Here is a 121,896-nt window from a genome sequence, read left to right on the forward strand (position 1 = left end):
CTGCCTTGGCCCTTTTTTAATATATGTATTTTAATTTTCATTCACAAAAAGAGTAATACTGCTTTCATAACATTCTGAATGGACTGTAACATATCAAGGGGGGATGCTACAGTTGATGTTGACCTGACATTAAGTCAAATATTTTCTCCTCTCAGCCATTTGTCCAGCAATGTAAGAACCAACATACTGTCACAACTGTGTCAGTGCCTTTTCACATAGCCTTGACACTGACCTCTCAGCTCTGGGAAACTTAAGCCTGAGAGAGCAATCTGAGGTGAAAACAGCTGAGTTTGCTCGTCTGTCAAACACACTCAGAAACACACACATACAAACACAGCAAAGACATGTTATAGGAAACCACAGCCATAACTAAGAGAGAGAGAGAAACCAAGGGGGACTTAGACAGATTGGTGTGTTCAAAAGGGGAACGAGAATATTTTTAATATACCCCGGACTCTTATGTACAATCATGCAAACACTCTGAACTTCATAAACTACACAGGCTGCTGACTACAACAAAAATTTATGTAAGTATAAAGGAATCATTTGCCATTTTAAGGAATCTGTTTATTTGATTTCTCAAAGACATGTCATGATGATGCTCCACTGTTTTCTGCTCTCTGAATTGGAAGTTTAGCCAGCAGCCACATAACTTAAATGGTAAACAGGACACTTATGTAAAGAAGGAAACAAGGCAGATTTTGCTGCCTTTTGACTCATTTTACCCAGTTTGTGTCTCAATCAAAGCTAATTGGTTGCTTAATTTGGCAAAATATTTATTAAAGAAGTAGTGGATTAATGCGTTTTCAAAAGTGTATCCACAGTTCGCGTTTTTTATTCTCAGAAAAGGTGAGAACATAAACTCTTTTTTACACATCTTTTAGAATTTTTTCTTTACAACAAACAAAAAGAGAAGTTACCTTGTCTATTCAGAGTGACAAATCGAATACCGTAAAAACTATACCCAGAGGTTAGAATTGATGGTATAATCTCTCTGACAGGCTCTAACACAGCTAAACCACTAAACAAATTCCCTGATGTAAGACCACATCCTTATCTCTATTAATAATGATGGTTTGTACTCATCCATTGATTATAAATATACCGTCTTACATAAGAGCATATCCCTCAGTCTGTGTTGACTGAGGGATATGCTGTTGACTGTATATTATAACTTAAATCATGTGACTATGTTTACAGCCTAAATATATCAGCTGGTAAACTGAGAGCAGGCACAGAGGCTGTGGTTAACACCTCCCATTTCCATGTCTCTTTCCCCTTTGTGCCTTAAAAGCACACATCCCACAACATAAAAAAAGAATGAATATACAACACATTCCTCTGTATTAATCAACTTTTGTAATATAGGACAGTTGAATTATATAAGCAACATGAAAAAGCTTCCACTTAACCCAGTTAAACCAGACCACTGTCCTTGTAGAGTTTCTTCCAGGTGTCAGAATTCCACTATGTAAATAAGTTTTTTCTTGTTTTTGACTTTTATTTTTAATTGTATAGCAATATTTGTTGACAGTTACTATTTAACAAGCTGTATGTAGACAGGTATTTGCTGTAGCTGTACATTGTTTTAGTAATGCCAGTTTTAGTGATAGTCAATGTGGATCACGGCTAAAGCCGCTTCTCATTGTGCCTTTTTTGATATCTAGTGATTTGGTGAGATGCAAGCTGTCCAAAAATAGAAATCAAATGTAGCAAATGTATTTGTTTTTATAGTTGTCACCCAGATTTCAGGAGGATTTAATGGCTTTATGTCGTTTGCTTTGAGGTCTTTTGCTTCCTAAAATCCCATTTTAGGACCCAAGATTATCATCCTAATGCTGGTTTAGTTCAAATTATTAAGCAACTTTGGATTTCACCACTGATCTGTCAGGTTGTTTTGTTTTGTACATTTCAATGTAGTTAAACTTAACTGAGTGGTTTACTAAGTACTTCAAGACATCAGCTGGCAGTGTTAACTGTCAACTCAGACATGCAAAAGAAAGTCACAAGACTGTCACTTCAAGGGTTCAGCAGAGTTTCTGTTTTAACTGCTACTCAGTCTAAAAGCTGTTGCTGTGTTCCTCTGTTATATTTGTCCAGACACACTCTTGTAGATGATTGTTAATTTATTACAGTTTCTTTCCATGGTTCTCAGGATCATAGATGTTTGAAGTTTAATAAAGCCTTGAAGGATCAACGTAGTCTCTTCTCTGTATTCTGTCTTCACAGAAATCTGTTCATCTATGCAGTGGCAGTGACGTTTGATTTCCCGTGTTTCCTGGATTATTTTGTTTATTAAAACAGAGTGCAGGTCTTTTAACAAGATTTGAAAGGTTTCCAAGCTCAGTGAATCTTCTCTCCAAAAAAAAGTGAGGGTGAATTACCTTATGATGCATTTGTTATTTATCAAGCTTACTGTAAAGTTTTTTGGTTTTTTTATTGATTTTGGTGTGCATTTTATTCAAGGTTTCTTTTTTTTTTCTCAGTTTTTGTTTCAGTCACTTGTGTGTCAGGAGGCCCTCATACTTCCAAATGTCACCAAAATGTCCGGGCAAATAACAAATGTAAGAAAATAGCATGATCAGTCTTTTTTTTTTGTTCTGGAACAGGAAGAAAAATAAATTTGAAAAAATAACTTTAGTTGTTTTATACAGATGTTTTAAGTATGCATTTTATAAATTGATTCAAGGATTCACAGTAAAACCAGAAATTGTTTATGTTTTATGTAATTAAACAAGTTGCCTGGTTAGTGTCATGAAGTTTAAATGAGAGGTTTATGTTTCTGCACTTGAGCTCATAGGACAGCTGAAAACTTAGTTGAGAGGATAGTTATGTATGCAATGCAGCAGAGGCTCCAGGATTGCCCAAGCTAGAGTTACCTCAACACAGCAGTATGGGTACTTTCTGTGCCAAAAGTCCATGGTGCATGAGTTGAAAAATAACCCCATTTCAGATTGCATCAGAAAAAGATCATGTTTAGAATCAGTTTATAAAATGTGTCAGCTAACCACACCACAAACAACACAAATAAACACTGCATTTACTTAGCATATTTAAATCTTTATTGACATAGCTTTAAAAAATAATTATCCTCTTGACTGTCTGGACTCTTTTTGACATGTTTGGAGGTAAAATCGGATCTTAATCTGAGTTGCACTGCTTGAAAAAGCTGAACATCCATAGCACACAAACGTACTGAAAGTTTTCTGACCCAAGAAATTTCACTGAGACAGAAACAGAAACTAAATGTTGTCCTGCCTCTTCATGACTAAGATAAAACTTCATCATTATCTTTTTTTTTATTTATTTATCATAATCAGAAGACATGGTCCCACGATCTTAATAAACTCATCAAGAAAGCTCTGGTAATCTGCATTAAACTGTGCTGCAATCAAACATGTCCTTGACAACAAAGCAGTTTTGCAGGATAAAATGCAAATGACTGGAGATGTGATATTTATCTACAGATTTCAAACTGTAACAATAAGCAAACAGAGCTGTGCAGACTCATGAAAGAGATTCACATTGCAGTTTTAAAAATGAAGTTGCTTCTGATGAAAATGTAACTACATTATGTGTCGTGACCAAATCTGGGGAACGAGTTAAAAGAAAAAACTACTTGTGACTCAGAGGAATTTATCAGTGTATTCTTATAAGACAACCTAGGGAACAGATCTCTCATTTTTTGTCTCATTTTTGACTCTATACTCTGTTTTTTTACATCATTACCCGGTCAGGTTTTTTGGACAATGGTGGAAATCATCTTTTCGGCAAACATTAACTAAAAACAAGTATCTGCTTCAGATACAAATATACAGTATATACACAGGATCAAAATCTATATCCTAGTTTCACTTGTAACCTTTCAAAACAAGCTAGAAGTTATTCAAGTAAAGGTCTGATGATCTGCCATGATATTTGGCACTACTTAGCAGTCTCTTTACAGTACCTTAAAAGCTATTACAGAGTGGTTGCCAAGAGAGGGCAACTAATGGGATATCCAGGTTCGAGGTACAGTACAGGGTAAGTAGAGCCGGATGTATTCAGGGGCTGGAGCAAAATTTAAGAAATGGAGAGAAAGGTCTGGTCTGTTATCGGCTAAATGGTGATCAGTGTAGGACAGTTAAGTCCCTCAGTGAGGGAAGCACCAAGTTCCACTGAAGCCCAAAGACAAGGAAGCTTTGAAATGAGTCTCTTTAATAAGAGACAGTCTTGCCAAAGTCATGTATGGAAACCATTTTGGAACAAAACAGCAACTTTCTGGTCCCTTTAACATTTTACTGTCCACATCTTAAAATAAAGAGATTGCACAGTAATCGAGAGATGGATCCATCAATGCACAAAAGGCATAGTTGTCGCGTTTTAATGAGCCGACAGAAACAGCTTGCTTATGCAGAGTAGATGTTGTAGGGAGTGTATCCCAGCAGGAATTCTCCAACTCCTACAAAGTACACAACCTGGGCAATGCCAAAGAGTGGGGCAATAACCAGAGCCCGGCAGCTGGCCCCCTTGAGGAAAGCCCTGGGTCCTTCTTTCTTCATGATCTTTCTGCAATGAGAAGGAGTGATCAGGGTTTGTTTATACCTCATACCAACCCTATAGAGAGAGGAAGGTAATGCTTGATGTGTTGTTATGAGATCAAATGATAACAATAAGTACCTGACGCAGTCCACCACGCCATTGTAAGTCTCCTCATTGGCTCCTTTTTTGAGTGATTGCAGCCTTGTCTTTACCACTACACAACACGTGCAAAGCTCAATAAGTTATGGATTTGTGCAGCAACTTGACATTTTTCATTGATTAGTTACTCGTATACACTTGACTCACCATCACAAGGACTGACAGCTACAGCAGCAATGGATCCAGCCAAGCAGCCAGACATGAACGACCAATAGAAAGGTACAGACAGGTCCTCTGATGAATGCTGGCCAAGCTGGTGCAGATGTGCAAAAAGAGGGAAATACACAACCGAGAAAGGGATGTCCCTAAAACAACAGCACAGAAGTATTGTTGGTGATAGTAAAATGGTTAAATCTGTTCAAATGAGACCAAATATGAACTTCCTTCATACCTCATTAGTGTGGCCCCAAGTCCTCGGTACAGTCCCGTGACTCCTTTGGTTCTCAGCAACTCTTTGGTGATGTCTATGGCAGACATACGCATGACTTGAGGCGTAGGGACGGTGTTATAGGAACGGGTTAGAACAGCGCTGGTGCCCCCCATCTTCAGAGTTGTTGCTACACTGGGCATCACCCTTTGCTGGGCCGCTGGAACACATAAGTACAACATTTTTACTGGGCATTAAGCAGTAAATGATGACTTACCGAGCATCAAGGGGGCATTTTTATCTGAATAAATTAAAATGGCTCACCAAGCCTGCCTGCATCCTGTAGCTGAATCTTGAGCATTTCCATGGGTGTCGTGATGATGACCTGGCACATTCCTGCACAACATCCTGCTAGCATCTCTTTGAAAACTGTAAGTTTCCCACTGAAGACACATACATGTGTTTAAAAAAAAAAGAGATCAAACGGATCCAATGGTAGAACATAAAGTAAATAGGAGTGTCTGGAGCAACCTACCCATCTTTGCTCAACTGGTGGCGAAAAAAGTCATTAGCAGCAAGTTTTATGGCCTTCTCTGGTGTTACCAGGGTAAGATTTACTGCAGCTCCTGCAACACAATATGTTCATTATTAACAATATTAAGTTTAATAAAATTAATTAATTTCATGAATTAATTAAAAGCAACCACTCTCAATGACACAAACACTAACTAGTTTGACAGCATATTTACCACAGCGGTAGTAAACTAAACAATAGTAGATCATAAATCGCATACATCCAAACAAAATAGGCTTTTCTCATTGGATTGCAGAGATTAACCTGTCAAATAAAGAACCATTTGTTTGCTTGACAAACAAACAGTATTTTTACACTTACAGGATAAACTAAACTTGGTTGTGCTTTTTATTACACCAGCAAATGTAAATATCTTGCTGCAACACAGATAATGATTATTTTCTCTGTTTTCTGTTGAGTCTTACCTCTGTACATGCCAAAGTAGCCTTCAGATTTAACTGTTTTAACAAGGCAATCCATCCTGAAGTAGAAAACACAACAGAGTTCATCACATGACAAATTTTACTCTGTTCTTTTATTATTGGATTGCAAAATACTGAAAACCTTTCATTGTACAACCACACAATGAGGATTAAAAGCATTGACTGAACATACTTCTCAAACCCGACAGATAAATCAAACTTTACAGTTTACTCTAAATGTATCAGAATTGCATCTTATTTGATGTTTTCAGGGGGGGTGGCACAAAAAGCCAGTGATCTTTCCATTGGCAGAGGTGCTTCTTACATGTTCTTGTAGAGTTGCTGCCCACTGCGCTGGTTCTGCAGGCGCGTCTTGGCCAGGTCGATGGGGAAGACACAGGTGACCCCAACCATGCCTGCAATCCCTCCATTGATAAGCTTGGCAGGCAGACTGCATAAGTACAAGTCACAGCTTGAGCATGATTATTCTTCATTTTTTCACATTTCTTCAAAAGAATGAGTGTTACTGACAGAAAAAATTTGTATAACCCTCTGAAGGAGAACTCATCTGATGTTGAATAATGATAGAAGGATATTTACTGTAACAAAACCCCTCATTATACTCTTGAAGGAGTACATGCATGCACCACCTGAAGCTTTAACTTAACTCAGTAAAACTTAGCTCTTTTTTGGAATCTGACCATCCAAAAATATCTTGTTGACTGGGAGAATCAGACATACACATCAGTGTATAAGTTGTTACACATCTGAAATTCTGGACACTCTTGCCATACAGCTAATGAAAAATGAAAAGTATAGCTACAATGAACTGAGTAGATTCAATGATCAGTACATCCTAAGCTCCAAAATGTCTCTTTTTGAGCAGCCTGCTAGGCAGAGTTGGGCAGATTCATACCTGATTGATTGTTGCTGGACCATGGTTCTTGGTTGTTCTTGCAAAAGTTGTTCTCCACAATGGAGGAAGCTGGAGAAGGAGAGCAGGCTGAGAGCCCCTGAAAAGCACAGCAGAAGGCAAGAGTTAAAATAAGCTCAGGTTTATATATACGGAGAACACCCAGCCCCACAACCCCAAGGATAAATCCGACATCTCTCTCCACCCACAGCATGCCCAGCCAAGAGACAGAGCCAAGGCAAGTCAGGACTACACCAAAGTCACTGTCCAATGATACACCTAGATCTAATATGCTATTCATTCTTTCTACAAAGTTGTTGCAGTCAGACAGTTAACATCATAAACACTGCCCACACTGCACAAGATGATTGTTTGAGACCCTGCAAAATGTTAAAATGCAATGTCATTTCAGTCATAAATCCAGCATTATTTGTGCATGTGTACATGTGTCAAGTAAAAGAGCACACAGTAAAATTTGAATGAAGTATGGAGACATGATGTAAAGGTCAGTTCCCTGCTCACTCCATCATTTTAACTGTAATTATTTAAAAACCTCATGAATAAATTATGGAAATATAGCTTCTGGGATGAAAAAATCCAATGTGACATACCTTTAATTCATTTTATAGGTGCCTTTAGTAGATCTGCTTCGTGTTGCCAGAAAATGATGCAATATAAGGTTGTCAGTCAGGTTAGCAGCAGTTGTATGAAACTGAACACTGTGTGCTTAACAAGTCTTTGCATGCAGTTTGTAGAAACCTGGTAAAGAAGTAGCTTTAAGCAAATAAAATCATTCTCTTCAATAATGAAGCAAATCAGTAAGTGCTAAAATGAGACTTTATTTTACAGGCAAATACAAGTGTCATGCAGATGAATTCCGTATTTTCTTCATGGCTCATTCAATTAGTTTCTGTAGGTACTGTAACAGAGATGCGTCTCAGCAAAGTATTTTATTATATAGCATCAGTTGTTTATCAAACTACATAAAATAAGGTATGATCTATAAGAAAGAGCTTATAAGCAGAAATGTGCAACAATAATATTAAGGAAAAACACCACTTCTCCATATGGTTCATTTTCTTTCAACATGCATTTGCAGTGATTTGATTAACATGTTATGTTTCCAAAGCAAGTTCGATTCTGGTTCTCCACACTGCCCAATGTTATTGAGCACTGATCATAAGAGAAAGGCCTGGGGTGGATGCAGTGGTGTGTGCGTGTGTCACAGCGTCCGCAGCTGCAACAGTGGGCTGCAGGATAATACATCTGTGGGTTGACATCCTCAGGGCACCCAGGAATAAAGGCCGCCCGGTACACCAAGGACAGGGGAACACAGCTACGCTGGATTAGCAAAGTCCTCCCAAAACGTCCCTTCAAATTAGTATCCTGGAGCAGAGGAAGAAGGGCCATGAGACACAGTACAGGGGTTAACCTGAACACAATAAAATTGTTTGTTTAATGTGAGTTGGTTTATTTATTCCAGCAAATATTAAAAATGTTATTTTATGATCTGATCTAATTGATTATTTTTCCATGAAAAGTGTAAGAGTGTGTGGACTTTGTCACCCTTGTGTAGCAATAGCCACTGCAGATGGTTGTGTTGACAGCCACACACTGGCTACAGTTTTGCTTCTCGATCCATATGGTATGATTTTTCAGCACACAGGAGCACTCCATTCCCACCATCAACACACACAGCAGAGCGTATTTCATCACAAACAAAGGCATGCTAAAAGTGGAGACACAAACAAGAAGGCAAACAGTGAGGCAGTCGGGACACGCTGGAAGAGTGTGACTTATTTGAAATTCATACAAACCTTTACATATAATCTTATCTTGGGAAGTAATCTGGAGATGAATGAAGAGTTTAGTTGAAAATTAAATTGTTTTTTGTTGCTAGATCTGTAGATTTTCTTTTCAAAAAGGATAATATTCTAATCTATAGTGTAGATTTTCCATCTCTGTATGTCCTCTCAGCTCCCAAACCCTCCTCACTTTCTTTCCTCCTTAAATATCTGAAAATATTGAGGATCTTCGTCCTCTTTTATAGAAACCTTAACCCATGCCCACAAAATATCCTTCCCAACATCACATCAGCTGACTACAATAGAGCACCTCAGTGTGTGTGTGTGAGCATGATTTTTCTTCCCCCAGGTCACACTAAAATATAGGTGTTCTGTTGTTTTGTATACAGAAGGGAGCAGGTGTCACACTGATCTCTTTGTCACTGTGAGAGGAGAATGAGGCCAGAAAAGTGTGTGTGGCTGGTCAAAACTCATCTCTGAAATTAATTGACGTTTTCAGGAAAAGCAAACAAAGTTCCCTAAGTGAGTTTCATTTAAAAAGAAAACCTGAGACCTTCATACCCCATTGGTATTGGTATATATACTGAGAGATTCATATTCAATCATGTGCTTTTTATGCTTATCGATGATGAGTTGATGAAATGATCAACAAATGATAATGTGACATAAGATTATCAGTCACCTTATTGATACACTTTAAATAATATTGCATCAAACATGAATATATTAGAATAGTCACCATAAAAAGTTCACATTTCAGCATAATTACTACATATCTCTGCATTTTGCGTGATCATCAACATTGGTCTTATCTGGTTGATGTTGGGTCAGTACTTGTGTTTGTGTCCTACCTGAGTAAAAAGGTTGTAGCTTCCTTATCTAAGCCTTTAATACTCCCATAATTCCCATCTGTTTGGGAAATAGGCCCATTGGCCTCATATTTTTCTCCTAACATAGTTGTCAATGAAGATGTTAAAAACAAAAGTGTCTTACATTTTTTGTGACCATAGCCTATCTTTTAGTCTGGTTTATTTTTTAACATAAGAAAATAAAATAAGGGATTTGAGTTACAAATGCACACTGATTTTCTTCTTCTAATAATAAAAATTTAAAAAGTTTCCTTTCATTTTGGCTGAACTCATGGCCTATACTCAGATTTCTCTGAAATGTAAAATTATTATGATGTGTTATAAGCTTATATTATTGTCTCCAGGCAATATTACTATATGCATATGTTGAATTATTACACAATGAAACTGCTGCACGTTCTTATTCTAAAAGGAATACTGTAGATAAATGGAAAAAATAAAGAAAGTGAGACAATTGCTATTTTCTTTTCATTTTCATTTAAACATCTTAGAAAAAATATTGTATATTATGTTGGACATCTTGAAACACCTTTATTAAACTAATAGGCTTAAGAGTTTAAAAAAAAAAAAAAAAAAACAGCAGGATACTTTCTCTTTTATGTAAATAGGACTTTACATGTTACAGAGGGGAAAAAAAACTTACTTCAAGTACTAAGATGGAATTTCAAACATGAATTTTGTCATCATTAACAAAACAACAAACCAGAGAGAAGAAGAAACTTTGACTGAAGGTCAGCCTACTGTCATGGCCAGGACACTTTTCTAAAAAAAAGATCTTAATCTAAGGGTGATTCAGAACAAACGATCAGTATAAATTACAGAAAGTTTTTACAAAAACATTTAAAAAAAACTATAAATAAACAGCTAAATTCTTTAAATGATTTGATTAACAATTTTCATTTGAACATATAATCGATTTTACAAATCCCTCATTATGTAAAATCCTTCACTATGGTGTACATAAATATATGTGCAAATAACATTGGGTACTCAGACAGCAACTTAGCATCTTTAATTCAACTTTAATTATCATATAAACACAGATTTTTTCTTACTCTATACACACCACATAATGTCATTAGTTTGACATATTGATGTTTTCTTTCTCTCCCTTTCTCTCTCTCTCTCTCATTGTCTCTCTCTGACCCAGTCCATGTTTCTGTCTGTGTTTTTGCTCTACATGTCTCATGATGGGTCACAGTTTTGTATCAAAGGTATCAGATAATTACATCAAACTGGGCCATTAACCGTATAAAAATCATCTCTCCTGACACACATCCATCTTGTTTGAGACCTGTGGATTACTATTTGTGTGACATGATGGCAAGAAAACAATCAGGACATCAGTAAAGTGCCAACTCACAGAGCCCAGGGAGTTTAACACTGTAAAATAGGACACATGAAAGAGAGGGAAATAAACAGAAAATGACATGTTTTGATATAAACAGTTTGAAAATGTAAGTGCTGCAGAGTCTCAAATTTCATGCACCAAAAATGATACATTAGGTGTTATTGGAATAAAGTGTAGGAAAACCCGAAACAATGTAGAGTTTATATTTTTACACCATTCTGATATTTCATTATGAAAAACAGAGAAAGTAAGATCAAAGCATAGCTCTTTACTGAACCACACACACCAGAAAGCAGATCTCCTGGGACATCAGGAGGAAGGCAATGAAGGTCCATTGATCTGGCAACCAATGGACCTTTCTACCCAACTGTGGTTGAAAATCATCTCTTTAAAATTTCCTCTCCTTCTGTCTACAAATAATCTGTTCATTAAGCATGACAGCAGCTCGGTCTTGAAGTGGACAGATATTGAAAAATATCCTCAAGAAATGCCTGAAACACAATTAATCAAGTCAACCAACCAAACATAGCATCTCTAAAAAAACTTGTCTGTAAGCTGCATCTGGGATTCATGTTCATGCTTCAATAATCAGAAGAAAATGGACTACTTCTGACATTCACAGGATGTTTTTTCAGAATGGAACTTCAGCTCTAAAACACTCAATTTTTACAGAGACCTCCTGGAACTACCAGGAGCCTTCTAGAAATCCAGTCTTCAGAGATGAATCTTGTTCCTATTAAAACCAACATATAGTTATCGATTTAATCCTTCTGTGCATTCCTGCAAAGGAATCTGTTTCTTAACTATAAAGAACAGAGGTGTGAGGCTGAACAAAATGAAAATTTACATCTGTCTGGAAATTCTTGAGCTGAACATCATCCACTGGTCAGGGAGTTAATGCTGAACTTGGACTTGCAACGGCACAATGATAACTAGCCTATTTTAATGTAACACAACAAAGAAATGGTCAAATAAAAGGAGGCAGGAGAGAATGTGGTAATTATAATGAAAATCAAATCAATATAGTTAATCTGTAAGCTGTCTGCTCATGTTACCTTTTATTAAGGTCTGACTGGGTTGTTGTGCTGTGGTCAGAAGTAGTCTTCAGCATCTGGGAAAGAAAGTTCAAGAACTAAGTGAGAACAATGAGGAGGACAGGTCATTTGACCCCTTTCTTGGACTTCGCCATCATAATGACATCTGCAGCTGGATAGAGAGGCTCTCTGTTTCAGATCATATGAGTAACTTTACCCTGTGCTGATAAGGCGCTGAAACTGGGTCAGACACATACGTAAGCCCCCTGTGTTTCATAGGGGGCTTGTCCCGGTCATGCCCCAAAGTCAGTAGGTCAACCCACAGTAGGTCAAACCCCGACTGACAAGTTTAATTTGAACCCAGTTTTTTTTTTTTTTACTTGCTTAACCCTTACAACACCCAACAGGAAAGTGCAAAGTAATGGCCACATATTTTTCATTATTCTGATTGTAAAATATTATTAATGCAAAATTTGAATGTGTCGCAAAAGAAAAAAGATAAACACATTTTTGTACAGGTAATACTCTTCTCTCTTGATCTGTAAGTAAATTACTAATATTTTTCCTCTTTTATACCTTATGCTAACACACCCAGATAAGATGGTAAAAAAAAATCCTTTAAATGTTCTGGATTATTTTTGAAAATGCAGGCAAAATCATAAGGAGCTTCCCCTTTACAGTGGGAAAAGCTCCAGGGGCCGATTCACCTCAGTACAGCTTAGACAGGAAATGAAAAAAAAAAGTACATCTAGAGTTTACAGTGACATAAAGAATGTTTAAATAATATAATTCAATGGGAGCCTTAAAAGAGACAGAAAACTTGTCACACAGGAATAGCTGCGATACACTGTCTGTTACAGGGTGTGCAGTTTTTGGGCATCCCATATGACTGAGCAGTGCCATATTGTCACATCATGAATATTTAAACACATCCCAAAAATATTGAAAAAAGACCAAATGATCAGGAAACACAAAAGCACACAGAATGCACCATGTAACACGCTGCAAACTTTTTTGTTAATTTGTGAAGCAAATAAGCATAATGAGAATATTATTTGTAAATCACTCTTTTATGCCAAACTAACAGTGAATACAAGTGCTTTAACATGACCCATAAATTAGCCTAAAAAGTAGCTTAAATCAAATAGAAAAATACAGCAAAACACTGTTCACATCATAGCTTCTACAAAAAGATGTAAAATAGTTTAGCCCATTTTTGGAAATAGCTGCAAACGTAGGATTTGCATTTATATCAAAGCATTCCAATTTGTTATATTCTTAGTTGCTCTCAATAGTCTTTCAGTCTAATCCACAGTGAAACAGGACGGTGGCAGCTGAGTCTCTCAGATTATGTATATAGCAGTCTTTAAGACTTTCTTCTATATTAGTTTGAAAATTGGTTTATAATCACATGCTATTATTATTATTATCTTTGTTGTTTACCTCTGATCAGTTCCAGGGAGGAGAGTAGCATGAAATGGGTTTTGAAACCTTATTCCACTTCATGCATTACTCTCATCGTCGAGCAATTCCAAGCACTTTCAGCAATGCTTCTGCTAGTTTATCCTGTTACTGGTGCTCATGATGCCTTTCTTTCTGTTCGCTCACACGCCTTGAACAGGTGAAAATGGCCCCTGTTTTTGGCTCCTGTAGTCTGTCATAGATCTCCTGCAAAATTAATTTGTGTCTTTCGGCATTTTTGGTAAGGATGTGTAACTTCAAACAGTCCTGTAGCAATTTGTTAGTAAAGCCCACAAGTGTTTATGTCCCTACATTTATATCAATGTATAATTTTCAGGAGGTAGAGATGTAATAGGTGCTGCCCAGTGACATGCTGGGATATAGTTTTGCTCCAATAAAAATATGTTTTTATGCGTGACAACTGATGTAAGATAAGTAACCAACAAATGTCACACTCCAGAAAATTAGGAAAATCAACAAACAATTGGTTAAAAATGTCACAAATCTAACTGGAAATACCCTCAGAGAGCACAGACCTTCACTAAGCAGTTCATTTCACACATATTGTGATTTTCCCCTTGTGTTATAGCCCTACTTTCATTTTTTATATGTATACACGGCCAGATTTCTGTATACATTGATAATGAATCCACAGTGCCTTCGATATATTGGATCCAAAGTTGAATTATTAAAAATAAAGGATCCGAAGATCCTTTACTTTTTCCTGTTATGGGTCATGTTTCCAGAATTCTGCCAGGATCCAGATCAAACTTTAATATATTGTAAAACCTGTAGGGAACTTCTGTATTTTCTGGCCAAGCACCTTGATCATTTACTGTCGTTTATGCTTTTTTTACACCATCCGTAATGCATTTTTTGTTTCATATGAAAGACTTTGAGTTGTCTCGTACATGAAGGTGCTATACAAATAAACTTGCCTTGCGTTAATGTGGAGTTGTATGCATAAATACAGAAAATGGCTCTATCTTGCAATGAGAACAAATCTTTACAAAAATTCCCAGATGCAGATGGTGATCTGGATTACACCAAAAATTTAATGAAAACTAATTTTGACCTAGACCCATCATCAAAAGAAAAATGCTGAAAATCTGTCCTTTACTTTTTGTGTAATGTTGCTAACGGACAAACAGGTGGGCACGAGCAAAAACATAACATCCCTGGCAGATGTAATTAAAATTAAAAAAAAAGACTAATTCCCTACTAAGAATTATTGATAAATACTTTTTAACAATAGGTTTGATAACATCCAAATCAACGTTGTTTTATTTGATTTAATCAAAATACATATAATGCTGGCCTCTTGCTATTGCTTAATTCTACCACTAGATGGCAGACAAACATATATTCACTTTTTTGTCCTCATCCATATAGGATATGTTTAATGCATCTATCAATTTAATCTGTGTTCTTAATAGGTTCTTTACAGACTAAACTATTACAGAACCCACTGACAAGGAAAATGTTTTCTTTTCAGACTCCACTGCCATTAAACTGCAGACCTGACTGTACACACACAGGCACAATTCTAGGTAGGAGAGAAATACTGTGTTTCCATATTCATATGAATGAATGGCCAAGTCAAGGTTCTCTTCACATTGACAGACTACAACAAAAAAACAGTCATTGTGCATCTTGATTGACAGAAGGAACACAGAAAAAGACAAAGTTTAGCACAAATCATCTCCACAATGAATGAAATCAGAAAATATAACATGTTCAAGGACATCATTTGATTATTTTTTATTTCTATTTTTGTTTTCATCTATATTTTCTCTCATGTTTTGACAAGCACAGGTTCTTTAGCAGCCCATACATCACTGAGAAGAGTCTCTCTGATTATTTATTTCTATTAGAGCTTAATTGTGTTTCACTAGAGTGTCAAATGATTTACCATCATCTACCATTCGGGGCGTCTGCTCCCTGAAAACAAAGATAGCCTACATCAAGTTGGGAGGGGGAGGGAGATATTTTTGGGGCCGTTTTTAAGTGACTTCGGCACACCTCAGGAGGAAGAGAATATAGTTTGACCCAAATCATTGCTGATGTCCTTGAAGATACTCACTTATTAATAACCTCAGGAATCTGGAGACCACCTCTAGTACTTTTTCCTCTACTCCTCCCATCTCCTTCACGCCTCCTTTCCTTTGTGAGCTTCCCTGTCCTAACTTTTATCCCACCTCCTTTTCGGTCTGCTTGCACCTTCACTTTCCCTCACACAGACCCACAAGGCCCCCACAGGGCCTCAAAATCAATCTCACAGTGCTTAAAATAATCAACCTAGTTGAGCGGGAGGGCTTACCAGTAACATGTACAGTAGCACACATCTTATTTTTATTCTTTTCCCACCTTCCTCTAAATGTGTGAGGACTGCCAGCCATCTCATTTACTCATTTAGTTTCCTTTCAAACACAGTGACATTTGCTTGTCTTATTTGTCTTTAATATGCTTTTTGTTTAATGTCATTTCTAAGACAAATTTACTTCTTTCTTAATTCTCTTTTATTTCAGTTTCTCTACTTTTAGTTCAAATGTGTGTTGAGTTACACTTCTCATGTTCTGTACTTTAAAAAAAGGACTATTTTATGCCCTGTTTCTTTCTTTGCTTACTCACTCTTGTATGATCCAAATGGATACACATAGGGATAAAAATGCATACATACTGAACACATTTTATTGAGTGATTCACACTGTGAGTATAAGTGTGAGATGATGCATCTACATTTGTGTGGAAAAGTGCCTATTTACTGAAAAAGAAAGGTGGTTTAAAAAAAAAAGGTTGTTGCCTCAACATAATTGGTGACCTCTGTCTCAGTAAGCTGTGATCCCCAGACAGCTGACTGAAAATCTCATCGATCACCCAGGATAAGAATAGCCTGGAAGATGGCCCATGGCCAACAGTAAAACTGTCTCCTCCTCACTAGTTTGTGCAATTAACAGCACTGTTCACCGCAAGGCATCTAGCTGATGATCTTCAAACAATCCCCGTTCCTGTCTGTTACAACCTTTAACTAATGAGCTCTCCTGCCATTTCATCTGCCACTGTGTGGAGAAAATTCAATGACCTGGGTCTGACGTAAAAGGCAAGTTAACCGAATTTTATGTATTTTTTTCTCTTTTTAGAGTCTTTTATAAAGCAATTGTTTTGTTTTTCTTTTTCTTTTTTGGATGTTATTGATTTTTAAAGGTATGCAAATTTATCCCAACCCAGTGCTGAAGTCAAGGAGGCAATGCCCGGCCTACATTACAACTCAAATATAGCTGCACCAATTAAGGCCAGCTCTGGAATGCTATAAGCACGTGAGAGAAATCATTCTGTATCATTTGTCTGTGCAATAATTTATTGGATGAAATACATGGGAAAGAGAGCAAACTATAAATACAACAGAACTTCACTGTATTCTGAAACTTAAAAGAAAAAAAATCTGTAGTTATAATGTAGCATTTATTGAAGAAATAGGTAATAAGTCTGTTTATATTCTCACTTTCTTTCCCTTCCTTCCTTTGCTTAAGCTGTCAGAGGAGGAGTAAAGTAATTACAACCTGTCTCTGACCACGCTGGCCTAAAGCCCAATAAGGAGGTCCATTGGAGATCACACAATAAGGGAGAAGGGGGGCTTGAAAAGAAAAATATTAAAAGACAGTATTTTAAAGAAAAAGCTATCGGTATGAAGTAAAAAGAAAAAGAGAAAATTAGGGAAGTAACAGACAACAGAGATGGAGAAGAGACGAAAGCAGAGAGGGTGAGCAGGGTGGCAGAGGGAGGGAGGGAGAGGGAGGGAGGGCAAGCTTCCGACAAAAGGAAGTGGGAGGCAGTCCAGTGAAACACATGGTGAGGAAATGCATCTTCATGTATGTGTGTGTGTGTGTGTGTGTGTGCATTTTGGATATGTGCTTGAGCAACAATGTGTTAAGGGAGTGCAACGATCACAGCCCCTGTAGCATTACATTGCTTGGTGCCAAATCTGAAAGGCGAGATTGCAGGCTGTAAGTGACCCCCCACCCCTCTTCATTTCCTCCTGTAATCTGTTAGATTACAGAGAAATCTAAAGCATTACGCTACATGTGCACAGAAAGTACAGTTGGAGATCTCAAAACACTCCACGGAGACAAACACCTGACACGACAGAAATATGTGAAATAAGCAGGACGTCTCGTCATATTTAGCAGTGTTCACGGCAAGTAATTGTGCAAAATTATGTGCCTGGATTGTAGAAATTAGGGCAGTGTTAGTGGTGGAGCTTTGTTTTCATGTCTGTCAAACTAGTTTTCTACTCTTCTAAATACAGTATTTTAAGGCAATTTCACCAAATTAATGTCACGGTGGCAGTGGAGATGTGGTGTGAACCCAAATGCAGAGATGAGGGAAAACAGGATGCAGGTCAAATATAGATTTATTCCAAACCAAGATGAGGGCAGAACTAACCAAATGAACCAACAATCACAAACTGAAACAGAGGGGTATAAATACACTGGAAAACCAAACAAGAAACAGGTGAACGGAATGAACTGAAACAAGACCAGGTGAACTCAATGAACAGGAAATCAATAAAGCTAAACAACAAACAAGGGAACCAAACAGGAAATACTACAAAATAAAACAGGAAACCTGAACCAAGGAAAAAACACAAACCACCACATCATAACAATTAACTGTTTTACACTATTAAAGGTTTGCTCTCTGATCGTGTCTTTTTTCTTGTGTTGGCCTGTGTGTGTGTCTGTTTTGTTTTGTTTTGTTTTTGTTTTGTTTTGTTTTAAACACAATCACATAATTTTAACACATATTTTAACACATAAGTGAAAACTGGTTTTGGATTCTTAAGTTGTTTAATTCTTGTGACTGAATCGTTTTATTCTCCTATCAACAGTTTGCCACCAATAATAGCTCTGATAAAAAGAAAGTAGGACACTAAACAGTCTATATAGTGTCACGCAAACTAGATTGCTTTAAGTCCTACTGAACCGTTATGTTGGGAACCAAAGGGTTCAGTTCAAGGGCCCATCTTCTTTCTCTTATATATTCCTCCCTTGGTTTTATAATCAGAAAATTAACTGATGTATCAAGTAATATCTTTGCTGATGATATCCTGTTGTATTGTTCATTTGAACAATCTGCGCTCCATAAACCTCCCCCCTTAACTGACTGCTTGACCAGCATTAAATGATGGTTCAGTGACTATTACTTCCAGCTAAATTCTAATACAACACCCAACAATAAAATCTCTCAGATTAAACAGTATGTTGGAGCTTTAAACCCTTTTTCCAGCCAAAGGAGTCATGTTTGATTTAGTAATGTTCCTGGAAAATCAGACATTTAGTCAGAAATTTCTTCTTTTAGCTGGGAAACATAGCAAAGCAAATAAGTCAGTGCTGAAGACTGAACTTGAGCTGGTGATCCATGCTTTTGTTTTTATCCATCTTAAACCACTGTAACAGCCTATTTACTTGTTTAAGAGCTGTACTGTCTTCAGGCTGTACAGGATGCTGCTGCATAGATTTGAACCTGCTCAAGAGTGTGTCTCGCCCCAGTTTTAGCCCGTCTCCAGTCATTGCCTGTTCATTTTAGGGTTCGTTTTAAAACATTGGTCCTCATATTTAGAGCTCTACGTGGGGATGGCAGTGGCTCAGGTGGAAGAGCAGCTTGTCTCGTGACCTGATGGTCCTGCTTCGCCGCCTGAGCCCTGAGGGACAAGCCGAAAGGGAAACAACAACAACAACATTAGAGCTCTACATGGCCACCACCATCACATTGCTGATCTCATTCATCAATATTTACCAGGCTCTGAGGTCTTTACCTCAGATATAACAGTTCTACATACACACTAGTTTTCACCTTTTTGGAACATTTTAAATCAAATTTAAAGTTGCAAATTTTAAATCAACGACACACTGGGGCCTTAACAGGACTGAGAATGCAACTGTGAAATTAGATTTGAATAATCTCATTGTTAAATGGGTAAAAATGTATTTTATCCGTATTTGACTGCTCCCTTACTTGGTTGGTATAACACATGTGTTATTACGTCGCTCTTCAGGTCAAGAGTTGTGTATAACAGTTGGCCCATGTCTTTAGTTTCTTTAGTTATTACATTTTAAGCCTGAAATATACAAAGTTCAAAAGTTAGTTTTTGAGATGTAGATCTCAAGTGTTTATACTGACAAGTTATTCTTCAGGTAAAGACCTTGGCAACATTGCATTTGGTTTAGTGAACGTCAAAACTTTATTTGTGTCGTGTCATTGACAGGAACCTTCGGTTGCTACATTTCAGCGACTACTTTGTAATAAAAAATGTTTTTTCTTCAATTTTTGAAAGTATATATATTCCAAAATGAGCCACCTTCAGAGTTATGCATAAGTTACCTTTTTTTTAATTACAATGTTTTAATGGAAGGGAATTGCTAAACTTATTTGCATTGGGACAACAGTGTACAGTGTTCAAGTTAGACAAAAAATGTTAATTAAATAATGCAGAGCTTGGGGTTTAATGCCATGGACTAAGTTCAGTTTGATTAAATAAATAACATTTAAAACAGAGTTTAATGAGGAATACAGTTCACACTGATCATGTTTTTTTAAATTTAAAATTAGATTTACAAACGTACATGGTTTTCAACAAGTGGCCATAATAACCAGACCAAAATAATATTGCAAGTGCTGTGTTTGATGTTGCTGCAAAAAAAAGAAACAAAAACAACAAAAAATTTTCTTTATCTTTCAGAAAAATTTCATGAAACTAAACATAGACAAAGCCCAAAAAAATCCTAATACTGCTAACCAATAGTAATTTGAAATGGAATGCAGCCGACTGACAGCAGACACCCCAAAAACAGGAAAGGAACAAGCAAATCACATAGCAGTGTGTGTGTGTGTGTGTGTGTGTGGCGATCTTGTGAGGCCTTGGAGAATCTTTGTAAATGAAAAAGACTGTTTAGTTTTTCTAATCAATAATCTAATTTGTTTAAGGTCCATTGGGAAAAGAAGCAGCCTTTTCATTGTTGCTTTGCTCATAGTTGCAACGTCTTCATGTTACATCATTTTTACATTTTCCTGAAAATACTACTTAAGGTTGAGGATTTGAAGTCTGCTGCCAAACTGGATTCCATTTGGATGGGATCGGAAGTCTTCCTGTCTCAATGCTGCTGATCAGCAATATGGATGAATGATAACATCCCACTGTCCCACACGAATAAGCTGATAATCACCAATAATGTTGTTTCATTTGAATCAGAATGTATGAACAGGAATGTTCCATTTCTTCTTATAACCAATATTAGTTGTGAACGATAATTGATAATAGAATACAATGATCTTTTAAATCATGTGAATAAAACCATCCATGATTCAATGTTGAGGTTTCATTCAAAATGATCTGATGAAACAAAAAAAACCTTCACACCTGCACACATAAAATTAGGTTGGTTTTTTTTTTTTTGGTTTTTTTTTTAGAGCAGAGAGTTTTCCTTGTGTACCATAGTTACATCAGGTCAATCAATCTTGGTAAGAAAATGTAACTTGTTGTGTCTTTATTTTGTTGTTCTGAAACCTGAGAAAATGGTCAAGGCACTATGACGAAGCTCCACTATTTACTTACCATAGCCCTGCTTTCTGTGATCCTAACAACATCATTTTGAACAAATTACGCATCATGTACATGTAGCTAAGTGTTAGGGTCTTGTACTTATTTCATATATTTCTGTGAAATCAGGTTGAACACACACATATAGTATTGCACATAATTATACGTACAGTTATTTTGTAATTTCCAGACGCCCTTTTAAGCTTTCAAAGTTTGGTATTGCTAATTAAAGTCACACACTAACACAGACATTCAATGAATTAGGGCCAAGGGTTGACAAGCAAGAGCTGAGAAAGTGAAGGAATAGAGATGAAACACAGTGAGTCAGGAGTGAAAGGGGAAGCAGAAAGGGACAAAGTGAGTGAAGGAGAGCCAGAGCACTGCTAAAAGGCTGCTAGCCTTGAAGCCTGCCGGCTCCGAATGGCACATTTGGCACAGGAACATTTACTCCCAGTCCTCAAAGCTATGAAGCCCATTACTTGTTTGAATTAATGGGATGATTTGTTTGACCTCTACTTTTTGTCAGTCAATAAAAATGAGTGTTTTTATCCTGGTTTGGTTTTGATGCATGTAGCTTAAGGATTACTTATAAATGCAAACAACATACCTCACAATGATGATTCATGGACGTATCACAACTCTGTGCCAACCACTTATAAACCCACAGTGATGCTCTTCCAGTTATTGCCTCATATGGCCGATGAGCTCACACTTGATTTGATCGTTAAGATTCAAGCAAAAAGGTGCAAATTTCTAAATAATTCTATTTTCTTTGTGTCTACAGATATAGTTTCTTTACAGCTTCTTCAGCAGAAGCAGCTTATTGTCGTTTTAGCATAATGTTTCTTCAAACTATGAGTTTTTGACCATTAAACTTCTCAACTTCTCTTCCTTCCTGCACATTTTTTCAGCTGGAAGATTATATTCTTTCTTGTTCACACCCTACCATCCCCACTCTCCCTAGAGAAAGGTACTTCAGGCAACAAGTTATTAATTGGTGGATGTGCAAGTTCAGTTTAGTTTCTCTGGTTTAACTTCACCTTTCAGCTTTTGTCTTAATTTCAACAAGCACTCCTTAATATGTTGCTGAATTGACAGTTTAATGTGTAAGCTGTCCAGTTTCTGAGGTAAACAAGCAATCTCTCCAAATCTGAAGATTTCCAACACTGTCCATCATAAGACTCCTCCTTCCTTTCTGTCTTATGTCTTTTTTTGCTCCGGATCTGCAGGTAAAGTGAGACCATCTCGGAGACTTCTTCTTGCATCAGATGGTCTCGTGTGAATTTGCTGGGCCTTGACAAATTGTCTTTTTGTTTGACTGATGACATTTTATTTTCACTGAAATTTTACTTATTCGCTGTGTTCTGACCCTACCTCTCTGTCAAGCACACGCTCGCACATAAGCCTTTGTGTAGCTGTATTTTCAGCAAATACAAGATGCTGCAGATTCAAGGTCTCTTGTGAATATCTGTGGAGAAAGATCGCAAGCACCTGGACAAAAAGGCTAAATCATAATCATAACCCTAAATCATAATAATAAATCATAAACTGAAGAAAGTCCATGTAAAGACTGAAACACACACACATACACAGACACACATACAGTATATATGTTGCTTCTGTAGGAGAATGAACTTGCCCTCTTTTATAAAAAATACACACACACACACACACACACACACACACACACACACACACACAGACTGACCAGCTCTCCCACTCAAACACACACTCCCTAACAGGCATGGAACCTCACAGACGCACAGAAACCCAGTATTCAGTTCCTGCGTCACTACAGTAGCCATCTGTCTGTATGCAGGCACACATAGAGATTTGGCTGTGTGTTTGCATCCACTAATCACTCACACACACACACACACACACACATACACCTATCTACATACACGCTATAATTTCTTCATTCATCTAAGAGATATCTGGCCCTGTTGACCTTTTTGCATTGTTAGTGTGATGGAGTTTGCATCAAACATGGATTGTTGCATCTATCAGTTTCCTTTCCCTTCTTCTCTCATTTCTTACTGTTTTTCTTCTCTTGTCTTTCTCTCCATCCCTACCCACGTGAATCTGTCTGTTTGTCTGAGTCTGCCAAAGACTGATGTCATTGTCCACCAGTGTGCTTCCAATGTGTGGGATGAAATGAATGTTGAGGTATAATCCCAGTTTAATCCCGGCCACACTCGATCTCCTGCCCGCACGCACACACACACACACACACACACACACACACACACACACACACACACACACACACACACACACACACCGGACACCGAGAAACTGTTCTGACGGACAGTTTGTATAGAACCATTAAAACACGCGGGGGGTTTGAATGGGAGCGGAGGACACACATTTATCCCTCCACGAGCCTTTGAAAATTATCTCATTATTCAAAGATGCCCACCTGCTGGGAAGGGTAAGATAGAGTGAAAGAGAGAGAGAGAGAGAGAGAGAGAGATTAAAGATTATTTCTCATGGGTGGGAGACAGTGAGTGAGTGAGTGGGAGGGAGGGCGGCAGTCAGAAGCAAGCAAACTAATTCTCAGCGAACAGACAGTCGTGCCAGAGCGGAGGCTGCGGTTGGTTCACCTCTCTGACGCCCTTTATGCATCAACATCAACATAATAAGAAAAAAGAAAAACGTTAGCGCAATCTGTTAAGTTTCCAACTCCTTGGCACCAAGCAGGAGCAGACTTTCTGTTGTGGATCGCGGGCTGCAAACACACGCACCCCGCACTTCTCGAGAAGCAGTAACTCAAGGTAAGAGGAATTTAAAACGTTATTAATTCATCTGGCATTTTCAGCATTTTTGTAAACCATGTTGGCAGTGAAAACCGATCGATGCAGAGATCAAACAAACGTTTCCTGGCACGCTCCTTGAGTTTATGATAATGCGCATCCCGCGTGCGTAAAACAGCTGCAGTAAAAATCTCCAAGGGGGCAACCACAGAGCGCCAAAAAGTGATAGGGATTTCTTCTTAAAGTAAAGTTTAAAAGAGTCTGTTACAAAACATACTTTTTTCTTTGCTTGTTTTTTTTTTTTTTTTAATTATTCTATCAATTGTAACAAAGTTACTATATAGTTTTTTTTTGTTTTTTTTTCCAATTAAGTGAGGCTTGAGCAGTCATTTTTACGCCTGTTGTCAAGCAGACTACGAGAATGGAAAACCTCTAAAATGGCATAATTCACTTTTAAAATTGAAACTTTGAGATAGAAACTCATCTGCTCCACAGCAGAGAAAATTGTGTTTGAGCCAACCACGTGTAGTCTTTCTCCATGAAAATACCTCTGATAGATAACTTTCAGTGGGGGAAAAGTCTTTTGGAAGAAAATTAATTGCAAGATTATCATACATTCTCTACATTTTCCCTCTTTTCCTTCTCCCTGACTGAAACTGTATCCAGTTTTTCACTTTACCAATGATTCATTTTAATAATACATTAAACCGTCCAGCAGCACTGTACACTCATGCCTGGTCAGCATAACGACAGCATGCTTGGGCTTCAATAAGGTCAGAATTATTCCATTTATAGTGTGAATTTGAAATAACTATTAATACAGTGAGCTTAAATGCTAATAAACAGGCTACATAAGGACTATTTGATGTTAACCTTCTGACCAGCTATGCCTAGTTTTGCTTTAATAGAGGAGCAGCATGAAATTAGCAACAGATGCAAAGGTAATTAAACAAAAATACAATTAAACCTAAAAACTGATAAAAAAAAAAAACAAACATCTTTCTCTTTATTAAAACACAATGGAATGTACATCATATTTCATCTTGCACTGAAAGTAGAATCCACCCCCTGCTGGCCTCATTAACTTGTGTTATATGACTGAGGAGAGACAACATCAGAATAAATCCAGTGTAAGCTACTACACAACTGCACCCCAGAGAGATCATATAAGAGGCTGCTGAGCTAAGAAAGCAAACCGAGTGGCAAACGAAAAGTGTGGTTTTCATCTTATTTGACTTGGGAGAGCTAAAAATGTATTTCAATACAGTCAAATTAGCCTCGAGATTCAGCTGACTTTGATTTTATGTAACAAGTGTGAAATACTTTCTACGAAAAACCATTTCAGGTGCCACAGCTCACACAGTTTACACCTTCCTGCTGAGCTGTCAGCTTTCACATATGCACTGTCGCTTTCAGCTGGATCACTGTGCAGATGTTTCTGTATCCATTCACCATTCCAGTTCTATCTATCGATCTATCTATCTATGTATGTGTCTCTGTTATCCTTGTCTGGTAACCTTGCTTCCTTCAATCCAGCCTGTAAGTTTCAGTCTTTTATGTTTGAACTCATCTCTCAGAACCTTATTTAGGGTTCATGGGCAGGCCGCAGCCTAAGGACAAAAAGCTTTCAAATAATTTTTTTTTTTTTTTTTCATGGGATATAATACAGCTTGTGGCAAAAGTCAGCCATCTTCCAGTTACATTGTCCAAGATTGAAAATTGTCGCGTCAACACACTACCAACCAAATTATAAAGAGCTTTTGTTCTGTCACTGAATGTGTTTAGGTGGGTGTTTTGTAGTCACCATCCTGAAGTTTTTGAGAAAATGGAAACTAGAGCCTTTAGGTTAAAACCTGCATGTCAATCTCCCTTCATTTTAAAAGTTCGCTGTTAGGATTTGAGAGTTTAAGCTGACTGGCCTTGGATATGCACTCAGTAGTCAGTGGCATTTGGAGGAGGACTAAAAAGTGAAATCATCTTACAGGAAGATAATAACCATGACATAACATTACTGAATAATTTGTGTTATTGGTCGTGTACTTTATGTAATAAGTATCTGTTGTTGAGGAAACATTGTAGACGTGGTTTAAATCTGCTTGCTGCTGACCTGCTTTTACCTCCACTGAGCTGTTTATAATTTGATCATGTTTGTTTGGTTAGATTTATGGGCAAGAACTGACCAAATTTAGTGGAAATCTATTACAAGTCTGTTTCAGATTACATATCTGCATCCATGTGAGAAACCATGAAATTTTAAGATGTGCTTTTTTTGAAGATATATTCCCATTTTGAGCTGCTGAACTTCCCAGAATGCAGCAGATGAGTTATCCCAACCTTGCACGTTTTTAGCAAAGGAAAAAGCAACCAAAACATTTTCTACCATTACAGTAACATGTTGAGGGGGCATCCAGCTTTAGTGGATTTATTTTGAAGCCTCTGACTATTATGTTTTTGAACAAGTTGACCATCAATAGCTGTGTTTCCATTACATTTTTTTTTTTTTTTTTTTTTTGCAAAATAAAAGCAATATTTCCACCAATTTGACAAACTACAATTTTAATTTGCAGATGTTTTCATTGAATGCAGTCTAGCTGGGCAAGCGTCTAAGAGAATTTGTTATTTCAGGGTTTTCCACCTGTTACAGAGATTTTTGAAGAGCTTCTCCCTCATTTCCCTTTTCTTATTCATTGTAAAACAGCATTTTGATTTTATTTCCATTACTAGCTTTTAATTGGAATATTTCAGTTTTGTGCAATTCTCGTAGTAATGAAAAAGCAGCTAGTGATTCCATATTCAGCTGATTTACTTCTCACTTTTACATTATTGTTTACTTTCAAAATGTCATTATTAATCAGTTTTAATACAGAAAATAATTTAGTTTATTTTATATATTATTGTGTCTGTTATGTTTTTTACTTGCCTGCATTGGAGTAACCAACCAATACATGAATAAATAAATTACTGAACAATTAATTAGGTGCAAAATGTAGATATTCTGATTTTCACCTTTGTATGAATGGCAGGGTTTTAGTTATCACTGACAAATACCAAAACTCTTTTAAAGAAAGGATTCTTCATAACAGGGACTGATGTTGTTTCAGAGCTTCCCTGCTAAAACATTTAATAACACATGAAAATGTACCAAATCACACATTTATATTAAAACTAATGCCAATTGTTTGGATGTAAATGAAGGAAAATGTTTATAATTGTTCCTGCTTCAAATTTATTTGGATAATCTTTTATTTATTATACTTTAAATTGCATGAAAATAAGATAATTAGGTAGGTTTTTGTGGATTTAATATGCTAAAATCAATAGATGAATGCCTAAGAAAAAAAGTTTATCCAAAGTGGTATTATGATATGGTTTATGTAAATTATATTAATAAATATAATTAATAGTATAATAATTAATAAATTAATATTATAATAAATAATATATTATCAGTACCTGTATTAGTACTTTCAAGGCATCTCAACATTGTGGACAAAATAGTTTGAAACTGCATGTAAGAACCTAAAAAAAAATAATAAAAAATTGACAAATGTCCTTTGGAGTAACAATCTGACTTCAATGCGTGCTTTTATCTTAGTCAGTTATGCTGAAGTAAAATTGCTGCCTAGATGTGCACAGATTCAAAGTGTTTGTTTTTCATCTTCAGGTGCATGACATAACTTAAACTTGTGCCCATTTATTTAAATCAGTTAATGCTATTCCGCACTGTTTTACAACTCTAGTCTAGTACAAACAGGATTAAAGAAATGTCTGTAAATCAGAAAATCATGAGAAATGATTTGTTAGAAAGGATCAAGTTCATCTAAGAAAGCAGTCCACATATAGGAAAGTAGATTATCTTTAACATGAGCTGCAAAGTAAAGAAATGTAGTAGCATAAAATTGATATAATTTCAGTTTATAACAAACATCAAATATCATTTATTATTGAGATTTGTGTAAAATGCAAATATGATATACCTACAGTGTACCAATGGTATGCTAGATACTCCGTAACAGTAAATATGTATTTAGATTCATGCCAGTGCTTTAATATGATTAATATATCCTCTTGTGATTCTGAGCCTCATGTTTGCTGCAGCCTGAGATTAAACATGTTCACAATCCCAGTCGCATTCTACAGACAGTTGATGGAGATTAGGAGGTGTACCAATTCATCAACATGACTTTTCTAACCCTGAGTATAATGTGACAATGTCACTGTATTTGGTGGGCACTTATTATCCTTATGCGCCACAGGAGCTTCACCAAGTATCACAATTGTTAAGAATTTCACACACACAATGATCTAACTGGACAAAAGGGGGAGGGGATGGATGCATTAAAGATATAGGTTGCTCATTAGAACATTTCACACTCAAGCAGCCATTAAAAGTAAATCACAAACGTGTTTATTTTCACACACATGCACACTTACGTAAGAACAAGCTTCAGGACGAACAGCACACACAGCATATGTTTATGTTTTACTCCCCCCCCCCCCCCCCCCACATAACCGAGTATGGTGCCAGAGGTTTTTCATGTCCTGCTCACCCTGCTCATCTGCTGTCTTTCTGCACTCAAACATTCCCATCTCAGCTGCTCCCTGAGTGCTCCAGCTGAGCCCTGTGTTCCTAGCATAACCCTCTATCTGTCTATCTATCCATCCGTCCGTCCATCTATCCATCCATCCATCCGAGTATTCAAGCACTAGCGAAAAAAATAAACTAAACGCTCAGAAGTTTTGAACTTCTTTTCAAATAGAATTTTACTTAGGTATTAGTTCACAATTTGTAAATTCAGAAATGAAAAAAATTCCTCATCCTTTTTTATATAATCTGATGACATCAGTCAGTAGGTGTTTATTATTACTTGTCCCATCTGCCCAATTGAAACAAAAAACAGCATTATAAGTTTTGAGAACTTCAAATTGTCTAATATTGTCACGGGCATAGTGAAGGTGAGGACCAAAATGCAGGAAACAGGAGCCAGAATATGTTTTTTAAATCCCCAAAACAAAACTGAGGGTACATAGACACAGAAGTTTAACAAGACTAAACACATGAATAACAAAATGAATCAGCAATGAGGAACAGAAACCAAGGGGTATAAATACAGAAACACAGAACAAGAAACAGGTGAGATAGATTAAACTAATAAGGCCAGGTGAATCTAATGAACAGGAACAAAGGCTAAACAAGAAACAAGACACAAGTGAACTAAACAGGAAAGACTACAAACCAAAACAGGAAACCAGAACTAACTAAAAAGAAAACCACACATGACAAAAATGATTGTCTCGTTTATAAATCTTTGAATTGGATGGCCCCACCACCCCTGGAGGAATTAATCAAAAAGGTGAAATAGCACAAGCAGCACCAGGTCGTCCTCCAGAGGTGACTGCGAAATTCTGTTCAGAAGAGCCTCATTTGCACAAAATGTTTTACTTTTTTAAGGTTGCGCTACCTGAAATACGTTTCCTGTCACAATTATAGACAGCTTCACATAGCTCTCTCTTATTAATAAAAAAAATTAAAAAGCTAACAAATAATCAATAGAGTCAATTAGTTTGATTATGATTTCTATCCCTTAATTCTGTCAAGTTTTGTGAATTGATATTTGGCTGAAACAAGCTAACGGACAAGGTGCTAGCATGCTAATGTTAGCACTAACAAATGTGAAAGCTTATCCATTGTTTCAGTTTATTTTAAATAACTTCAAATGCAGTAGACAATAAATAGTTTGCGCTGTTAGTAAATTATATTTATTTTGTCTTCATGTAAATTGGATTTTAATAGAGAATGTGAGCCTACCAACAGTTGCATCTGTACGGTGCAACTGTTTGGAGCGGTGACAACGTAGTTATTAAAATATGACCTCCTAACTATGTTGGCTTTAGAACCCTGACTATAAATTTTAACCTTATCGTGATTGAAATTCTAATCCAAACTGTGTATTTCAACCCTTAACCTCAAAATTACAATAAGTGAGAATGAAATGAAGAAGTCACAGGATAGTGGGAAAGGTGGTCTTTGAATTTCTTGGGAGTTGTGGGAGACTAACACTTCCAGACAAACCTCTGACCTACCCTGAAGTCAGAAAAGCAAATTGTTTTACAGTTTTTTGAGGAATCTCCTTTTTTTTCATTTTAGGCAAAGGATCCTGCCAAAACGCCAAGCTTTGTATTCAGATCAAAATTTGTTTGAACGCACTTTGTTGTACAATGCTTAATTAACCATTATTCAACACTTCGTAAATACTTCTGTAGTGTGGTAAAAAATGAATTAGTTATGAGATATATTATACCCAAAGGCTCACCGGTGGTAAAGGAAGGAGAGGGTGATACAGGAGAAAGGAAGAGGGTGGAAAGAAAAGACAGATCAGTGGAAGAAGAGAAATGAGAGACAGAAAAAGTACTTCATTAAAGTAGTGTTCATTACCACTCCCTCTGTGCCCTCTCTGTCTTTATGTCCTCATCTATCATTTCTCCATCTATTTAATAGTTTTGTAAACGCTTCATCCCTGAGTTTCTCTCACTCAAATCTTTGCTTTCTTCTCAGGCTATCTCTGTGCTTCCGTCTTGTGATAGTCTGTGCACTTCTCCTTATTTATCTCTGTCATTGCCTGTTGTGTGTACAATTGCAGTGGCCTTTTGGAACAGAGAAGGGAAACAATGAAACTAGACTTGTGTAGTTTTTCTTCCTCCAAACAACCCTCTAGAGGCAAAGCAACGCTGTCTAACATACACAGCCTGGCCCAATTTTAGAGGCAAGTCCACTCACCTGTTAATTGGGGTTTTTCGTCATGCCGGTGCAGACGGAGCAGAGCCAAATCCTGGAACACTGGGCTGCTCTGGCTCAATGTTTCATTGAGTTCAGCAAAAAAAAAAAAAAAAAAAAAAAAAAAGAGAGAAAAAGAAAGTGTCAAAACTGGGCTAGAATCTGGGCCAGCATACAGAAGCTAGGGCACAGATCAGAAAATGACATAAAGGGTACAAATGAAAATGACAAAAACGCTATTCACACAACTGAGTGTAATCCTTTTTACTGATGCAAGATGGGGAAGAAAACAGGAGCACAAAAGTAATTAAAAGTATAGATTCTATTGTAACGAGCTCTCACTTATTGCTTGGTTGTGATATTTGTCATTGGGATTCATCATTTGGTCTTCATAAACCAGCTCGGGATTCTTTGCTCCTTATATAACACCCCAAGCTGTTGTAAAGATGGATCCAACAAGCCACAGCTTCATCAGCCCTTCAACTCCGGCTCCCCATCCGATCATATTGATGCCTGCCAATAGTACTACCCCTCATCTTCTGGTAGCTGTTGCCCTGAATAGTATTAGCAAGCTCAACAGCTGCAACACATTACTTTTTAATTGAATATAATTATGGAGGGGACTTCACACCAGAGGGAATGCTTAGTGTAGAGGGAGACAGATAAGGGCCATTAAATACACTAGCAAAATAAGGTAAATTTAAAATACTATTTTCATTTTGCCAGTTGCAATGTGCCGTCTGTTCAGTGTGGCTCAAAGCATAGATGGATTCAGGAGATTAAAACAGAGTATTTACCTTGTAAAGTTGTTTCAAGATGTAAAGAAAGAAACAAGGAGAGTTTTTTTTTTTTTTTTTTTTGCAATGTGGAAATGCAAGAATACAACCACTGGGGTGGAGGAAGAGGTCAAAACTGATACAGATTTATTGGCTCAGCTGGTCATAAAGGAGACTTTATCCTCATATTATGCGAGCCAAAACTCTGCTAGCTACAGGTGAAATATGAGTGCTCTGCAGATGCACTTTCAGTGTTTCACTCTTATCCCCCCTCCTCTCTCCAAACAATTCGCCCGCTCAGGATGGATGAGTTTAATACTGAGGTGGTTAAAAACAAAGGCTGATTCTGTCACAGAAGTGCATCCTTTTTGATTTGTGGGATAAAAACAAGCCTTTTCGTCGTCCTCCTTGCATCTGACTCCACATCTTACATGTCCTTACTAGGTTTTTGATTTACTTCCCTTCTTTGTTGCTAGTCGTTTTTACGCCCTGCCATTTGCACTATAGAAAAGTTCCCATAATTATTTCTTGAATGCATTTAGCAAGAATAGAAGATGATAAACATATCCAAACCTAAGACCTAGCAATTATTTCTTTGCATAAGCCACGTGTTTTCCCACATTATAATAGCCTCGAGTTGGCATCCCAAATACAATATAGAACAAGGAAGAAAAAACACATTTTCTGTAAATTTGATTTAAAGAAAAGACAAAAGTAGAAGTACTATTAATTATAGCACTTCATCATAAACTCCTGAAATACAACCTACCAAAAAATGCAAATTTGCTGTTTTATTTACAACAAACTGGCAACGCTCAACTTCTAAGATTTGCCTGCAATCAACTCAGAACTTTGCTAAGACTGCAGTGTTAGTGCTTTTTGTCTTAGAAGTGAAAGGTAACGCTTTAGTAAACATCATGAGTGGCCTGAAAATAGATGTTATCCCAACATCTACTACCTATTAAAAATTTGCATTGCTCTGTCTGCAATGACACAAACCACAGTGCTGACAGAAAAGAAACTTGGATTTGTTAGAAGTTATTTGAAGATAGTTTTCTGAGCTTTTCTCATGGACATGAATAAAAGTAGCAGGACTTTTTCAAACCACATAGTGTGATTAAGGCACATACGTCTTAGGCCCTAATAAAACTCTGAAGTGGAGGGCTACATATTTTACTACTCATGCTTCACCAATAAGCAACACCATCCCAAAGAGTGGACCTTTCTGTGTCTCCTCACTACAGCAGCTGAGTAAATGGAGTTTCTTTCAATCATGAAAAAGCTAGTCATTTACTCTCCTATAGCATTTTATATTCCTTGGTCCATCCAGTAACATTGTGTTGAAGAGATTGTCCTCACTTTCCATATTTCTATGAGATCAAGGTGGGATTTACTATGAGACTGGGCTTTATATTGTATACAGATGACTGATATGTGCTTGTGTTTGAGTAATTGAATATATCATAATGCATCACTGATAATCCTTTCATGAAGTTCAAAACCTTTAGAAATAGTGACAGGTGGTCCCTTTGTTTGCCTCTGAAGAGAAATTGTACTAAGATAAGAGACAACAGGATTGTGGGGGGTTGCAGGAGAAAACCAATCCAGTCTACCTCTTCAGAGATGGGGCTACAAAGACAATAGCAAGAAAAATGGTGAGAAAAGCTGCTGAAAAGGTGAAGAAATAGAGTATGCTCCATCTATGCTTTGACTTATAATTCGCCCACTTTAAAAGATGAACATTTCCTCCACACTGTATTCATAGAGTCTCTTTGTGTGTGGTTATTGTATTTGTGTATATGAATGTGCTTATTTTTAAATCAATAGTAATTGATAGTAGTTGCTTTTTTTTTATTTTAGTCGCACAGTGGAGTTGAAAATCTAAAAGCAAACTCTAAAGAAAAAAGTACTGTATGTTTAAAATTGTATTTGCAGCAATCAATAATTTTTAAAGCTGCATGCCAGAACCATAGTGAAAACCACATTTGATGCAATTTTATTGACACTAAATGCTTGTTGCAAGAAGTCTTAGCACTACATTTTATTATTTTTAACAAAATATTTTGATATAAAGAAGAGCATTCGACATCCTGGCTTGTCAAAGGAATGAGAACAATCCTACAAGGCTGCCAATGCACTGAGCTCCAGACAACAAAAACAAAAGAGTCATTTATAAAGGTTTCTTTTAAGGTATCACAAAAAGGTAACAAATAACCTGTCTGACGAAAAGTTAAGGAAGGCTTTCATATAGCATGAGTGTATAGGTGAATATTACTTTGGACTTTGAAACTAGACTTATTATTTGACCAGTAGTGATTACATTCCTATTTATCTTTGTCATAACTTAATTGACTTCAGTGGTGTCAAACTCCATGGAGATGATGTATGATATTATTTTCTGCAAGATTGTAGTGCTGTGAATGAAGAAATAAGTTTATGGTCATAGTTTCTATTCTTGCCTACTTTGGTCATCTTTTGGTCACAATTATTTCTGTCATGCCCACCATCTGTGCTTCCAGTTGACGCAGCTCTTTTTACAGGCTCCAGTATGTTTTATCCCACTCTCTTCATTTGCATCATATGAATATCACCCTGATTCCCAGTTGATTTTACAGCTTTTTTAGACAGAAACAATGTGTTTGATATTGTTTACATTTGCAGCTATTGCCAGAAAGCAAAGCTTTTTGGCTCGAATAATGCCCACCTCTCCATTTTGGTTTGGGCCATATATGACCATGACTTACGGTGTTGACTCCATGTGTGTTTGGCAGACAAAACTCAGCCACATGACTACCAAATGTGGCCCACACCTGCTGTAATTTCAGTCCAGGTCAGCTCCTCGTGTTTGGGCCACTTCTGTCCCACAAAACACTTGCCGTAATCCACATCCAAGCCAAGAACTGACATTTAGACCCATGTGGTCCAGAAGACATTTCCCATAACCCACATATGAGCTGGCAACTAATAGACCACAAGATCACATCTGCTCCACACAAGTCTTTCCTGTGCGGTAACTGAGCCATAATTTCCAAAAATAGCCTACATTATGCCCAAACATGTCTGCCATCGTGGTACTGGGCTGCAGGTTTTGTAAGTTAAACCCAACAACAATTAGTGTTATAGTTATGTTGCCAAATGGATGATAAAATTCCAAAAATATGGGCTTCAGACACACACTCACCCATTTATAAATATATATATATCTTGACCCCTGATGAATGTGGAATGCAGTGAAACCCAGTTTTCTATTTAGCACCACAAATTCATCCTGATTTGAAAAGTTAAAGCAAGTTCATCAATAAATCCTCCATATGCTCACCACCGATACACAATACGCTCAACAGGTAAACTGAATGCTATAAGAGTAAGCCATATACCCACACACTGTTTAAAAATAGAGGGCACTGACAGTCCTACACCAAGCCTCACAGCAGAGACCTCTCTGTTGAAATGGTCTCCAGTCTTATGACTCTTATCCAAAGCTTCAATCACTGCTCCCTTCTCCTCCTCCTCTCTGCTCCTCTTCCCTTTTCTTCTTCTTCTCTTTGTCTCTCCAGGGATGGGATTTTGCTTCTATAAGCCTTCTATCACATTCAGTATTTCACAAAAGCACTTTTTTCCCCTCCCAGCACACATACACACTTCTGGATTTTTGTGGAAGCGTTCTCACTGTACTTCTGTCGCCGTCTCCACGTCGGTTGTCTCTAATGCTTTGTCTTTTCCCATCACTCATCTTTTCTGTAATCATCTCAATCTTCTTTTCTCCTCCAAATGTTCCTCCTTTCCTTGCAAAAGCAGTCACCCCTCCTTCCTCATTGCTGGATCGCTCTCATTTACTTTCGCCCTAAACTATATACTTCTTCGCTCTCCACTCCCTCTGTTTTAGCACTCATCTCCTACAGTTACATTACTGCGTCTTAATGATTCTGGGAAAGCATTTGAAATACATCTTTAAAGGGTTTAACTCCCTGTAATCAATACACTTTCTGTCTGGCGTTTGTGCTTACTTCTGCCTTCATTTATTTTTAATGCAGCCTGGAGGGAAAAGCTGATACTCCATTTAGTTGTGGAGTTAGTTCAGCAACATTGCTAAACATTAGTTGTAATATTCTTACATACGCTTACTAGTGGGGATTATTTGAACCTGTCATTGCAGTCACAGTGGAAGACAAGTGGCCGCAACGGCAGCTTGGCTGGACAAATGACCACACAGAAAAACAGACAAAAGCTTGTAGTTTGCTTGTCTTGTGTCACTTTTAATGCACATGTAGGTACATTGTTGATGTTAAATGAGTACTGAATCACTGAAGGTCTGTACTAAAATGAATTATTTGTACAGAGTGCCTGTTTAATAGGCTTTGTGTTTGAACTTGTTTGTCCATTTTATTTAGACTCTAAGATTTTATTAAGGTGCTTTTCATCCTGAAAATGGGATTTTTCCACTCAGCATTATTGTTAGTCAAAGCCTAGATTGCCTGTGTGCTTAAATATTTATCTGAGACACTCGTGTTGGACCAGAATACAGCCACTCCTCAAAATTCCCCAAATGTGCTTAGTGACATTTTACTTAGGAAACAGGCTTCACAACTTGCTTCCCACTGCACTTCAGTGTCTTCCTTCATGCAGTCGCTTCCCTGATGCGTAATGACAATCTGACAAGTCAGACATTAAACTACAATGCAGATGGAAATATTTGAGGTAAACTCCTGTTACAGGATGCACTTAATATTTTAAAGACTAGACAGACTGAAATAGCCTTGGGCTAATAATATCAGTCTGAACTCACTGTGCATGTACTGAATATGTGAGACTTCATAAAGTCAGAACAACTCAATGAGCCACTCTTTGTCTAACTGAGAGCAAGAAGGGATACATTGATAAGTTTCTTGTACAAGAACCGTCTATGATGGTGTGCATGACATAGCCCGACTCAGTTATGTCCAGAAGCCATACCTCATGGTCATCATACTCTTTTCTTTTGTCTTCCTGTTTTGTCATTGTTGTTTTTCCTTTACTCTCATCTTCTGATTTTCTAACCTGCGCATTGATCCTTATGGCCTAATTTAGTCACTCTCGCTTGAGATGCATTGTTGCATAAAATGACCATCATTTCCTTGATACTTGCTAAGTTTTAACCAGCCTCATTTCTCATAGGAGAAAATTAAATAAGTATCCCATTAAATTTGATGGAAAAGTGTGTCCAGACTTTTTACTGTTACTGTACAATATATTTAAAAAATTGTGTGCCTGTACTATTAAAAGCAGCAAGCTTCTACTTCACTGACAAGGAGGGAGAAAGACTAGGAGAGGATGAAAAATCCTGCCTCAGGCATGGATAAGATTGGGTACATGCACTTCATTTAAAAGGTGAGACACCACGATCGAGCTTATGGTGATGTTTTCTATAAGCTAACAACAAAGCTAACAAAGCTAACAAGACAGAATTTGTTTTGCTTAAAACAGCAAATATCTTTTGTGGTAAAAAGTTATTGTCAGACCTGGATTAAACAGGAAACAAACTCAGCTAGCTCCAAAAAAAAAAAAACATTGAACACAACAACAAAAATATAGCTGCACAAGAAATCATACCTTGATCTTACAGTAATGCCCCTCTTCCACCATTTCATGAAAGTTGGATTTTATTAAGTCTATTTTTTCTCGGCTGAATTTTGCTGCTTTATATGACATGATGAAATAAATCAAGTCACGGCTTATGCCTTTTTATTTTCTTCTTTCCTCGGTCGATAAAGCTGTTATGGCTCACAACATGATGTCTTCCACTTTCCCTGAAGTTTCTTTATCGACCAGAGTTTTTCACAGTACAATCAATAAGAATCTCTGTACGCTCGGTGAACTCATGCACTCACTCATTTAGCAACATTGACTTTAAGCTGTGACCCATATCTGGCATCTCAGTTGTGTGTGTGTAACATACAAGCGGACCAAAGGGAGAAATAATGCTGCTGTTAGTGAAGGAATGGTGAAAAAAAGGAATACGGTGCATTTTGTTTCTCTCCTTTTTAGCTGAACACCTTGGTTAGAGAAACCACGCACAAAAAGCAAGGAATTAAGAAGCTTGTCATTGTGTTTCACTTGGGTATCCTGTGTTTATGTGTGAGTGGGTATACATTCCTGTGTGTGCATACAAACTGAGATGAGGATTGGGGCTCTCAATTGAAGTCTGGGTTTTCTGGAGAGGCACTCTGTGCGGTGTGTCTAAAGGCCATGTTTAGCCACAAAAGGAATGAATTAATGAAGTCGTGATCAATGGCGATCAACACATTTGCATGTGCATGAAAGCAGACACACACTTACACACACACACACACACACACACACACAGAAATGGACCCTCGGAAATACAGTCTAATTTACTCTCCTGAGAATAAAGATTAGCCCAGTGGCTAAACACTGGTGTATTTGTGTGCGACTGTGTGTGTGTAGGTTGCTCGTGGGTAGGTGCATTAGTGGGTTTTGTATGTGTTGACAGAGAGCAAGAACAGAGGCATGTGTGTGAGAGCTTTCGCCACATAAGGATCTCTCAAACATCTAAAAGTGGATTAAGTGTAACCAAAAGTGTCCCCAAACACACACACAGAAATGAAGTTGGCTGGTAAAAGTATCATCAGCTCATGGCCCTGAGGGGAACTGCATTTCAAGTCACTGATACCTTATGGAGAACATTGTGGAGTGTTATTTCCTCTCCCTCAACTACTTGCTCACAGTCATGTATAAAACACCTTCACACACACACACACACACACAGGAAGGCACTGCCATTAGCATCCTGTTTTCTTCTTCTGAATATTTCAGCGTCTTTTAAATGATCCCAAACTTCAGAAACATTAGCGACGTAGCGTCTTTCTTGTTGCCCTTCTGTTGGGTCTCTCCCATCTGCCAAAAGCATTTGTGTTGCATTCTGTGAGGTGAGTGTGTGGTGGAGCTGTGAATGGTTGTTGAATATGGTGGTTTTATGGCTGACAGGTGTGTCCTGTGTCAGTGTTTTCTCTGCAACACAGACCTTTTATGTGATGTCTATTATCTGTTTGCAGATGTGAAACCAAAAATACAGCTATTGGTTGCTGCTCTTAATTTTTTTTTTTAACTTGTTTTTCTTCTGTAAAATTATTACGAAAAGCCATAAAGCAGGACTGTTCAGAAAAAAATGCAGATATAACACAATGATGAGGAAGAAGGCACTTTCAAGAAATGTCTGCAGAGTTGCATAGCAACAACTAACAAAACATTTAAACATGTGTCAAACACTTTTATTATTACATCACAACTCCTCCTCAAAACTGGCAAACAAAGAGGTCCCACACTCCAAACAGCATGATGCATTGTTATCTCCAATGTGAGCTATATTTATACTATGTTTTTAGTGGCTTTTTTCTTTTTAATTCTGCTTAGTTTTATTGCAGACACAAGTAAATAAGTGATCACAGAAAAAAGAAGGTGACTGCTGGTTGTCTTCATGTCATGATTTTTGCATACTGTAGCATATTTGGTACAGTAAACATGTAATATGTATGTGCAATGTTTACAAAATAACACAGGGTATCCAGCTCCAGTCCTAAAGAGCCACAATACTGCAGGTTTTTGATATATCTCTCCTCCAACAAACCTGACTGAAATTATTTAGTTATTCTTCAGAACTTTGTATGCAGCTGGATCCATTTAATTTGACTTGTTAGAACAGGGATATACTACATCCCAAACCTGCAGAACAAACTTTGGACACCCCTTAAATAACAGGTCCATATCAGTATTGTCAGAAAGCACTTTTGCTCACTGCAATACAAGGTAGCTGGTTTCACAGAAACAGGAAAAGTATATTAGTGGGCATCGAATTCTGATGTGTGTCAGGTGTGTTGCAGCAGACAAACTCTTAACATTTGCAGGACTGCAGCCCTCAAGGACTAGAGTTGCCAACCCCTGGCCTACTATGAAAGTACAGCATTGTCCATTTTTGGATAATAGGACATGTCCCTGAATGTAACAGGAAATATACTACGGAAGTACAGAATTTTCTCTTTTTGGATTAACAGAAGTTTTTGTACATTTGATGGGCAAATGTCCCGGCAATTTTTATCCAGGAGATTAGCTGATTTTTCTGCAGACAATTTTCAATGAGAGTGTAGTTTATACAGTTTTGGCCATGCAGTGTTGTGGAGTTTAACTTAGAGTGCCGCTGCCTAAAGTAGAGCACTGCAGATAACAGACACTTATAATCACACTTATAATCACCCAAACAATATGTATTTCATCATGGCAGCTCTTGTGTCTTCCACCAACTGATTTAGAGGATCTGGACTGCATAAAAGCGACCCTCACTGCTGCTTTGCTATTAACGACTTCTGCATGCATATGCGATCAGTACTCAATGAAAATGTGAATATGAACAAAAGAAACTGAGAGATCTTGTTTTTTACTGTCATTTTTGTTGCTATTATGATTGAATGACAGCAGTTATAGATTACTTAAGTAATCCATCTTCATTAATAGTAAAGCTAAAGCACAGCATGCACGTTATCACCAAAAAAGTCATTAAGTGCTGCATTAGTACGTAATATGTTACTTACAGCACGGAGGATGGACTTTTATGTTGGTGAAGTCATGCATTTACTCAACTGGAATTACATAACTTTACTTTAAAACATGAGCCTGATCATTTATATTGAAGTCACAATTGTAGATTTGCATTGCATGAATTTATCCTTGAAAGAAGCTCAATTCCCTTGGAGGCCCATGTGCTCACAGTTCCCCAGTAATTGCTCATATGTGCAATAACACTTAACAACTGTATTTTCATCTTACTAACATCTAGACATTCCACTTACAACTAATATTCATGCACTTCTTCTACTATACTGTGTAAGTCATAGTGTGTGTGTCCTATAAACAGCAACTGTTATAATCTCAGTAGTAAATAGCAATGTACATCTGTGTTTAAAAACTATAAATAATGACCTCAAACATCTCTGTCAGGAAGTTTTAAGGGTAAATCACTTCAGTAATTACTTTTAAGTTACATCTTTGGATGTTTTTTTTTAAATTTTCTTTATTTAGTTTTCTTGAAAAGACATCTGCTTTCAACACAACTTAAAAGAATGCTCTATGAGACAGTTAATATAAGTGTTTTTATTTTATTGTTTCCAGATGTAAGCTTTTAGCTGAAAGCGCCGCTGTGTCTGTGAATAGCTGCACAGAGCTTAAGGCATTTATTATCTTTTTACACACTGGCAAACCTGAGGCAACAGAAAACACAGTTATCACGGCTTCTGAATGTGTAAAAGTATTTTTCTAAAGTTAATCATCGCATCTGTGTTTCTCAGAATGGCACAGTGTGACGCAATCCACATTTGTGTCACACCTTTTCTTTTCAGAGGCAACTAAAAGCAACATTTATTTGATTTCACTTTAAAAAAAATAAAATAAAATAAATAAAATTTAAGGGTATTTTTTTTGCTGTGAAAATAATATTAACACAATTTTAATAATGGCTTGATTTTGGTTTCAACAGCTTGCAGAACAATAAATAAATTCACTAAAAAACAAAGGGCAGCATAGTGCTTAACACTGTGGTCTCACAGCGAGAAGGTCACTGGTTCAGGCTAGGAGGAGGTTTGAACGGTGGCCTTTCTGTGTGGAGTTTGAATGTTCTCGTAGTGTACGCGTGGCTCTGGGTACTCCGGCTTTCTCCCATTGTCTAAAGAAATGTGTGTTAGGTTAATTGGTTACTCTAAATTGTCCCTGGAGTGAGTGTGAGTGTGTGCGTGAGCGTGAATCGTTGTTTGTCTTTCTGTGTGGCCCTGTGATGGACTGGTGACCTGTCCAGGGTGTACCCTGCCTCTCACCCAATGATTGCTGAGATAGGCTCCAGCTTCCTTGCGACCCTTAATTGGACTTAGTGATTAAGAAAATGAATCAATGATGAATGAATAAAATATGAACACAAAAGGCAGTCTGCTTTATTGTATTTCATACAGGAAGCAGTGGTTTATATGGGCCAATCACATAGAGTTTTTGTTGTGGGACAGACTTACAAAGTAATCAGGTTCGCATGATGGGCGGATTTTCCATAAACATTTCTAATAACTTACATTAACCAGAATTTATTTGTCAGGGAAGCAGCACAGGTAATCTGCATTGTTGACATTACCACCACCCCACAAAGTTCTGGTAAATTTGAGCCAGCTTGAAGTTACACTGATTGTAATGATAATTATACTCTGAGAGCCTGGACCTCGCCGTCCATCCATTTTTAAATCAAATATGGAGTTATATATGTAGAAGTAAAATAAACATGTTTGCAGCCACACACTGGCTTATATAGAAGTGTAGAACAGTGCAGGTATACACTATTCACAAAAAGTTAGGGATATTCAGCTTTTGGGTGAAATTTCACAACAAGCCTAAAATGCATTCAAACCTGTACAGGTGAACTTAATGTGATCTTCTATAAGCTTTTAAATGCACATGTCCAACTGTTAAATGTTTCAATAAATTTTGTACAAGTTGCTGTTCTCTAACAAGGAGCTTAATGGCAAAAATCACAGCAGGTGTGTGATCCTTGAATTGACCAATAAATGTCCTGGTTCAATTAGAGCTGGTGTTTAAACAGTTGTCCTCATCATGCTGTTCACATTTTGACATCATGAGACCAAGACGACACCTAACAATGGAACAACAGTCCCTTGCCATTGCGATGCTTCAAACAGGACGTTCTCAGACAGAAGTGGCCACTGAGCTTGGAGTGTCACAGAGTGTCATCAGCAGGTTGCAACAGAGATATGGAGAGACTGGAAGAGTCACAGAAAGGCCTAGAAGTGGACGTCCTTTGGCCACATCCTGTGCTGATGACCGCTACATTGTGAACACTGCCCTGAGAAACCGGATGATGAATGCCACTCAACTCCAGGCACGTTTAAGAGAGGTGAGAGGCACCCAAGTGTCACGTCAGACCATTCGAAACCGTTTCCATCAGCGTGGTCTGTGTGCTAAACGACCTGCACGGGTACCTGACCACACCACCAGGCACAGGCATCATCGTCTTGCATGGGCCAGGGAGCATTTACACTGGACGAGGAACCAGTGGGCCTCAGTGCTGTTCTCTGATGAAAGTCGATTCACACTGAGCAGAAATGATGGCCGGCAACGATGTTGGAGACGTCAGGGAGAGCGCTATGCATCAGCCACTGTTGTCACCAGGCCAGCTTTTGGTGGTGGCGGTGTTACAGTGAGGGCAGGGGTGTTCACTTGGTACAGAACTGCCCTATACTTTGTGAATGGTACAGTGACAAGCCCATACTACCTGAATAACATCATTAATCTAGTGATTGTGCCCCTACATGAACAGCACAGGCCTAATTTCATCTTCATGGACGACAATGCTCCTGCTCATCGAGGCCGCATCATCAGGGAACGGCTGTTGGAGACTGGTGTACCTCAAATGGAATGGCCTGCACTCTCTCCAGACCTGAATCCCATTGAAAACCTGTGGGATCAGCTGAGCCGTCGTGTAGAGGCTCGAAACCCTGCACCCCAGAACCTCAATGACCTGAGGGCTGCCCTTCAAGAAGAGTGGGATGCCATGCCTCAGCAGGCAATAAGTTGCCTTGTGAACAGCATGAGACGTCGTTGTCAAGCTGTAATTGATGCTCAAGGGCACATGACGAGATATTGAGACGTTCAAATTTTTTGTTGTGGTGTAACTACCATTGTTGTTACCTTTTGTGTTGAATGAATTTTTTGAGATGAGGAAATCAGTAGTGCATCCTTCTACTTAAATGTCTTACTTTTATATTATATCACTGTAGCATGAATATATTGCATTTTCCATAAATTTCACCTGAAAGCCAAATATCTCTAACTTTTTGTGAGTAGTGTATGTTCCACCAATCACAGCTCTTCAGATCACAGCGCCCGACCTTCTGAAATTCCAGGGAATGTGAATTGTTCCTTTGACTAGATATTTTTTTCAGGAACTGTTTTAGGATGAAGAAAGGTTTTTATTCAGGTATTGTCAGTTGAATTGTGCGGAGTTTTTTTTTTTTTTTTTTAAGTCAAGGGTAAATGATAAATATTTATTTGGTGGAAAAGACACTGTAGACACATTAGTTCACGTTGGCCATAGACCTGAATGTTAACTAAGATGACATGTACACGTAGCACTAACTTTACATGTAAACTGTCTTTGGAATTATTACTCAAATTTGATCTATCCTCGAAGTCAGGAGTAAATGAGGAAGAAATTTTTTAAACAACCAACAAATTTCTCATATCTGCTATCTTATATAGCAAGTAACAGTAAATTAGCTGACTCAAGCAGGAGAATAAAGTAGTTACTGGTTTATCATGCCCTGTTTTTTAAATATAACACCAAAGGTAAACTCACTGCTACAATGAACTAACTTACCTGTTAGCTGCAGCCTCAATGTCATTGCTGAAGTCCTTCTCTCTCATGAATTTACTCCATCTGGTAAATGTGACACCGATGTAGACTTTTGTTTTCTCTCTGTTATTATTTCTTACTTTTCTGGCTGTTTGTACCTCCCTCTCATGAGGAGTATGCATGGTCCTCCATTTCAATGGAAAACTGCCCCACCCTTCCCTCTCCCTTCGGCTTACCTTGAAATTAACTTTATTTTTTATTGGACGGAGACTAAACTATTTGCAACATTATGCTGTAAGACAGAATGGTTGATCAACTTAAGAAAACATTTTCATTTTGATTTGCTTTGAATCTTGTTTATAAATGTGCATAATCCTGATTTTTATTGGAAATAATAGCTAGACTCTGCCTTCAATTTTCTCATTATTATCATGTTCCTCTATTTTTATCAAGCAAGCAGTGTTTTTGCAGTTGTTTTAGCTCAGAAGTGTGTGAATGTTCACACATTATGACAGGAAAAGATTACAACACGAGCAAAACATCAGAGAGATGTGATTAAAAGGTGAGGGAGAACAGATTGAGACTTCAAAAATATTTTCAGTTTGACTTGTATGAGGAAGCTTCTGTAAACGTGTAAATGAATTTCCATGTTTTATTCATTAGATTTGTATAATACATTATTTTTGCACATTTTCTGAAATGAGCTTCAGCTCACCTCCATATCACTCTCACTTGGTGTGTTTCTGATTTTCTTTTTTCTTTTTTTTTTTTTTTGTTTTGTTTTTATTTTTGTGTCCGTCTAGAGGAAGAGCTTGCCTTAAGTCTGCCTGGCAACAATAACTGACAACTTTTTTGTACATTTGAGTGTGTAAACAGCTCATTCACAGAGTTTACTACTGTACTTAGAAAGTTACTCATACAAACATATACACAAACTCAGTAAATACTATCACTACCCATCATTAAGACAGTGTGTGCATGCAGTGAGTGTGTGTATGCCTGCAGGTCTTGCCTCAGGCTATTCTGACGTCAGAAAAAGCAAGCCTGACAGCCTCTATATAAGCTACTGGCAAACACTTCCTCACACACATACACACACAAAAGTACTTCTGTCAAAATATACTACAGGACTTCTCTCCCTGGGGATGCACTTACTGTGCAAGACCTGCACATATCCACCCTCTAATGAGGGGACCAAAACAGAGGACAGACAGAGGAGTAAAAAGGTGAGGAAGCAGTATTGTTCACAAGATTTGTGACAGACAAAATCCTTCATATATGTGTGTTTACATGAATTCAGTTGATTTCATCTGCGTCTACATTTAGAAATGGGTTTCTGTCTCTTTGTCTTTCTGGGCAGATGTGATGAATTTTCATTAGAGCATTTCCTTTTCAAGCCCATTTCTGGCCATGTGTATGCCTTGCAGTCTCTCTCTCTCACACACACACACATACAATGCACTAACACTGAAACACTACATATCCACACACACACACACACACACACAGGCCTTAGATGAGAGCCACTCTGTGAGCAATGAGGGAATTAGTGTTTATAACAAGCTTGAAGAAGACCCCATACTGGGAACTCTGCAGAGGAAACACGTTTAATCGATCCAACACACACACACATTTACACTAATGCACACACACAAATCATTAATATTATGTCCAGCTATGTATTACTCGCATTACTCTCAATACCTTAAGTTATATGTAAATGTGCATTCGGCATTAGTATCCTTTCACTTTTTTATCTTGACAAAAACTGTTGCAGCAACTTGGTTTTTTTTTTATCAAACGCTGTAATTGTGATAATTGATCTTTCTTCTTTTCATCTCTCTTATTTCTTCCCTCCTGTGTAGTCTGCCATGTCCCCACATCACATTTATTTGTCCCACTTTCATGCTGCAGCATCTTGATAAGGCTTGGGACCAACCTAATGCTGCCGCATGCTCCACTCAGTATGGAGTATGCGATCCTCTACAATAAGGCAATGATCTCAGTGAATATCAGTGATTTTATTTGTTTGTTTGTTGTTGTTTTTTTTTTTTTTGGTTTAATGCCATTACATTTTCAAGGGGGGATATATTTTGTTGGGCAAAATGATATTGATAGCCATATGAAAGAGCTTGCAGCCTTGTCTGGAATATTCATGGTGTTATTATTTCTTAATTACACCGAGTGCAATTTTGCATAATGTTATGAATCTAATCAAATTTTCTCTGAAGGATTTTAAGCCCAAGGCTCTCCTTATCATGGGGGAAAAAACATTTTAGACATGTTTGTTTCTGTATGTTAAGTCAAATAAATCATGGGAGTTCTTTATTGATCAAGAAGAACCATGTTGTTGTGTCGTGTTATACACGGATGAGGAGATACACACTTGTTGGCACGGAATAAATACACATGTGAATTTCAAGGTGAAGGCAACTGAATCTTATTAAAAGTATGACACTATGAATAATTATGGTAGGCTTAATTACCTATTTAAGGGCTTTTGGGACCCAGTTTCCTTCTGTAAAATGTCATGTGCATGCACTTGTTTAATTGTTTTGCTAAAACACATGCATGTGTATAGAGAAACATGCATTTAAATTCCCATTCTCCCTGCATTCCCATTAAAATAACATTTCAAGCCTATTGTTGGGTTGCCATGTTAATTGTGACCTTGTGACCACTCATGATCGTCATCCACAGTCAAACTAGAAGTAAAAGAAAGTAGTAAGTAGAGGTAAGAACAAAGCCATGAGGTGACAAATATGCAGGGGCAAGCAGAGGTGAAAGAGTAAGAAAAGGTGACAAAGAGAGGCAGGGTAAGACTAGAGGCTTGTGTATGAAATGATGTCTGGATGTGGAATAACACACCTGTGTCTGCTGTGGTGATACTGGCAGAGTGACATCTCAAACACTAATGAGGGGCAAATATATTCTGCCTGCTTCTCTGCCATGAGGACAGATGCAGTGAAGTGTACTGAGTTGTGTTTGGATGCAGTTAAGGTTGTTAGTTGTGACATGTGTCATCTCCTGTTCACATTGACAGATGTAACTTTCCACTCATTTCCTGAGGCAAACATTGACATCCGTGTTAATTAATATTAGAAACACACAATCGCACACATCATACCTATAATACATGGACCTAACAAATCAACTCTTATCCACTCTCCTAATAACTGTGCAGACATCACGATTTGTATCACACAATGCTGATAATGGCTGTTGAGCATATTTCTTGACAGAGACAAGGACACAGTGATGCAACTGAACACTTACCAAGCAACACAAAAAGACTCTGCAGAAGCAGTTTCTTGTGACTGTAGGTAAAACATCTGCATATATTTAAAATGACGGTACATCAAAAGCCAAAGTGAGTATGAAATCAGCTTGATCCTCTAACTGTTTTCTTCATGTATACTATTCTATTTGCATTCATGCTGAAACATGTAGATGCAGGCATAAGACAGAAATTCCTCTTTTCTGTTCACCAAGACTTCTACTGAGCTCAATATGTTAAGAAGGCTGAAGAGCTCAGTAAATAGCAGATTTTCTGAGGATAACCTTGATGCCTAGTATCTCTGAAACTCTTCCCTTCTGAGTTGATACAAAGATCCCTTTTGCTTTTTAATTCCTTTTTGAGCCTTGCTGCAGCTTGTACATAACACCTGTGAGCACAGACACCCACAGATGCAGAGACAAGTACAAGCTATTTCATTTCAGATGCAGAAGATAGCGTGATGTGGGGAAATCAGTTGCCCCTTTACACTGGATTTTGAGTGTCAGTGATTTGTATTTAAAAGCCAGATTCAAAATGAATAGCAAAAAGAAAGAAACATAAGAATAGCAAACTACGCATTTGTAAGAGTTATTATATTATGGCCCACTTCCAAGAAATTACACTGAAATAATCATGATTCACATGATACAAATTTAGTCATGTTTTAATACTTTTCAAAATGTGCCTAATCTGCATTTTTAGGGCAGATTATGCACAAAGCATAGGATTTGAGTGGATAATAAAGAAGTAGACATTTGAAAGTCCTCATTGAGTCCTAAAAGATGGAATGCATTCAGAGTATGGATCAAAGGGTTTTGTTGACATAACTTTTTATCCATGTCCCCTCCTCCATATAGTATTACGTGCTTGATTGTCTGGAATCCAAGGGAAGAGACTAAATGTGAAAAATTATTGAAGTCTATTTTTATACAAGCTCTTTATTTGTCCCTTTACCAAATTGTTAAAAAAATAAAATAAAAACACATTGTTATCCCCTTTATGCAGAGTGGTCAATATAGTGAACACCTGTTAACAATCTTTTTTTTTTTTTTTGGCATATTCATGAATGAGGATGGTATATTTGTAAATAAATCACTTCAGCACGTTAGTGATTCATCCAATGCATCAGCACTCACTGAAGAATGAATAAATATATGATGTAACTGAACATAAATGCATACATTGAAATTACAAGTTCTCCTTTATGATAAATAGAAAAATAATACATGTAATAATAATAACTAATAATAATAATAATAATACATAATAATACATAATAATACATAATACTTAAACAATACAGCTATATTTTATAAAATAGTTACATATTATAATTATATATTATTTTATAAGTATGATATGGAATGCATTAAAATAAATCAATGAATCAAATAAATTAAATTATAACTAATAAACAAAAAGAGTATTATTGCATATTGTCTGTAGAGGTAAAATACTGTATTAAAAAAGGTGGCATTATTTTTTATTAATGCATGCATGAAAGGGTTATTAGAGAAATATACTGTACCTTTTATTACCATGTAAGTAAGTTAGTAAGGTTATTCTATTTATTTATTTGATTTTTTTTTTTTTTTTTTTTTTACCATGTTGAAGGTCAATATTATAGTCTTCTGCTCCGTAGGGTACCAGCATTTTAAGCAAAGTATTTTCCATAAAGTGATGCAAAATGTCCCCTTCTTCCTGGGTTACTAAGACTTTATTCAGATGCCCGTGACCCAGAATGTTTTGTTTTTTTTTGGCATGTTCAGGATTTCACTTGCTTTGCAGACAAGCTTCATAACTGTAGTAATGGATCAGTTTGGTTGGATCAGGATTCTCCATCATTCCTCCACAAGCCATAGAGACTGAGTCAGTGATCATTTCTTTGCTTTCCAGCATGTAGATCGAAGCATTAATCACTTTGGATTTCTGTCTTCTCAACTTGTAGTCTTCTGTAACTCTCCTTTGCAAATTCTAACCTTGTGTTATCTGTGTCATTGAAATTATTTTTGTCGCATCATCAATGACTTCATCCCGGCTGGAAGATTAGCTTTCTTGTTTGTACTCTTATGGTTGTCTTGCATTGTGCTTCCAAGCTCTGCTTTACTTTCCCATAGTTGTGAGAAAAGGGAAGCCATCAAGTAAGTATCTTTGCATACTTTCCTACATTTCCAATTATAGCAGTCTTTTCACAGCCAGCTGTGTATTCTCAGGAGTTCTACAAATATTCCCAAATACGGATTGTTAGCACGTGAGTTGTGATTTTTACTTCTACTGCTCTAACTTCACCAGGTCACTCTTGGTAAAAAAAAGATTTCTAATCTCATGAAAGCTGTATGTGGTTAAATAAATGAGAAGTAGCTGTAATATTGAAATGACAAATGGCCCCTTTCCATTAGTATCAGCTTGTCTCAACTCAACTCGACTCGGCTCGGTTTGTAGGGTTTTCCACTAGGCCTTTGTACCAGTTAACCGGTACAGTTTTTGTAACTCCTCAGCCCAGGTTCCAAGCGAGCTGAGTCGGGTTGTGCGTGACGTTGCCAGACTGCATGCCGCCATTGGTCAGGGATGCAGCCAATCAGAGGTCAGGGTCAGGGAGTGACATCACTGGAAGAGCGACTCCAACTCGCAAGTTGTTGTTTTTCAGTACAACGTGATAAGCAATGGCGCAACAAAAGTCTGTTCCGTGGTCCAACGCTGAGGTAGAGACGTTTCAAAGGGAACTCAATGGAGCGACACGAAATGAAAAAAGGGTAAAAGTTTGATATCAAATCATCCTGTCAGTGTAGTCTGAAAAAAAGATTTCCCCATTCCTTCATTCCTTGAACAGTGGACAGATTTAAAGTTTTTTTATTCATATTTTGACATTGCAGCTTTTGCAAAACAGTTTAAACTAGCTGTGCTACCTGTAGCAGTCTGCTAGTTCAGGATGAACGCTGTGAATTAGTGTCATCCTGTTAGTGTGCCTTCTCGTACTCTCACCCTGCAGGGACCGCCTTTGATATCATCCTGAAAAACAATGAATCATAAACCATTATCATAAAAATGTGTGAGCAGACACACACTCATGCACCCACATGTGCCTACACGCACACACACCTGTGTAAAAATTTACACGGATACAAAGCTGTGAGGCTGATAGGTATTCTCAATCTCCTGCTGCAGCTCTGTGTTCTTTCTGTTCTCATGTAAAGTGTTTCCTTCCACCACCTTTTCACCTTGTCACAGTTCACTTTTCTCCTCCGTTCTGTTCCTATCATTTCACACTTCTTACCTCATCTTCCATCTTCTCCACTCCTTCCCTCTCATCGCCTTTTCAGTCAGATCCTCCCATACATCCGAGCATATATCCTCCTACTCTTTACTAACCCATACTGATATGGGTTAGTAAAGAGTGATGCTCAGTATGGGCTCAAGGCCCATACTGACTCAGTATTCTGCAGGTATTATGTTTTATGGCATCTGAGTCAGGAACATAATCTACTGGCCACAAGGAGAGGAAAAGATAGACTATTTGCATGACAAAGGACAAACACCAAGCAATTACTTCTCTTCACACCTAAAAACTTGTGAAACCTTCCCACTTTTTAGTCTAAAGGAAATTCATATCATTACTTTGACCTTTAACAAAAGTTAAAAACCACAGAATAATGATGGGGGGGACGGGGGAAAAAAAGGGAAAAAACGCTTTATTTGAAAATACAATCATCCTCCTGCAGCCTGCAGGTTCTTCTCTTCACTTTTTCCAAGACCTTCTAGTCTAGCTTGGGCAGTGACTGTTGTGCTTAGTGAGCCAGTAAAGGAGTTTATTGCGTCATTTAACTTCTACTATATGAAAATTTGCAGAATTCTCTTACTTGAGGGTGAATTTGTGAACAATTTAGGGAAGTACAAAACGTGGTGAATGTAGTTATTGTAATGGTTGTACTATAATGAAAGTCAGAGTTTTGATTACCAGTAAGGCCAGCATTTTAGAACAGGCATGGACTAAAGTTGTTCATGTGTTTGTCATGATCTAAAACGTTATGGGCAAGCATATTTGATGGCCCCTTACTGTCAAATGACCTGTGGCTCTTCTGCTGGATGCACTTTGTTCCTTCAAGTATTGATGTGTTCCCTTTTCACATCCTGACAGCTTCACCTTCTCCATCCAGGGCCTGGTCCTGGGAATGTTGCTACAGTTATGTAATCCACTGGCATCAGTAAATTCCCCTGCCATCTCACTCGACCATTACATTCACGCAGAAACGCACATATGGACCCATGTGTACACACATGCACACTCTCTTCTGCTCACACTCATATCCACACATGTGACAGATCCTAAACAACCTTTGCACTTGCTCAGACACACACACACTTATATGCATGTGCACACACACACACACACACACACACACACACACAGTGTGTGTATCCCTGCACTCTGGATTAGGGGTACAGATTAGAGATTAGGGACAGCGGTTGGATTACAGAGTATTCACCAGCCCCTCCTCCACTGTGGGCTTGAAGCACCACTGGCCCTATCATCTACAATGGAGATTCTACACACACACACACACACACACAACTATAGTCAGGATTTTACATCAATAATATAATCCAGAATTAGCACCTGAAAAAGTACACTGACATCTGAGGATTGTCTTTCTTTTCTCGTCTTTGTTTTGTACTCTCCCCTCCAAGTTTATTTCTACCTATTTGTCTTTCATTCACTTATACACACAACATAGCCACAAAGCCAGCCTCACAGAATCACAGCCACCCTTTAGATTGACTCTCTGCTGCAAAGATTTCTCTAAAGTGTCCCATTTGCTGCTGTCACATTATTTTCCAGCCTGGTCAATTGCATGGTCTTCTCTTGACATAGCCCTGAGCCCTGCACAGGCTCGGGATAAAGTGTGGGTATCTAAGAGGCATGAGTGAAATATTAAATCTAACAGGAAAGGGTAAAGCCAGGTAGAGGAGTCCATCTTATCCATCTTTAGGAAGGATAAGTGAAGCTTCCAAGGAATTTGTCTCCTACAGTAGATGGAGTGTTTAAAAGACGTGGGTGAGGATTGCCTGAGGACTGTTATGAGATGGTATATCGATTGCTGATTCACTATCTTGATCCTAGATTTTCTACCTGGGCGTTTGGGACCTCCTGTGGGGTCACACACTATTTCAGGGTGGACATGATAAGAGGACCGTGTCTGTGAAGTGCATGCCTGAAAATATAAGAAAAAAAAAGTACATCCATTCCAACAATTATATTTGGTTTACTGTACTGTACTGCAGTATTACACTGAGGATTTGCTGGGTTCACCATGAGGTGAAAGGAGAAGTAATTTTAAGTAATGTTTACAGAAATTGTAAAAGGTCAATTGGTACGGATGTAGGTTAGAAAATTCATCAAAACTAACATATGCATACACAAATGTAGACTGCAAATAAACAGGACATTTTTTAGTCAATAAAACGGTGCTGTCAGTGTTACAGGGGACACTTGTGGTTTTTGAAGCAGCCAGCTGCTTCGGGGATTCAGGGACACTGCCCTTTATAGACAAAGTTTAACTTGAACTCGACAGACGTTACACAGAATCTCCAGGCTTTAGCTGAAAAAGGGAGAAGCTTAGCAGGAAGCTTAATATCTGTTGACAAGGCTGGCACGCAACCAGGCTGTCAGAGGCGTTCGTATCTAGATTTGCTGAGAAACTGCCTTGGCTGTATCAGTAACATACAGTACAATCTCAAGGCAAAGTACTGACACTCATATGATCTCCTTACCTTTGACCGGTAAGGGGTTTCGGAGTAAAAATATTCCTTTTTAAGCACACTTGCCAACATTGCTCTGTGATTGCTTCATTTTTATATTCATTTATTTTTAAATTTCATCTAGTTTTTCCTCATGTCGTGCAATTACTGACGTGTTTTTCTTTGTTTATAGGTGAATGCAGTCATGCCATTTGGGTGCCTTGCCCTACGAGACGGGCGGACTTATGATAGCATATCTGATGTCACAGACAAATATGAGTTTGGTCAAGTCCTTCGAGCGTGAGTATTAAAGCTAATGTATGGACTTCTGTCACTTTTTTCTCTCTGTCCCACTCCAGTCTTTCCATTATTTTTCAGTTCACTTTATGACTTTTTTAAAATGATTCTGCACAGTGCTCATTACAGATCTGGTTTGTCATACAGTTTTTTTTATATGAAAACAGCAAATAGAAGCTGGTGTATGACAGGTCTGGAGAACCCTCTTTTCAATTCAAGCCAACCAAAGATTAAAATAAGTTAAATGTTTTGTGACATGATTTCCAGAGACTTATCAATGTGCTGCTTAAACTGGCTGAAAACTGACCATTTTATTCCCCCACATACCCTGCTTAAAACTCCGCAGCAATCCATATATACACACTAACCATACACACAAATACTACCCAGCATTAGAGGCCATATGGCAGTATCAGCATCTGGCCTCAGAGATTTTTGCTCATCTTTTACATAACACATACACATACAGACACACACACACACACACACACACAATTACACATAAAAAATATGAAGTCAGAAATAAGCTGCAGCATTTGTTTTGTTTTCATCAAATGAAATTCATTAAAGAAAGTAAAGGTTGTAAAGCCGCAATGAAGTTAAAAAGCAATTACACTTTTTGTTTCCTTTTCATTCTGAATGCACGTATTCATGGAGCAACATAAGCACGGAATAAAAAAAATGTCTTGAAAAGTGTTTCCATTAAGTACTGTACGCCCAAAAGGCTGAAAACCCGACAAAGCCCAGCTGATGGCAGCAATAGATCCACAGCAGACCTGTTATTTACAACCTATTTATTCAACCTGACACCTCACCTCCCAATTAAATTCTTTCACTGTATTTCACCAGCACAGCTTGTGTACTTTTGATTATTATTCTACACCTCTCTTGGGCCATTATTGTTAGACGCACTTTAAAAAAATTCTTAAGACATTTTCATGCCTCACTTAGACACAAGGTATTTCATCATTCCTCTTACATTTACATTTTCTTCCTCTTTCAATCTGTCTTTCTGTCTATTTTACCTTATTGCGTAGGAAGGAGTTCTGCGAGCTGTGCCTGGCAAAGGACAGACAAACAGACAAGGTGTTTGTCTGCAAGAAATTCCTCAAGAAGGACGGCAGGAAAGTCCGCAAGGCTGCCAAGAACGAAATCATGATACTGAAATTGTAGGCAATCAGTGTGTGAGCAGATGGATGAATGGCTGAACTATTTAGAGATGATGCTGACAAGGATGTATTTGACATTTTAACTGTAAACATGTATTAGATAATCAAAAAGGCAATGTGGTTAATGCTTCACTCTGGTTGTCTTTTTCTGCCTGTTCCAGAGTCAATCACCCAAACATCCTTCAGTTAATAGATGCATTTGAGACCAGGAAGGAATACTTCATCATCCAGGAACTGTGAGTGTGTCTTATGGCTTTTTTACCATTTCCTGCACAAACATTATTGATAGTCCAGATCTATGTGTCCCTTTTGTGTATTTGTCTATCTTACACACCCAAACTGATCATTTTAGAGGTGGAAGCTGAGTCGTAGCTCTTATTACTGTGTGCTCTGGTTCTCCCCTCAGCAACAGAGGAAGGTGTTAGATTTGATGAGATATTTGCTCTCAGTAACACTCAACATTACACAGTGGCCCTGAAGCACTGCTTTGCAACAAGAGAGTCTCTACGGGGAATGCGGGATCGATTCACCAGAGCTCAAACAATGCACATCATTTGTGACGTACACTGTTCAACATTTGAAACTTTCTCTGAAAGTAGTACTATTGATTACAGCAGAGTGGACAAAGTATTTCTCCTACTGAAGTAGAGAAAAGAAAACTGTTCTTAAAGTTACAACAGTCAACAGTTTGTGCATCAAGCTGCTCGTGTGCAGCTCACACGTTGACCTAGAAAATAGTCGTCCTGCTGAGAGCAATAAGGGATAATCATTCCCATCATTTATCTCCAAAGTTAACCAAGTCTTTTAAAGGTAAAGGCAATTGCTCTTATTTCTAATTGCTCAGCAGTGCTAGCTAAAGGCCAGTAAAAGTAAAGCACTTTACTAATGGGCAAAGAAAAAAAAGTAAGTGATTTGCAGTGTTGGAAACAATCATTTATAATCACCCGTGTATACATGCACACTGATAGCTAAGATTCTGTGATTGCATGCAGTGCCACAGGAGGGGATGTGTTTGACTGGATTCTGGACCAAGGGAATTACACAGAGAGGGATGCATCCAATGTTATCAGACAAGTCCTTGAAGCTGTGGCATACTTACACTCCCTCAACATTGTTCACAGGAACCTGAAGGTACATTCACACTGACTTTCTACTCGTTTCCTCCTGATGGTATAGTTACTTCTTCATTTATATTAAATCTGATGGGGATTGCAATGCAACTGGGACTACAGTCCCCATGCAGACACAAACAACTTTATAACATGAGTTAAACTTTTTAACTCCTCCCAGAAAGCAATATTCAGTATTTAGTGAACATTTCTCCATGGAGCCACATAAAAGCATTGCTCTTCCATCTCAGTTATTGACTCTAGATTACATTATAACATTTCTACCATGGGAGTAAACATTTACTTTATGGCTTAGAACAATCTCCTGTGACACTCGCTCTTTCAGACAGATTTATATCTGTAGCTTTTCTCATCAACCCATTAAGCTGGAGCTGCCATCTTCCAGCCTTCTGCTCCACCTGGAGGTGAAAGCTGGAATTTTACTCCAGTCTTACAGTATACCAAGTCAACCAATCAAACAGAATAGCAGTGATATATTCAAATACCTCTGGACACAGAAATCTGTCCTAAAGAAAAGCTAGGATGTGTCATTGGGCTTTTTTTACTCACTCTTTTTGTCATACATGAGTTATATAATGTTGAATCCTCTGGTAATTATGGATCTGATGATACATTAACTTTCCTGGTATGCAAAGACCTGATAGTCCCGCTGTCAGCTTGTGCATGGCTTATCATACTAATTTAAAAATGATTAACAAGTCAAATCAAAAATCCACTCCTCTATCAAGATGAAAACAAACTGCAGTCTTACCTTTGCTTCAGACCTTCAGACTAAACTCTTAAAATAAAAACTGGATGAAAATGAATACATCTTTTTTTGCATTTATCTAATAAAAAAAATCTTTACCATTTCTCAATTCAAACCTATTTCAGGTACAAGATGTTTTATGAACTAAATGCCTTTGAAGGGATTTGAAAATGTAGATAAATAAAACAGACAATGTAACCCTGGTAATCTTTCATTACCTGTCATGTATGTGATGGTCTGCATTTTAGTTTAAAAAGCAGAACTTTAGTCTTTGCAAGTTTTTGTGAGAATGCTCATGCCTTTTTCCTGTCATTTTTTTCTAGTTGGAAAACCTGATGTACTACACAGAAAACAATCATAACAAAGTAGTTCTGCGGGATTTCTACTTGTCCAGATTTGAGAATGGACCCATCACAGAGCCATGTGGAACACCAGAATATCTGGGTAAGTTGTGGACTATTAATTTGAATGTTTGTTTGCTTCCCTTCTTTTTCCCTTTCATCTTCATATGCACCTTTCTACTATATTTAGTTGGGAATATTGTCTTAGATACACAACTTTCTTTTTGGAATGAACTTTCTTGTGCTTTTGACAGCATATTTGTCCAATGCATGCTCAGGATATATATTGAATTTGGAAAAGGATTCAATGTTATACCTTTTTTGCTCACCAGGTATTTTACTATTAATTATTTTATATGAACATAGTTATTATAAACTTAACTGATGTGGCTCATATAATTGATTGGTTTTATTTGGCACATAACTGGACTTTAAATGGATTTAACTAGACTTTAACTTCAAAAGTGCCTTAAGATGACTTTTTCATAAACTGGCACTAGACAAAAAAAAAAGCAGAATGTAACATAACATCAGAGATCAACACATCTTACATTGAAATATAAAACTTACAAAAACATACACACAGGACTGAAAGCAGACAATGTCTTTCTTCCTCTTTCTGCATATCCTTTCTTTTCATTTCATTTTAATTCTGTGTACTGTCTCCCTCTGTCTGTATTTTGAAGGCTTATGCAAGAGCAAGTTGAAGAGCAGATCTGTGCTTTGGCCTGGTTCTCTCCAGTTAAAGACAATGGCAGTTTTTCATAATGCTAGACTAAATAATTAAACCAATACATAAGAAAAGCAAATAGAGGCACTGATGGCAAAAGAAATGAGAATAAGAGTTCAAATAGGACCCTGTTTTGGGAGAGAGGCTGTCTGAACAGTGAAGAATTAAAAATGTGCTGATGGAAAGGTTTCTAAATGAAACTCTACTTTATATTTACTCATTCTGTCTTCTTTACTGTCAGCTCCTGAAGTGGTAGCTCGTCACCGATATGGTCGTCCCGTGGACTGCTGGGCCGTGGGGGTCATTATGTTCATACTGTGAGTCACCATCAATAATTTAAAAATGTATTATCTATTTACCAAGACAGCACATACATTTTAATGATATGTTTTAAGATAAGTTTAATCCCCAAATTACTTTTACAAAAGTTATCTGCTTCTATAAATAATGTTTTGTTTTTTTGTTTTTTTTGTTTGTTTGTTTTGTTTGTTCTTATTTTTTCCTTTTCCAGCTTATCTGGTAATCCTCCATTTTATGATGAAACAGAGGAGGAGAACACTGACTTGCATAATCGCATCATCTTCTGTCGGATTGTTGCTGGGGACTTTGAGTTTGATTCTCCATACTGGGATGACATCTCACCTGCAGGTGTTTTCTCTACCACACGATGGCACTAAACCCCTACATCAGTTTTCTAATAAGCTTGGAGAAACCTGAGTTTAAAGGCACAATTTTAGCAGAAATTTGGAGTCACTGAGTAAAATGGCCCTCTTAGGTCTGACGCATCATGTTTAGATAATTGATATTCACATATTTCTCAGTTATTTATAGACCATCTTTAGGAAATTATTTTTCAAAATTATCATAAGAAATGACACGCCTTATAGTTTGTTGTTGTTCTCTATCTTTCAGCTAAGGAGCTTGTGTGTCGTCTTATGGAAGTGGACCAGATGCTGAGAATCACAGCACAAGACGCACTCTGGCATGAGTGGTAATTATATGTGCATATTCACAGACGTGCAGAGTTTTGCACACATCCCAGGGGCTTCCACTTATTGTTATGCTGTCTGTCGTCTGTGCCAGGATTGCGGGGAACGGTGCATCAGAGAAGAACTTAAAGGATGGTGTTTGTGCCCAGTTTGAGAAGAACTTCGCAAAGGCCAAATGGCGGGTATGAATTCCCACCACCTCTTGTCTTCCAGTTCAAGTGAAGTTACTAACAAGACAGCAGAATCAACAGTAGAAGAAGGTGCAGAATGAATATTTAGGTGTGATGTCCTTTTAGCTCATCACACAACTCTGCAGAGGTATGTTCAAAATTAGTAACTGGTTAAGTTCATAAGGAGATCCAGAGCTATGACTGCTGAAGACTAAGAAGGTGGAAGATGGCAGTGCCAATCTAATAGGATATATAACAGTTACATACCTCTTCTCTTTTTCTCCATGTGGTTCCCAGGAATTGAAGGTATTGTTTTTCATTATGAGTGAACGTGGAAGGAGAGAGCATGGGAAGAAATTCACATTTAGTCTGGCATGATTCAATAATGTGACATCTTTCAACAGGAGCATCCTTTTGATTTAAGTAGGGGTTCTCACATGTGAATTTGTTTATAACAATTAGTCATTTCAGTAACAGTTAAAGATAAGTCAGCTTTGAGATGTATTGATCATGCTTAGGCTGTTGAGGCTCTTCCCAAGCTCTGTTCCTGCCCACTGTCACTCTGCCTGTCTCAGAAGAGATCCATCCACTCTGACCCACTTTTCTTCAACGAATAAAACCCAGATGTTCAAAGTGGCCTACCCTGCACCTTTTCTACTCCTCATCTGCACTTCTCTGTATCACTAGATTGGTTAAAAAAAAAAACAACACATAAAGACAGAAAGAAAAAAGAAAAGAAAAAAAAATCTCAGCAAAGGAAATTACGTTTGGTTCATTAATTTCGTAGTATTTTTTTTTTTTTTTATTGGTGTAGATAAGGAGACATAGGAATGGAAAGGACACAAGGGATGTAGGCCACTGTTGACTGCTGAATTGCAGTGATTTGAACTGTAAGGCCCTCTGGCACTCCTCTTACATGAATCCTGGTTCATTGCCCCATAATGCTGTAACATTCAAATCATACATACAGGAGATGTTTTGGTAAGCCATGTTGTATTTTGTAGCTTTTCAACTACACTGAATTTGAAGAAATTCAGCTTCCTGGTTTACAAACAACTAAGCTCACTCATCAACTCGATCTCCTTTAGTGTTTGTTGATTAAAAGGAATCAGATGAGTGTGTACTTTAGAAGAGAGATATACACACATCTGTTCATCTTTTCGAGTCAACAAGCAGTCAGTGAGTTTCTTGGGGAGAGTGAGACTTAAGATTGATTTAAACCGGGCTAAAATATGACATAACCTGCTGGAAGTAAACAGCTGGCACTGATATTTCATCACCCTAAATCAATCCCATCTCAGTGCTTTATATGATGATGCTAAATCATGGTTACTTGACAGGAAAGTTGTCAAACAATTGTCTCTAAAACATGTTTTTTCCCTACAAAGTTTTTGTTTTTATTTTAGGGTGGGCATTGTCACTATTGCTGTTTGTGAAACTCAGTAATCCGTTTCTCTTGCATGCTGCCATTCTTACCCTGTTTTCTGTTATTTCTTTTTTGCAGAAAGCAATCCGTGTCACCACCTTCATGCAACGACTGAAGAACTCAGAGGCGCTGATTGACAGTTCAGCTGAGGTTCAGGCCAGTGAAGAAGTAGGAGATGGTGAAGGGGGTGTTTCCCAGGGGACTAGTGATGAAGGAGAGAAAGGGATGAGTGAGGGAGGGGTAACGTCAAGTAGTGTGTCTTTAGAGGTCACTGTTGAAAATACACCTGCAGGTATGAACCAAGATAAGGACACTATTAAGTTAGGAGAAAATCAAGAAGAGGTAAAAATGCCCATAGGTCCATCTGTAGGAACTTCCCCATCAGATATTCAAGACCCTCTAGGCCAAATAAGTTCCGTTCCAAAACTTGTACAGGAAGAGCCCAGTAAGGCTGGTGTGAAGAAGGGTGCAGGGGATGGAACAAGGAAAATTGCTGCAAACTTGGGCCAAAATAAAGTTATACCAGAAGCCAAACAGGCCCCTACTGCAACCCCTGAGTCCTCAAAGCTGACGGAAAGTTCATCAGGCGTTACTTCTGAGAGAAAGCAAACATCTGCTTCCCCTGAGCCTAGCAGCAAACGTAAAATGGCTGCAACGCTTCACGGCCCTCCAACCACAGCATCTGTTATTGCTTCAGCCTCACCAGAAAAGAGACCAGGTACCCCAAGCGTACAGAGGGATGAAAATGACAGAAGCTGGTGTCAGACCCAAGTGCCTGAAGCAGTGGCAGAAAGGTCAGTGGTAGCAGCAGTTACCCCAGTAATTGGGTCAGGGGCTGGGGTGGATGTAGGACTAGGAGTCAGATTAAGGGGTGATGCTAGTCCTTTAGCTCGAAGGGAAAGGAATGACAGGAGAACAGATAGATACAGCGCTGAGTTTAGCATAGGTGCAGTGCCAGTCCAGAGTTGTTACACACCAGGCAGCTCTGCTAGTTTGGGTCGTCATGCCACACCATACAACCCAGAAACTATGGCTGTGGGGATGGGAATGGCCGGGAGTTATGGAAGCCCATACAGTTCCCTGTATACAAGCGGAGGAGTAGGGATGTATGGGACTGGTCTCCACCATGCAGGAGGGGGCAGCGGTGCCACAAGTGACTGGCAAATGGATAGTGTGATCGAGCAGATAGAAAAGCAAATGGCTGCAGTGCTTGAGAAGATCGAGGGAGACATGCCCTCTCTGCTTGAGCAAATCAGTGACTGTCCTGTTGAACCACGTGTCAGAAGCACACATGGTTCTCCTGCTACCTCTCGCACACGCTCCACTCAGTGCTCCTCAACTTCAACCTCAACCACTCCTCCACCACTTCCCACTTCTCCAAGACCTGCACTGCCATCTCTTCCTCACCTTGCCATCCCTCCTCCTTCCTATCCCCCACCCTCTCCACCCACACAAGCCTCACCCCAGGCTGTTGGAGAGCAGGGAGACAAGGACGTACAGAGGGGTGCTGCTCACTCCAGCCAGTCACCCAGAGCTGGAATGGGCAGGGGGCTATGAGACAAATGCAAAGCACCCAGAACACTAAATTTATGGTTTACATCTAAGAGTTTAATGGTTCTGTCTCATCCAGATGTATCACATTCTTGTTTCCCCAGAAAAAAGGCCAAACAGTGTTTATTTGGTTGTGCTTCAATACAAAAAAAAAACTACACCCTTATGGCATTCCGATGCTCCTATGAGTGGAGTTATGGGAGAGCCAAGTTGAATATCTTACTCTGTGATAGCTGCAAAGATCAAGATCTCTAAAGCTGGTTCATTGGTCAGATCAAGATGAGTGCCTGGATGTCCAGCACAACTGAATCCTGGATCATCCTCACTCACTCAGCACAGTTTATAAATGATTTGTCTACAAATGAAATAACAGTTTGATTAAAACAAAAACTACAACAAAAACATAAGGGATAAAAGCTAAGGAAGGTTTAGTTTGCATTATTCTTTATGAAGTGTATAAATGTACATGTTAATTATAAATACACACACACACACATATATATATATATATATGCATACACACACACATATATATATATATATATATATATATATATATATATATATATATATATATATATATATATATATACACATATATATACACACACATATATATATATATATATATATATATATATATATATATATATATATATATATATATATGTATATATATATATATATATATATATATACATATGTATATATATATCCTAATTATTTTCTTTTTTCCTGCTGGATATAAACTTCCTCATAGTTTTATGTTTTCACAACAGCCCTTCACATTTATTTATTTTTAATTATTTTTATTTATGTAGCTTTTCATTCTGTTGTGAGGCTTGGAGTCACACAGTTGTACAGAAACATGTCAATCTGATAAAAAAAATATTTAGTTCCAGCAGGGGTCAGAAATTGAGACTTATTTCATTACATAGTGTCCAACTTAAATTGTCACTCAAACTATTGTGAGTTGTTACACACTTGTTGCAGGGCTGAAGAACATTATTTGGAAGCATATTGTATAAACGCTTTGCAATAACACTCAAACACAAAATTCCTCTTCTATTTCTGATGTGTCTGAAGTCCACCAACTTTTTTTAAACAATTTAATTTTACTCCAGTTTTGTTATAGAATGCTTTGGAAATGTTAATTAAACAGTCATCTTTTTGCACATATTTATCATATAAAAATGTCTCTGAATTTAGTTCTGCTCTTTGGGTATATGGTATGCCCGATTCTGTGTTATACTCCCGAATAAAAAAGAAAAACATTATTCTGCTCCTATGTAAACTGTTCTCTGTTTGCAAGTCTTTCAATAAAAGAAAGAAAATTAAAACAGACGTTGTGTTTTTCATTGAAGTTTTTGTTTCATGTTGATAGAAGTAAACATGGATATTTAAAAACATTGTATTTTCTTTTAAAACATCTTATTAAAAATTAATACGTGCAGTTATTTCCGTGTGTACTCACCGTGCGTTTGCACACTTGGACGTAAAAACTGTTATGATAAACTGACGTTATTACCCGAACCGAAGATTTTTCTCAAGTTCTTTAACCACAAGTTTACTACAAGCCCCGTGTTGCATTGCGTACGCTTTGGGTAAGTCCATTCATGTGAATTTACGGGGTGATGAAAATGTAATAGGTTTAAACTTAAAATACAAAGATACTTTATAGCAGTGTCTAAGTAGTATTGTATTGTAGTTATTGTATGGCTATGTTTATGATTTGTTTAAGGACTCTCCCAATGGTCAATTTACCGTGGTTTTTTTTACAGTGCATCCTCTGGACCATTGTAATGGTTTTGTCTGTAACGTGCACATGTTGCTGCTTTGCTTTGCTTTCAACTGAAATAGAGTGAGGGGAAACGGTTCGGGAGCAGCCGGGCAGGCAACCGTCCAGTGGAAAAACTCACAGAGCCCGCCAGCTTGACACACTTTTCAGTTTGCCGTATAGGACAGTGTTCAGTTTTCACCTTGTTTGTTTTTCTTTTTTTGTTTGTTTGTTTAAACGAAGCCGATTTTTAATACTACAGATCAGGCCGAGTAATATCGGATGTGGTAAGTTCTGCACACTTGTGTAAGCTCCCGTCTTAGTAACGTTAGCCCCAGCTAGTTGGCTAATGCTAGCTGGATAGCTAACATAGCGGCACAAGAAGGGAAAAAGTCGTTGGGTGGCTAGATAGCCTGAGAGCTAGCGGCACATGAGCTAACAACTACGCAGTCTTTAGATCAGCGTTATTAGAGGTGTTTAATATTTGTTGCACTTGGCTAACTGGACCTTTTCAGCTATCCACTCGGCTAACCGTTGCTAATCAGGCACTGTCACGTTAACGTTATATTAAGGTTTTAATGAGTATAACGCACTACTTTTAATTATATAAAGTGACGACTAATAGCCAGAAAGCTATAGCTGCAACGAACATAAGATGAAAGCTATGAGAGAAACATACTTTAACTTGCCTCACCAAACGCGTTATGTACTGGCAGAATTTCTTTAAGCTACGTGTGTTTTGTTAGGTTAACGAAATGGTAGCGATGTTAAATGTGGTACCACCGTTACCTAATAGTTATTTGATGAGCTTGTCAGGTTAAACTATTTGCCATTCTGGTGTTATTGATATGTACACTTTTCAAGTCCTACAGCATGATAGAATAATTTTGTATTAAGAGCATGTGAACTGGGGATACCCCGACATGTGTACCCGACAATATGCGGCCCAGTCTTTTCCTGGGCCTTTGTCATTTGCTAGGCACCCCCTCCCCCAATACTCTTCTGCAAGAAATGCTCACCCCTAACCTCAATGTGACTGAGGGCCCAGACGCTCTGCATCACTTTTGCTTGCAACAGTGTACCTTAGACTGTACCTGTCTCATTCATTGCTGCAGTACTATTAGACTTGGCTATTGTTGTTGAATTCTGATAAACGATTAAGCATATTCAAACCTCTATTTACCAAACATGTCTAAGTGAGAAAATTTCCATCAGTTATCTTGTAAGGTGATGCTTTTCCTCTTGTAATGCATAGTGGCGAGTTCAGTGTAAGCGTTGAATGCACCTCAGTTTCATAACAGTATGATAAATGGCTGGGATGAAGCTAAGACAAAGGTGCTATTTTTATTGTCTTTCGTTCAGTTTCGATAGATCTTCCCTTTAAGCTTAATTAAAATAGATTTTTTAAATTGAGTTTTTTTCTCCCCACGTACTATAAGTAAATATGCCTAGAGCTTATTTTAGGAGTAGTAAGGTGTTTCTTACAGGGATTGCTGGAGGTCCAGCAGTTCATTGTACACTATTAGACATGGCATGCATCTTCTGGTATCAGGGGCGGGATGAATGCACAGAGGCAGCCAATCAGATTGCAATCTGGCTGAGCAGCGACCACACAGCCACCCTTTCCTGTTGAATATTTCAACCCCTGCGTCACAGCTCCCCCCGCCCCTTTCTCCCCATCTGCCATTTTGGTTTTGTTCCCGTCTGCAGTCGCAAAGCCAGCAACGCAATTGCATAGCAGAGACTCTGAGCCGAACGACATAGTGACTCAACAATATAGTGCAGACCATCCCAATACTGGATCGCGTTTCATTTCTTGGTACAATTCGTCGTATTTGGTACCATAGTTATTGCTTACATCTGTACACTGCAAAAGAGGAGCGGGTTCGCATAGGGAAGGGACCGAGAAGGATTATTGGTAAGAACAGAAATCAATGAAGCACGAGTGGACTGGCTTACCTTTCAGTTTCTTAGATCCTGGCGTTAAACGATCAAATGACATTTTGTTTTTGTGTTAAATAGTTAGAAATTAAGCCACAAAAATGTAGTAGCTGTCTTTCAAGTAAAACCTGCTTTTCGGCTAGCAGGTTGAGCCGTGGCCGCAGCTGCTAGCTTGTAAAGTTGTGTTCCGCACTGTAGGAAGTGTAGGCCTGGGCTGAGCGGCTAATGGATGGGCTGGCAACCTGGTGTTTTCTTGCCTCTAAGTTATTAATGTTTCGACTCTGTCCAAATGCCAAACCACTTAACTGATTAGTGGCTCAGAAACTTGTCTAATCGGGTTCCTTTTGGTGCCGGTAAATCAGTCGAAGTTAATTTCTTGTACGTCTGAAGCGCTAAATGAATTGTTCGCAGTTGGGGTTTTGGAAAAGGTTGGGCAAACTACTGTGACAGCCGGGCGGCTCTGCTGTATCATGCTGGATGCCCTCATTTTCATTTCAAACGAAACTGGTCTTCAGTTTAAGGAGGCATTGGAGTTTCAGTATAGTTTGCGATGATTTCTTAGGCTTGTGACCCAACTCGTTTCATAGCTTCTTAATGGTATAGGTGGGTTGTGAGCTGCAGCGGTTGTTTTTGGGGACGAAGGTAAGTTAGCTGCATTTGATGCGGAAATTATGGCTGATACTTTGCGCTATGGTGTCAGTGTGTTCGAGATACTGCGGCCTTTTCCGCTTACCATGTGACTGAATTGTCCGGATTTTTGGCTAATCACGGTAATGCTTGGAAATGTTTTGTTTTGTTTTTTTAACTCCACAGTTTCCCTTCCTTTTAACATCATCTTGGTGAAATGAGCGCAGTGTGGGTCTTGTGCTCACACCTGCGAATCTGCGTCCATTGCTCTTTACTGCAATGAACTTTTAATGATTCAGCTGTTTTTGTTTAAGCAATGCTGACAGTCTTTAAATGCGGAATAATAAACAATAGAAGTACATAAACAAACCACTGCTGTCAGGATGCCTGAAAAGAACTCATAATACTGCTATTCATGTCTCTTCCCAGGCTCAGTTCGTTTTTCTAGCAGATTGGTGTTTGGCCTTCAGCCAGCCCAGCTGCTCTCCGGGCTAAATATCCCCTCTCCTCAACTTGGATACTTTATAATAGAACCATAGTAGTGAATATAAACAACATTTATTGCTGATATTTCATTTTAATTCTATAGTCTTCTAAAATTAACCTTGAAATCCAGACTTTTATTTTGCTTGATATTTAATTTCTGATGAGTTCTGATTTCTTAATTCTTTAGTACTATCAATTTCAAGCAAAATATTGATTCCATCATGCTTAACAAAGGGAAATTAACAGCAATTCCCTGTCTTGAGATATTAGGTTTTTTTTCCTTTCAATTTGAAAGATTTTTCTTTTTTAAATTCCCAGATGTCCAGCTCGCCGCTGTCCAAGAAGCGTCGCTTGTCAGGATCAGAGACGAAGACGGGATCCCACTGCTCCTCCTCTAACTCTGTCAGAACTGATCTGTCCCACACACCTGCCAACGTTAGTACTAGCAGAGAGACACACCTTATACAGTGGATAAAACTTGTAACAAAAACTGATCGCTATCTCTTTTGTTTCACAGGGCATGGCTAAGAATGGCAATGATGCTGAGATTGATGAAGGCCTGTACTCCAGACAACTGTAAGTTGTGCTGGACAAAGTATATAACTATAATGTGAGCTTTTATGTCGGCTGTGTATTATGGCACTAATGGTTCTGTCTTGTTTTTACGATAGTTATGTGTTGGGCCATGAAGCAATGAAGCGCATGCAGAACTCTAATGTTCTCATTTCTGGCATGAGAGGTCTTGGAGTAGAGATTGCCAAGAATGTCATCCTGGGTGGAGTTAGAAGTGTCACTGTGCATGACAAAGGAGTTGCAGAATGGAGAGACCTCTCTTCTCAGGTGTGTATGGCAAAACTTTTTAAATCTTGATTTATCCATGTAATGTCAAACGGTGTTTTCTTCTGAAGATCTGTTTGAATCAAACAGCAGAACAAAGTAATTAAAAACTGACATAATCAGGACAGTACATTCGATGATTAAGTCCAATTATAAAGGGAGAACAACAATAAAATAGTTAAAATGTAAATTAAGTTTTTTTATTTGATTTTTGTTTTGTTTTTCCAGTCATTTACAATACATTTAAAAAATGAATTTAAGTCCAGTGACTGTTAATCTTTTCAATATTAGATATTCATTAGGTTTCAAAGTTTCAGATTGTGGTGTGGTGTTTCATGATTCACATGTGTGCTTTATTGTTGCTATCCAAAAAGAGTGCTGCAACTACCCCCACCCTTGCTATTTACAGACTGACCCAGATTTATCAGGGGATGGACTATTCCTGGGTTATAATCATAGTACAGACAAAGCCTGTGATATGACATCACTGCAGCAGGGGAGATGACTTTGGTCAATCAGCTGAATCTTAAATTCTGATGCATCTGTTTTAAGGCCAGAATGTGCAAGTAGACTACAGGCATCAACTCAAGAAGCCCAACAGAGATGCCTTTGTCAGTAAAGTGAATGAGTTTGTATTTTAACAATTGGCACACATTTCAAGTTGTTCATTAATTTTGTAAGTAGGAGGAGCTGTTTTAACAATCAATAAACTCATATTCTTTGTCCACAACGGGGTCAATGGGAAAGCCAATCATCAAACCACAGATTGGCTCGATCTTTACTAAAGTAATTATAAATTTAAAAAAACCTCCATAAAGAAGTTAAGATAAATGAAATGGTATTGTTTTACTAAATCCTCTAATCTCATTCTAAATATTGGTACAGTGGCATACATAAAATTATATGGAATTATTTTTGTCACCAATCAATAGGAACAAAAACCTTTAGAATAAGCATTTAGCTTTTAATGCAAAAAGGGGCTTTAACACCGGCATGGTATTAAATATTTGTTACTGAGCACCTTCTGTTTCTTTTCTTTTCAAGCAGCAAATTTAGTTTTAAAACCTGTTGGGGAAATTAAATACATGGCTAAGCAAGCAATCAAATAGTTTTTATGGTTGTTATAAACAGGTGATCATCAAAAATCTGTTTTTTTTAGTGTTTGTTTTTTTTTTTCACACGCAGTTTGTTGGTGGAAAGAGGTACAGATAAATGCTTAACACATTCTGTAAGAACAGTTGCTCCCGCAATTACATTTTGCTCCCGCGGACAAGGTTGGAGACATCTCGCGTGTTCTTCTGGACACATCAGAACTCTTGTTGTGTAATTTATTGGATGGAATTTGCCACTTCTGCTTTTTTGCTGATGTGAGGTTGAATGCATAATTTTAATGAACATCTGATTGAGATGGCAAGAGTGCAAAACATGTAGCATGGAAAGATGGACACGGTTGCATGAAAAACCCTGTCCTGCCAGTTATTTCATATTTAAAGTTACTGATTAAATCTGAAATGACTGAATCAGTTGTTCATTGTACATAAACACACAGATCCCCCCCCCCCCCCCCCCCCCAAACATACACAAAATAATCTCTGCACTGTTGTGCACAAAGCTTCTTGTAAAGCATGTAACAATTTTAAAGTTACACACAGAGTGGCTCTTTACAAAGTACTTAATTTTTTTCCTGTAATTGATGTTTACGTTTTTAATTATACACAGCTTATAGGTGATCCTTATACTGCTTGAATAACCCACTGCTAATGTAAACACATTTTTTTTGTTTAAATAAATACAAAAATCATCAGAAAACAAATAGACACAATGCAAATATATGGCTCTTGCAGAGAGAAGAAAGAATGTTCAAATGGGTTAGTGGTGAGCAATTGGTTGAGCTAAACAGTTTATATGAGAAAAAGAGAAACAAATAACCATTTATCCATAGGAAAATTAATAGATGCACTTTGTATTTTATTTAGGACAACAGTGGTCAACTTTGGATTTTCTCTTATCTACTGATTGACAATTGCTGCATAAAGTCAGTAACTGTTTTCCCCTCACATTGTTCATTTTTGTGTGGCAGTTTTACCTTCGGGAGGAGGACCTGGGGAATAACAGGGCAGAGGTGAGTCAGCCCCGCTTGGCTGAACTAAACAACTACGTCCCAGTGAACGCCTATACTGGAGAGCTCACCGATGACTACCTGACCAAATTCCAGGTATGTCTTGATATAGATGCTCTTAAGTCACTTTTTTTTTTTTTTTTTTTAAATGACACATGTGAATGAACTCTGTCCCTTTTGAATTCAAGGTGGTAGTACTGACTAACTCAACTCTAGATGAGCAAAGGCATGTAGGGGAGTTCTGCCACAGCAAAGGAATCAAGCTGATTGTTGCAGACACGCGTGGTCTGTTTGGGTAAGATGAGCCCTTGCTTAAAGTTCAGTGTACTTGTCTCAGTACCTAAAAAATTTTTTATTGTGTTACTTTTTGTAGTCAACTTTTCTGTGACTTTGGAGAAGAAATGATAGTGTATGACACCAATGGAGAGCAGCCACTTAGTGCCATGATTTCCATGATAACCAAGGTTAGTGGTTTTTTGTTTTTTTTTTTCCAAACAAATTTCTAATGTTACCAGTTGGTTCAGCTTTTAAAGAATTGCAGCGCTTGATTAACTCTTTGTTCACTTGTTTCTTAAGGACAATCCAGGGGTTGTGACATGTCTTGATGAGGCTCGTCATGGCTTTGAGAGCGGAGACCATGTCACCTTCACAGAGATTCAGGGGATGACGGAGCTCAATAACTGTCAGCCAGTGGAAATTAAAGTTCTGGGTAAGGCTAGTGTCTCATTAAATGACTTGATGATTCGGCATCTTTTGACCTAATTTAACATGTTGTTGACTTCTTTGTCCAGGTCCATACACCTTCAGCATCTGTGAGACAACTGGCTTTACAGACTATGTGAGAGGAGGAATTGTCTCTCAGGTTAAAATGGCCAAGAAGATCAGTTTTGTAAGTGACTCATTTTCCATATTCAATTCCGTCACTGTGGCATAGCAATAGATTTATTCTTAATATCTCTTTTAAATGAATTAAAATCCCAGTATAGTTGCTACAGATCAACAGAATGTGTTGTACCAATCTAGAAGATACTCCATTATCTTCTGCCGTTGTCACAAGTGGTATTTGCTTGTTTTGCATAGTTTAACAACCTTGCATATTTTCCTTATACAGAAATCCTTCACCTCTTCCATGGCTGAGCCTGAATTCATGATGACAGATTTTGCTAAGTTTGAGCGTCCAGGGCAGCTGCATGTGGGCTTCCAGGCTATCCATGCCTTTCAGAAGAAACATAACCGCCTTCCTGCCCCTTGGAATCAGGTATATCTGTCTGAAGGCAGTTGTTTCAAGTTACTTGTGTGATTTTAGCTCTACTTGACATATCATTGATTGTCTTCCATTAAACTGAGCCACTACAATCACTGCACAATACACAGAAATTATGTAGCATGCAGTAAAAGCCAGTATGGTTTTATTTTGTAATGTATTTAAAGTGCTTTATCTCTTCCAGGCTGATGGTGATGAGCTATTGACATTGGCTAAGGAGGTGAACTCTGCCCAGTCAGGGTCTGCTAAAGTGGAACAGCTGGATGAAGCTCTCATCAAAAAGATGTCATTTGTTGCTTCTGGGGATCTTTCCCCAGTTAATGCTTTCATTGGTGGTGTGGCTGCACAAGAAGTGATGAAGGTCAGTAGAAAGCCATACAATTTGCCAAATCCTAAAATGTCTCGAGTTTTTTTTTTTTGTTTGTTTGTTTTTTTTGCTTTTGAAGAACTGTGTTTTTAGAAAGTGATGCTTTTTATGTGCATACTTGAGCATGCACACACTTAACCTTTTCAGATGTTAAAATTCCTGGTAACAAATAACTTAATATTCTTTTAGGCATGTACAGGAAAATTTATGCCGATAATGCAGTGGCTGTACTTTGATGCCCTGGAGTGCCTGGCTGAAGAAGGAGACAGGCTCACAGAAGAAGAGTGCACCCCTGTAGGTGTTCAGACTGGATCAAACTTTCTTGTTATGAAGAAAAATTCTTCTTATAGTGGCGTTAAACTTCGGTTTTTCTTTCTTTTCTTTTTTTTTTTTTCTTATCTGTTCTTCTAGAGGAACTGTCGATATGATGGGCAGATTGCTGTGTTTGGCACCAAGCTGCAGGATTTGCTTGCCAAACAGCGCTACTTCCTGGTAAGTTGGCAAATGGAAACATTTTCCAACATTCTTCTAACATTCTGTTGCTCAGAACTTATCAAGTCAAAAATAAAAGAAAAGAAAAGATAATGGGTGGATGTATGTATGCACACACACATGTATGTATGTATGTATGTGTGTATATATATATATATATATATATGAAAAAATTAATAAATAAAATAAAGTTTTTTCAAGTTGCTATTTATGTAGTTTCATTCACTAAAATATCTACAATTTTTTTTTTTTTTCAGGTTGGAGCTGGTGCTATTGGTTGTGAGCTGTTGAAAAACTTTGCCATGATTGGTCTGGCTGGTGGGGAGGGTGAGGTCATTGTGACTGACATGGACACCATAGAGAAATCCAATCTCAACAGACAGTTCCTCTTCAGACCCTCAGATGTCACGGTTAGTATCACCAGGTTTGCTCAGCAGATCATATGTAGGAAGCTAACGTGCAGGCCATTTATATATTCCTGAGCAGTGCTGTACAGTATTTCCTTTTTGTTGTAATGTCTACTTAATGTAGTCAGAGGTGATCTGAAAACAAAAAAGATCTTTCACTTATTTATCCAGGTGAAAAATTATCAGTGATTTTCCTGAAAATGTGAAATACAGGAGCTATTAAAAGTCCTAATTTAATGTTGAGACGTTATCAGCTTAAAATAATGTTATCTGCCTTGGTCTGACAGAGTTGAGAAAGAAACTGGTCACACAGATCCCACAGCCGAGCCAACATGCTCACGCTATGGGTCATATTGTTATAATGAGCTTGTCACAATTCGGGAATAGACTTCACAGACATTGAGGCGTTTTATGTGAACTTTTAATATAAGAAGTCTAACAACTTTAAAAAATATGACACTGTTAAAAGTATTGTTTTGGTCATAGCGGTTTTTATTTGTAAATATTTTTTAAAATGTATTTTTTTAATGCATGTGTTGTAACAGAAAATGAAAAGTGACACGGCGGCTGCTGCAGTGAAGCAGATGAACCCCTCCATTAGGATCACAGGCCATCAGAACAGAGTGGGCCCCGAAACAGAGAGAGTCTATGATGACGACTTCTTCGAAAGTCTTGATGGAGTTGCTAATGCACTGGACAATGTTGATGCACGTAAGTCAGTGAAGTAAAAAAAAAACCAAAAAAAAAACCCGGTTTGCCATTTTTTATTTAGCAAGTTTTTGTCATTAGGCTTTGTGAATATAAACTTGAATCCTATTTTGTCCTTTTTAGGTATGTACATGGATCGGCGTTGTGTATACTACCGTAAACCCTTGCTGGAGTCAGGTACATTGGGTACCAAAGGCAATGTCCAGGTTGTGATCCCCTTCCTCACAGAGTCATACAGCTCCAGTCAGGACCCACCTGAGAAGTCTATCCCCATCTGTACACTCAAGAACTTTCCAAATGCAATTGAACACACACTGCAGGTCAGTAAAAGTGCGTGCTTTAGAATAATACGCTAAACATTACAAATCAATTAACTGTTTTAAATAAAGTATAGTGGATCATTTGGAAATTGTTGTCTATCCACTGATACTTGAATCTGCCTGAAACCAAAGTACATGGTTAATTTGGGATTGGTTGGTATGATTGAACTGTACATATTTAAAAAAAAAAAATGGCCAGACAATTTTTAAGCGTGCTTTAACAGCATTGATAACTCATATCATCTTTGTCCAAACCCCAAACCATTACAAACTATTCTTGCACACTTTCTTTTATAGTAGGCAGTTTAACAGTAACCTTTGATATTATTGAAACAACATAATTACCTTTGTTATCCCACTCCTATCTCATGGATGGGATTTTAATATACATAGAATTGTATGTATTAGATTATAATGGCAAGGATTTCTGAATTGTGTACAGACGTTTACAAAGGTTATCCAATATAGCTGCATATTAATTGAACAGTTCCCTGGTGCAAATCTACAGTATATTTTGTAGTAGGTGGGAATCTAAAGATGCATCACAATTTGATGATGCTTCAGATGGCTGCAGTGTGATTATAAAACTTATTGATGCAGCTTTTGTTTTTGTTCTACTACAACTGCTTAGAGTATAAATGTGTCACATGGCTTCTCATACTTTATGGCAAACAGCAAAGATGAAACTCGATCATCTATTGGTTAATGCAAGATAATTTAAGTTTTCTTATGAGGGCAAAACAACAAGCTGTCTCAAATCCTAATGTTCTTGGGTTGCACATATTTCTGTCAGAGCTTTTACTTCATGTGTGACATTGAGATGTTTATCTGGCCAACTGTTGCCCCACATGCACAAAAGTTTTTTGTTTTTTTTTTGTTTTTTTTTTAATGTTTACTTACAAAAACTTGTGCAGTCTAGTCCCTGCATTTCATTCCCTTGAAGCCTCCCAAGAGCTATATTTGTAGGTGAACCAGAGTTTGTGTCTTCGATCTACATCAGAGTTTGTAAGGTTCACACCTTCCCAATATTACTGGGCTTTCAAAGAAGCATTTATTGGAGAAGGTACTGGTCAGATTTTCTGCTCAGCCATCATATCTGTAATATGCCCACCACAGATGATCTGGACACAATTTTGCGTATCTTCCCCCACCCCAAGTTTACAATTTGTGCCTTGTCTTTTGAATAATCATGTATTTTTAAGGGTTTCAGTCCATCAGATCAAGTTTTCATTCTCTTTTAAATTACATTGCCTGTTTGAGAAAAGTAGAGAAACTAATATGTTACTGTATAATCTACCTCTAGATTCTTTTCCTTCAAAACCTGGAGCCATCTCTCTGTTCATATTTAATAATCTGCTATAAATATTGTCCTCTCTTCAGTGGGCCCGTGATGAGTTTGAGGGACTATTCAAACAGCCTCCAGAGAATGGCATGCAGTACCTTACGTAAGTTGCTGATGTCTATTTAAAAGAGCTATGTCTTTACTCCAACATTCATATCATGTGCCTTTTTCTGTAGTGTATATCCTTTTTTTTTTATTACCATTTAAAAAAAAAAAAAAAAAAAAAAAAAAAAAAAATTAGCCCACTGACAGTATTTTGTCAGAAATGGTAGAAACCACTGTTTCCACCACATGTGTTTACCTTTTTAGTACAAGGACTCCCCACTTTTTTAGCTACTGTTAGTAAAGCTAAAAATAATCACAAACAGAATGTGCTGCCTGATCTGAATAAAGGTTCAGCTGTTTAACATTTTATTTGGATTATTAATATTGTTGCTGCAGAGATCCGAAGTTCATGGAGCGTACACTGAAGCTTCCAGGAGCTCAGCCTTTGGAAGTACTGGAAGCAGTTTACAAGTGTCTTGTCACAGACTGCCCTCACAGCTGGGCTGACTGCGTGGCTTGGGCTCGCAACCACTGGCAGTGCCAATACAACAACAACATCCGTCAGCTATTGCACAACTTCCCCCCAGATCAGGTAAACACTGAGGTCACCTCAAACAATCTGTAGAATTGAACAAGTGCCTTTTGAAGAGAAAAATAATGTTCAGTGGTTGTTTTTTTTTTTTTTATGGAATTATGTGACGTTTTTAGAATTGTACAGAGCATTACTAGATTGTAATGTGGAAGGACTTAGCCACAGTGACGTCATATGTTGGTTTGAGGATTCGTATGTTCTTGCCTTCAGTTCAGTGTTTTGGCTGTTGCCATGCCAGCTTTGGCTTAATTTCTGAGACCAGAGGCTACGTTCATCATACAGTTTCTGGCAGAACCTCAGATGTCAAAAGGCAGTGGGGACTTTCATTAAAACTGCATTCTAACACAAAGCAGGTGCTGAATGCCGCTGCTGCCAAAAGAAGTCCTTTAGCTGAGCATGTATTAACATACATCTAGCCCTTTAGCAGGAAATTGATCCAAAACAATTCAAAAGCAATATTCGACTAGTAAAAAAGCTTTAACTCAGTTATTTTAGCTTTGTTTTGCACAAGTTCACAAGTCATCCCAAGGCGCTTTACATACTTGACATTGTCACTCTAAGACCATTTAGTGTGATGTAATTAAAACAAATCCACATTAGTCTTATTTATTACTGTCCTTAAACAAGCCAGTTCATAAAATAATAGCTTTATCTCAGGAAACCATTTAACTGTGTCAAAGCTTGTCTTTGATTCAATACTGCATCCTGAGCCCGCATAGGGTGGCATGCAACGGGGAAGCATTCACTATCTGTTAAACAGAGTATGCATAATTATTGGATGACATATACACTACTCACAAAAAGTTAGGGATATTTGGCTTTCAGGTGAAATTTATGGAAAATGCAATATGTTCATGCTACAGTGATATATCATAAAAGTAAGACATTTAAGTAGAAGGATGCACTGCTGATTTCCTCATCTCAAAAAATTCATTCAACACAAAAGGTAACAACAATGGTAGTTACACCACAACAAAAAATTTGAACGTCTCAATATCTCGTCATGTGCCCTTGAGCATCAATTATAGCTTGACAACGACGTCTCATGCTGTTCACAAGGCAACTTATTGCCTGCTGAGGCATGGCATCCCACTCTTCTTGAAGGGCAGCCCTCAGGTCATTGAGGTTCTGGGGTGCAGGGTCTCGAGCCTCTACACGACGGCTCAGCTGATCCCACAGGTTTTCAATGGGATTCAGGTCTGGAGAGAGTGCAGGCCATTCCATTTGAGGTACAACAGTCTCCAACAGCCGTTCCCTGATGATGCGGCCTCGATGAGCAGGAGCATTGTCGTCCATGAAGATGAAATTAGGCCTGTGCTGTTCATGTAGGGGCACAATCACTGGATTAATGATGTTATTCAGGTAGTATGGGCTTGTCACTGTACCATTCACAAAGTATAGGGCAGTTCTGTACCAAGTGGACACCCCTGCCCTCACTGTAACACCGCCACCACCAAAAGCTGGCCTGGTGACAACAGTGGCTGATGCATAGCGCTCTCCCTGACGTCTCCAACATCGTTGCCGGCCATCATTTCTGCTCAGTGTGAATCGACTTTCATCAGAGAACAGCACTGAGGCCCACTGGTTCCTCGTCCAGCGTAAATGCTCCCTGGCCCATGCAAGACGATGATGCCTGTGCCTGGTGGTGTGGTCAGGTACCCGTGCAGGTCGTCTAGCAACCAGACCACGCTGATGGAAACGGTTTCGAATGGTCTGACATGACACTTGGGTGCCTCTCACCTCTCTTAAACGTGCCTGGAGTTGAGTGGCATTCATCATCCGGTTTCTCAGGGCAGTGTTCACAATGTAGCGGTCATCAGCACGGGATATGGCCAAAGGACGTCCACTTCTAGGCCTTTCTGTGACTCTTCCAGTCTCTCCATATCTCTGTTGCAACCTGCTGATGACACTCTGTGACACTCCAAGCTCAGTGGCCACTTCTGTCTGAGAACGTCCTGTTTGAAGCATCGCAATGGCAAGGGACTGTTGTTCCATTGTTAGGTGTCGTCTTGGTCTCATGATGTCAAAATGTGAACAGCATGATGAGGACAACTGTTTAAACACCAGCTCTAATTGAACCAGGACATTTATTGGTCAATTCAAGGATCACACACCTGCTGTGATTTTTGCCATTAAGCTCCTTGTTAGAGAACAGCAACTTGTGCAAAATTTATTGAAACATTTAACAGTTGGACATGTGCATTTAAAAGCTTAGAGAAGACCACATTAAGTTCACCTGTACAGGTTTGAATGCATTTTAGGCTTGTTGTGAAATTTCACCCAAAAGCTGAATATCCCTAACTTTTTGTGAATAGTGTATATGTAACAGCTAGTATGATTTGGATTTTGAGTGGAAGCTCTTTGGAAGGGATTTGTTGATCCATTTTATTAACTTACCGGTCTCAGTTGATAATGGGGTTATATTATTCTAATGGTTTGTCTCATTTGACTAAAGTGCAATGTGAGCTCAGTCCGCATGAATACATTTACTGTATTTCAATACATTTAAAAAAAAAAAAAAAAAAAAAAAAAGTTTCAAATAGAAGTCTTACAATAGATTCTTATTTCTTTAATAATCTCACTTCTGTTTTAACATGTATGAACTAATGTTTGGTCTTTCAGCTCACCAGCTCAGGTGCCCCCTTCTGGTCTGGACCAAAGAGGTGTCCTCACCCCTTAGAATTCAGTACTAGCAATGTAAGTATGCTTTTTGTTTTCTCTCTCTCTCTTCCTTCCCTGAATTGCTCTATTCAGTCACACTAATAATGACTTTTCATTTATAGGACCTGCACATGGACTATATAATGGCAGCTGCCAACCTGTTTGCTCAAATGTACGGCATGCAGGGCAGCAATGATCGTGCAGCTGTGGTTAAAATCTTGCAGGATGTTAAGGTGCCATGTTTTACCCCTCGCTCAGGGGTTAAAATCCATGTCTCTGATCAAGAACTGCAAAATAGCAATTCCTCTGTTGGTAAGCTACAAAAATCTGCATGTGTGGGGAAACTTAAAACCGTTCGTAGTTTGTATTTTTATTTATAGTGATTTATTTCAGTTAAAAAATTGTTGCCATGGGTTTCTTTTGGCAGTTTCAGAATTTAGCAGTGTATAATTCAGTGTGAAAATCTTGGGAAAAATCTAAACATGGGTATTTTTATATGCAGATGACTCCAAACTGGAAGAGCTGAAGACCCAGCTGCCTTCCCCAGAATCATCTCAGTTCAAACTTAACCCCGTTGAATTTGAAAAGGTACATGCTTTTTTTTTTTTTTTTTCCTTCATTGCAATGCACATCTGTAATGAGGCTCTGCTCTTGGTTCTTACATTGCCACTATGTGTGGAGAAAAAAATATATGGTTTGTATTTCAAACAGCATAAAAATCAGTGTAAATAAAAAGTTTTGTAAGACAAATATGCAGCAATCACTTTTCAGCCTTAATTTCTGCTGTGAAGTTGATGGACAAAAGGAAAAGATTTCAGTACTTCTTAAATGAGCATAATGTATTTTCTGTATGTTAATTGTAGTGTTAAGTTTTATGGTCTGGTGTCTCCAGACCATAAGGTCGGCGTCAGGTGTAGGGTGACAGTGTTGTGTTGCATTACCCTCAAATTCAGCGATATCCAGAAACGTACAATCACAAACCAACCAATCACAGCAGAGTATTTCTGTATAACCGTGCAGACGTGCATGTTAAATCTCCACGGACTTACAACCTTACAGACTTTGTATGCGTATAAATCCAGCTTGTCTCTGCTAATATGCCTGACCATTTCAGACTGCCGAAACATTACTGGTGGAACTTTAGGAAAGTAATGTTTTGATTAGAAAAGGTATCCTGAATATGGGTCCTACAACAGAATTACTAGTAACTTTCACATCTTACGTTAGCCTACATTGATAGTAGATAGGTTTATATAATTTATGGGTCATTTGTTAACAGGATGATGACACCAACTTCCACATGGACTTCATTGTGGCAGCCTCCAACCTGAGAGCAGAGAACTATGACATTCCACCTGCAGACAGACACAAGGTGAGCAGAACTTTTTCTATGTGATCTGTTTTGTTTTTTTCTTTTTAATTAAATAGCCTACAGATTTTCACATCCCTCAGGTCCAAACACACATTTTGTCTTTTTTTTTTCTTTTTTTTTTTTTTTTCTTCTGTCTTTTGTCATTGCTCAATGTAGAGCAAACTTATTGCTGGCAAGATCATTCCTGCCATTGCCACTACAACAGCCGCTGTGGTTGGCCTGGTGTGCTTGGAGCTTTTCAAGATTATCCAAGGACACAAGAAACTGGATTCCTACAAAAATGGCTTCATGAACTTGGCCCTACCTTTCTTTGCCTTCTCTGAGCCGATTGCTGCTCCAAAACACAAGGTAAGCAGACGTCCATCATATTTTTTTTTTTTAGTTCTGCATGTAACAACCTACATAAAATGTATTGTTACTTTAGGACCATGAATGTTTCTAAGCTCCAGTGATGATCCAGCCATGCTAATACTGATGCATCAGATAGATGCACATTGTCTGTCTGGGTGTAAATGAGTTTAACTCATCTTCTCACACTCGTGGTCAGTGTGTGCTGAGGAGAAAACAAATAGCAACAGAAATGTATAGTCATACATGTAGTGTATCTTGTAGCCATTACAGATGACTGACCACATTCCTTTCTCATTTGTTCGTTTGCAGTACTATGAAATTGATTGGACGCTTTGGGATCGCTTTGAAGTTACGGGACAGCAGTCCAGTGGGGAAGAGATGACACTCCGTCAGTTCCTGGATTACTTTAAAGTGTGTTCAGTTCATCTGTTTTCATTGCCATCTTTTTTTGTTGCCAGCGTGCAGTTAATCACTTTTTTCCCCGTTTATTTCTCAGAATGAGCATAAGTTGGAGATCACCATGCTTTCTCAGGGAGTGTCCATGCTCTATTCATTTTTCATGCCTGCTGCCAAACTTAAAGAGAGACTGGACCTACCGTGAGTCCCAGTTTTTACTACACATAGGTTCATCTTATTTTTCAATCATTGTTTCAAGCCTGTTCCTCTTGTGTTTTCTACAGGATGACTGAGATTGTGACTAAGGTGTCCAAAAAGAAGCTGGGCAAACACGTGAAAGCCCTGGTGTTTGAGCTATGCTGTAACGACCAAACAGATGAAGACGTGGAAGTGCCCTATGTCAGATACACCATCCGCTGAGCTCCACACAGTCCACCAACACAAGGGTGGGAGCTGCAGGGGGGAGGCAAGGGGAAGGGGGTGTTCTTAGTAGGAAGATGCGGTGGGACTAGGGGGTGGGTATTTTGATCCAGGTTGACTCTGTCGGATCAATCGGTTTCATTTTTTTAGGCCTGTGGTTTGTGTAAACCTGTGCCTGACTGTACAAAGCCCCAGTAAGCCAACTAAAGGATACTTTTACGTCTGTTAGGGATCCAGTTGGTGCTTGACTGTTGGAACAGGGTGTCGTTGGAGAAAGGGAGCATGTACAGTGTACATCCTGATGTTTCTCATTAGTAAAGCCTCTAAACTTAAGTAAGCCTTAGTTGTTTCTCTGTATTCTGAAGTACAATATTGTCCTTACAGTCTAATCTTCACACCTAAATTGGGGGAAAGTCTTTTTAATCTATACCAACACATGGCCCCCCAACTCTACCTGCTCTCTTCTCTCCTCCAGTCTTTCTCAGATAGACCTGGTCCCACATTACTGCTAGCTTTTGGTTTTTTTTTTTTAGTTTCGGGGTTTTTTTCCTCCAAAGTTGTAGCTCTTTAATTAAAAGGCGGCCATCCCCGCTAAACCTCATACCTTTCCTGACTGGAAATCATTATGTATCACACTGGCAGAATGCCTTTCCCAGTCTAAGGCACCCCTACACCCTCGTCGCAGCACTCTGTGGCTTCTGAGGGGCCCTTGCACACGACATCAGCTTTCTCTTTATATTTCATGTGTTTTGTTATATTCTATTTTATTTTGGGGGGAGGGGGTTGGACAGAGCTTCGGCACACATCTAATAGATCATAAATTGTCTTTCTACTTAAATTCCAAATGACATAACAGTTTGAAAGCAAGGCATTGAGATGTATCTTGAAGTGGGAGCACTTACTGTGATAGTGAATAAACGTCTAAAAATATTTGTGTGAGCGCTTTATTTTATTCTTTTGGCCATATTTTGACAACACACACACACAGTAAAAAAAATCTGTATGTGACTTGAATAAGCCATTTCTGGTTCAACACAAACATTTGACTGCATCAGAAATTCATGTTTTTCCTGTCTGGCCTGCTTTTGACTGATCAGAAGTTTCATTATAAAGCAGCATATCCGGGAAGCAGTCTGAATCAGCTAAATGCAACATGGCAACTTCAATGGAAAAACCCTTATCAGATTCTTTTTTTTTTCCATTATGCAGTGTATGCAAGACATGTTGGGACCTTTGCTTTAATTTTTAAAAAATTGTCTAAATTCAAAATTCCTCCGTAGGAACCTCCTGTTTCATGCTGTCTCGCTTGTGTTTCACTGCAGACAATGGCGCAATAGCACAGCACTTTATGCATGCAGCTTTGTTAAAAGTCAGACGTACCAGTTGATGGTTGCAGTGAGAGGTGAATGTGAAATTTTGAGCACCCCTCCCTGAGAAGAGCGGATACATGAGTTATGTGCAACCCTAGAGGATGTGGTTCACTGTGAGATGAGGAAGAAAGAGCACTGAACTTTAAATTGCAATGCAAACAGTTGGTCACCGGCGCTGACTGAAGAGACGGCTGTAAATTTGGATTATTTCAATTTTTTTTTTTTAAATTTGAGAAAAACATGAGTTTCTGAACATGCATTGAAGAGAAAAGATGGAAGTGGAGGAGACTGGCGAAGCGAGGACTTCCTGGTATGCTACCTTTTTGCAAGTAACAATTTGTTTTTAAGTAATTTGTACAAATGTTTGTTGAGATGAGGCTTTAATCAGCTTCAGGTATGATTTAACCAAGTGGGAAGAATGATTGGTTTGAAGTTTGTTCACATAACTCTAAAACTCAAAGACTTCAGTGCTGTCATTTTGAACAAAAATGGATTTACAAAGCCTAAAGCAGGAAAAACAAAAGCCATTTTAGTACTATTACACTTTAAGTTAAATGTAGAAACAGCAAAGGAATTTAAAATTTGTATGAATGTTTGTGATTTTAGGTCAGGAGAGACTCAGTCTGTCCTATGTGACCATGCCGGGGTAAGCTACCCACTTTACGATTATTTCAAACACATTCTTTTAAATGTTTTTTTTTGTTTTTTGTTTTTTTTTAAACAAAAATTCACATTTTTCATTTTAGAAGAAGAGAAAACAAGATGCAGTCCCTGAACCTGTGATCAGAATCATAGAGGTTTGTAATAATCTAAGATGAACCAGACATGTTTGCATTTCTCAGTAACAAGCGGAAGTTAGTCAACCTTACCTTTGTGACCACAATGCTTAGAGCAGTGCTGACATAAGATGTGAACATTTTGTTCAGCTGTGCAGCTTCTAAATTTTTCTTTTGCTTCACAAACTTGGACATGTTTACACGGCATCTTTCTGCTTTTAAGTTGATATTTTCAGCATTGCAGATTTGACTAACACATTTTTAAATTTCTGTATTAATTCATTTTTGATTTTTTTACTGATAAGTGTCCCAGACATTGTCACTGTTGTGTTAAACGTACAGCAGCATATGTGGTTTGTTGGGTAAAAAGAAAAAGAGCAGGCAGACATCTTGTCTTTTAACTACTGAGGCTTCGTTTGAACCTCCTTCCTCATTGACTCACACAGGAAATGAGAGATCTGCACCAATTTTACCCCTCTTGACATATCTCTTATTCTTCCATTCTCCTCCACTCTATCATGTCTAACCTTTTCTGTACATCAGGATGATGAGGAAGAGGAGGAAAATGAAATGCAGTCTGACCACTTAAAGGATTCAGAGGTGAGGTGTTCCTCTACCAGAAGCCACATACATTCAGTAGTTTAGAAGCTCTGAGTAGTTAAGAAAGATTTGGGGGTAATCCTTCTATACTGGTTTCGTATTTTTAAGAGCTGCTTTCTGTTTCAGGAGCCCAGTAATAAAAGAGTAAAACCTGTGGGGAAGTCTAACAGCCTAACAGGTGTCATAACCCCAGTGAAGAAACCCACTCTGATTCGCATTGGGCAGTCTATCACGGTAGCGATGCACAAAAGACCATCCTGTTGCACAAAATGACCTGCTGAATGACTTTTCCATGCAGATAAACAAGTTTTCTCTTTTCACAGCGTTCTATTAGCTTTCGCACGGATACTCGACCTTTGCCCCCGGCTCCCCTGCGTTCCCGCACAAAACCCTCATCTTTTCCACGTCGCCGCAACAGCCAGTGCTGGAGTGACACTGTGGAGAACCATGACCTTACAGCAAAAGAAATTAAACGGCAAGAGGTGTGTGTCACAGTGGGCTTCAACTTGGCTTTCTCTTTCTTTCTTATTTTTTTCTTCTTTTTTTTCTTTTTTTTCTTCAGTAATGAGGTGTTTGCGGGCCAGTGGTTTTAATTTGGGTTACATGGCGAGCACCAATTCTTCGTTTCTCTGAAGCTGTTCTTCATGAGTATTATGAAAGAGGATGTGAGCTGGCACAGCAAGCTCAACTTCCTTTATACTGAACAGTCAGCTGCGAGAGCTCATGTTTTCCGTCCAAGCACTTTACATCTTATGCAACTGTGGGAATTGTGTTGTCATTGGCATGTTTGAGTGTCTGTTTGCATTTGCTAAACTGCTTGAACTCTTTTGCAGGTGATCTACGAGCTGACACAAGGAGAGAGACAACTTATAGATGACCTCAGCTTGGTCAAAAAGGTACTTGTTTACCAAGAATATCTTGAACTTTCGTTAACATTTGCATTTCAGTTGATTTCTCACACTTCAGTACACTCTCTCTCCCCGGTGTGTTTTTCCTGCTAGGTGTACTATGAACCTATGCTTAAGTTGGACATAATGACAGAGAGTGAGCTTGGACAGATCTTTGGTACTCTGGACTCACTGATACCTCTTCATGAAGGTAAATCCTCTCCATGATCTGCATATGCTCACCTTTGTCTTATTTTCTATGCACGAGTACAACTCAGTTCCTGATCACGTTGCTCTTGCTAAAAGTGGAACATTAGTTAGATACCATCATGTCAAATTTCAGCTGAATCATACATAGTTAGATATCAGCAAAAATATTTCCCAAATTAACAGGAAGTTGTGAACGTTTTAGTCATTTGTGTAATAAATGCTTAATAACACATTAAGACATAATAAATATGGATTGGTGGGGTTAAAATGACCATATTTTCAGTTCATTTGAACTAAATGTGCAATTTAAGGTGACAAATGCCAGGTGATGTCATTTTTTATTTTAGGTATGGAAAGTTGTCTTTGCTCAGTTAATATTTTTGTTTTTCTTTGTGTGTTTGAGGTGTAGTGATACGAACATTAGCAAAAGTATGACTATCTTCTCTTTACTTCATGCCAGATCTTCTGAGCCGCCTTGAACGGCTGAGGGGATCAGAGAAGACAGTTGGGGAGGTGGGGCCTACTCTGATGAATTGGGTGAATGTCTCCTTGGAAACCTTTACTTATACTTATATATACACACATGCCAGCCTTTTTCTTGCTGCATGCGTCATGCTTCCTGTATTTCTCTTCACAGTTCCCTTGTCTGGAAGCCTATGTCACCTATTGCTGTAACCAGGTGGGAGCCAAAGCCTTGCTGGACCAAAAAAAGCATGAGAAAAGAGTGGAACACTTTTTGCGGTTATGCCAGGAGTCTTCCTTCAGCAGGAAATTGGACTTGTGGAACTTTCTCGACCTCCCCCGAAGTCGTCTGGTGAAATATCCGCTGTTGTTGAAAGAGATACAGAAGTGCACGCCTCCAGAACACCCGGATGAGGACACGTTGCCTGATGCTGTAAGTTGGTGTCATGTAGTCATCACAATGAGCACATCTAAAGTATTTACACACACACATTCTCACACACAAGATTCAAACAAGATGAGAGCGGAAACCAAAAGATAACCTCATGGACTTTCGGACTTTGAACTTATACACTATGAGGTGTCAATTGTTTCATCATTATTTTCAACACTGGGGGCAGAATTTACTCTTTGTCATACCCAAACAAACACTGGTTGTTTTTTGTCAAAAGGCTGTGTGTGATAACAAATCAGGGTAATTAAAAACATATTCAAAGCGCTAAAATGTTCTAAACATGCATGGCAAACCTGCAGGCATATTTTCTAATTATGATGTGTGCTGCTCTGATCTTGAATGTTGAGTTTGGTTTAAAACTCATAAATTTCCAGAAGGAGTAATCCTGCGATGAGTCACTGGAAGCTTGAAAATGAAATTTGGGAGAGCCTGTAATACATGAGCTCAAGTAAAACAAGAAATGACAAAGATGTTACAGCTTAGTAGTTAAACTACCTGCAGGAGTCTTTCTCTGAACACGCAACACTCTGTTTCATCCTGTAAAACAGGATGCTGCCACACTAGTCCAGCTAGATATATCATTTATAAATCATTTCTTTTATCTACAACCAAGACTTTTATTTTTTGGTTTGGTGTATCAAACGAGGCATGAGACATTTTCTCACTGACTAAAATGGTTTCCGAAATGCGATATATGCGACGCTTTGCTCTCCTCACCTCAGTTGGAGCTGATCCAGAGTATTGTGGCTGAGGTGAACAAGAAGACAGGGGAGGCAGAGTGCCAGTTCTACAGGCGGGGTCTCATCTACCTCGAAGACAGCCAGAGATTATCAGAGATTCAGCAGTCTCGCTTCCTCTACTGCCACGGAGAGCTCAAGAACAATAAGGGACAGGTAACTTTCCACCATATTTCCTCTAATGTTCCATCAAACGGCCTCAGCTGGATGACCTGTTGGGAATTTTAATCAAAGAGCATCGATTTTTCTAGGGTAGCAAAGATACAACAGATTGTCTGACTGTATCCTGAACGTGCCCTGTGGCTAAACTGCAGCTGATGCAGTTGCATGGTGTGTGTTTCTGTCTGTCTATCAGCGGCTTCATGTGTTCCTGTTTGAGTTGGCTTTGGTGCTGACCAGACCAGGGGAGGACAGAGATGGCGGGCAGCTGTTTCATGTGTACCGACAGCCACTGCCCAATGCACTGATAAACTTGGAGGAGATCCCGGATGGTGAAGCTGGTGGAGGAGGAACCTTCAGAGGAGCTTTCACTGGAGGAAATGATAAAGGTAGCCCAAATTAACCCAATTAATTCAGTTTAAAAAAATAATGATATCCTGCAACTGATGACCTTTTTTTTTTTTTCCTTTTTAAGGTTTTATGAATAAACTGTGTTTTTCTTATTTTTGTTCTTTCAATATAAAGTGAAATAGTTCAAGTATTAAATTGTAGAGACTTACACTATAACGTAGAACAACCCTGCACAGTGAGCCACGTCACTCTACCACATTTGCTGAACTGAAACCTACACATTTGTTTTCACTCAAGTCTTCCTTCCCTTTTTTGTCTCTGCTTCTTGTAGTGAAGAATTGTTTCCGTGTGAGCAGCAGGGGACGCTCCAAAGCCAACCCTTACAGTCTGCAGGCCAACGACTCCTTCAGCAAGCAGCAGTGGATCACCTGTCTGCGTCAAGCGATTGTGCAGTCGCGAGACAGGACCGCTCACACCAGCCAGTCGCAGCTCTCCCTTCCCCCTGATCCCGCCCTGTGTCACATAGCTGAGCTCAGCCTCAGCTCGGACACAGACATGGCAGACCATACCAGTCGCTGACTGTCGGACTTATCACCAGGTGGTCTGTGGAGTTTCTGTGGACAAGAGTGAAGAAAATAAATGGAACTGTTTGCAAAATATGATTGTAGTTATATCGCACATGTTTTTTTGTTTTGTTTCGTATTTCTTTGTTTTCTTATGTTTTTGTCACAAGGCGTATTTTCCTCTGTAGCTTTTTGTGACTGTGGCGATGAGGACTGTGCAGATTGGAAGCAGTATTACAGAATGTGAATTTGCAATGTACAATGTCTTTGTTTTTGCATTTTAATAAACTGACACTTAAAAGGATGTCGAGGCGCTCATGCAAAAGTGCTCAATGACACATCTATGTATAGCCAACGAGATGTACAGAGAAAAGATTAGAGATGATTATCCTCCCTCCCTTTCTGTTTTTCACTCTCTCTGTCTCTTCGGTCTTTCTCTGACACCGGTGACAGGACAAGGGAGAGAGGTAGACTTTCAGTTCGAGCCCACAGTGAAACAGTAGACGTCCCCTTATGCATTTTTAACAGCTCAGCAGATGATGGGAACGTTTTGGTTGGGACAGTTTGTCCACAGATAGACTGAACAAGTGATCAGGTGAGTCCAAATAGCTCTGTATATTTAAAAATATATTTATCATGCATTACTTGAGCCATATTTTCTCTGTTGGACGTTATTTTTATCTGCATAAGACAGTAGTGAGTAGGCATTGATTGGTTAGCTAAGCTCACATGCAATGTCTCCTTGGTTACATAACCAAATAGGTAGAAATGTTCAACCTTACTTTAAATCAACATTTGGAAGGAGAACTGCTAAAAATCATGTCTCTATTTTGGTGGAGCATATGTTCATGTTTTCATTCATGAATGTCTCTGTTAGAACTTGACTTTCAAAGATTTGTTGCACGCACTAGCGGCATGAGTTGGAGTAGATGAACTTAATATTGGCAAAGAAAGAATTTTACCATAAGTGCTTATTCCTAAAAGTCCTTTTGTTTTCCTAACAGCTGTGAATGTCATCCAACGTCACTCACTCTCCTGGACAATCAAGGAAACTACTCCACTGCACATCACGGCTTTAAACGAGGGACTTTTTCTCTTGAACATACAGCTGCCATACAACCACAGCATTCTGCTCAACTTTCAATCTGCATGTGAATGAAATTAGGGAATCCAGCTCACCCAGTCTCAGGGACAAAACACAAGACTTGCATTTTGGGGAGGGGGCGGGGGGGTCTGGGGGTCCTTCTGTATGTTTTGGGATCTTTTTTTGGCTGCCTCTTCAGACAACGGTTTGCTAGTATAATAGGATGCCTGGTTCCAGTGGTGTCAATGTAGAGACCTCCTGTGAGGCGTTATGTCGAACCCTGGTGTCTCAGAATGGACTGCAAAGAGAGACTGCTGACATCTCCCAGTCTGTCCTCTACACATCACTGATGGGCCTGCTCTTGGTTGCTGACAATGAGGTTTGGACAAAACAATACATTATAAACTTTGAAGTGTAAATAAGGAGATTGTAATCAGGCAAATGTAAACACAGACAAAGAAAGTGCGCGACTGCATTAAGATACAACATGCACCCCCACACACGTGTTTATGCACCTGTCAGCACTCCTTGTGGTCTCTAATAGGATGAATGCTTGAGACTGACCCCGTTTTAGCCTTGCTTGTTACGCTGATGAGATAAGAAGGCTAAATCTGGCCTGCCAACATTACACACATGCTAACAAGTTGGGGTGAAGGCAGACAGTCACATGTAGTCTCAGTACAGCCAGGGGTCAGATAATAGGACACATGACAGATAAATCAACAAACAGTAACAGTACAGCACTTGCAGATGCAGTTAATGTGTATTTCTGATCCGAGGTTTCTTTTTATTTGTAGAAGGAGCCTCTCACCTTAGGAAGTGGAAGGGTCGGCCTTCGAAACATAGGAAATACAGTAAGTGTTAAGAGATGACTGATGAAGACTTTGAAATGGAAAAATTAGCTAAATAATTTCAGCATCAAGATGCAGATTTTTCCTCTCCACTGTGTGTTTGTATCAGTGTTTCCTGAATGCAGTGGTGCAGTGTTTGTCTCACACATGCGGCCTGCGGAATTACTGTCTCATAAAGTCCTACAAGCATGAGAAGTTTTCCAAAGAAGATGCTAAGCTCATGGAAGGTATATTTTCTCCTCCAGGCTGCTTTCTCTTCGCAGATTTGGTTTTCCCGTCTTCTTATTGTTGCCTGTCTTTCCAATGCAAGCTTTCTCTCAGGTGCTATCTGGCCTTTGGGATGTAAATGAAGGAGACACGGTTGTAAATCCACGCCAGTTTTACAGTATTTTCAAAGAAGCGGTGCCTTACTTCAGTGGTTACAGGTGAGAATGTGGATTTCACTTGAGCTTGAGGTTAATAACTGCTCTCTATAAAATAGTTCATATTATTTTGACACAAACACAAAAGGCAGACATTTTTTTTAGTGAACAGTACAAAACAACATATAAGAGCAAGATTTACTTATAGAAACTTTGTGTGTGTGTGTGTGTGTGTGTATGAACAAGAAGCTGGATTGTGATACAAAGACACTTTTGTCTGTGTGTAACCCAGTCAACAGGATGCTCAGGAATTCCTCAGGTTCCTACTGGACAAGCTGCACACTGAAATAAATCGCAGACCTAATATTAGAAGAACGGGGAAGGAACCTGAGCAAAAATATGCCAGATTTAGGTGTGTATGTGGTAAAAAAAAAAAAATCTGTCCTTGAAACATTGATGCCCCTCATGTGCTGTTTTCCCCCTAATTTCTGTTCTCCTGCAGACTTTCAGAGGAGGCAGCTGTCATGTGGAAGAAACACTTAGAGAGAGATGACAGCATAATAGTAGGTGAGGAGGTCAATCCAGCAATACTTGTTCCATCAGTCTTATCCACATGATAAATTCACAGAAGACAGCCAGTGATTATTCTTGTTCCTCTCAACAGACCTGTTTTCGGGTCAGCTGCGGAGCTCACTGCATTGCTCGATTTGCTCACACTACTCCAACACATTTGATGTGTTCTGTGATCTGTCGCTGCCAATCCCCAAACGGAGCTCTGGAGGGGAAGTGACACTGCAGGAGTGCCTGGACCTCTTTTCTCAGGAGGAGAAACTGGACAAGGAGAACTCCCCAGTAAGTTAACAGAAACTTAAAAGCTACAGACTGGTGGGTGTGTTTAACTGTATTATTAAAGCTCACAGATATCCACAGAGAAAATCATTTAGTCCAAAAGGGTTTCTCTTTTTCACCAGTAGCATATGTTCTGCAACTTAATTATGTTGATCTGTTGGAAAAAAAATCTCCCCATGAATGACAGACCATCATCAGCAAACTGTAAAAAAAAACACAATTTTACTTATTCTAGTTCTTAGGTGTGTCCTCTCAAAGCCAAAGATTCAAGAAAAGAAAATACTTTTCTTGACTCTTTTCTTTATTTGATAAAACAAAACAACATGTAAATACATGGTAATCCATAAAGCTTAAACATCTGGATACATTTTACACAAACAACCTTTCCATGGATTAAAAATGGTTTGAAAATATGAGTTTTCTGTTTCCACATTTTCCAGATGTGTGAGAGGTGTAACAGGCATACAGAGTGCACAAAGAGGCTCTCCATCCAGAGGTTTCCACGGGTTATAGTGATCCGTATCCTTGGCAACAACTCCTATTTTATTCATTATAAAAAAAATACTTTTTTTTTTTTTTTTTTTTTTTTATCCTTCTATGTTTTATGTTTATTATAATTGCATGATATTATCTTTAAAAATAGATTACTGATTATTTGGACAGAAATTTGTCATATGTGTTAACTGTACTGTACTTAACCGACTTGATCAGATCTGAATCGTTTCACAACATCAAGGTGGTCTATCAGTAAAAGCACAGTGTATGTGTCTTTCCCACTTACCAATCTGGACCTTGGGCCCTACGGACCTGTCGACTGTGGTAACTCAATATTTGCTATAGTTGATGCATAATTTATACGTCTGGAAGTAAATCTGGAAGTTTTCATCAGCTTGTTTTTTAGAAGAAGAGACAGAATAAATACTTGAAGTGACATTTCATGTTGTTTTGTGATTAGAAGAGAACTATGACAACAAAATGCAGATTTTGGTCACAGATTTGCAGTTATGTTTGTATGAAGATGGGTGGCCATAAAAAGTCAGAAGAATAAAGTTATCATTTATACTTTCTTCATGAGATTTTAAGTGAGATATAAGACGGATTTTTAGTTGACATATAAAGTATAAGGTAACTAAGTGATAAAACAGATAATGACATTTATCACATTTCTCATTTCATAATTAAAGTTATAACTGTAGAGTATATAGTTAATTTGAAATAAATTTAAAATCATTTTAGATTGGCATTATTAATTTTAAAAAGTAAATTTAAAAAATGATCATTTATGTGATCCTGGGGATTAGTAAAGTATTACTTTCCATTTCATCTTGAAGGAAAAATCACAATAAATGACATGATTAACAATTTCAGACAATGACAAATTTATTTAATGCATTGTGATGGACCTTTATGGTATAAAAGAGTATAATCAATAATAGGAATAATTACCTGACTATTCTATAATAGCTAACAAACTTGGATGATAATTTCTCCATTAAGTCAGTATCTATTAGCATAAAGACACTTTTTCAGTCATCTATCCAAATGTGGCATGAAGTACAGAGCCACTGTTATTTGATCGTTTTAGGTGAAAATAGGAGAAACTTTTTCAGAATTACAGCTTCTTCCCAAAATCTACTTTTATTGGAGAAATGTTTTCAAAGCTATTTGGTTGGCTGTTCTATTACATTTTACAAGTGGGGAAAGAAGCTCTTAATTCAAGTAGGCTACCGGAATAAAACAATCAGCAGGAATGTTAATGGTGACCAAATTACCAGTTTAATAGATTCTGTGGAACGAAACAGGGAGGAGGCTCTGTTGAACTTATAAATACAAAAAGGTTTCCATATGTCTATCTGTAAAAACCATACCAGTTCTGTATCAACAGTGTTTGGGTCCACTAGCACTGTCTGCTCACATTAATCCTGATATGAAATACAGAAAAACTATGGCCTGCTAACATATTGCAGGAGTATTCAGGAGCTTTTAAAGTTAGAAAAGGTAAATCTTCTGCTATGACTGAGTCGGTTGTCTGGTTCTGACTTGATTAAGCAACATTTCATTTGCTAATGGCAAAATTAATGACAGACCTGACTACAAATTACTGAAGAAATCTGTTGTTAGAGCATCCCAATTTTTTGCTGCATAATTATGCTTGTTCAATTACAGGAAAGCCCTTAAAAGGAGGGTCCATACTAAAAAATCTCTATTCAAATTGGATGTGAGACTTTAAACCAGTGTCTGTATTATAACTTCATATCATTTATCTCATTTTAAATTATAACTACAATTTGATTATGTTTATTACAGAGAGGAAATAGTCCACCTTATGATTGTCTCAAAGTAATTCAAAACTTAATATCTGCATGAATGTTTGTCTCAACAGGCTCAGTTCTTTATGACTTATATGCAATATGTAACCATGCTGGGACAGTGAATATGGGCCATTACACAGCCTGCTGTTTAGATGAAAAGGGTTGGTGCTTCTACAATGATTCCAGGTGAGACTTACCCCACATGCGTAACATTTACTTTTAATCAGCCATGTTCTGTAAACTACATAATGTTTTTGTATAAATCTACAACTCTAATTCTCCTCAATTTTTTCAACCTGCAGTGTGACCCCAGTTGCAGAGAACCAGCTTCAGACCAATCAAGCCTATGTACTGTTCTACCAGCGCAGCAACAGCACCACCAACGTCAGAAAATAGACCTGCGACTGGCTGAGCCAGGCAGCCAATTGGAGCGACCTTACCTTCTGCGTCCATAGAAACAAATAGAAGAAACTGTGTTGGAACCCTGAAATCTACAGTAGACACATCCTTAACTCTATGGTTACACCCTCAAACTATGAGGAGAAAGAAAGAGAAGGACTTTAATCTTGAGTGAGCATTTGAATCGTCTCACTGCGAAAGCTGAGACACTTCAGGCAGACTGGAGCACTAGAGGCTTTGTGCCCTAGTTCTCAGGCAGGGCCGATGTACTTTCACCTGATGCAGAGCTCTTAAGCCTGATAATAATGATTCATGCTTGCTAATAATAATCTAAATAAACAAAACGATTTTGAATTTAATAGAAATTAAGGAACATTTCATGAATACATATACACCGTTTATTAAGTTTCATTTTGAGTGAAAAGATGGATCTGAAAACAGTCACAACATAAAACTTTTTTTTTTTTATTATTTACTCATACTTTTTATTTTACAAACATATAAAAAAGAAAAAAATTGTGGCAAAACTGTGAAAATGAGCTTCCTGACAACAAGCCCATTTCCTCAGCCAGCCTTTAAGAAAGATTGCAAAGATGCTGCAGGACAGATAGCTGGCACATAAGAGGAAGTGCAACATTGATGTATAAAATATGTGAACCCAGAACAGAGGGATTAAAAGCAAATATTTCCCTGTGACATCGTATGGCAATGTCAGAAGTATGAAAAGCAACAATTAAAGAGCCCTGAGGTGTTTTTTTTAAAAACATTTAAACAACATTAAAACAGGGCCATTGGTTTGTTTTTGTTTTTTTAACTTTTGTGACATCTTTTACTTGACCATAAATGAAAATCTCAGGGCTGACAGCAAGCTATAAGACAAGTCAAAAAAGCTTCTGTAAACTGTAAGGAGAGGAAATTACTTAATCGAGAACATAAATATGGAGCTGGTTTTATATAGCATTTGCAAGATCTGATGCTTACACTTATTTTCCACTACAGTATTATTGTACTGTCTTTTGAATTTAGTTATATGTAAGTGATATTATAAACTCTCTGACCATGTCTGTACTTTAGTACATGCCACAATTGCTGCTTAATCTTTTTTTTAAAAAAGAAAAAATAAATAAAGTAAAAAGTAACTCTGCTTTTACCAAAGATACTGGAGGATTTTTTTTCTTTTCTGTTTTTCATAGGAGCTTGCATTATCTTTTCTCAACTAGAAAATTTTCCTGATAATCAAAAAGGGTCCCATGGCTGCCCACTGAAGTCTGTTTAAGCTACAGTTCATATATATATATATATATATATATATATATATATATATATATATATATATATATATATATATATATATATATATATATATATATATATATATATACATATATATATATATATATACATACATACTAGGGGTGGGAAAATCGAAAAAACAAAAATCAATTTTTTGTTAAAAAATCTATTTTTTTTCAGTTAAATAAAATTAATCTACTATAAAATTTTTGTCATTTTTAAAATTGGTTTTATTGATCTTTTTATTTGTCTTGTGCATTATAGCAGCAGAGTGATGGTCTGGCTACTGTGTTGTTTTTTTTCTAACTGAAATCAAGAAAAATTACTAGCAAAAACAGTTTTATAATTTTTTTGTTATGTTTTGTTTTTAGTCTAAAAAAATTCAGCAATATCGAACAATTTTGAGAATTGCAATTTAAATCGAATCAGCACCCAAAAAAATCGGAATTGAATTGAATCGGGAGAAAAGCATATCATATCGTCTCAGCCCGAAGACATACTTTTTTTCAGAATAAAAAAAAAAAAAAAAAAAAAAAAGCATACTGAAATTCGGTAGAAGAATTGAAGTCAGGCAATCTTGGGCAAGTGCGAACTACAATCTGTCCAAAAATATGACCAAACATGATTAAAGTTTAATATAATGCATTAACTAACATCAGCGTCACTGATAAGATGCCGCAACCGCTGACAAATGAAGAAAACACGCACATGCGCACAAGTAGTGGGCGGAGTTTCTCAGTCGGTCAGGAAGAGAACTGCGGACAGAGAAACATTAAGGTGATTTAAATTAACGAAAGCTTTTAAATCTCTTTACGAACAAATTATTATTAACATTATTAAAGCGATACAATAAGTGACGTGCCTACGATTTAAGAGAGGATGCACTGAATGACAGTTATCAGAAATATGGGAAACACCGTTAGCTTCCATGCTAGTAAATGCCATCCGGTATGACAGGCCCGGATGGTACTGCCCAGTCCTTTAGTAGGACTGGGAACAGAGCACGGAAACGTTCGGGTCTACGTTTTACACTACCTTTCGTGTTACCTATTTGCTTCTCTCTAGTTTGAACTTGTGTGTTATCTTATATAATGGATGAAGGGAGTCTTTTTTGACGTTGCCTGAGCTGATATTTGAGCCAACCAATGAAAGCTGTTGATGAAGTATAGTAGAAACTGTAATTACACCATTTTCAACAGAGACGTCTGAATGTGCAGTTAACCTTGTTCAGAATAGGTTATTAAACATATAAAGAAATTGTTCTTTCTGTTGCTGTTTATTTATGTAAATATATTTATTTTATATGGTATTGGTGTTGGTATGTGTGTTTTTTTTTTTTTTTTTTTTTTTTTTTTTTTTTTTTTTTTTTTTTTTTTACCAGAAATGGCTGCTATCAGGAAGAAGTTGGTGATAGTTGGGGATGGTGCTTGTGGTAAGACCTGCCTACTCATCGTTTTTAGCAAGGACCAGTTCCCTGAGGTCTACGTACCGACAGTGTTTGAAAACTATGTGGCAGACATTGAAGTTGATGGAAAACAGGTGAGAGATGCTGTTACACGGGGTAAAACGTACTATCTAGGTGGGAAATGGGTCGCCGAAAAATTTCATAATGTTAAACACTTAACAATGATTGTATATGACTCTTCTGTCAGTTTTGTTTTGTTAAAACCTAATGATTTTGTGAATCCCATGTATCCATTTTTGTCCCTGAATACAAAGTTATTTTAGTTAGCAGATGCTTATTTTTATATAATAGAAAGTTCAGTGCAAAATTACTTTAAAGCACACTGAAAAATATATAAGCACTGCACTTGAAGCTGCCAAGTCTTTTGTTTAAATTACACAGTTCACAGTATTTTCCTATTGATTTTTATTGTTTTGATCAGTTTATAGATAGACTGGATAAACCTTGCAGCTCTTCTTCATATTGCACACTCCACAAAATGATCTAGATTGCTTTTCCTTTGTTGTTGTTCTGTTTTGTTTGCTTAGAAAGAACGATATAATTATCATCTTAGTTACTAATACATTATTGTTATTTTCCTGAGTAATTTTGAGCAAATGACAAGCACCCATGTGTGCAATGCGGTTGATGAGAGATTTAACTATCCAATCATTTAAATTAATTGTGTCTCTTCTTTTAGGTAGAACTGGCACTTTGGGATACAGCAGGTCAAGAAGACTATGATCGATTGAGACCTCTGTCCTACCCAGACACTGATGTTATCCTCATGTGCTTTTCTGTCGACAGCCCTGACAGTTTAGGTGTTGTTTGAGCAACAGTCTTGTCACCATGTTATGAACACATTATCCTTGGCTTGGATAATTGCTGTATGTTACTAATTATTGAAAATTTCTGTCTACTTACAATAGAGAATATTCCAGAAAAGTGGACTCCTGAAGTGAAACACTTTTGTCCAAATGTTCCCATCATCCTGGTGGGCAACAAAAAAGATCTGCGCAATGATGACCACACTAGAAGAGAACTTGCTAAAATGAAACAGGTGGGGTTTCTGTCCTAAATGTCACTATGCTTTCTTTTTTTTTTTTTTTTAAGTTAAAAAAAACACACCACAATTGTAACTTCTGGCACTTGTTTTCAGGAGCCAGTTAAATATGAAGACGGCAAAGAGATGGCAAACCGCATCGGCGCCTACGGCTACCAGGAGTGTTCTGCCAAAACCAAAGATGGCGTGAGGGAAGTCTTTGAGATGGCAACTAGGGCAGCGTTGCAGGCCAAGAAAAATAGGAAGAAGAATCCCTGCGTGCTGTTATAGGTGCTGCAAGGAGAGGGAGCTGTCCTAAAGCACAGATAAAGAAGGCTGCTTCCATTGGGGTGGGGGGGTGGGGTCTTTTTGTGGGTGAGACAGAAGAGTAATGCTAAATTTCAGATTGCTAAATTGCCATCTAGTCAAAGCTGATCTGAAATGAATTCACATGCTTCTTCATTTTCCTTCTTGGTTTATAGATGAGGTTGAATGCCATTTTTGTGGCATCTGTATAAACTTTTTTAGAGCTTAGATATCTTCAGGGTAGGGGTAGGTGATGGGGTGTCGATGGGGATTTGGAGTCGAGAAGTTGTAAATGGAGTTCATTTGTGCCATGAGTTGAAAAGAGAAAGAAAAGGTCCCAATCAGGCCAAAAACAATGGGAACATGAGAGAAAACCAATTTTTGCATTGGTTTGAGTCAAGACCATGTCAAAGTGGATCTTACACAGTATCGCCTATTTGTAGTGCCTTGAGAGCAGTGGTTAAGAAAAATATGTTGAGGGGGGGAAAGGTTTCATGACTCTGAAAGGGTGTTATTTTTTGTGTCCACTCCTCGCGTTTTTGAATGCTTTCTCCCTGTCACTGGCTTGGATCCTACAAGCCCGTATTCTGACTCAGGCACTATGCAGAGGTATGCCTAAACTAGATTGTGTGAGACATTTTCCCATACCGTATTACTTACCTGTACTTTATAGTGTGTATGCAACTGTATGGTAGTTTTCTCCAGTGCAGGTCTGCATGCATTGAATGTGTGTGTATTTGTGAGGTTGTGTGTATTAACATATGTGTCATGTACTGTATTCATGGAAAGGCCTTCTGCGTCACTGACCTAACTCCAGTGTTTCCATGCCAAAGTTACTCTGAATGGCCAATTTTCAAGGCCCAAAGGGGTAATGGAATTACAAGCTACTCAGAGTGACATAGAAACTTTCATTTTACTGGAAGACAGTAAAATGAAACTGCCAGATGCACAATCAGGTTAAACATATGTTTTAAGAATTCTTCTTTTTTCTTTGTGTCCATACCAGATATTGATTTAATTGCATTAATCAATGGGTAAAATTACAAGTGGTGTAGTTGATAAGTTGAACATTCTTTGATATTGATTATAGGCTTATCACATTACTATGTCCTTTATGTACTGTATGTCTTACAAGACCTGGAAAGGACATAAAAATTATGTTGATTTCAAGTGTGTCTTTTACTCCACTCTCCTCTTTTCCAATTAAGTGATGTTGTCATTATTAGATAACTTTTTATTTGTGACACGTAATATTATCCTGGTATATTTTAATCAGTTTGCTTAATCCTGCTGTTATGATCATAAAGCAAGTTTAATAATAAATTGCAACCATTGTATTCTCATTTAATTAATGACAAGTTAAGGTTGGATTGCTGGGCTAGAGGGTTTTTTGGGGATGTGCTGCTATAGCAGTGTTTGTTTTTGTTCTGTTTTATTTTCTGTGGTTTGTACTGTAATATAAGTGGATTTCTGGATGTTTTTCCCCCCCCCAAATAATACTGTGTTTCTGTTATTTATGCACTCTTGGTCAATTTATGCTTTAATAGTTACAGTAATGTTGCTCATATTTTTGGCATTAATTTACATTTTTCCTCAAAATAAAACCGGCCATGATCTGTCAAAATGTAGTCCTCAATCATTCTATTGTTAGCAAAAGGATATTACATGAGCCCTTTCGGCACAAGCTTGGGTGGGAAGAGATCATGCAGTTTAAATACTGAGTACATTCTTAAATTTGATGTTTTGATTTGTTTTTTTTAAATCAGAGCACCACAGATGCAGTACTTGCTTTAACATCCTCAAAGCAAATACACCTGTAATAAGCCAACTCTTTCCTGAAAGTTTGGTTTCATGCCTAGTTGACTATACTACAGATGTTAAATTTGTGTTGACGATATTAATGAAAAGGTCAGACAAGTCCTCTACCTTGGTAGATCTAGAAAAAGCTTATGGCAAAGTGCTGAAAAAGTCTGTGGTGGCAGAGAAGTACATCAGAGTGGTGCAGGACTTGTATGAGAGCTGTAAGACACTGGTAAAGTTTTGTCTGGGACCACCTCTGAACTCATTTTTATTCATGATGGTAATGAATGAGGCCAGACAGACCGTCTATGGACTATGGTGTTTGCCGATGAAATTGTGATGCCCTAGAAAGAAGAAGGCTAAACATAAGCTGCAGCACAACAGAATACATATATGTAAATGAAAGGGACCCAAGAGAAAAAATAAGTTTGGTTATGGGGCATGTGGATAAAGAAGGTGGAGGATTTTAGGTACTTTGTCAACAATCCAGAGCAACAGAGAGTGAGAAAAGAGGTGAAAAGATGCATAAAAGCAGTTTGGAATGGGTGGAGGAAAGTGTCAGGTGTAATTTAGAATTAAAAAAAAGGTATTGGTGAATATGAAAAGTTTGCTAAATGAAGGGAACACCTGTGCAGCTTTGTTCCAGAGACAGTGGACCTGAGGAAAAAACTGGTGGAGGAATTGGAAATTGCTGTATTAAAATTTTGAGGTTCTATTTGGCAGTATCAAAGAATGATAGATTGGATGGGGAAAGAAAAGCTCAGATGGACAACATATCCTAGATGTTTTGGAGACTAAATGAGAGATCAGACTATGACAGCTTGAACATGTATGGAGGATGGGTAGTAAATATATCAGAATGAAACTACCGGGTATGAGGATTACAGGAAAACCAAAGGATGAAGTAAAAGAGGGTATAAAGTTATTCATGCAAAGAAGTGGATGCAGAGGTGACCAATTCTGTTGTAGAGCCACAGTCTGCAATAAGAGTTTCCTTGCAGCAACACATCTGACTGTTAGGTGTGTTGACCATCAGGTATGTTGCAGCAGGGAAACTACAAACACTGGCCACCCTTGGATAAGGCATTACATGGAGGCAGATCATTTGCTATGACGAACCCTGGCACGAGAAGCTAAAAAACTAAAACCAGAAGCCAATGATTTTGTGAAGTTAGGAAGTCTGCAAAGTCCTCCAGGAGGACCTTGATAGTAGACAATGGTATTAACTTTCGAGCAGTGGAAGTTCTCAAGATGTTGGGGAGTATCATACAAAATAGCGGGCCAGTACTGCTTTTCTTCATATCATTCCAACCATGAGTCCTAATATAAAAGTGGATTTAATCTGAAGTTTACCAAAATGTAATCATTATCAAAATGCCTCATCATCATCTTAATTAGAGCCCTTATAGATAATGAGATAATTACATTCGAAGCCTATTAAACACTAGATTAATATTTAAAATATTTTAATAAAACTTCCAAAATATTTAAAGTATGCTAACACTAGATCGGTCAATCAAATAAATCTCGTTCCAGTTCGTCCTGATGAAGTTTCAGAGTTCGGGTCTGTCCATTATGTCTTGTCCAATCATCGTCCACATTAGTTTATTCGTTCTCTCTCAACCAATTAAATATAAGGGCTGAGTTTTGGCCCCACCCTCTCTGGTATGTCTTGCTGTGGCCATTTTACACTTGGATCCCCTGAAAACAAGACGCCCCTCTCGACTGGACTTTAACGTAACCTTTCAGGACCGATTATTCGCTACATGAGTCATTGGTATGTGTCTTTCTATTCTGTGTACAACCGGTATTGTTTTTTAGATTGTCTGATAACCATTTTTTAAGCGTATGTAGCTTGGACTAGCTACCCAAGCTCAAGCTAAAGTAGTTAGCATGGCTGCTAACAGAAATGACCGCTACACGTCATTGTTAAATACTCCAAATTCTTGTGTAAAGATGTCTGAGTGCATTTGAACATGTAAGTTATAAATAGTCATGACGCCCACTTCTGCCTGTCTGCTAAATAGTGAGTGTTTGGTTAGTATTTTGTAAAACAGTGGCTGAAGTCATCATTTCTATAAGTATGAGCATTGTAGCGATTGAAAGTAAATGATTGAATCAGTTCAGCTAGCAAGATAAATATACAGCATCGCACATCACTTTTATGCATCCCAGAATAAAATGGCATTGGCTGTGTTTCAATGAAGCTTATAAGTTTTGACCCTGTTCATCATAACATTTTAGTGTACGTACAGTCAGTGTGGACAGTGTGTTGTGATTATCAACATTTCTCCTCCTCCAAAATCAACAGAAAAAGAAAAGAAACTTGGAGTAGTACCACTGGGTCAGCATGGACTATGAGCGGAGGTCAGTATAATGCTCTTTTTTGTTTGTTTGTTTGTTTGTTTTATTTCTCCAGACATGACTTTAACATTGTATTGTCTCATGTGATCTACAGAGTTGGGCGAGGTGATCGCATGGGTCGCTATGGTAACACCCATAATGATCACAACTTTCGGGACATGGACTACCGTGCATATGAACTACAGGATGAGGAGGCAGGAACAGGACTTGATGCCATAGAGAAGGGCGGGAGATTATACTGCCATGATGAGCAGTCTGTAGGTGTGCATGACTTGTCACCAGGTTTTCTCCCCGATCATCCAGGGTTTCACCAGAGAGAGGATCTTGGAGGGGGAGTTGGATGTGAGGGGAAAGGCCTCGTGTGGCCCCCTTGCCCTCAGGTACACCTTGATTTTGTCCATCCCATCCTCCAGAAAGAGGAAGATGGATCCAGGCGAGAATTTGAGCCATTAAGGACTGATTTGCAGGAAAGGGGTCGGGGAAAAAATGGAAGAGGCTTTTTGGAGAACAGTGCCCCACATTCAGGAAACAGGGAAGGCAGCTGGGCTCCTGTTGGTACCCATCATGAACAAATGGAATTCAATACGGGCGGACAGAGAGAGGAGGACAGGTTTTCCCGTGGGACAGGAAAGAGGAGGGTAAGTCATTATAGATCTGTACTAAAAAAAAAAAAAAGTATTTGTATTAGTTTTTAATTTATGGTTTAATACAGGCTTTTCCAGTGATGGGAGAAGAGCAAGGATTTGGAAATGCTGGCCCAGACCTTACTGTTGAGGAATTTGATCAGAGGGACCATGACTACCGTGCAGATATGGACCACAATCAGAAGCCCAGCAACATCATCATGCTTCGCATGCTGCCACCTAGTGCCACAGCTAATGAGGTTCGACTTGTCTGAGCAGATGCATTATGATCAATTAGTTTTGTAATTAGGTCTAAACGTTTCCTCTTCCATTCATAGATACGGGCACAACTTCAGGACCAGGGGATCCAGCCAAGAGAGGTTCGCCTAATGAGGAACAAATCTTCAGGTGAGGACTTGTCCACGACCTGCATCTTTTGTTTCGTTCTTTATTCGCCTTCCTTGAGTCGGTTTCAGCCACTGTCGACTCTGTCATTTCCATTTTTCTTAGGTTAATTTCCTTTCTCTACTCAATCTTCCCTGTTTTAAAATCAACCTGCACCTTCTTATTCCTCCAATTTCACTGTGACTTTCTTTCATGATACTAACAGGAAGCTAGAGTGCTTTTGCAAAGCCTGTCTTTATATGTGTATGCTCCTATGCAGAGCAGGCTTTTGCTTTGATACTTTGGTCTGCTGGCTTCTGTACTTCTGCCAGTGCTCACAGGGCTATTTATCTGTATGTCTAGAAATATTAATTTGCCAGTGCATGCACATTGCCAGGTTCACTTCATTGCTTTAATTTTCCATATCACCTTGGCTTTCATATTGTTTTTATTCTTTTGTGATTCAGCTTCATCCATCTTTAACCCGGATGTGTCTGAGTAGATATATGTTGTTTACAAGCTAATGGTGTCAAATGCTGAACATGCATTTAGGAACGTTTGTTTGTCACTGTAGTTCTTTTTGAACTTTTGAGTGGTAGGATTTGCGTGCTTTAGCTACCACTCAGCTGAATAAAAATAATCCATACCACTCAAATCTCATCTTCTCCTTAAGGTCACTGTTTCACAGGTGTTTGTCTTTGCTAACTTCTTGGTTATCTGTAAGTTGTGCATTTCTGACACTGGCACACTTACACTCCCCAACCATACATTATCTTTCTTGCTCCAGCATCACTGTTTCTTAGCTGAAAATGCCTTTTTAAGTTGAGTCATTCTAGTTCCACATGTTGTCGTGATTGCGTTCATGTCAAGTTGCAAGCCTAAATTGATTGCAATTGTTTTCAGTTACTCTTTAGTATAGCAATGCATGGACAGGATATGGGGTCTTTGAAATGACACATTCCACTACATTATTAGACAAGAAGACTGCACTCTGACCCAAAAGTAGCAGAGATACTTATGTGTGCTTGTGTGTGGCTGTGTGTCTTGGTGGTGCCTGGATGCTTCATCATTCAAATCCAAAAGAGCTCAGACTCAAAATGATGAGTGGGTTGGACTTTTCTTTTCCTTTTCTCTTCCTCTTTCCTTGACCCTGTTGAATTTCTTGACATTGCATCCTCGCACCCTTGCAGCAAGTTTAAGAGGGAGCAAAGATGCAATAATTTATTTTATTAGTGCTGATACAGGGTCTCTCTCTCCTCTGTACATGAAGCACTAACCCCAACACTGCGTTGTTGTTATGTTGTTGTTGTTCGGTTGCCATGGCGCTGGGCGGTGTCCAGGTCAGAGCCGAGGATTCGCCTTCGTCGAGTTTAATCTCATACAGGAGGCCACCCGCTGGATGGAGACCAACCAGGTCACTCTCTTCTACACAGACACAAATACACTTGTAGATTCATTCAGTGGGACACATGAGTTAATGATATACTGTTACGTCATGTTATGTTGTCATGTGGACATATAGAAACCAAGTGCGAAGTAATAATTGTGCTTGAGGTAGGTAGTGTTTCATATTTTTAGGGAAATTTCATGGGTTTTTTTTTTGTTTTGTTTTTTTACACATACACAAATTCCACAAACTTGCGAATTCATATTACATCATGTTTAAATGTTTTCTATCTGAGTCCCAGGTACATGATTTTTCTAAACAAACCCTCCCAGTCACATTCACTCAACATCTGCCCAGTATGAACTCCTCTTCTAATAGAGGACTGCACTTTCTTCAGTGACTTTTCTTTCCCAAGTTTACAGTACCACTCCTGGGATAATATTCCACTGTGAATACAACCTCTCATGGTATGTTGAAGCAGAGATGAAATCATGCTTGATGTTCTTGTTTTTGAGCTTACACCTTTAAGACAAAGCTAGGGGGTTAAGATGGTCATACTTCTAAGGGATGTGTGGAAAACTGTGAAAGGTTTCCCCTTAAGGGGGGAGGGATGAGTCAATTGAGCAAATAAAGAAACAAAGCGCACAAAACTACATATACACCATTTCAGTCCGTCCGAATTTCCTAAAGCTGAAGGTTGCATTTCTCTGCTGTTATCTTTCTTTCCACCTTCACTCTACTGTTTCTCTCTCTGTCTCTCTCCCTTTTTTCCCTTTCATTCTCTCTCTTGTGAGACGAGGCCTTTCTAAGGCATGTGTGGCCTAATTATCACTGATTGTCGTTCTTTGTTCTCCCTTCTCTCTTCCTTCAGGGGATGCTGTTGATTCTGGGACAAAGAGTGTCTATGCACTACAGCGACCCCAAGCCACGTGCCAATGAGGACTGGCTCTGCTACAAGGTTGTATGTGTGTGTTTGCATTGCCTGACATTAACTGGTTTGCATTTAAAGTATTTGCTGTAGCAGCTAATTTTTAGAAGATTTCTAACATTAGTTCATGTAATGTTTTGACAGTGTGGTGTGCAAAACTTTAAAAGAAGAGAAAAGTGCTTCAAATGCAGTGTGCCTAAATCAGGTACATTTTTAATTGAACCATCATAAGGATCTAAATGTACTCTGTTTTAATAAGTCATGTACAAATGATAATGTTTTATTTTATTTTTTTATACAGAGGGTGAACTGAAGTTGCCACAGTTACAGAAGGATCTGCCTGTTGGTCTTCAGAAGGAGGGGGCTCAAGGCTTATTGCCCTTGCCAGCACCTTATCATTCTTCTGGCACCAGTGTAACCCCAGGACAGTCAACACAGCAGGCAGATGTTGCCAATGATAGTAAGCCCCATTAGTTGGTGTTTTCCTCAACATAGCAACTGCTTCTGAGTAGACTTAAAACAACTACCTTTTCTATGTAGCTATTTGTCTTTTGTCTATTGTTGGGAATCTATAGACATGTTTATAAACTTGTGCTGCACATTATGAAATACTTTTATTTCACAACTTGTTTAAATATATTCTCTTTTTTTATTTCAACAGCTCTGATACTTAGAAACCTTGGGCCTCATACCTCAGTGGAAGCTATTTTGTCTGCTTTGGCTCCATTTGCCACTCTCTCTTCTTCCAATGTTCGACTGATCAAGGACAAACACACTCACCTCAATAGAGGTTTTGCCTTTCTGCAGCTCTCAACGATAGTGGTGATTATCAGCCTGACACATGCATATAGAGACACTACACATGCAGTACAAGCAGTTCCTTTTAAATAATACCATACATATTAACTGACTTATAAGTGTCTTCAGATTCGATTAATGTAAAAAAACAAAAAAAACAACAACAAAAAAACCTTTAGTTTTGTGTAGAGATTTTTATTTAGAAACGGCTTTGTCTTAAACATATATGTAGTATATTGAACTCAAAGTTCTCTGTATTTTATCATTAGGAGGCGTCTCAGTTGCTCCAGATCCTGCAGGCACTACAGCCAGCTCTCTCAATTGATGGAAAGACTATTGTAGTGGAGTTTGCCAAAGGTTCCAAGCGGTAAATGCATTCAAACACTTAAAACTATCTGTACAAAAAGACACGAGGCAATTTACTGAATTGAAGTTTCACTGAGTGTGGAAAGATTTTATGGTAAATCACACCCTTATGATAAAAGTGGAAAGTTCACCAGAATTAGCTTTAGAGAGTGTTACATAAGCCCTTAAATAATCAAACCCCTGTCTGTGCCTCTTGACGTCATTGTTGTTAGAGATGTCTTTGTGACGGATGGAAGCAGAGTGAGTGCAGCTACAGTGGCCAGCACAGCTATAGCTGCTGCACAGTGGGCTGTCACACAGGTATCGTACCTACAGCAAAACACATGCATTATTAAAAAAATATTGTCCATGAATTTTTGCTTTTTTATTATTATTTTTTTAATGTAATGTATTTTGGAACACAGAATGGATCAAGTGGCAGCCAGAGTGTAGATGCAGCTCTATACCAGCAGGGGGCAGCAGTACCCTACAGTCTGGAAGGGCAAGAGTACATGGGACCAGCAGTAACTTTCAAGGCCCAGTCAGACAACAAGGTTGCTGCTTTGCTAACTGCAGGAACATCTCTGAATGGGGCATACACTGGAGGAGCTGCCACTGGTTAGTGTGACATATAATGCTATACTTCTTTGAGATCTTTATAGCTTTGTTTCTGTATGACTGATTGTGTTGGGACATTTGCAGCCATCATTGCATCTGAGGTAGTGACACCCGGTGCAGCACTTGTGCAGCAGTCTCTTGCTCATACACAGGGTCCTCTCATCACCACAACTGCTACCACGCCAGTCACACAGGTACAACAGTACTCTTTGTCTCTTTTTTTTTGTCATCCTATACTGTTAGTATTGTTTTTAAGAGATATTTTTTCACAGGTTGAGATAGTAGGAAAACCACAGCCAGCTGTTCCCAGTCAACCAGCTACCCCTGGTACAGAACAGGAACTCAAGCAATATCGTAAGGCTTTGAGTGTTCAGTGTTGTGTCTTCAGTCATGATTGCAAAAAAATGATCTGATAGTCAGTTTGATGTTTGTAAATAACAGTGTAGCTATTCTTTTATTATTTAAAAAAAAAAACTTGGGATATCTGAGTTTTTGACCTTTTAAAATGAATGTTGTTTCTGTTTTTAGCTGTGCCAGATGTGTCCACATATCAGTATGATGAAAGTTCTGGCTACTATTACGACCCCTTTACAGGACTTTACTATGACCCAAATTCCCAGGTAAAAATATGCATTGTTAAAACACTGCGGGCTATATGTTAAATGCTCACATTTTCTGTGAGAGTGTATTATTCTCAGTATTTCATTCAAGTATCGTTTGTATGCCTTTTTTTTCTTTTTTTTTTCTAAATTTGCTTGGCAGTATTACTACAACCCTCACACTCAGCAGTACATGTACTGGGATGGAGAGAAACAGACCTACATTCCTGCTGCTAGCCAGTCAGCCACTGAAGGTGCTTCAATGAAGGATGGTGCAGCCTCTTCCGACGCATTGCTTTCCACCCCTGGAAACAAGGAAAAAAAAGACAAACCGAAGAGTAAAACTGCTCAGCAGGTACCACAAGGCAGTTCAAGTATTGTCGAATAAAAAAAAAAAAAAAAAAATTAAGCTGAATTTTTATTTTGCTCATATATTTCCTTTTTGATTGTGGAATTGTTCAGCACAGTGGATGTTGATATGCATTACAGACTTCAAATCACAATTAGTTAGCAATATTTTCCAAAGGTTGAATTTTTATATAGAAACTATCAAGCTTGTTTTTTTTTCTTTTTTTTCCTGTCATTTCTGTAATGTAACAGCTAAAATGTTCTCCTATTTTTTACAAGCATGTCTAATGATTTACATGTAGATTGCCAAAGATATGGAGCGCTGGGCTAAAAGTCTGAACAGACAAAAGGAAAACATGCGCTCCGCTTCTTCGTCTCCTGCTGTGGGCCCTGTAGTACTTCCACCTGGTTACACACGGGCACCTGGACAAAGTCGCCTTGATGAACACAGGGAGTCTGCAAGTGCTGATGCAGGCTATGCTGTTCTGGAGAAAAAGGTACAGTAACCAGACATGTGATTACTATATCATTGCAAGCTGGCACTGTCATTCAGAGAGGGGTCATATCTTATTTAGTGAAAATATACCCTATACTGCCAAAAGTATTTACTCATCTGCTTTTACATTCATATGAACTGAAGTGACATTCCATTCTTAATACATAGAGTTTGATATGATGCCGGCCAGAAGAAGAAGGCCAGAAGTCCTTAGAAGTTCTAACAGCTTTGTGTTTTCTGGGAAAACTTTCCACAAGGTTTAGGAGTGTGTTTATGGGAAATTTTGACCATTCTTCCAGAGGCCCGTTTGTGAGGTCAGACACTGTTGAACAAGAAGACGTGGCTCGCAGTTTCAACTCTAATTCACCTCAAAGGCATTTTATCTTGTTGAGGTCAGGACCCTGTGTAGGCTAGACAAACTCTTACTCTCGCTCAGCCATGTATTTATGGACCTTGTTTTGTGTGCTGGTGTGCAGTCATGTTAGAACAGAGAGGAGCCATAACCCAACTTCCCTTTAAATTTAGGAAAATGGAATTGTCCAAAATCTCTTAGTATACAGAAGCATTCAGAGTTCCTTCTACTGGAACTTGGGGGACAAGCATCAAACTTCACACTTGGCACAATGCAGTCAGACAGGTACCCCCACTTGTCCATCAGATTGCCAGAGGGAGGAACGTGATTTGTCACTCCAGAGAACACGTTTCCACTGCTCTAGAGTCCAGGGATGGCAGCTTTCACACCACTGCATCTGGTGTTTTGCATTGCACCTGGTGATGTGTGACTCGGATGCAGCCACTAAGCCACGGAAACCCAACCATGGAGCTGTCTGTGGACTGTTGTGGAGCTAATCTGAGGACCATATGAAGTTTGGCACTCTGCACCTCTACATCCGCTGACCCCACTCTGTCATTTTACATGGCTACCACTTTGTGGCTAAACTGCTGCTGGTCTCAGTTGCTTCAGCTTTGTTATAATACCCCTGACAGTTAACTGTGGAGAATTTAGTAGCAAGGAAATTTCACAGCTGGGCTTGTTGCACAGGTCACTGTGGTGGAATTCACTGAGCTCCTGAGAGCAACCTTTTCTTTCACAAATGTCTGTAGAGGCAGCCTGCATGCCTTGGTGCTTGATTTTATACACCTGTGACTATACAAGTGTTCGGTACACCTGAATTAAATTATTTGGATGGTTAAGTGAGTCTTTTGTAAAAATAGCGTACATAGTAAGTTATCTTTTATTTCCTGCAGGGTGCACTGTCCGAAAGACCTCAGAGTTTCCTGGATCAAATCCGACTAAGTGCAGAAGTAAGGACATAGCGTAAATACACCGTGAAATGTTTTGTTTTGTTTTTTTTCACTTCCTCATAGTGCTTCTAACTTTCTATTTCCTTTACAAAAAAAAGTTGTAAATTTTTACCTCTAGCACAGGGGTGGGGAACCATGGTCCTCGGAAGGCCAGAATCCTGCAGGTTTTTCATGTATCCCTGATCCAGCACACTTGATTCTAATCAAATGGATCCACCTACTTATCAAGATCTGTACAGTGATTCATTCAGTTGAATCTGGTGTGTTGGAACAGGGAGACATTGAAAACTTTCAGGATGAGGGCCAAGTTTCCCCACCCCTGTTCAAACATAATGTCATTATCACTCCCTCCCTGACTTCTTTGCTGTTGTTTTTTTTTCTCCCTGTAGCAGTCACCTCCGCAGCAGCTTGGTCTGGTCCCAGCCTACAGTGCAGAAACAGACAGCGAAGAGGAAGGGGGCGACAAAGATGAGAAAGAAGGGAGGATGACGGACTGGGTTAAACTGGCCTGTCTGCTGTGTAGGAGGCAATTTCCAAGCAAAGAAGCCCTCATAAGACATCAGCAGCTCTCTGAACTACACAAGGTGACTTAAAATGTAGTTTTACATCATCAGAAACTCTTCAGTCTGCATAGGCTTGCTCTCTTTTAAGGCTGTTAATTTATAGCCCAGTCACAGAGACTACAAAACAAATTTTGGAGAATCTTAGTTTTATAGTAACATATGAGAGAGCAACACTCTTGCCACCATGGTAATGCACAAACAGATGCTCATATAAGTGGTAACTTGTTTTACAGTCACTGCTTTTATTTTTTTTTAAGAAAAGTTACTGGACTGCTTATATATATATATATATATATATATATATATATATATAATATATAATATATAATATATAATATATATATATATATATATATATATATATATATATATATATATATATATATATATATATATATATATATATATATATATATATATATAATATATAGCAGTCAAGTAACTTTTCTTTTAAATTGTGTTTGATCTATCACTTCCTTTCTGTTTCCTCAGCAAAACTTGGAGCAGAGAAGAGCCCAACAGGAAGCTATGGGCAAAGAGGTTTGTCAGTCTTCTTGTTGCTGATTGAAAATCCTCTGCATATAGTCAATCTGTTGATTGCAGACAAGTTTGTCCTCTTCATTGTCATTTTTTTGAAAAAGGAAAAAAATGTTTATTTTTCAACGTAGAGGCTTGTGGATGGATCAGAACCTCCAGATCCTAAAAAGAGAAAGTTTAGCCTCACGTAAGTAGTGGTGATGCTACACACTTCTTTTTCAGGTCTTAGTGACGTTTTCCGTACTGTTAGTGTACTGTTAGCTCACTTCTTTTTTCTATTTTCTTTCTCTTTGTAGTGATGGCATTACAGGCACCAGTCTCGGTGCAAGGATGCTACAGGGAGGAATGAAAAGGGGGCTTCTACTGCGCAACATGCAAATTGAGTGACGGATACCCTGACCAGAAAGGACAGAGCTCTGTGTGAAACTTTTATTAACATTGTATAGATACACGTATAGAAACCTCTTCATTTTGATTGAAAATTACTTACCTCAGCAGTGGTAATAATCCCATAAACTGATCGTGTAGCAGTAAATGTCAAAATATTGCACAAACTGCACCTTTTTGCTTTCTTCCTGGATGATGCATTTTTTCAGTTCTCATTTGCATCAGGGCTTGTGTTTGATAAACAAGTTTCATGTAATTTGGGAAACATTTGCTGTTTGAAAGTAGAAGATCAGTATTGATCATTAGGTCAGCAAATGAGAATTTCTAATATTACTGCTATGCACCATAGATTTTTTTTTTAAGTTAATACTGTGTGCCTTGTCATTCAGTGAATGACTGATCTGGGCATGAACTGTGTATATAATAGAATGAGCACTTTTATACAAAAGACCAGGCTAGGAAACTGTGGTCTGAACTGGCGAAAGACGAATTTACTGACATTGTATTGATAAAGTGTCTTTGTTTATCACATAGCAGGTATGAATTAACAGTGTAATACACACTTACCTTGGAAGAAATTTATTTTATATTTCTGTATTTGTCCATCAATGTGACTGTGTTTAATTTAGCTCATGTAAATGAATTATAAACACATTTCCTCAATGTTGACTGGATGTCTTGAGTAAGGGAATTATCAGAGCTAATTGGTATCAGTTTCTTTATTTTTAACACACATGCACGCTATGAAAAGAACAAGAAAAGAAGGAATATAATGCAAATGTCGACACGAGTTCAATAATGTAACATTTTGAGCTGCGGAAATATTTCTGTCGCAAAGTATGTCTCTTCCGTTTTTCTTAAGTTGTCATGCTTTGAAACTCAACTCGAGTTGATTGAAACGAGAGGAACATTGCACGTTGAATTCTTCACACCCTCTTTGCAACTAAGTGAAGAAACTTATTTAGTGAGAGGCTTTTAAAGCTATGACTGAATGATGATTAATGGATGATGAAGATTATATATATATATATATATATATATATATATATATATATATATATATATATATATATATATATATATAATTTTTTTTTTTTTTTTTTTTAAATAAAAAAAAAAAACAAAATCAAACATTTGCACCCCTTCCCTCTTTTCTTGCTGCGACTGTAGTGGTTTCCATAGTGACAACAGTAGCAAACGTCTCGGGTGGCTAGCTAGCACTATTAGCCACAAAAGGCAGTTCTGCTAGCTCTGTTGAATGATAAACACTAAACTTATTGTAGAAAGGGAACTTTTAAATGAGTGTCTTGAGTTGTATTTGGACCTCCTGGTAGATTTTTGTCATATTTTGTTCAAACGCTGATCTGACCAACGACTTTGCTAGGTTACAGGTCTAAGTTGTGCGACTGTTAAGTAAAAAAAAAAAGAAAAAAGCAAATTTACCAGGATGTCTGATGTGTACGAAGATGAAATTTTGTCGGATGTGGAAGGCGAGGAAGATACGCGTCAGGAAGACGTCAAGAAGGACGAGAAGGTACCGAGAGAACATTAATAAAGCACATTTAATTTTCGTAGCCAGTGTGTTATCTTGCTGGTTATGGATGGGGAAACAGTGGTGATCGTCATATGCATCTGAAAGTCCTCGTTTCTCACATTTATAAATGCAACGAAATGGGAGAAATGGCTTCAATGTAGTCCATTTCTAAATCGAATACTTTGTAACAGACTGATTTCAGATTAAGCACTGCATGAACTCACACGTGACTTTACATTGGATGTACAACTACTTGCCAAACTCCCAGTCGACACGCTAGTGAAAATCTGTGCCATGTTCAGATTGGGGTACAGTGTAAAACAGGTGGACATTTGTCTGAGGGTTGGTTGCGCCAAACAAAATCTACACATAATAAAATCCAAATGAATCAGCACTACAATATACAACAATGCATATTACTGTTTTTTTTGTTTTTTTTTGCAGAGTGCTACCAAAATTTCTTTGCAATGGCACTGCGATGACAAACTTCCTTATGCCCTCCATAATATAGTTGCTCACTGCCTTGTGAATATATTTGCAGGATAAACTTTTAAACCAATTGATCTAATCAAAAATCCTTCTGAGTTAAAAGCACTTCCATTTGGACAATTCTAACTCCTTTACATATTTTGTTTGTGCTCTACAGATGCAAGCTTGCCAGTTGACCAAAGAGATGATAAGTGAGGGGCTTTCTTTGCTGTGTCGGACAGGGAATAGACTAGGACATGCCTTTGTTAGACTGGATCTTAAGAACAAGTAAGCAGGCAAAGACACAAGCATGACAACGTTTCTTTTGTATTGTCTGGCATTATTTATTTCTTTGATTTTAAAAACCAATTTTGTCCTGGTCATTCTTCTCTGTCCCACTTTAATCCTCAGAGGACTAAATGACATAGCTGCAATCAGCAGTTATATTCACATACGTTATCTGGACTTATCAAACAACTACCTTACTGATCTTTCTCCTCTGGCATCTCTGAATCAGCTACTATGGCTGAAGGTAAGAAGCTGTATTTACTAAAGGAAATTTGTGGAACAGTGAATACTTTGCACATTGTGAATCTTTCAACTCTTTTTGCAGGTTGACAGCAATGCTATGACCTGCTTCAAAGGGCAAACCTTTGCTGAGCTGATCTTCTTGCAGTGGTTGAGTGTGGCAGCGAATAAGTTACAAGACCTAGATGGCCTAGTGGGGCCTTCTTTAGAGAGCCTCAATCTTACAGGTTTCTCATTTGATTTTTGTTTCCAGTAGAGTAAACATTTTCAACAACAGTTCCTGTGTAGAAGCATTTATTTTAGGTGTTTATGATTGTCTTCCGTGAGATTATAATCAGACATTTATAACAGGGGTGCCCTGCTCCTGTCCTCGAGGGCCACAATCCTGCAAGTTTTCCATGTATTCCTGTTCCAACACACCTGATTCAAACTAATCAGTCATTGTGCAAAACTTCATTGGTTGTTGGATCCATTTAATGGAAACCAGCTGTTTTGGAAGGGATACACCGAAAACCTGCAGGACACTGACCTTCAAGGGCCGAATTTGGAAATCCCTGATTTAGAAGCTAATGTATGTTTTAGCAAAAGGAAAGAAAAAAAACTGACGTGCTAAAATCTCTCTTGCAGGTAACAGTATTCAACAAGTGACTGGTCTTCAGATTGGACATTTTGCAAATCTGGTAACTCTAGAACTCAGGGGGAATCACTTGGAGACCACTGGTGGCATTAACCTTCCAAACCTGCAGCGCTTATATCTGGTACTAAAATAACTTTGATTTAATTAAAACACAGACGTATTGTTTTTCTATTAGCCTTTATACAAATATATTCACTCAAAGTTTTCTTTTGAGGCCCAAAATGTAATAAAACGTCTTGAGGGTTTGGAGAAGTTGGAGCACCTTACCATCCTTCACCTTCGAGATAATCAGCTTGAATCTCTGGATGGTCTGAGCCCCAACATGAAATGTCTTCAGTACCTCAACGTCAGGTATTACAGTTTAATTTTAAGAAGAATCAGAGCCTTGCCATTGTTGCCCAACTATTAAAAACAAACAAACAAAAAAAAAGTAAAACTTGAATTGTTATGTCTATGTTTCTCTCTTTTAGAGGCAATATAATCACAGATGAAAAAGCCCTACAAAGCCTTGGGCTGGTGTCAAAAACTCTACGAATTCTGGTCCTTTCTGAGAACCCAATGGTAGAAACTTTATACTACCGGCTAAATGTACTAATCCTCACACCACAGCTGGAACGACTCGACAAGGAGCTCATCTCCCTCGAAGAAAGTATTGAAGTCCGGCGGACAATTAAAGTAAAATTAAAAAATCTTATTTTTCACTGTGGCAAAGTGAGAAAAAAAATTCTCTTCTGCTCCTTTGTCTTAATGATGTATATCATTTCAGGAACTTAAAGAAGAGGAAATACCTGAGCCATAAGATTTCAAAAGACAGCCAGAATGGGGAAGTGTTCAACTGACTTGAATGTCTTGAAGAGGCAGGCCTTTTGTTTATAACTGGGTTACTGTGATTGCACCTCTGATTGCTAAACATGACATGTCTTGCTCAAGTAATCACCCATGTTAATGTTTAGTCTCACTAAAACTATCAACAATAAAATTTCAAGTGTATTTATGTCTGATGAGTCCATGAAAATGTAGAAACACTGAAAATAAGCTCAGATAACAAAGGAGAGCGTCAGTGGGATAAATGGAATTTTTCACCGAGTAAGGATGAGAGAGCAAAATCTGACACTTCCTTGTTGGCAGCCATCCAGCTGCAGCTTTAAAGGGACAGTTACAGGAAGGATGTTTTTGGAAAATAAACACATTTACACATATATAAACATACATATGAGATAATAAAAAATCTTTCTGATTTGTTGTATGAGATTTATGGCATTTACACACCAAACTATCATAGCAATTGCAAAACCAGGAAATGAAATCCTCACCACACTGACTGAATGCAGTAATTCTGGCACTCCCCACTCCTTGAAACAGTCTGTGCAAACTGTATTTTATTATCTCTCCGCGACATGGTAGAACATATGTAGTTAAAGTCTGATAATAACATGCTAAAGTTTGAAAACTGTTTAAGGTGTGGCTGAAAATGCCATTCAGGCGTTTTGTTGGTGATTTACTGATTCATAGAAGGGATCTTTAAAGGAGAAGTAATGTAAGATTTGCATCTTTAAGCCGAACTGAAGAGTTTGTGAAAGCAGTCTCATCCGACTGTGTCGTTTCTGTTCCTCCAATGATGACCGTGGGTGGGAGTGGCCGTTCGTGGACAGATAAACCTCTCCCCCACTCGCCTTCGCTCCTCCTTCCTGTCGTGCTGCAGCTAACCACGGCGTGTTGAACCTACGACACCGAGAAGTAGTCGTTTAGATCAAACAATCCACATTACCTCTTCAAGAAACTACTACTCAATAATTCCCAGAAACCATGACTAGCTACCACAAACCCGACGAAAAGACTGTGCAGGGGCTGAAAGACATCGCCAACAAGCTAAGGATCAACTCCATCAAAGCAACCTGCGCGTCCAACTCCGGGTAGGTTTTTAGTTTCTTAAATTTCCTGAAGGAAACCAGAATCACAAAGTTATTTGACACGTTTTTACCTGCAGGGCCTGGCTGCGCGTGCCGTAAATTATATCCACGCGGTGAAACCTGAGTGAAATTTAGCTAGAGCTAGCAGCAAGTAATTAAATAAAAGGGCTGCTGCTATTGGTCAGTTGAGTTTGTCTGGCGAACATAGCCGAGGCTATCCAAGAGGCTGTAGTTGTATTTTATGTATTAAAAAATGAGGTGAGAAGTTATCGACTGATTAATTTAGGCCCATCAAGAGTAATGCTGTTAAGTAAGTCCTACTAGATAGTGTCGCCGACTTGCATTGACTAGCTAGCCGATCACATGGTCTCGGTAGGATGAGTCTCGTGGTTAGTTTAACACTTGGACTACACATACGGCATAAACGCTAAACTGCTGTCAGAGTTGTGTCAAGCACGACGGACAAAAAGTAGCAAACGAGATATGGAGCCGCGTCGTTGCTTCATCTTTATAGCCGTGTTCCCAGAAGATTTGAAGCAGCTATTCCTTTCTTTTCATCTCCACTCGGGGAAGTAACCTTATAGATTGATGCAAGTCCAAGCGGGAATGGTTGAAAAGAGTGCAGCCTTATCAGTCCTGTCTGCCCTTTGCTCCTTCCTCCCCACTCCTTCAGTCACGTGTAAACGCCTGGCAGGTCATGCAGAATTGAACAGAAAACCACGAGTAAAACATTCCAGTTTGGGAAATGCCTCCAGTGATGGCCGCTTCCCAGTCAGCTGCAGTTGTATCATGTCTGTATGTTAACTTTGGGAGGTGGCAGTATGGTAGGGGGAGGATGGTTTTTGCGCCAGTTTGGGACATTCTCTAGACTTGTAATCCCATTAGGAAATACAGTTAAACTCATGTGTTCAACCGCTTTTCCCCCACCTACAAGGCTATAGATTACAGCTTGACTATTTTCATTGTAACTATTAGAAAGAAAAACCCATTATTGTGCAATTTCATGTCATTGTACCTTGACAAGGAAATGAAATTTGGAATGACTTTTTAAATGAGCTGTCACTTATAACAAAGGGTGCTGTCTTTAGTTTATTCTTTTCCCCTCTTCCTTATTCTCTGACTAATGCAACGCATTCATGAAGATGTGATTAGTCTTTAACCTTCTTCTGAACTAACCTTGCTTTATTTTTCAGCAGGTTCTCTTCCAACCGAAGAGCAAGCGGTAAACAGGAAACTATGATTTTGGAGTGAAATTTAACAGTGACTGCAATGTAGAGTTTTAATAACCGTACAACATAGCATGGTTAAAGTTGTGCCAGGTGTAACTTAACCCCAGAGGGAAGTTGAGCTTTGTTGGGTAATGGGGAAATTCTGAAACAGTTGATTACAAACACTTCAACAACTATGCAGCAACTAACAGTTTCATAAGCTTGCTTTTATATTTTAGTCTGAAGACCCAGTTATGGTAACTTGAATTGGTTGTATGGCACATTAACAATATGAGTGAGATTCCTAATCCATGAAAAGTCATTTTGCAAAATATCCCATTTTAGGAGTTTCTGTCAAATTGTCATGCTCTTTGCAAGCGGCTAATTTTTATGTTGATGTTTCTCTGTCAAACTCAGCTTTGTCGTTTTTAAAAAGTGTTGTTAATGGGTGATTTCATTTTAAGTCCAAATTCATGTTCTGAATGTAACAGCACATGCATGTATGTGCACGATATGTTTACTAATTCTACAACACTTTCACTGACAACAGTTGCTGATGATCTGTTACTTTTGCCCTCCAGCCATCCAACGTCATGCTGCAGTGCAGCAGAGTTGATGTCTGTACTGTTCTTTCACACCATGCGCTATAAGGCAGATGATCCTCGTAACCAGTGTAACGACCGCTTTGTTCTCTCAAAGGTTGGTGTCCCTCTTTCTTTTCCCCACCATAGTATGTTTTTATGGTTCATTCACAGCACATATGACAAATGCTCTTTATTTCACCAGGGTCATGCTGCACCAGTCTTGTACGCCGCCTGGGCCGAGGCAGGTTTTGTGAAGGAGTCAGATTTGCTGAACCTGCGCAAGATTGATTCTGACTTGGAAGGCCACCCCACACCAGTAAGTCTGGACCCCTCACTGGTTACCATTTTTGGAGAGACTGCATAGTGTCTGTTATTTATTATTAAAAATGAACATCAATTAAAAAATCGAAGTATACCTCATGTCATCTTCTTTTTTTTTTCTCTCTCTTATCTGTCCTCTTATAACCCAGAAACTGGCATTTGTTGATGTGGCTACAGGATCTCTTGGACAGGGTCTTGGGGCTGCCTGTGGGATGGCCTACACTGGCAAACATTTTGACAAATCCAGGTCTGTGTGACTTCAGTAGAATTAGATGAATGGCATTACTGCAGTCAGTTGCTTAACAGAGGCTTTGTTTGGCATACATGCATTTAGCCATTCCTGAGATCAGCAGAAGTTGTCTGCAGAAACAATGCAGTAGATATGGAACTAAGGTCAACGCAAATGTGCCCCTGTTGCTCATTGATTTTTGCCGATCCTGATTACTCCCTTTTATGCCTTATCTTTACACTGTAGTTACCGTGTGTACTGCATGCTTGGTGATGGAGAGTGTTCAGAGGGGTCTGTGTGGGAGGCCATGGCGTTTGCTGCCTATTACAAGCTGCATAACCTGGTGGCGATTCTGGATGTGAACCGGCTCGGTCAGAGTGAACCTGCACCCCTGCAGCACGACATGGAGACCTACCGCAAGCGCTGTGAAGCTTTTGGGTCAGTATCAAAATAAGGCTCTCCAACTACTGGAATACAATTATGGATATTATTGCTCCTGACACTTGGAGAATTATGGCTTTATGCTGTCAAACTTCACCATGTTGGTGCAAGGTTTGGGACATCAATGCCAAAGTTTTAATCGAGGTGAAATCTCTGTGCTTAAACACATCAAGCCTGCGTTGCCTTGTGGATAACCCAAGCTCAGTCACTTGACCTCTTTAGTCTTTGCCTCGGTCTGAGTTAATAAGTTTGATGTTTAACATGTTTGTTCAGATGACGAATGGCCTTGTCTGGAGGTTAATATTTGTTTTGAAGGCTGGTATGTTAAATTTGTGTAGGTGGAACACCTATGTTGTGGATGGACATGATGTGGAAGAGCTATGCAAAGCTTTCTGGCAAGCTCAGCAGGTCAAGGATAAACCCACCTGCATTGTTGCCAAGACATTTAAAGGAAAAGGACTCAAAAGTATGTAAACATGAAAACCTTTCTTTATTTACTATGTAAACATTCAGGAACATTTATTGTCTGACACTTGATCCTTTTTTGTAGATATCGATGATCACGAAAATTGGCATGGAAAGCCGATCCCCAAGGACAGGTTGGATGACATCCTGAATGACTTGCAGTCTTTGATCCAGGTCCCCAACAAGACTCTGTGCCCTGAGCTGCCCAGTGATGACACAGCACCGGCAGACCTGAGCACAATCTCCCTGCCTTCACCCCCAGCTTACAAGAAGGGAGACAAGGTACACTAAGTTGCTTATAAATATCTTTTTCTTCCTTCCAGAAATCCACAGAGATCCCGTTTTATCGGGGCTTTCATGGAATCAGGATTGTCATTTTGATTTAAATCCTCCTTTTTTTGTTTTTAATCCTTAAGATGGCAACAAGGAAAGCATATGGTATAGCGCTGGCCAAACTGGGTGAAGCAAGCCAGAGAGTGGTGGCCCTCGATGGAGACACCAAAAACTCAACATTCTCAGAAACCTTCAAAAAGGCCTTCCCTGAACGCTACATTGAGTGTTTCATTGCTGAACAGAACATGGTAAATGTTTGTTTTTTTTCGTTTTTTTTTTTTTAATTTAAAATTCAGTTGATTGAGTTTGTCTAGAAGCCGAACGATAAAATCATTTGCCGATCCTCCGGAGAGTTAAACAGTTATGAAAGAGACTTGACTTTCATAACTGTTTTGAGCCGACTTGGCTTTCCACTCGTTACCACCGTAATCTTCTCCACTTAGTCTAATCTGTTACTATTCATTCTTGCACATGGTGATAATCTCAGACTGTTCTGTGTGTCACCTGAGCTTCCACACTTGCTTAATTTAATCAGTTGTCATTTACCATCACCCACTGAACTGGAATTACCCTTATTTACAGGTTGGAGTGGCCATTGGCTGTGCTACCCGTGACCGCACCGTTCCATTTGCCAGTACATTTGCTGCGTTCCTCTCTAGAGCCTATGATCAGATTCGTATGGGAGCCATCTCCCAGTCAAATGTCAACTTGGTAGGGTCTCATTGTGGAGTCTCCATTGGTAAGCATGGAAACGAAGTACTGTTACTACTGTTGGACTGAATCCTTGCACTCTGTTCTTGATGACACTTACTCTGTCCTCAGGTGAGGATGGTCCATCCCAGATGGCCCTTGAGGACTTGGCCATGTTTCGAGCCATACCAACATGTACAGTATTTTACCCCTGTGATGCAGTGTCAACAGAGAGATCGGTCGAACTAGCAGCTAACACAAAGGTTAGTAGCCCGTCTCATGATGGTGTTTCCTACCTGGAAATCTTCAACTATGCATGCAGTAATAAATTACTTCCTGTTTTCAGGGAATCTGTTTCATCCGCACCAGTAGACCAGACACTGCCGTGATCTACTCTCCAGATGAGAAGTTTGAAGTGGGAGTAGCTAAGGTGATGTCTAAAAATGGAGTTGTTTTTCTTTATAAAATGGTCTTTGTGCTTTTTTTTTTTGTTGTACATTAGTCAAATAAGAAAAAACCCACAACATCCCAAATCAGTTTTCTGTATAAATTATGGTATTGATCTCTAGGTGGTGCGTAAGTCTGACAACGATCAGGTGACTGTGGTTGGAGCTGGTGTTACTTTGCACGAAGCCCTTGCTGCTGCTGATATGTTGCAAAAAGAAGGTAACATCACACTGCCCTCTAGCTGACAGATGGACATGAGTCTAAATGTCTCTTCTGCAAGGAGTAGAGTCTGAATACTCAGTTATCTTATATGGCCTAATAATCCCGTACTGAACTTTTACAGGAAAGAACATCCGTGTTATTGATCCATTCACCATCAAGCCTCTGGATGCAGAGACCATTCTGACCAGTGCCAGAGCCACAGGAGGACAGATCATCACAGTGGAGGACCACTATAAGGAGGGTAGGCTGTTCATTTTTAATGGACATGGAGATTTTCCTCTGCAGTACTTTGCCATGTGCATGTATGTGGTGTTCTATATTTACTTTGGTTTGTTTTGATATACGTAAATAGTTATTTTTATCACTTAAAGCACTTTGTGTTGCCTTTTGCAGGAAAAGCACTTTATTTAAAAAAGTTTGATTTGATGCCATAAACTAAGTGGAATAGAAAATGGATGGATTGATGCTTTTTCATGCACCTAACGACGGCAGCCACATTGACTTGGTCGAGTTATCTGCTGCTGAATGTAGAGCAGAAGTTTCTTTTTACACAAGCAGTAAAATTTCCCTCTCTGCTTGAACAGAAATGGTCTTGCACATAGATTTGTTCAAAATGCAAGGTTTTTGTGGTCGGAACTTTTTTCCTTTTTGAAGACATGTAAGTAGCGGTTTGAAAAAGCCTGTCATGTTGTGTGGGGTTAAATAGTTGCAGTCTATTTATTTTATTTTTTTCAATGATGGCTCACCTTCTTTGTCCAGGTGGTCTTGGTGAGGCGGTACTGTCTGCAGTGGGAAAGGAACCTGGAATTGTCGTCACTCGACTGGCTGTGTCGGGTGTTCCCCGCAGTGGAAAGCCTCAGGAGCTCCTGGACATCTTTGGCATCAGTGCTAAGCACATTGCCAACGCAGTCCGCCAGACCTTCGCAAACTAAAGATCCCATTTCATCTTTGTGGTGTTGTCACAACTCGCTGCTTGCTGCAGTCTGAAGACCTGCTGGCCTCTGTCATCTTGTGGCTTTTGATTTAGCTGTTTACTAACCATGCATTACTTTGACATAAAGAAGTAACTGTAACTTTAGCTCCCATTGTTGCACCTTTCACTCTCTTCAGATGGCCCCCACTATTCATTGATTGATTGATTTTTGGTTTAAAGCTGTAGTGTCTGGCACCATGGACTGAAGCACTTAATACTAATAATGTGACTGAGTTTTGGATTTAACTGTCAGGCAACATCATTCCTCCAACACATGGGGACCATTTTCCATTTCTGCCATTTTACGGTAATTTTCCTCTTTTTCAAACTGCTGTTACCGTCTTATCATTAAAGTGACAGATTAGATTACTGTCCTAGTTTTCTTGGTATACTTTTAACGCTTAAGCTGGACTAGAGCTGTTTTTCCTCCACTCTTAGTGAAGTTTGTTTAGACATAAACAGTTTGAACAATCCACAACAATTCCTGGTCATGCAGGTGTCACAATGTTACTGGCTTTTAAGGTCACCACTGTCAACCTGTTATTGCTGTGTTGTGCTAAATTAAAATAACCTGCTGCCTACTGTTGATCTTGTTTTGTGGTGTTTCATTTGCAAGCATTTGCTCAGTGATGTTACCAGATTCAGCTCATTTCCAGTGGCAAGACTAGTCCTACATTTACACACTAATGTGAAAGTCTAAAAGCAAGATTGATCATGCAATTTTTTTATTTATTTATTTTTCCCTCCCTTCATTTAATGATCAACTTTGAGTTTAATTTGCTCCCAAAGACGTCCTAACAGGAAATACACACTTGTATCCTTATATTTACACATGCAACACTTCTTTTCAGTCAGTACCCCTGCATTGCCCTGCCCCTTTTCTATATTTCCTGCCCTAAATTCTCTCCTGAAATGCTTACATTTCTGAAATCAATCAAATAAACCACAAAGTCAACGGGACTTTTAATCAACAAATGGGTAATAAAAACGGTATAACAATTCACCTGTTAGAGGGGGGTCTGAGTCACCACATGGGTCCAGGAATTTTTTT

The 121,896-nt window shown here is 38.4% G+C and overlaps 10 protein-coding genes across 13 annotated transcripts in view; 9 read left to right on the plus strand and 1 right to left on the minus strand.

Moving 5' to 3' along the window:
* The window catches only part of LOC306754925 (CD9 antigen-like), a 13,968-nt gene extending 11,915 nt beyond the window's left edge, over positions 1-2,053 (plus strand). Inside the window, exon 8 of the mRNA XM_079239094.1 lies at positions 1-2,053. This exon is cut by the window's left edge and continues 230 nt beyond it. The gene's annotated coding sequence lies outside the window, so the exon portion shown is untranslated.
* A 2,123-nt stretch (positions 2,054-4,176) lies between these two features.
* Positions 4,177-7,063, minus strand: slc25a55b (solute carrier family 25 member 55b). The gene is made up of 9 exons (XM_079239917.1): positions 6,960-7,063; positions 6,369-6,494; positions 6,047-6,102; positions 5,583-5,673; positions 5,372-5,490; positions 5,072-5,267; positions 4,828-4,985; positions 4,660-4,735; positions 4,177-4,548 (listed from the first exon to the last, which is right to left on the minus strand). The coding sequence occupies exons 1-9, from the start codon at positions 6,980-6,982 to the stop codon at positions 4,389-4,391; spliced, it is 1,005 nt and encodes a 334-aa protein (XP_079096043.1). The 5' UTR covers positions 6,983-7,063; the 3' UTR covers positions 4,177-4,388.
* Positions 7,064-52,992: 45,929 nt separating this feature from the next.
* Positions 52,993-61,344, plus strand: camkvl (CaM kinase-like vesicle-associated, like; the record flags this gene model as incomplete). The annotated part of the gene is made up of 10 exons (XM_079239098.1): positions 52,993-53,087; positions 54,122-54,253; positions 54,415-54,489; positions 55,246-55,384; positions 56,455-56,575; positions 57,444-57,519; positions 57,714-57,850; positions 58,115-58,193; positions 58,286-58,373; positions 59,866-61,344. The coding sequence occupies 10 exons, from the start codon at positions 52,993-52,995 to the stop codon at positions 61,342-61,344; spliced, it is 2,421 nt and encodes an 806-aa protein (XP_079095224.1).
* A 1,861-nt stretch (positions 61,345-63,205) lies between these two features.
* Positions 63,206-79,897, plus strand: uba1 (ubiquitin-like modifier activating enzyme 1). 2 transcript variants are annotated; one of them, XM_079239680.1, is made up of 26 exons: positions 63,206-63,402; positions 66,488-66,604; positions 66,687-66,745; positions 66,841-67,009; positions 69,087-69,221; positions 69,314-69,420; positions 69,499-69,589; positions 69,702-69,834; positions 69,917-70,014; positions 70,237-70,383; positions 70,574-70,750; positions 70,946-71,050; positions 71,168-71,248; positions 71,506-71,658; positions 72,201-72,366; positions 72,487-72,683; positions 74,064-74,128; positions 74,467-74,662; positions 77,285-77,359; positions 77,446-77,635; positions 77,826-77,911; positions 78,603-78,695; positions 78,852-79,043; positions 79,356-79,457; positions 79,543-79,643; positions 79,727-79,897. In XM_079239680.1, exons 2-26 carry the CDS (start codon positions 66,488-66,490, stop codon positions 79,860-79,862), a joined length of 3,171 nt encoding a protein of 1,056 aa, XP_079095806.1. In that variant the 5' UTR covers positions 63,206-63,402; the 3' UTR covers positions 79,863-79,897. The 2 variants fall into 2 exon arrangements, with proteins under 2 accessions (XP_079095806.1, XP_079095807.1); XM_079239681.1 differs by lacking the exon at positions 63,206-63,402 and adding an exon at positions 64,828-65,033.
* A 1,605-nt stretch (positions 79,898-81,502) lies between these two features.
* arhgef3l (Rho guanine nucleotide exchange factor (GEF) 3, like) lies at positions 81,503-86,539 on the plus strand. Its single transcript, XM_079238761.1, has 13 exons — positions 81,503-81,542; positions 81,839-81,878; positions 81,979-82,029; positions 82,552-82,608; positions 82,735-82,842; positions 82,932-83,090; positions 83,442-83,504; positions 83,610-83,706; positions 84,166-84,242; positions 84,343-84,600; positions 85,344-85,514; positions 85,714-85,906; positions 86,200-86,539. The coding sequence occupies exons 1-13, from the start codon at positions 81,505-81,507 to the stop codon at positions 86,445-86,447; spliced, it is 1,560 nt and encodes a 519-aa protein (XP_079094887.1). The 5' UTR covers positions 81,503-81,504; the 3' UTR covers positions 86,448-86,539.
* A 1,199-nt stretch (positions 86,540-87,738) lies between these two features.
* usp21 (ubiquitin specific peptidase 21) lies at positions 87,739-92,439 on the plus strand (the record flags this gene model as incomplete). The annotated part of the gene is made up of 11 exons (XM_079239631.1): positions 87,739-87,894; positions 88,313-88,369; positions 88,476-88,593; positions 88,677-88,791; positions 89,021-89,140; positions 89,231-89,295; positions 89,393-89,580; positions 90,018-90,096; positions 90,289-90,396; positions 91,961-92,075; positions 92,192-92,439. 11 exons carry the CDS (start codon positions 87,739-87,741, stop codon positions 92,283-92,285), a joined length of 1,215 nt encoding a protein of 404 aa, XP_079095757.1. The 3' UTR covers positions 92,286-92,439.
* Positions 92,440-94,304: 1,865 nt separating this feature from the next.
* LOC306755328 (transforming protein RhoA-like) lies at positions 94,305-96,401 on the plus strand. 2 transcript variants are annotated; one of them, XM_079239682.1, is made up of 5 exons: positions 94,305-94,358; positions 94,963-95,120; positions 95,726-95,846; positions 95,955-96,085; positions 96,185-96,401. In XM_079239682.1, exons 2-5 carry the CDS (start codon positions 94,965-94,967, stop codon positions 96,356-96,358), a joined length of 582 nt encoding a protein of 193 aa, XP_079095808.1. In that variant the 5' UTR covers positions 94,305-94,358; positions 94,963-94,964; the 3' UTR covers positions 96,359-96,401. The 2 variants fall into 2 exon arrangements, with proteins under 2 accessions (XP_079095808.1, XP_079095809.1); XM_079239683.1 differs by lacking the exon at positions 94,305-94,358 and adding an exon at positions 94,386-94,758.
* A 3,474-nt stretch (positions 96,402-99,875) lies between these two features.
* rbm10 (RNA binding motif protein 10) lies at positions 99,876-110,635 on the plus strand. Its single transcript, XM_079239757.1, has 23 exons — positions 99,876-99,950; positions 100,485-100,540; positions 100,632-101,175; positions 101,250-101,420; positions 101,499-101,568; positions 102,885-102,958; positions 103,803-103,889; positions 104,004-104,064; positions 104,161-104,319; positions 104,521-104,681; positions 104,927-105,024; positions 105,236-105,323; positions 105,428-105,620; positions 105,705-105,814; positions 105,893-105,974; positions 106,149-106,240; positions 106,383-106,574; positions 106,870-107,064; positions 108,312-108,368; positions 108,758-108,952; positions 109,424-109,471; positions 109,600-109,655; positions 109,765-110,635. The coding sequence occupies exons 2-23, from the start codon at positions 100,524-100,526 to the stop codon at positions 109,853-109,855; spliced, it is 2,841 nt and encodes a 946-aa protein (XP_079095883.1). The 5' UTR covers positions 99,876-99,950; positions 100,485-100,523; the 3' UTR covers positions 109,856-110,635.
* A 620-nt stretch (positions 110,636-111,255) lies between these two features.
* On the plus strand, positions 111,256-113,821 carry lrrc23 (leucine rich repeat containing 23; the record flags this gene model as incomplete). The annotated part of the gene is made up of 8 exons (XM_079238515.1): positions 111,256-111,389; positions 112,036-112,145; positions 112,269-112,389; positions 112,471-112,612; positions 113,013-113,143; positions 113,237-113,373; positions 113,493-113,697; positions 113,789-113,821. The coding sequence occupies exons 1-8, from the start codon at positions 111,303-111,305 to the stop codon at positions 113,819-113,821; spliced, it is 966 nt and encodes a 321-aa protein (XP_079094641.1). The 5' UTR covers positions 111,256-111,302.
* A 908-nt stretch (positions 113,822-114,729) lies between these two features.
* tktb (transketolase b) lies at positions 114,730-121,418 on the plus strand. Of its 2 annotated transcripts, XM_079238796.1 has the most exons (15): positions 114,819-114,935; positions 116,126-116,154; positions 116,722-116,839; positions 116,927-117,040; positions 117,195-117,292; positions 117,521-117,712; positions 118,054-118,181; positions 118,266-118,462; positions 118,597-118,761; positions 119,096-119,252; positions 119,336-119,466; positions 119,550-119,633; positions 119,773-119,869; positions 119,994-120,113; positions 120,632-121,418. In XM_079238796.1, the coding sequence occupies exons 3-15, from the start codon at positions 116,756-116,758 to the stop codon at positions 120,802-120,804; spliced, it is 1,740 nt and encodes a 579-aa protein (XP_079094922.1). In that variant the 5' UTR covers positions 114,819-114,935; positions 116,126-116,154; positions 116,722-116,755; the 3' UTR covers positions 120,805-121,418. The 2 variants fall into 2 exon arrangements, with proteins under 2 accessions (XP_079094921.1, XP_079094922.1); XM_079238795.1 differs by lacking the exon at positions 116,126-116,154 and having other exon boundaries at positions 114,730-114,935.
* The last annotated feature ends 478 nt before the right edge of the window (positions 121,419-121,896 follow it).

Source organism: Telmatherina bonti, assembly GCF_933228915.1.
Source record: "Telmatherina bonti genome assembly, chromosome: 4".
Classification (NCBI taxonomy): Eukaryota; Metazoa; Chordata; class Actinopteri; order Atheriniformes; family Telmatherinidae; genus Telmatherina; species Telmatherina bonti.

Coding starts and splice junctions, on each gene's coding strand:
- slc25a55b (XM_079239917.1), bottom strand. CDS start 6,982: ATGGTCCAGCAACAATCAATCAG. Junction 5,268..5,371: donor ACAGGATGCAGGCAGGCTTG/GTGAGCCATTTT, acceptor TATGTGTTCCAG/CGGCCCAGCAAAGGGTGATG. Junction 4,986..5,071: donor CTTGGGGCCACACTAATGAG/GTATGAAGGAAG, acceptor CTGTTGTTTTAG/GGACATCCCTTTCTCGGTTG.
- uba1 (XM_079239680.1), top strand. CDS start 66,488: ATGTCCAGCTCGCCGCTGTCCAAGAAGCGTCGCTTGTCAGGATCAGAG. Junction 69,590..69,701: donor TGATTTCCATGATAACCAAG/GTTAGTGGTTTT, acceptor TTGTTTCTTAAG/GACAATCCAGGGGTTGTGAC. Junction 79,458..79,542: donor AGTTCCTGGATTACTTTAAA/GTGTGTTCAGTT, acceptor TTTATTTCTCAG/AATGAGCATAAGTTGGAGAT.
- arhgef3l (XM_079238761.1), top strand. CDS start 81,505: ATGGAAGTGGAGGAGACTGGCGAAGCGAGGACTTCCTG. Junction 83,505..83,609: donor ACCTCAGCTTGGTCAAAAAG/GTACTTGTTTAC, acceptor TTTTCCTGCTAG/GTGTACTATGAACCTATGCT. Junction 85,907..86,199: donor CACTGGAGGAAATGATAAAG/GTAGCCCAAATT, acceptor TGCTTCTTGTAG/TGAAGAATTGTTTCCGTGTG.
- LOC306755328 (XM_079239682.1), top strand. CDS start 94,965: ATGGCTGCTATCAGGAAGAAGTTGGTGATAGTTGGGGATGGTGCTTGT. Junction 95,847..95,954: donor CGACAGCCCTGACAGTTTAG/GTGTTGTTTGAG, acceptor TACTTACAATAG/AGAATATTCCAGAAAAGTGG. Junction 96,086..96,184: donor AACTTGCTAAAATGAAACAG/GTGGGGTTTCTG, acceptor ACTTGTTTTCAG/GAGCCAGTTAAATATGAAGA.
- rbm10 (XM_079239757.1), top strand. Junction 105,621..105,704: donor CACTGGAGGAGCTGCCACTG/GTTAGTGTGACA, acceptor GGACATTTGCAG/CCATCATTGCATCTGAGGTA. Junction 106,575..106,869: donor AGAGTAAAACTGCTCAGCAG/GTACCACAAGGC, acceptor ATTTACATGTAG/ATTGCCAAAGATATGGAGCG.
- tktb (XM_079238795.1), top strand. CDS start 114,829: ATGACTAGCTACCACAAACCCGACGAAAAGACTGTGCAGGGGCTGAAA. Junction 118,182..118,265: donor TAAAGGAAAAGGACTCAAAA/GTATGTAAACAT, acceptor CCTTTTTTGTAG/ATATCGATGATCACGAAAAT. Junction 119,634..119,772: donor TTGAAGTGGGAGTAGCTAAG/GTGATGTCTAAA, acceptor ATTGATCTCTAG/GTGGTGCGTAAGTCTGACAA.